General features: G+C 43.7%; 3 protein-coding genes and 1 long non-coding RNA gene across 4 annotated transcripts; all 4 read right to left on the minus strand.

The window, feature by feature from the left end:
* Nucleotides 1–38,935: 38,935 nt before the first annotated feature.
* LOC132900713 (uncharacterized) lies at nucleotides 38,936–42,540 on the minus strand. Its single transcript, XM_060943010.1, has 4 exons — nucleotides 41,941–42,540; nucleotides 40,709–41,138; nucleotides 39,765–40,557; nucleotides 38,936–39,597 (listed from the first exon to the last, which is right to left on the minus strand). Exons 3-4 carry the CDS (start codon nucleotides 40,081–40,083, stop codon nucleotides 39,212–39,214), a joined length of 705 nt encoding a protein of 234 aa, XP_060798993.1. The 5' UTR covers nucleotides 40,084–40,557; nucleotides 40,709–41,138; nucleotides 41,941–42,540; the 3' UTR covers nucleotides 38,936–39,211.
* Nucleotides 42,541–42,714: 174 nt separating this feature from the next.
* On the minus strand, nucleotides 42,715–98,171 carry LOC132900795 (uncharacterized). Its single transcript, XR_009656810.1, has 3 exons — nucleotides 97,968–98,171; nucleotides 97,467–97,513; nucleotides 42,715–43,797 (listed from the first exon to the last, which is right to left on the minus strand). It is a non-coding gene; the product is annotated as an uncharacterized LOC132900795 (long non-coding RNA).
* Nucleotides 59,461–60,957, minus strand: LOC132889224 (uncharacterized). Its single transcript, XM_060925506.1, has 4 exons — nucleotides 60,625–60,957; nucleotides 60,129–60,400; nucleotides 59,910–60,048; nucleotides 59,461–59,814 (listed from the first exon to the last, which is right to left on the minus strand). The coding sequence occupies exons 1-4, from the start codon at nucleotides 60,862–60,864 to the stop codon at nucleotides 59,545–59,547; spliced, it is 921 nt and encodes a 306-aa protein (XP_060781489.1). The 5' UTR covers nucleotides 60,865–60,957; the 3' UTR covers nucleotides 59,461–59,544.
* Nucleotides 60,961–63,243, minus strand: LOC132889997 (uncharacterized). Its single transcript, XM_060926801.1, has 4 exons — nucleotides 62,927–63,243; nucleotides 61,890–62,096; nucleotides 61,583–61,776; nucleotides 60,961–61,333 (listed from the first exon to the last, which is right to left on the minus strand). The coding sequence occupies exons 2-4, from the start codon at nucleotides 61,965–61,967 to the stop codon at nucleotides 60,961–60,963; spliced, it is 645 nt and encodes a 214-aa protein (XP_060782784.1). The 5' UTR covers nucleotides 61,968–62,096; nucleotides 62,927–63,243.
* Nucleotides 98,172–102,405: the final 4,234 nt, after the last annotated feature.

Consider the following 102,405-nt stretch of genomic DNA (forward strand, 5'->3'; position numbering starts at 1 on the left):
TACACCAAAAATGTGTTGTGATCACGAATACTTACTGCTATTCGTCAATAGACAGGTAAGTTTCTCATCCACCCAAAACCTTACTTAAACAAAGAGTAAAAATGGTTTTTCCTTTCAATTCTCTCAACTTCTTATACTTTTTAACAGGGGAAATTAAATCATATTCAAATCAAACTTAACGTGATACACAACAATCTGGCCACATCATACTAAGCTTAACATTTTTTTTTCTTCTTGTGCTTAACTGAACATGCTACAGTACACCAGACATGTTACACTGATCTATGAAGTTGTGCAATGTCATGAATGAAGCAGCCTAGGGGTCCATTTCGGTGGTCTTTTAGCAGCTGTCCATGCCACTCAATCACTGCAAGGTGGTCCACCAGTAGTTCCTCTGTCCGGTTACCCCTGAGCCTCCACACAGTCTCTTTATAAGTTCTCCAGGCCCTCTCTAAGTGTTGAGTGTGAGCTCCTGTCTGGGTATCAACAAATGCTACACTGTGATTTACAGAATAATGCCTGTAGCCTAGCTGGGGCAAAGCATGTTTGTAGGCCCACCACTCATCACTGATGATGATTGCTCCTCTCCTAGCATGGTGAGCTATGAGAGGAACCAGTTTTCTTCTTGTTCTCCTCTCAACCAAGTGGAGAACCAGCTTTGGAGAGGTGCCTCCACTGTACAAAACCCCCAGCATGTCGAATACCCACTTCTTCCTTTTCCATGCACCAGCCACTCTACCTCGCCTGTACTGTGTGAAAAATTTATAAGAAAAAGGAAATGAGCCATTCATAGAACACATATTTGAATTAATGTTCACAGATCATAGTACAATATTAAATACATAAAATATATTGAATAATTTGTTATTAAATAGTAGTACTTATGTAATAATTATTGCTCTTACCTTTCTTTTATGTCAGAAATGGCTCTCATCTATTACGATGAACTGCCTACGTCCACCTAGACATTGTCCAGTGCGCCTTCTCAGTCTTTCCATCGCAACCACACAAGCTTCTCTGACATTTTTTTGCCATCTTGGTCAGGGATGCAGAGCTCCCTGCTATGTCATCCTCTAGCATGTCAATTTGACGAAATCTAAGTCCTTAAGAAAACCTTAATACATGAGAAAATGCAAAAAAGAGTGCAAAAAGATGAAGAATACATGGTTGTAGACATTAGATGGTGAAATATCCTGATTGTGACTTGGGTCCTGATATGTTACACAGACATGACAAAAGAAAAAAAAAACCCTGTTTTCTTCAACTAACCTGTACACAAATCTCATCCAGTTAAAGAGAAAGAGTTTGGAATGGCTGAAAATAGACATAATAGACATAGACATAATAGACATCCTAATTTGTCTGCCTCTATGGCTGTTTTGTTGACATCTCCTTTGAGAAATGAAAACCCAGCAGGCATAGAAAACAATTTTTGCACATGAAAAACAAAACAAAAAACAAAACAACCCCCCCCCCCCCAAAAAAAAAATAAATAAATAAATAAAAGCCCTCAGTCAAACAGGGTTTTGAAGGGTAGGTTACATATGAAACTGTAGCCAGTAGATAGGCAGATGGAACTATTTTAATTAATTCATCAAAAGATTTTAGATGTAAGGAATCATCAACATTTTGATATGTAATGTAGGCTATTTAATTACATTTTCTCAGAAGGCTATGTGTAGTGGTTATTCCTTTGTCCTATTGATAACCACTCTGGTGGCCAAGCCGGAGAGTCTGACTCAAATGTCCAAGTTAAAAATCTGATCCAGATGAGTAAAGTCCAAAAGTATTGTAGAATTTATTGAAAACAAAAAAGAGTATATCATGCTCACAAGGTATAAAACTTCAATATAACTTGGGATTAGCAAGATAAACTAAAGATTGTAGTTAGTTTTTTTTTCTTTTTTATCAGACATCTAGTTTTTTAGGTTTGTTTACCTGACATGTTTCGACGTACGACTGTCGTCTTCCTCAGAGTGTCACCGGATGTTAATTGGTGGCGCATCTTTTATCAGCTGATGTTTCTGAAGGCGTGGCCTTCCTGTCTGGATTGACAGGTCGGTCACGCCTTCTACTGTCTGTTTGTCCCCTGCAAGATGGCACTCCAGGTGTGGGAGAGCATGTATGCTCCCTCATCCCGGTTGATGGTCCTCGGGCTTCGCTTACGGATCTCCATGGCCTCCCTGATCCAGCGCTGATGTTTGTTATCTTCTGTGCGGATGACTCTGGCATTCCCCCAGTCCATAATATGATTTTCCCTTTTACAGTGATCTGTTATAGCTGACTTATAATTTTCCTGTTGTGCCTTTTCTTTTATTGTTCGGGTTTGTCTTGTAGCTGTCTCCTTTTCGCACTCTTTCTTATGTTCATTTTTTCTTGTGTTGAAACTCCTTCCTGTCTCCCCAATGTAAGTTTTATTGCATAATTGACATGGAATCTCATATATGGTGTTACATCTGTTGTCCAGATGTATTCTGTCTTTGGGATGAACCAGGATCTGACGGAGTGTTGTGTATGGTTTGACAGGTGTGTTAATGTTGTGTTTCCTCATTGCTCTTTGAATGCGTTCAGTTATTCCCCTAATGTATGGTAATGTCACTACTCCCCTGTGTTCTTGTTTGTTGGTTTGTTTTTTCTCTTTCTTCTGTGTTTTGTTGTTCTTAACCTGTTCCGCCCCTTTTGATATTGCCCATTGTGGATATTGACATGCCTTCAGTGCGTGTTGTATATGTTGTTTCTCCTGTTCTTTGTCCTGTGGATCTGTAATTATTGCTGTGCATTCATGTAATGTTCTGACTACTGATATTTTGTGCATTATGGGGTGTTCGGAAGTCCAGTTTAAATATTGATCGGTGTGTGTGGGTTTTCTGTGTACTTTTATTTTGATGTCCCCATCTTCTGTGTGATGTATTTTTAAGTCCAAAAATGCTATTGACTGCTCCGTTTCTTCTTCATGCGTGAATTTTATATTGCCGGTATTGTCTATGGTGTTGAGATGGTCGGTGAGTTGTTGAGTGTGTCCCCTCTTCACTTTTTCTAGTATGTCATCCACGTAACGTTTCCAGAGTGTTGGCCTGTATTCTGCTGGTATTGTAGTGAGTGCTTTCTGCTCCAGATCTTCCATGAAAAAGCCACACATGATGGCTGATAGTGGGTCTCCCATGGCGAAACCTTCCTTCTGTCTGTAAATTGTATTCCTGAACTGAAAGTATGTGGATGTGGCAATGAATTGAAGGAGCTGAGTGATGTCTTGTACAGTGAGGTTTGTGCGTTTCTTGAGCGTCCTGTCTGTTTTTAATTTGTCTTGTACTATCTGTATGGTGGCTTCTGTGGGTGTTCTGGTGAACAGAGATATGACATCGTGTGATATGAAAGCTTCGTCTTGCTGCATTTTTATGTTTTTTAGTTCTTCTGCCAATTGTTTTGAGTTTTTGCAGTGTTGGTCTGTGAGTCCTAGTAATGGTATAATTATTTCGGCAAGTGCTTTTGATAAGTTGTAAGTGACTGAACCAATGCTATCTACTATGGGGCGTAATGGTGTTCCTGGTTTGTGTATCTTTGGTGTGCCGTAAATCCTGGGGATGACGTTGGCTGTGGGTACTAAATGATTGTATGCCTGCTTATCTATTTTATTTTCATCGAGTAGTGGTTTGAGTAGTGCTTTAAGTTTCTTTTTCTTGTCTTCTGTTGGGTCTTTTTTTAATATTTCAAATGCGTTGTCACTGAGTAATTCAATCATTTTCCGTTCATATTCATCAGTGTCCATAATAACTGTTGTTCTGCCTTTATCTGCTGGGAGGATTGTGATATCTTTATTTTTTGCTAATGTTTTCATGGCTTTGGCTTCCTGTTTGGTGATGTTACTGGGTGGTGGTTTGGCCATTTTCAAAATACCAGCTATTGCGTTTCTTAGTGCTGCTTTTTGTCCCTGATCCTGTATTTTCTCACATGCTAATTCAGTTGCCAGAATGAATTCATCGTGTGGTATGTTGTTCGGTGTGACAGCGTAGTTGAGTCCTTTTGCTAATATACTGCGTTCTGCTTGTGAGAGTTTGTACCTTGATATGTTATGAATCCATTTGTCGTTGATGTGTGCATGCTCCGGTTCTGCCTTCTTTTTCTGTGCGATGAGTTTGTCCAGTTTTCGGATTTGTCGGGTTTTTGTCTTGGTGAATTCCTGCTCGTGTATGTCTGCCAAGTGTCCGTGTATTGCTATTTCCATTTCCTTGTTCTGGGGAAACCGGCGTTTGAAAGTTTCCGTCTCCCTGTATAGTTCGCTGTTGATGTTATTTAATTTGTCAGTTGTGCACCGTATCCGTTCTTTTACCAGAGTCATCCACACTTTCTTGATCATCTTTTCCGCGTTTCTGGTTGGAATCGGGTTCTTGATGTTCAGGCTGGCCGGTACGACTTCCTCATCCCGGCAGCGCAGATTGAACCTCAGGTGATTCCTGTAGCGTGCCCGTTTTCGCGTCAATCGCTCTAGGCGGCGACACTCCTTGATGCTTTCGTCTCCATAACTTATTCTTAATATTTCGATTAGGTTCATTATGTCTTATATTAAATATAGTTAGTTTTTTTTTCTTTTTTATCAGACAGCTAGTTTTTTAGGTTTGCAGGGGACAAACAGACAGTAGAAGGCATGACCGACCTGTCAATCCAGACAGGAAGGCCACGCCTTCAGAAACATCAGCTGATAAAAGATGCGTCACCAATTAACATCCGGTGACACTCTGAGGAAGATGACAGTCGTACGTCGAAACATGTCAGGTAAACAAACCTAAAAAACTAGATGTCTGATAAAAAAGAAAAAAAACTAACTATATTTAATATAAGACATAATGAACGTAATAGAAATAAACTAAAGATTGTTTGTGTTCAGCTTCTTCTTGGTTGTCTGGTCAAAGACCATTACTTCCTGCTCCAGCCACACCCACTCAGGTAGCATCACCTGCAATTAAAGCAGAGATGGCCACTTGGCCACTAGAGGGAGGAGAGAAGGGGACTTGCACAAGACAGAATAGAGAAAATAAGTTTTTGGCTCCTACACATCCAACCCCTAATGTTTTAGGCTTAACATAAAACAATTACTTAATATAATATAAGGAGCCTATAAATAGAAATGATAAGGAAAGACATACATTACATGTTCTTTGATCTGGCCATTAATGTGCATCTTCTAAGAGCAGGCACAGTTTAGTAATTGGCCTCTCTATAACACCCATTTTGGTTTTGAGTTTGACTGACCGGACCAGTCCACTGGAATCAGGCTTTGTTTCAAGAATTCTTGCCAGAGGCCATGAAGATCTTGAGGAAGTAGGGTCAATTATCACCACAATGTCTCCAATCTTGAGGTTTTCTCTTACTTTGGACCACTTCTGTCTTTCTTGCATGAGTGTCAAGTATTCTTGTGTCCATCGTCTCCAAAACAAATCCGCCAGATACTGTACTTGTTTCCACCGGCACCTGGTGTACAAGTCGGTTTTGGAAAACTCACCAGGAGGGAGCACGGGTTGAGTGTTGAGTAGAAGGATATGGTTTGGGGTAAGTGGTTCCAAATCAAAAGGGTCAGAGGATGCTGTGGTGATTGGGCGGTTGTTAAGAATGGCCTCGACTTCACAAAACAATGTCTGGAGACCTTCATCAGTTAGGGGTTGTTGGTGAAGGAGAATGTTCAGGACCCATCTCACTGACCTGATCAGTCTCTCCCATACCCCACCATGGTGAGATGCTCCTGGTGGATTGAAGGTCCAGCTTATTCCTCGCTTCAGCAAAGTATCTTGGATCTTGTCGTTGTTTAGACTAGACAGAGCCTGTTTCAGTTCCTTTTCAGCACCAACTAGATTGGTGCCATTGTCGGACCAGATATGCTGTACCTGGCCTCGTCTGCATACAAATCATCTTATAGCATGGATGCAGGAATCAGTGTCAAGAGAGTAAGCCATTTTGAGATGGATGGCTCTGCAAGACAAACATGTAAATAGTACACCATATCTTTTTAGTAGACTTCTACCTCTCTTCGTCACTATTAGACCAAAATAGTCCATGCCAACATTGGTGAATGGAGGGAGGTTAGGCCTAGTTCTTTCAAATGGCAAATTTGCCATTTTTTGTTCTGCTGTTTTTGTTTTTAAGCACCTGCAGTTTATGCATTTGGAGATGACCCTTCTTGCTGCACTGTTTGCACTAACAATCCAGTACTTCTTTCGCAATTGGCTGAGGACATAGTTTCTGCCGTAGTGTCCATACCTTTCATGGATATGGTAAAGTAAGAGACTGGAAATGTGAGACTGTTTTGGGAGAATGATGGGATGCTTCATCATCTCGGACATAGCTGCTCTGGACAACCGTCCACCTACTTTGAGCAGCCCGTCTTTGAGGACAGGATCGAGCCTGTAAATTTTGCTCCATTTAGGAACACAAGGTGGCATTGTTGCTAACCTTTCACATTCAACAGGGAATGCCTGTCTTTGAGTAAATGACAAAACTCCTCTCTCAACCCTTTCAAGGTCATCTAGGGATATGCACTGTCCACCAAGCTTCAACTTGAAGGCGTGCAGCAGAGATGTTGCATTCTGTTGGCGAGAACGGGTGGTTACCTCAGTGGAAAGTTGTTTTCTTTTGGCAACTAGTGCCAACAGGCTGTCCCTGAGTTTTTGGTACCAGGTGACAGCTTTCATCAACCTGATCCAATCTGAGAAGAAAGAGAGAAGCTTATTAGTTGGGCTGAATGGATCTTGAACTACAGCATTGCATGCAATGGAACATCTGACCTCTGGGTCATCATGTGGCAGAGACTCTGAGTTGACAGTTTCCGTGGGCCAGGTGTGCTTTTGTTCCCAGAGAAATTGAGGGCTGCAAAGCCATCTCTTGCTGTCCAGGAATTTCTGTACACTGAGCCCGCTGGAGGCATCGTCTGCTGGGTTGTACTTGCTTTCAATGAACTTCCACTGCTGAATGCTGGTGTTCTGTCTGATAAAGGAAACTCTATTTGCAACAAAGGTGTGGAACCTAGCACTGTCACTGGCTATATACTTCAGTACAGCTTGACCGTCAACCCAAAACGTGGAGCTTTGTAAGGGGAGATGTAATTCAGCCCTCAACAGCCTGTCCACCTTAACAGACAGCACCACCGCTGCTAATTCTAGTCTCGGGATTGTGAGTTGCTTTAAGGGGGCAACCCTCGCTTTTCCCATCAGGAAACACACGTGGATCCCACCCAGGTCATCATTCATCCTCAAATAACTCACCACCCCATACCAAAGCTCGCTGGCATCAGCAAAATGGTGCAGTTGGATGATTGCTGGATTTACAAAGTTAGGAGGTTTGATACAGCGTGGAACATTAAAGTTGACCAGTTTTAGAAGATCTTTGATCCAATTAGCCCACTGCTTAGATTGTCCCAGGGGAATTGGCTCATCCCATCCATAGCCCTGCTTACAAAGCTGTTGTAACAGTTGCTTGGGTGGGAGAGTGAGAGGTGCCAGGATACCCAATGGGTCATACACAGAGCTTACCATTGACAAAATTCCTCTCCATGTATGTGGCTTTTCAGGAACTACAATGTTGAACCTGAAGTCATCATTTTCCACACTCCACTGAAGTCCAAGAGCTCGGTCAACTGGCAATTGGTCTTTGTCAAGATCCAATGATCTGATGTCCTTTCCGCTTCCTTTATGTTTGACAGCACAGCTCTGTTGTTACTTACCCACTTCGTAAGCTGGAATCCTCCTTTACTACACAATTCCACCAGTTCTGATGTTAACTGTACTGCATCCTGTACTGTGGGCAAAGATGTTAAACAGTCATCCACATAAAAATGATGCATTATTGTGTCTGTCACCTGTGGTCCCATGTGGGGATTATCTTCCGCCGTTCTTCGCAGGGCAAAGCTGGCACAGCTTGGGGAGGAAGCGGCTCCAAACAAGTGTACCAGCATGCGATGGTCTATTGGATCTTGTTCAACATTCCCCTCTGTCCACCATAAAAAGTGAAGAAAGTCTATGTCTGTCTTGGACACCCTGACTTGATGGAACATAGATCTAATATCAGCCATGAGAGCTATGGGTTCTCGTCTGAATCTGAGCAGAACGCCAATTAGTGAGTTGGTAAGGTCAGGGCCCTGCAAAAGTTCTAAGTTCAGGGACCTATCCTGGTACACCACACCACAGTCAAACACCACCCTGAGAGTGTTCTTCTTAGGGTGGTATACTCCATGATGCGGAATATACCAGACTCTTCCTTCAGTTCCTTCCATTTCTTCTTGTGGGACCACTTCAGCATATCCTTGTACTATGACATCACTCAGAAAAGCTGTATACTCGTTATGAAAAGACTCTTATCTCTTTAGCTTCCTCTTTAGGCTTTGGAGATGCTGCATGGCAATATGATGGTTATTAAGCAACTGCACGTCATCTCTCCTAAAGGGCAGGTATAGTGACCATCTATAAGTGAAATGGAATTGTTTGCAATTTCAAGGAACCTTTTATCCTCAATGGAGAGCTCATGCTTTTCCTCTGAAGTCTTTTCATTAAAGTCATGATTGTACTGGCTGATCAACAACTTTTCTAGATTTACAACAGAGATCCTATTCGCTGCTGTAGATTGACAGTCATTACTGACAGTAGACTTGCCATGCCCTAAGGGCCCATTGACAACCCATCCCACTAGGGTCTTTACTGCATAGGGGCCCTCACCCTGACTGTTTATAATTTTGGGGTGGTGGGGCAGATGCCAGATCAGAGTCCATCTGAAATTTCAAACACTGAGAAGAGGGTGAGAGCCCTGCCTGTCGTTTCTCTCTTTTGTACTCTCTCTTAAGTGTTTCTTCTTTCCATGCAGAAAATGCCCTCCAGTCCCCTAAGAACTTAACATTATCTGCAGACTCTTCTTTTTCCTTCTGTTTCAATGTTTCTTCTAACTGTTCTATCTGCCTGGGACTAAAACTGCCCTTCTCAGGGAATCCTAAGTCCTTTACCCATATGTCAAACTGTGCAAAAACAATCCTTGCCATACGAGGTTTTCATAAACTGGATGTTTGGGCTGTCATAGGAACACCCAATTCTTATTATAGCCTCAGTATAGCCTTAGTATAGCCTCAGGCTTACTTGCTTTTTTATTTTCTTTCCTTAACTTACCGTTTCTGTTCCCCATTGTATACTGTTATATCAATAGGTTATGACAACAATGGCTGAGTTTCTTAACTAGGGTCACAAGAAGAATAGGTTGGACTATGTCCAAAAATGTGACACAATAATCCTTTAGGTATGTTCTTATTAGTAACAATTTATCTGACATTTATCTCAAGCTAAAAGTAGGTATCATTTAGCACAACAACCTCAAAGACAACTCATGCATGTGTACAAGATTTATTTCTCTGTTTCAGAATTTGGAGGAGGACAGTACTCTGTTAATTCATCAATATTTTGCATGCACACCGGTGATACGGAGCTCAGATATCAATGCGCTGCCGAAGTGCGCAGAAGGTGTTAGTACGCCTGTCATTATAGTGCGGACTTTCCATAGCATAGAAAATCACTACGTTTCAATTTGTGTAACTGAACTTGTTTCATATCACTGGTCATATAAACCTATGTAAACAGGAAAAATGCGGAAGAGTTTGGTTGCATCTAACTACAGCCCCAAAAAATACCATTGGCCATTCTGAGCCTAGCTACATTGCTAACAGGAGTGACAGCGCGTCTCACTGCGTCTGACTGACTGGGAGGTCGCGCAAAGCTCGGAGAGGTACGGAGCAGCTCGTCTCAATTCAGATAAGAGCATATTTCATTATGGAAGTACGGTGGACTGTTCCTTTAAACTGCAAAGTATGTAAATCCAGCGCTGGATAGCCGACCTAATATAATTTTTTACACTAGAGACAAGAAAATTACATCACTGTGTTCAGGAGACCCTTGTAGTGCTCAATGTGAAAGAATTTTGTGAATATCTCCTTCTGTTTTCGTGTAAATCCCCATTGTTTGGAGGGAGCACTCTGAGAAAATCCTTCACTTTCTGTGCAGTGTTGCCAGATTTGTTGTGGTTTTAAGTACATTTTGGCAGGTTTTGAACATATTTTGGGCTGGAAAATGTCAGCAGTATCTGGCAACACTGTTTCTGTGTGCCTCTTTGTGTCTCTGCTCTGAGCGCGCGGGTGGGGGAGGGGCTGCTCGCTCTCACACACACACACACACACACACACACACACACGAGGGAGGGGCTGCTCTAGCCTTGCTAACATGACTTCAAAGCTCTCCGAGCATTTGGTCTGGCCAAGCTATTAAGCCAAACCATTTCCCAGAGCCCGTGGTTGACCCGCCTCCCTGAAATGCCTCAGTTTGCTACTGGTCGAAGCCAGAAAAGGCTGTGACAAAGCTTAAACCAATCACATCACTCTTTCCTCTGATGTATGTGATGCGACGGGGCTAACTGGTAGATTAAACTCTTACCGAAGCCGGTCGGGAGCAAGGCGAAAACGTCCTTCCTTTCAATAAATACCTCCAGGGCTGCTCTTTGCTCCGTTTTCAATGAGAACTTCCCGTTGAATGCTTTCAATACAGCATCTACCGCTGTGTTAAAGGCTTGCTGCTGCTCCATGTTCGTGATGTGAATGAAGCGCTTCCAGCATAGATTCTGTAAACAATCTATGGCTTCCAGTCGCAGTTCTACTACGTCACTGCCTTGAACACGCCTCTACCCAGGGCCGTTGGAGATGCTCAAAGTTGACTGGTTCCCGATTTTTCGGGAGCTTGGAAATGCTGTAGATAGCCTGCCTGGCCAGACTAAGCTCGGAACAGGCCCTTGTGTTGCATCATGCTTAGGATGGGCGGGCCCAGGCTAGGGCTGCTCCCTCTCAGAGAGACACAGGCTTGTAGCATCAGGGCAAATCACACATTCACACAGTACAGCTCAGCTCCTGCAACTGTGACTGCTACGCGCACTGCATCACTCTCACAATTTCCCCCAGGGGAATAGACTCCTTCGCAGTAAACGTCATTCATACGTAAGAGGAAATTGCGCGCGCAGCCTGGACTCAAAAAAGGCTCAGCAAATGCCTAGTTGTTGTGTTGTCGGGTGTCAGAATCGTAGCAGTGATGGGGTTAAAATGTACAGAATTCCAGCAGGATCTCACCCATTCCAAAAAAATCGCCGACGTCTATGGCTACAAGCCATCAAACGTGTAGACTGGGATGAAAGCACTATCAAAAATGCGTGGGTTTGCAGCGCCCACTTCATCACAGGTAAGATCAGACTATTTATTAAATCTTTCTTTTTTATTCTTTCTAGTTTTCGTTTATTGATGTAGCAAAATACTTTGGTAACGTTTGTCTGATTAGCTGGGTCATAGTTACGCAATGTAATGAATATTGTTAGCATGTTAACTTAGCTTTGCATGCAATTTTGTTTGTAGGAGAGGTCTCGCTTGGCTCAAGCAGTCCAGATTTTGTGCCATCATTATTTGTGTATGCCGAAAATCACAATTTTAAAGCAAGGATGGAAAGGTAAAATTGTGTGCCCTCACTCTAAATGCCAACTTACGTTGACTGCTCTAACCTAGCTCCCGCCCTGTTCAGTTTCATTTCTGGTCTCTGCCTCTCACTTTTTACGCAGCTCTGATTTCTCTTAGCTGCACTCTTTACACTATCATTCCTTTCATGCCATTACCTCCTGCAAATTGCTGTTAAGTGTTGGTATTTGCTGTTGTAGCTGAAGCCACATTGCCATCACATCACTGGCATAAGTTGATTAAAACAAAATGAATATGAATGTCCCATTGTTAATCAAGTTGTAGTCTCGCTGTAACCAGAATGTTGATGGCAGGCTACTTTTGTAAATAGGTTTTTTTTTTTAGTTTGACATTTTTTGTAAATAGTATGACTGCCTTCAGGTATCAGAGGAAAACTTACTAACATCGTCTGTCTACTCTTTAATTAAATACGGATCCGGTAGGCGATGTCCACTTGTTAGAGTTAACTTATTTATATAGCATTCTCGATCTTGTAACGACAATTGTTTTGCATAATCTGACAGCTCATAATGCCGGTCTATGGGCAGTGCCATTGTTTCTGAGTCCAGGCTGCGCGCGCATCCTAGCAACGGTCGGTTTGTTTACAAACATGCGAAGGGGTCTATTGTCTCTAGTTAGTTATAGAAACTCAGTTCAGCTACAAAACTCAGGATATTGCACTGTATTTGGTATTGCATTGTATTGGGTATGGATGTAAAAGTGTAGAAATATAAATATAAAATATACAAAAGCTATAAAAACTAAAAAGTTGCTCTGTGAGGTTGCACTGTAATAAGTATTGCACTGTATCAGGTAAGTGTGAGAATATTGTCCTTTTAGGTCCTTGTTGGTGCATTGTTGCACCTGCCAGAAGTGGCATCAGTCAGTGCATGTAATTAGCCTTTTTCACATTACGTCACTTGCAGAAGAACCTCACATCCGTTTTCAGCCTTTTGAATGGAAGAAGAGGTGGCATGCTAATCTGCTGGCTAACAAGTAGCAACCATAGAAAGTCAGTAAACTTCCTGTAGCAGTTCGTGTAGGTGGGTGGAGCACAGAAGGACGGCAGGACAGAACTGATTTCACAAAACTCTCTTTTATTCAGCTTTTCAGTGTTTATATCTATTCCCACACACTCAGACACATGCACACACATCAGCCGTCTGGTTGTGGAGAGAGCTCCCTCTGCTCTCGCTCTCTCTCCTTAAATAGGGCGCGGTCACTGGGAAGACACACAAACACATTAATTAACCACAGGTGTAGTGATTCTGCCACTTAACTTCCCCGACTCCGCCCTCCTGTCACAGACTGATGCTAGACCATGCCCCCGCTGCCACATACCCCCACCGCCCGACTCAGGCCGGGCAGCCATCCGGCCCGCAGCCGACTCCCCCCCCCCTTGACGGGAGAGGAAGTCCGCCACGACCATCTGCACCCCTGGCCTGTGGATCACCTTGAAGTTAAAGGGTTGGAGTGCCAGATACCAACAGGTGATCCGCGTGTTGGCATCCTTCATGCGGTGGAGCCACTGGAGGGGCGCGTGGTCCGAACAGAGGGTGAAAGGGTGTCCCAGCAGGTAGTACCGGAGGGCGAGGACTGCCCACTTGATCGCCAGGCACTCCTTCTCGATGGTACTGTAGCGCCCTTCACGCACCGACAGCTTCCGACTAATGTATAAGACTGGGCGATCCTCCCCCTCCACTTGCTGAGACAAAACAGCCCCCAGCCCTCTGTCCGATGCATCCGTCTGCAACATAAAGGGGAGAGAAAAGTCTGGGGAGTGTAAAAGTGGCCCCCCACACAGTGCAGCCTTTACCTTAGAGAAAGCCCACTGGCATTGCTCCGTCCACTGGACCGGATCTGGTGCCCCCTTTATAGTCAGATCAGTCAGCAGGCTGGTGATGTCCGAATAATTAGGTATAAACCTACGATAATAGCCAGCCAGCCCCAGGAACTGTCTCACCCCCTTTTTGGTCTTGGGCCTCGGGCAGGCCGCAATCGCTGCAGTCATGTTAATCTGGGGACGCACCTGCCCATTCCCCAAGTGGAAACCCAGATACCGTACCCGCCCAATCGCACACTTCTTCGGGTTGGCTGTGAGACCCGCCAGCCTCAGCGACCTAAGGACGGCCCTCAGATGTTGTAGGTGCCGTGGCCAGTCATTACTATAAATAATGATATCGTCTAGGTACGCGGCCGCATAGCTGGCGTGAGGGCGGAGGACCCTGTCCATCAGCCGCTGAAACGTAGCGGGTGCCCCAAACAGCCCAACAGGAAGTGTGACGAATTGGTGTAAGCCGAACGGTGTGGAAAAGGCCGTTTTTTCCCGCGATAATGGAGTCAAGGGGATCTGCCAATAACCCTTTGTTAAATCCAGTGTCGAGTAAAAACGAGCTGTGCCTAGCTGATCGAGCAACTCATCAATACGAGGCATTGGGTACGCATCGAATTTAGACACCGCGTTGACTTTTCTATAGTCGACACAGAACCGGACCGACCCATTGGCCTTGGGTACCAAGACCACCGGGCTGCTCCAGTCACTGTGGGACTCCTCGACGATGCCTATTTCGAGCATGGCCTCGAGTTCTTCCAGAACCACCTTTTTCTTGTGTTCGGGTAACCTGTAAGGGCGGCTACGCACTACCACCCCCGGGGGCGTCTCAATGTGGTGCTCTATGAGGTTAGTGCGGCCGGGCAGGGGCGAGAACACATCCGAAAACTCGGGCTGCAACTGGGCAACCTTCCCGAGTTGGGGCGGGGAGAGGTGGTCTCCACAGGGGACCAGAGAGGGACGTGATGCTAATGTTCCTTTTTGAACCTCCAGCCCCAGCTCCGCCTTCTCCGGAACCACCGACACCAATGCCACGGGGACCTCCTTGTTCCAGAGTTTGAGTAGGTTGAGGTGATAAATCTGTAGCGCCCCACCCCTGTCCGTTCGCTTCACCTCATAGTCGAGGTCCCTGACTCGCCGTGTGACCTCAAAGGGTCCTTGCCACTTGGCGACTAATTTAGAGCTCGATGTGGGCAACAGTACGAGTACTTTCTCTCCCGGTGAGAACTCTCTAAGGCGCGTACCCTTGTCGTACAGGCGGGTTTGCCGTTCTTGGGCCTGCCGCAAATTCTCCTGGGTTAGGTGTGTGAGTGTGTGGAGTTTGGCATGCAGGTCAATAACGTATTGAATTTCATTTTTGCTTGGTGAAGGTCCCTCCTCCCAATTTTCTCACAGCACATCTAAAATGCCGTGCGGCTTACGCCCATATAATACTGTAGGTATCATGCCGCCATCTTGTGTCAGAACTACAATTCCCAGGCAACTTCCGTGTGACCTACGTCACACGTGGGCGGGATCATCTACGCCAGTCTGCCATGCACGCAGAAATCCAAGCGGAAGCTCCACCATCTTTGTCTCTCACGTCTGGCTTCCGATGGATCTGGATGTATAAAGAGGCGCTCTCCACCCCAAAAAGACGTCTTCTTTCTTGCAAGATCCATCACTCAGCGCGATTTTGCTTCTTACCCTTGGCAAAGGTAAACTCTAGAGTCGCGCGATCTTTAAACTCAACCTGAGTTACAACCGGTTTACTTGCATTAGAAGTGACGTCACGACTGCAGCCCAGGCAGTTAAAAGTTAAGAAGCGATTGAATCCTTTTTAACTCAAAAGCGCTGTGCATCTGATTCTGATCAGAGACTTTTCCTCACGAACGCTGAAGTTCGGACCAAGAATCCTCTGCTTTCCACGGGACCCACCCAAGTGCTCCGCTGGACCCGAAAGTTTTCTCCGCCTCCATCACGAGCGGCTCACGTGCTCCCACGGCGAGGCCCGAGACTACACCGGCGAATAGTTCTTCATATCTTGCTAAAGGCAGGATTAAGTAAGATTTTGGCATTTGGGCATAATTAGGATAGTCTTAGGAATTTGCTTTTATTTGAAATAGTGTGAATTTAAACCCAGGTTTATCTGTTACACTGTTAGACACGCAGCGTGTTGATTTATTTTTGTTCTATGTTCTCTCAATTGTTTAATAGATAGGCTGCGCATGCTTCTCTCTCTTTTATTCTTACTAACATTATAATTTCATTATTATACATCTTGATGTCATTAAGATTTCAGTGGATTCAGTATGGTTATGAGCTAGTGGGTTAGCTACAGCTTCCCTTTTGTCTGCTTAGCAACACAAAGCTAATCAAGGCCTACCATGTGCTCAGCAGGCCATCAGGCCTGATAAACCACACCTCAGCTAGAAATCCACAAGCTAGCTTTTAGTTAGCTACGGCTAATACCCTTGTCTTTAGCAACACGTGCTCAGTAGGCCTCACCAGGCTTAACAAACACACTTTAGCTAGGCCATAGGGCCTTTAGCAAACTCACACTAGCAACACAAGGCTAAACACAGAGCTAATCCTTTGTTCTGTTTAGATAACATTCTTTTGTTTAGCTACCAACAAGCTAGGCCTCCACCACGTGTAGTTAGCTACACGAGGCTAAACACATGGTCAAGTCCTACACACACCCCTCACTGCTTGTATATATTGATTTATTTTTCTTTTTATCTTTGTATAATAAATTCATTTATTAAACAAACTGTGTTTATTTGTGTGAACAACAATATATACACGAAGTCCCCAATCTCCCTCGAATTCAAAAGGGTGCATATAAAAGTTATGTAATATGGTAAGTGATCTTAATAATTTGGAAATGTACCATAATTTAGCTGTTTGGTAATTTATTATTAAGCACCAGGATTAATGGTATGATTCACTAAATGATTCATTGAACGATTCACCAAATGATTCACTAAACGATTCATTGAATGATTCACTGAATGAGACTGATTCTATGGTATGATTCACTTCAAGTGAGTCAAAGTAAATGATTCAATGGGATTGATTCATTTTAATTATTAACCTTCAAAATTTAATGAGACTGATTTAACGAGATTGATCACTTAATTTCAATAATTAACTGATTGCACCCACAGTTAAATTGGTGCCTCGTGTGAGGAGATTGGTTTGTTGACTTCTGGAATATTGTTCAACAACAAATAAACTCAGTTTAATTCAGCAACTGCTAAGGTATATCCCCAGGTGTGTTAAAACGGTTAACAGTAGTGTGATAACCATATCACCAATACTCATAACCTATTCAACTTAGGATAAGAGAGCATTTCCAAATAAACCTTATTAATTAATTACATAGTTAATTAATAATGATTAAATTAATAATTAACTTGATTAATTATCTAGCATCCAGCCTAAGTAAAATGGCATCCCCTCATGTCTCAAAAATGGAAGACAACACTCAAGACGTGTCTCTCCTTGAGGTCATCGCAGACCTCATTCACTGCTCTGCCTCCGAAAAGGCAAACATTAAGTACATGAGTGAGAGTGAATGCCAAAACACCATAGACAATTCAAACAAACATATGAGAGATCCAAAAAGAACAACTATTAGTGTCCAAGCGGCACTAGGTAAGCTATTCCTATCATACTTCCAAAATGCTGATTCAGAAATCAGATGCCTTCACGGAGAGGTTGAAAGGCTGACCACCAGCAACGCCAAGCTGACAGCCGATAATAATGATTTACATAGGGAGTGTGAGCTCTTGAAGACCTCCCTTGATGATTGCACCAAACGGCTAGAGAAAGCCGAAATGGTTGCTAAGAGGGCTGCCCAGGAGCAGACCCACCAAGAGCAGCGCGAGGGGCGTGAAAGACCCCCAACAATGCGCCAAAGCTCAGAGCGGGAAGAGGCGTCCGAACCGGACACCGTAAATGAACTGGTCGAGAACCAGACATCCCGCCAAACTCCATCAACTCGCTACACGACTCCGTCGTCGTCTAGCCAGGATGGAGCCGCCCTGTGCTCATCCCGAGCCCAGGCCCGTAGCACACCTAGGTCAGTGCGCTTCAGTTTCCCTGATCCATCTCCAGATGAATCAGACCACGCATCTCGTGCGAAGTGGGAGCGATTCCAGAGTAGCTCAGACAGTGAGTGCTCAGAAGAGCCAAGAATGTCGCACAAGGACGTGCACCAAACCCTTCGCCTACGGCAAATTGACCTACTTGCCAAAGATGTCGAACAATTCGATCCCGACAATCAAAGAACTAATGTAAATAACTATTTACGAGAAATTGACCGATGCCTGATGGACCTGCCGAACGCCACGACACGTGAAAAACTTAGACTAATCTGGAAGACCTCCAGTAGTAGCGTTCGTGCCTTTTTAGAGACACTACCCCCAAACATTCGCGATAGTTATTCGAAACTTCGCAATTACATGAGGGAAGAATATGCGCCATACACGGACGAAACCTCCGCGATATTGTGTGCATTACAAGTCAAACAAAAACGGTCTGAGGCGCCTCGTGAATATTACAGACGGCTACGTACTGCCTATTTCCAAGGTAGTAGCGCACCAGGTTTGGAAGAAGATAGAGGTTTCATATCTCTCTTCTTACATAACCTCCACCCAAGCGTGCGGACCCAGGTCACACTGACGTGTCAACAAGGTCGCTATTCGATGAGGGAAATTAGGCGACTAGCCCAAATGACCTGGGAGACCATCGTCAAAACCGCAAACGGAAACGATGATGACCCCAGAGTCCTTAGGCTCCAGGATGCAAATGGGCCCCCGCTAACCTTAGAAGGAGGCGAAGCTCCAAAAGGGGGACCCGCCTGGAGAAATCCCGGTCCGAACCGCCCCTTGCCGAACCATCACAAGGGTGAGTGGAAAAATCGACAAGGTAAGGCCAGGAGGGATCGAGGGCGAGTCCACAGTGACTATGGCAATCTCCCATTGCATGAAAAGGGTCATAGGGAACAAAACGGTTGGCAGCAAAACCGTCATCCCCGCTCTGACCAGAAACGGCAGAAGCGTTCCGACCGTAGCTCTAAACGTAAGGGTAGAGACGACCAACACAGTGACTCTGACCAACCTGGTGAGTTTCCCTCAGAGCTGGACTCTTTAAAAGCCCAGTTGGCTGAGATTAAAGAACTGTTACAGGAGACGTCAGATCCCTCAACAGATAAAACAAAAGAGCCCAAGAAAAATGGCAAAAAGCTATTTGCTGGCATGACTAGGCCAGGAACCACGGGTATATCTCGTGAAAGGGGGAGGAGATCCCTCTGAAACAGCAGGCGAGGGTCAGGATGTAGGGCCCCCCCTGGTGGCGAAGGCAAACACACAAGACGCACCTCTCGTGTGCGCTAAAGTCTTCACCACCATTTCTCAGACACACGGCTCTCACAAGGCGACCCAATCCCAACCAAGCCCTGTGACATAAACTTAGTCAACTTCACACAAAACAAAACCCCACAGTCGCTGGATCCCACAAAACATGCACAAACTAGTTGCGATGAGATTAGTGCGAACACTGATCAACCAAGCGCCACGCGAGATAAAATTTCTGATGAACTTCAGTTCATGTCTTGGCACACCGAGTCCGGTGTCGAAACACCCGACATCGCGACTCCCCCTAGTGGCAAAAATCTCCCTCTATCCATCGACTCAGACACAGACACCCATTTCACTGCTGGTGTAATGGCTGCGCTGTGGAACATGTTAGGTGTCGAGGCGAAATTCCATATCGTGTACCACCCTCAATTCTCTGGTCAGGCTGAACGAGCCATTCAAACTTGAGCATGCTGCGAAAGTACATCACGAACCATGGTAAAATTTGGGACGTGAAACTTCCCTTGGTGCTAAGGGCCATTCGGTCCACCCCTCATTGCGCCACTGAAGTCACACCCTTTGGGATGATGACTGGGCAAGAGTCGGTTCTTCCCCCGCATCTCCTATACAAACCAGAGGCCATGAGCCTCGCGATTGCATACACCGCACATCAATATGTCGCCGACCTACGACGCCACCTACAGTCAACCTTTACAGGTGCCCAAAAGAATCTCGATTCGAGAGTAGAAGGACACAAAGCCTACTACGCCCGAATCTCAGAGAAGTTCCTACCACCCTGGTCAAGACCTTTCGATCGTGGGAAAACCGGTCCCCGTCATGTATCACATTAGGACATCTAGGCCTAATCAAATGCTTTCATATCGATTTCCATGATAATCGAATCAAACCTTTTGAACAGTCCTCACTCCAAAAAGGGGGTGGACGACAGCTAGGCCCATCCTGTCCACCTAGCTTGTATGCATCACTCAACCATAAGCATACACTAACATTCCCGGTCAGACTTCACCAACCCAATGAAGTAATAACCCTTCGGTATAACATGGTAGATAAAATACTAAAATCAGTTATTACTAGTGTGTATTCATCGCAAATACACCTGGCATATAGTCTTGGCAGTGCTATCCTCACTTTTGTGAATCCACAAAACTTAGAGATGTGCACCTTCACTAAAGACATCCACTGGGTCTGCCCAGGCAACCCATACATAACACTACACGCCTAGCTAGATAAGATGGTCTGTGTCCCCGACAGCTAGCCGCAGTAGCGCACGCTTTCTAGCCAGACCCCCCACTGCTATCACCTTCCCAGAAGATTAGGTTTGCCAACCCAAACACTAATACTTCTTTCCTTCCTTCATTTCTTCTTTTCTTGTTTTTTTTATGCATAAGAAATTGAACACTACATGTTTCATGTTCCATGTTTAATTTTTTTGATGTGGTTTTGATCTAGTTAGTTAGTGATTATATGCCCAAAATGCCCATAGTGATTATATGCCCAAAATGCCTCTGTCTCCAACTGTCTTACTGGAACTCACAAGTTTACACAGTCTCCGCAGGACACCATGGACTGTGCAGAGCAAGGCTACCTCAAGGACTATGGACACGGCGATGATACGATACGGTGCTCTCAGTGCTACAACTCCGTCATACCCCTGAGACCAAAAGGGGGACTGTAGGTATCATGCCGCCATCTTGTGTCAGAACTACAATTCCCAGGCAACTTCCGTGTGACCTACGTCACACGTGGGCGGGATCATCTACGCCAGTCTGCCATGCACGCAGAAATCCAAGCGGAAGCTCCACCATCTTTGTCTCTCACGTCTGGCTTCCGATGGATCTGGATGTATAAAGAGGCGCTCTCCACCCCAAAAAGACGTCTTCTTTCTTGCAAGATCCATCACTCAGCGCGATTTTGCTTCTTACCCTTGGCAAAGGTAAACTCTAGAGTCGCGCGATCTTTAAACTCAACCTGAGTTACAACCGGTTTACTTGCATTAGAAGTGACGTCACGACTGCAGCCCAGGCAGTTAAAAGTTAAGAAGCGATTGAATCCTTTTTAACTCAAAAGCGCTGTGCATCTGATTCTGATCAGAGACTTTTCCTCACGAACGCTGAAGTTCGGACCAAGAATCCTCTGCTTTCCACGGGACCCACCCAAGTGCTCCGCTGGACCCGAAAGTTTTCTCCGCCTCCATCACGAGCGGCTCACGTGCTCCCACGGCGAGGCCCGAGACTACACCGGCGAATAGTTCTTCATATCTTGCTAAAGGCAGGATTAAGTAAGATTTTGGCATTTGGGCATAATTAGGATAGTCTTAGGAATTTGCTTTTATTTGAAATAGTGTGAATTTAAACCCAGGTTTATCTGTTACACTGTTAGACACGCAGCGTGTTGATTTATTTTTGTTCTATGTTCTCTCAATTGTTTAATAGATAGGCTGCGCATGCTTCTCTCTCTTTTATTCTTACTAACATTATAATTTCATTATTATACATCTTGATGTCATTAAGATTTCAGTGGATTCAGTATGGTTATGAGCTAGTGGGTTAGCTACAGCTTCCCTTTTGTCTGCTTAGCAACACAAAGCTAATCAAGGCCTACCATGTGCTCAGCAGGCCATCAGGCCTGATAAACCACACCTCAGCTAGAAATCCACAAGCTAGCTTTTAGTTAGCTACGGCTAATACCCTTGTCTTTAGCAACACGTGCTCAGTAGGCCTCACCAGGCTTAACAAACACACTTTAGCTAGGCCATAGGGCCTTTAGCAAACTCACACTAGCAACACAAGGCTAAACACAGAGCTAATCCTTTGTTCTGTTTAGATAACATTCTTTTGTTTAGCTACCAACAAGCTAGGCCTCCACCACGTGTAGTTAGCTACACGAGGCTAAACACATGGTCAAGTCCTACACACACCCCTCACTGCTTGTATATATTGATTTATTTTTCTTTTTATCTTTGTATAATAAATTCATTTATTAAACAAACTGTGTTTATTTGTGTGAACAACAATATATACACGAAGTCCCCAATCTCCCTCGAATTCAAAAGGGTGCATATAAAAGTTATGTAATATGGTAAGTGATCTTAATAATTTGGAAATGTACCATAATTTAGCTGTTTGGTAATTTATTATTAAGCACCAGGATTAATGGTATGATTCACTAAATGATTCATTGAACGATTCACCAAATGATTCACTAAACGATTCATTGAATGATTCACTGAATGAGACTGATTCTATGGTATGATTCACTTCAAGTGAGTCAAAGTAAATGATTCAATGGGATTGATTCATTTTAATTATTAACCTTCAAAATTTAATGAGACTGATTTAACGAGATTGATCACTTAATTTCAATAATTAACTGATTGCACCCACAATAATTCAAATGGGGAGAACCCCGTGGAGGCTTGGGGGACCTCTCGCACTGCAAAGAGCAAGGGTTCGAGCCATTTATCCCAGTTACGCGCGTCCTCACAAATTTTTTAATTATATTTTTAAGGGTGCAATTAAACCGTTCCACTAAACCGTCCGTTTGTGGGTGATACACGCTGGTGCAGATCGGCTTAATACCTAATAACCAGGGCCGTGCAAAGACCTTTGGAGGGGCAGGGGCTCAACATTCCAAAAAGGGCACTTGGAACAAATTTTTCACACAAGTTAACTTTATGGGCGGCATGGTGGTGTAGTGGTTAGCGCTGTCACCTCACAGCAAGAAGGTCCGGGTTCGAGCCCTGTGGCCGGCGAGGGCCTTTCTGTGCGGAGTTTGCATGTTCTCCCCGTGTCCGTGTGGGTTTCCTCCGGGTGCTCCGGTTTCCCCCACAGTCCAAAGACATGCAGGTTAGGTTAACTGGTGACTCTAAATTGACCGTGGGTGTGAATGTGGGTGTGAATGGGTGTCTGTGTCTATGTGTCAGCCCTGCGATGATCTGGCGACTTGTCCAGGGTGTACCCCGCCTTTCGCCCGTAGTCAGCTGGGATGGGCTCCAGCTTGCCTGCAACCCTGTAGAAGGATAAAGCGGCTAGAGATGATGAGATGAGATGAGTTAACTTTATTCAAAACTAAATTTCAATTGCAGCTGAACATTCTGTGTGTGTGTGTGTGTGTGTGTGTGAGATCCATCTAAATGCTGCAGTATTCTTCAAAGCAGCAGTCTTCGGTTTGCCATGTCCTTGAAAATGTCTATGACAACACTGTATTCAATATGGATATCTTTCTCAATTGCCATCAGAAGAAGGTCTGACAGCCCAGAATATGTTTTGGACGTCGTCATTCAGCCTTAAGTTTTCGAAGCTGCTAGAATGTTATTAACGCCGTTGTTCAAACGAAAGTTTCCGAATCTGCCACGTTAATGAAATGGACGGAGCAAACGGTTTAAATATAGCCTAGGCGGCTTCATTAAATGATAAACAACCCTACGCATTTACTGTTGTGTTCTGAGCTGCACAATATTGCATGTTCAGATACGAAATGAAAGGAGACTTTCAGTGTGACCTTACCATGCCGTTCCTCGCACTGTCTCCCACTGTCAACCGCCTGCATGCGCTTTCTGCACGGAGGCTCACTGAATGCATGACGTCATGGATTGATGCCCGCATTTACATAGAAAAACGTTATTTTATAAATCTATAATTTGATATATTATTGTCAAATTGTAGAGAATATTGATGTTGGAGCTAACTTATCTTTTACAAATATTAAAAAAAACAACAACAAAACAGTCCCGATGAAAAGGGCACTTTGGACAGCAAACAGAAAAGGGGCAGGGGCTAGAGCACCTGTAGCACTGGCTCATTGCACGTGGGTGCTAATAACCCATACAGTTCGTTCAGTGTTCGTGACATAAACGAGGTGCCTTGATCAGTCAGAATCTCTTTCGGGATTCCAACTCGGGAGATGACGCGGAAGAGTGCCTCCGCAATACTGCGTGCTGAGATATTGCGAAGAGGCACTGCTTCCAGGTATCGGGTTGCATAGTCCACCAGAACTAATATAAAGTGGTACCCTCGTGTTGACCGATCTAATGGCCTGACGAGATCCATCCCAATTCTTTCGAACGGGGTCTCGATTAACGGCAGAGGGCGCAAAGGCGCTTTTGGAATGGCCGCTGGATTTACTAACTGGCATTCGCGGCATGCCGTACACCACCTACGGACATCGCCGCGAATCCCCGGCCAATAGAATCGGGCCATTATTTGGGCTAGTGTCTTATCCTGCCCTAAGTGTCCAGCCATGGGATTAAAGTGAGCCGCCTGGAATACCAATTCCTGGCGGCTCTTCGGAATTAAAAGCTGCGTGACTCGCTCTTTAGTTTGAGTGTCCTGTGTCACTCGGTATAATCTATCCTTCATAATCGCGAAGTAGGGGAAGGACAGGGTGGCGTTCGGCTGGAGCGTTTGACCATCGATTACTCTCACTTGGTCAAACGCATGCCGCAGAGTCTCGTCTCGCGATTGCTGTAATGGGAAATTTGTGAGGGATTCCCCAATAGAGAGAGGAGGGGCCGGCGGCTCCTCACTCTGACGCGGAGATGACGTAGACGGCTCTGTGACAGCTGCTCCCGCCAAAGCGACACCGGGACCTCCCCCTGTCAAATGGCAGGACCCACTCTTCACTAAGTGTGTCATTAAATCCCAAAATCCCGGCCAATCAGTCCCCAAAATTAAAGAGTGGGTAAGGCGAGGATTAACGCCACCTTCACTATAAATTTTTCCCCTCGGAAAAAAATGTGGACTGACACTAAAGGGTAGTTGTGAACATCCCCATGCACACACAACACCTTCACCAATTGTGCTCCCCCGACTGCCTCGTCTTGCACCAGGCTTTGGTGGATTGAGGTCTGATTACAGCCAGAATCCACCAACGCCTGATATGTATCCCCTTGGATACTCACCGGTACGTGATATGCTCCAGCCCGATCGAGGGCGGCTCCTGGCGCGTTGGGGATCCGAACCACCGCGCCCACCTCCATTACCAAGCACTGCTGTTGGAGGTGGCCCGGTTCCCCGCAGCGCCAGCAAACCGGCCCGGGTTTCCTCTCTGCACTAGTGCTCTGGGGCTCACTCACCTGAGGGGGGGAGAAACAGACACAGAAGGGAGACACGGAAGGGCACCGCGGGTGTGGCGGGCCGACTGAGGTGGCGCCGGCCCCCGCCTCCGCGGTGGGGGAATGGGGTGAGGAGAAGACACCGGAGGAGGGGAGAGAGAGGAGAGAAGAGAAGAGGTCATCTGCTGTCCTGCCGTCGGGACAACCACCAGATGATCCTCCACCAGCTCGATTGCCTGATCCAGCGACGCTGGGCGGTGGCACTGGACCCACTCTGCGGTTCCCGCTGGTAAACGCGCGACCAACTGCTCCAGTACCACCTGGTCGATGAGTCCCTTGGCGTCGCAGCTGTCGGCCCTCAACCACTGCCAGCAGGCGTCCCGGAGTTGCTGGCCAAACGCGAACGGCCGGCCGACTTCCTCCAAGCGCAGAGCACAGAAATGCTGATGTTGTTGCTCCGGGGTGCGTCCCACCCGCTGGAGGACGGCCCGGCGAAGGTCCGCGTAGGCCAACCGGCGGTCGGCGGGGAGCTGTAGCGCGGCCAGCTACACCTCTCCCATTAGCAGGGGGAGGAGGCGCGCCACGCGCTGTTCCACCGGCCACCCCGAGGTCTCTGCTACCTGCTCAAAGAGCGTGAAGAATGCCTCGGGGTTGTCCTGTGGGCCCATCTTCGTGAGGGTGAGGGGGAAGGGCCCGCGGCGGTGGAGATGGTGGACCCTGCCGACGTGAGGAGGTGCCGGAACGCCTGACGATCTTCCTGTTGCGCCAGCACCAGGGCCTCGAACCGTTGTTCTTGCTCCTTTCGGAGGGCGAGCAGCGCCTGGTGCTGGCTCTGTTGGGCCGTGGCGAGGGCATGGATCAGGTCGGCGAAGGTGGAGGACTCCATGGGGCTGTTGTCTTCTGTGCTCTTGCCCGGGTTTTGGCACCACTGTAGCAGTTCATGTAGGTGGGTGGAGCACAGAAGGACGGCAGGACAGAACTGATTTCACAAAACTCTCTTTTATTCAGCTTTTCAGCGTTTATATCTATTCCCACACACTCAGACACACGCACACACATCAGCCATCTGGTTGTGGAGAGAGCTCCCTCTGCTCTCGCTCTCTCTCCTTAAATAGGGCGCGGTCACTGGGATAGACACACAAACACATTAATTAACCACAGGTGTAGTGATTCTGCCACTTACCTTACCTGACTCCGCCCTCCTGTCACAGACCGATGCTAGACCATGCCCCCACTGCCACACTTCCTTTCCAAAACAAGGCAGATAGGTGACCGGAATGGTCGCTAACAATACGTAATGATAAACAACAATGCGCAATATTATTATCAATCTTATCTGTGAATGACACAGTTTTGTTAACATATGTTGCCGCCATATACCTCTTCTTCCATTCAAAAGGCTGAAAACGGATATGAGTTCCCCTGCAAGTGACGTAATGTGAAAAAGGCTAATTGTTCAAGGTGGTTATGGCCTATGGGAAAAAACTGTTTTTGAGTATGTTGGTCCTTGCTTTGATGCACCTGTAACGCCTGCCTGAGGGCAGCAAGTCAAAGAACTCAGAGCCAGGGTGGGAGCTGTCCTTGATGATGTTGTTAGCTCTGCTGAGCTCTGCTCTCTGTTTAGCTACTGTTTGTTCATTCATTCAGTTGTTCGTTATTCATTTATTTGTTCATTCATTCATTCGTTCATTCATTCTCAATTGAATTTTGCGTTTTATGTGTTGGTGTGGCTAAGGTTTGTGCTGCAATAAACCTTTAAAATGAAAACCTACTTGTGCTTGTGCCCCCATTTTTTTCCCTGTGCTCCTAAAATTTTTAACTTAGGAGCACGTGTGCTCCTGAAAAAAAAAGTTAGTGTAGAGCCCTGCTCTCATATATCTGCCTACACGTTTTTGTTGTGCATACTCTACTCTGTTGTTCTTGAAATCTTTGACACCAGTAGCAATGAGATTTCTCCACACCTGCCAATCTGATGCAAGGTCTTCCCAGGTGTCTACATCGATATGTGTCTTATTGAGTGTGTCTTTGAGATTGTCTTTAAACTGCCTGTGGGGCTTGCACTGCGGTCATTTTCCTTGTGCTAACTCACCAAACATAACCTGCTTAGGCATGCGAGTGTCTTCTAGGCGGACAAGGTGACCAGACCATCTAAGTTGATGTTTCATAACCATGGACTCAATATTTGTTGTATTTGCCAACTGCAGCACTCTTGTATCAGGCATATGAGATCACCATGAGATCTTTAGAATATTACACAGACAACGCTGATGAAAACGCTCAAGACATTGTATATGCCTGCGGTAAGTTGTCCATGTCTCACAGCCGTACAGCATGGTTGTTAACACACATGCATGATACACATCAACTTTTGTTGCTACTTTGATGTCTGATTGTGACCAGAGCCTTGATTCCAGTTTACCAAATGCATCGCATGCCTTCGAGAGTCTATAAGAGATCTCTTCATCAAGTGTGTTGGATCTAGATAATGTGCTACCGAGGTACGCAAATGTGTCTACGACTTCTAGTCGTTTACCCTTGACGTATATCGATGGTGGGGTGTATGGCTTGCCTGGTGCTGGTTGCAGCATGACAACTGTTTTTTTGAGACTGATAGTAAGTCTGAATTCATCACAGGTGGTTGAAAAGCAGTCCATAAGGAGCTGCAAATCTCTCTCACTGAGTGCGTTTAAATGCACATCCAAATGAGCTGCTGTCGGTAATCGAGCTAAGGGTCCCAGCAGGGGTGCCAGAGAAATCCAATCCTACATGCACACAAGGAAATCGAGCTATTGTGTGAGGTACATTGTGCACCCGAGCCACAGGTGGCGCTACACACCCCATCGTGTTGGTACACTTCCGGTTGTCATCATGAAGAAGAGCTATTCAAGAGTATAAACAAAGTTATCAGTTCCGTGTTCACAAGAAGAGTGTTTGTATGTACGAACAGAAGTGTTCCTAATAAAATGGCCACTAAGTTGAAGTTGATCTGTAATGGTGAACATATTAACTGTTAGCCTGCTAACATGCTAATAACTTACCAACTAATTGGAAATTGGTGCGTACATGCCCAGACACAAGTGTTCCTAATAAAGTGGCGGCTAAGGTGACGTGTCATGCCGACCGAGGCTGTTGTGTTTCCCGCTTGTGGTCTCGTCACTTCCGGAAGGGGCAGTGCTGAAGTAAGCAGCTCGACTACGTAGCTCGATAGGGTTTACATGCACTAAGTAGCTCGGCTAAAATCGCATAATCTAGGTCGTGTAGCTCGATTACGAGAAATCAAGTTCGGTTCAATTTCAGCCTAGCTAAGGTGTTTCCATGGCATTTAGAACTTCGATTTCAGTCGAGCAATGGCAGAAATTCAATTTTCTCTATGTGCATGTAAACGCACTGACTGTGGTTAATAAGGTCACAGTCGTCAGCATAAAGGAGATCCCGAATCAGAGCCACGGACGTCTTATTTACAGCAGCGAATCGATGGATGTTGAAAAGCCTTCCTGTTGTGCGATATCGAATGTATATACCAGCATCGCTTTGTGAAAAAGCCTGCATAATCACGATGGCAAAAAAGATAGCAAATAGCGTAGGTGCCAGAATATCACCATGTTTCATTCCAGATTCGACTGGGATAGGTTCTAAGAGCTCACCATTGACACAGACCCATGCTTTTATATTGTCATGAAGAGAGTGAATGAGCCCCGTGAACTTCTCTGGACACCCAAGCTTAAGAAGAATACCCCAAAGATTTGGCCTATGCACAGTGTCAAAAGCCTTCGTGAGGTCGATGAAACACTGATACAAATCCAGTTGTTGCTCTTTACACTTCTCTTGAACCTGTCAGGCTGTGAAGATCACGTCAGTTGTTCCTCGATTCAGTCTGAAGCCACATTGCAACTCAGGCAGAATGTTTGGTGCAAAATGATCCAGCAACTGATGCAGCAGTACTCTGGCAAACGCTTTTCCAACAACTGACAGTAGAGAGATCCCATGATAGTTGTCACATACATCTTTGGGTCCCTTCTTATAAAGTGAAATGAGAATGGCGTCTCTCCATAGCTGTGGAGTTGCACCTCTCACCCACACATCATGAAATATTGTATACAAATGACTAGAGATTACGTCGCCTCCTTGCTGAAGTAGTTCAGCAGGTATTCCATCATCCCCAGGTGCTTTTCCGGAATTCATCAACTTTACAGCGGCCATTATTTCATCATTCATGGGTGGCTCATCGAGCTGGTGGATGATAGGTGCTTGTGCGAGTTTCTCAACGATAGCAGGATTGACTACAGACTCACGATTTAAGACATCACTGAAGTGCTGTCTCCATCTCGCCTTGATTTCATCTGGCTCACACAGCAGATGAAATCATATATAAAATATTACATAGGCTTTCCAAAAAATCACGAAGACATGGTACTGTCAAAGAACTCACTTTGTGCTCACTTCATATTTATTTTGTGTCAGAAAAAGTGGATTGGATTGGTACCTCACATTACCAATCAACACAGTTGGGCTCTTGGAGAATGTGAACATGGCTTGCTTGAGGATAAAGAGCGAGATAGAGTGGTGAGAACTTGGATCTGCACCGCACAGGGCAGTGGCAAGCATTGTTTATGACAGGAGATTCATGAAATCCCTCCCCTACTTTGCAAATTTCAGGTATGTATACCTACAAACATGTACGTGTGACCATTCTGAAAATAAGCTTCTGAGAAGAATATGAGAGAATGATAATAAGATGGGGCGGCACGGTGGTGTAGTGGTTAGCGCTGTCGCCTCACAGCAAGAAGGTCCGGGTTCGAGCCCCGTGGCCGGCGCGGGCCTTTCTGTGTGGAGTTTGCATGTTCTCCCCGTGTCCGCGTGGGTTTCCTCCGGGTGCTCCGGTTTCCCCCACAGTCCAAAGACATGCAGGTTAGGTTAACTGGTGACTCTAAATTGACCGTAGGTGTGAATGTGAGTGTGAATGGTTGTCTGTGTCTATGTATCAGCCCTGTGATGACCTGGCGACTTGTCCAGGGTGTACCCCGCCTTTCGCCCGTAGTCAGCTGGGATAAGCTCCAGCTTGCCTGCGACCCTGTAGAACAGGATAAAGCGGCTAGAGATAATGAGATGAGATAATAAGATGGTTATTTTGTACTGATTATGATATGGTGCAGTGGCGGCTGGCCCATAGGGGGCGCTCGGGCGCCGCCCTCCCAGATGTGCAGGGGAAAAATATCTATCTATCTATCTTTACAAATTTTATTATCAATGTCAGTTTTACTTAATAGTGTGTGCCTACATGCAATCTGAATTATTTAAACACCATTTCCACCAACTGACTCTCATTCAACAGTGAATTTCCACCGACAGACTCGTATCATTTCTCTTCTTGGGCGCTCAGCAAAGCGCCCCAGAAGTGCAGCGAAATAATCGTGTATGGTTGCTAGGGAAAAATAATAAATATTTGGCCAATCAGCATCGCCGAATTTAATGGTTTTGGGGCGCTGGAAATTTCGCCCCTGCTACAGAAAATCTCTCTCTCTCTCTCTGGTTAGAGGTGATGTTCAAAACTAGACTTTTGGTTCATACTGGACAATAGTCACACATCTTTCTTGTCATAGTGTGTATTCACAACAAGAGTGTCAACACTGTGTTTCACTTCCCCTCTCTCTATCATTTCACAGAAATACACCTAGCTCAGAACACACACACACACACACACACACACCCCTCATTTCATAGTCACTCTCTCACACAGAAATCTTACACTCACTTTAGAATCAAACACACACACACTGTTGATTTGTATAGATTCAGCTGAAATCATACCCTTGCTGTAAACTCCTCTCAAGAACTTAAGTATTGTATTGTATTTGATACCGTTCCTTTCCAAAGCATAAATGGAGCCTAATATAGCTGTAAATTGTTAATTTACTTGATCTATGAAACTGCTGATTTTAAGTGGAATTGTTGTCATTTTCTGACTGTTTGAATGCTTATACTGGACTAGGCAGGGAAATCTATTGGCACACCAGCCCCACCAAGAATTTTTTTCACCAGCTGCCACTGATTGACAGTTTATTATCAGCAGTTACAGTGGTGCTTGAAAGTTTGTGAACCCTTTAGAATTTTGTATATTTCTGCGTAAATATGACCTAAAACATCATCAGATTTTCACACAAGTCCTAAAAGTAGATAAAGAGAACCCAGTTAAACAAATGAGACAAAAATATTAGACTTGGTCATTTATTTAACCAATCCACAGTCAGACAGATTGTGTACAAATGGAGGAAATTCAAGACTATTGTTACCCTCCCCAGGAGTGGTCGACCAACAAAGATCACTCCAAGAGCAAGGTGTGTAATAGTCAGCGAGGTCACAAAGGATCCCAGGGTAACTTCTAAGCAACTGAAGGCCTCTCTCACATTGGCTGATGTTAATGTTCATGAGTCTACCATCAGGAGAACACTGAACAACAATGGTGTGCATGGCAGGGTTGCAAGGAGAAAGCCACTGCTCTCCAAAAAGAACATTGCTTCTCATCTGCAGTTTGCTAAAGATCACGTGGACAAGCTAGAAGGCTATTGGAAAAATGTTTTGTGGATTGATGAGACCAAAATAGAACTTTTTGGTTTAAATGAGAAGTGTTATGTTTGGAGAAAGGAAAACACTGCATTTCAACAGAAGAACCTTATCCCATCTGTGAAACACAGTGGTGGTAGTATCATGGTTTGGGTCTGTTTTGCTGCATCTGGGCCAAGACAGCTTGCCATCATTGATAGAACAATGAATTCTGAATTATGCCAGCGAATTCCAAAGGAAAATGTCAGGACATCTGTCCATGCACTCAATCTCAAGAGAAGGTGGGTCATGCAGCAAGACAATGACCCTAAGCACACAAGTCGTTCTACCAAAGAATGGTTTAAGAAGAATAAAGTTAATGTTTTGCAATGGCCAAGTCAAAGTCCTGACCTTAATCCAATCGAAATGTTGTGGAAGGACCTGAAGCGAGAAGTTCATGTGAGGAAACCCACCAATATCCCAGAGTTGAAGCTGTTCTGTATGAAGGAATGGGCTAAAATTCCTCCAAGCCGGTGTGCAGGACTGATCAACAGTTACCGGAAACGTTTAGCTGCAGTTATTGCTGACCAAGGGGGTCACACCAGATACTGAAAGCAAAGATTCACATACTTTTGCCCCTCACAGATATGTAATATTGGATCAATTTCCTCAATAAATATATGACCAAGTATAATATTTTTGTCTCATTTGTTTAACTGGGTTCTCTTTATCTACTTTTAGGACTTGTGTGAAAATCTGATGATGTTTTAGGTCATATTTATGCAGAAATATAGAAAATTCTAAAGGGTTCACAAACTTTCAAGCACCACTGTATGTTAGTCAGGCTGAATTTTACAATAAATGCCTTGTGATAGACTAAAACCTGCACAGTGGTCTTGTTCCAGTGGTACAATATTTTCTTTCTGTAAGCTTTTTCATAGATTTTCATGACCAAGCTTATATTATTAGTAGTATTAGCTTTGACTGTTCCTTCATCTGTTTGTCAATTATTGTACTGTACTGTGTTATACTCAGTATGAATTTTTGCAGGATTACTTCAGAACTGGAAACCTTCCACAACTATTCGTTGATGTATACATCTAAGCAGTTTGCATATGGGTATGCTTTGTGTCTCCATTTTAATTTTTTTCTTTTCAAGTTAACTCATAATTGTCATTTTAGAATAAAGGCTGGCAATTCAGCAAAATATCATCAGAATTATGCTTTCTGTAATGAGTGTTACATATGTCAAACTGAAAATTATTTAAATGTAACACAAGTAAGATTTAGATATTCTTGTACTTGTATCATCTCATCTCATTATCTCTAGCTGCTTTATCCTGTTCTACAGGGTCGCAGGCAAGCTGGAGCCTATCCTAGCTGACTACGGGCGAAAGGCAGGGTACACCCTGGACAAGTCGCCAAGTCATCACAGGGAATGATCATATCAAATGATTTTTATCTGCTGTATTTGTTTATTCTTTTCATATACAGTGGGGCAAAAAAGTATTTAGTCAGCCACCAATTGTGCAAGTTCTCCCACTTAAAAAGATGAGAGAGGCCTGTAATTTTCATCATACTGTAGGTACACTTCAACTATGAGAGACAGAATGGGGGGAAAGAATCCAGAAAATCACATTGTAGGATTTTTAATGAATTAATTGGTAAATTCCTTGGTAAAATAAGTATTTGGTCACCTAGAAACAAGCAAGATTTCTGGCTCTCACAGACCTGTAACTTCTTCTTTAAGAGGCTCCTCTGTCCTCCGCTCGTTACCTGTATTAATGGCACCTGTTTGAACTCGTTATCAGTTTAAAAGACACCTGTCCACAACCTCAAACAGTCACACTCCAAACTCCACTATGGCCAAGACCAAAGAGCTGTCAAAGGACACCAGAAACAAAATTGTAGACCTGCACCAGGCTGGGAAGACTGAATCTGCAATAGGTAAGCAGCTTGGTGTGAAGAAATCAACAGTGGGAGCAATTATTAGAAAATGGAAGACATACAAGACCACTGATAATCTCCCTCGATCTGGGGCTCCACGCAAGATCTCACCCCGTGGGGTCAAAATGATCACAAGAACGGTGAGCAAAAATCCCAGAACCACACGGGGGGACCTAGTGAATGACCTGCAGAGAGCTGGGACCAAAGTAACAAAGGCTACCATCAGTAACACACTACGCCGCCAGGGACTCAAATCCTGCAGTGCCAGACGTGTCCCCCTGCTTAAGCTAGTACATGTCCAGGCCCGTCTGAAGTTTGTTAGAGAGCATTTGGATGATCCAGAAGAGGATTGGGAGAATGTCATATGGTCAGATGAAACCAAAATAGAACTTTTTGGTAAAAACTCAACTTGTTGTGTTTGGAGGAGAAAGAATGCTGAGTTGCATCCAAAGAACACCATACCTACTGTGAAGCATGGGGGTGGAAACATCATGCTTTGGGGCTGTTTTTCTGTAAAGGGACCAGGACGACTGATCCGTGTAAAGGAAAGAATGAATGGGGCCGTGTATCGTGAGATTTTGAGTGAAAACCTCCTTCCATCAGCAAGGGCATTGAAGATGAAACGTGGCTGGGTCTTTCAGCATGACAATGATCCCAAACACACTGCCTGGGCAACAAAGGAGTGGCTTCGTAAGAAGCATTTCAAGGTCCTGGAGTGGCCTAGCCATTCTCCAGATCTCAACCCCATAGAAAATCTTTGGAGGGAGTTGAAAGTCCATGTTGCCCAGCGACAGCCCCAAAACATCACTGCTCTAGAGGAGATCTGCATGGAGGAATGGGCCAAAATACCAGCAACAGTGTGTGAAAACCTTGTGAAGACTTACAGAAAACGTTTTACCTCTGTCATTGCCAACAAAGGGTATATAACAAAGTATTGAGATGAAATTTTGTTATTGACCAAATACTTATTTTCCACCATAATTTGCAAATAAATTATTTAAAAATCAGACAATGTGATTTTCTGGATTTTTTTTTCTCATTTTGTCTCTCATAGTTGAGGTATACCTATGATGAAAATTACAGGCCTCTCTCATCTTTTTAAGTGGGAGAACTTGCACAATTGGTGACTGACTAAATACTTTTTTGCCCCACTGTATAATTTGACTTTATGTGCAGATATCCAGGCTACAAGGCAATATGTCTTCTTGCAGCCATAGACTACAACACTCACCTCAATAGACCACTCATGCACAACAAAAAGGGAGAAGTTGTGTAAGTATTCCATTAATATGTTCAGTAAGGTCAAATTTGTCAGCAGTACCAAGGCACTGTGAGAATTTACCTTTTGAAACTAAATGGGGGTGCTCATTTCTCAGCTTTTCCAGAATTCAGATCTTCCAAAAATACAGGAAAATTCCTGGTCTTGCTTGGTTTTTTTTTCAAGGATGCACAGCTTTCCAGATGTTTTTACCAAGGCAAACTGGCAGCTCTGCCACTGCTAAGTTTATGCTTTCAGTTGGTTTCTGTCCGGGCGGCACGGTGGTGTAGTGGTTAGCGCTGTCGCCTCACAGCAAGAAGGTCCTGGGTTCGAGCCCCGGGGCCGGCGAGGGCCTTTCTGTGCGGAGTTTGCATGTTCTCCCCGTGTCCGCGTGGGTTTCCTCCGGGTGCTCCGGTTTCCCCCACAGTCCAAAGACATGCAGGTTAGGTTAACTGGTGACTCTAAATTGACCGTAGGTGTGAATGTGAGTGTGAATGGTTGTCTGTGTCTATGTGTCAGCCCTGTGATGACCTGGCGACTTGTCCAGGGTGTACCCCGCCTTTCGCCCGTAGTCAGCTGGGATAGGCTCCAGCTTGCCTGCAACCCTGTAGAAGGATAAAGCGGCTAGAGATAATGAATGAATGAATGAATGGTTTCTGTCCCCACCATGATGGCTGCTGTGAATGCATGTATGCAACTGTTGGTCCAGTTGTGTTCAAATTTGGTATCCAGGTTGCAGACTAATTTGTGGTAGCAATCAATCAAAAAAACTGGGTTCTGGCAGTCATCTTGTTTTTTTTTTCTTTTTTCCCTTGGCCCTTCAGGTCAGAGGAGTGTTGTCATTCCATGTGGCATCCTTACCCTGCCACACTTTCTAATGGTGACCATTCAAAAACCATTGGGGGTGATCTACTTCAAAATTGTAATGACTTGCACCTGTGACAATTTTTAATGACTCTTTGTGGCTATGTGTCAAGGGCACAACACTATGGAGCAAACTATAAGTTCACTGCTGAAATAACTCTGGAAACACTTGTCCAGTTACTTTCAATTTGGTGCAAGAGTTGCACAATCCTTGAAAAAGTAATTGGGTCACAGTGACCATCTTGCATTTTCTTTTCTTTTTTTTCTTGCGTTTCTCACATTCTGACTGTTCTAACGAACCTGAAACCTCATGATTATAACTACAATATTACATGGAATTGCACTTAAGCAATCAGGCTGAAACCAGTTTTATATAGTTTTCAGAGTGTGTGAATTTGTTTTCATGTATGACTAAAAAGGTCATGGCAGCCATCTTGAATTTCAAGATCTTCTGAAATCACGCTTGTGCTCACTCGATCAGGCTGAAACTTGGTAAATTTAGGCACACAAATGAAGCTTGGAACTATATATCTCCTCCAGTCTTGGTGGTATCTTGGAGAGCTCTTGATGGAAGCAGTGTGTTCTTGGGCAAATCTGAAGATGGGGACAGCACATGAAACATGTATAATTTTATTTCCACTTCCTGCAAACATATAAAACAATTTTGGAAGAATCCACAAAGAAAGTTCCCAAAGTACATGAATTTCTGGAAAGTCAGTGATCACTTGAACAAATCTGACCATTTTATTTTTTTGCTGTAAACAAAATGATTTATCCAATATAATTTCACAATCTATTTAGCATGCAGCATATAATAAAAACAGGTCAGCAATTACATGAAACATACTAATGTGATTATTTCCTGCTAACTGTTCTTTTTTTTTCCCAGGATGAACAGAATGTATTCAAAGAGTGCTCAGCATTGGCATTGCTGTGCCATGCAAGACACCAAAAAAAAACTTATATACCAGAAATGATAAAGGGTATGTGGAAACTGCTCATGGCATCAGAACTATCTTCAAAAGTGACAATAAGTGAAGATGACCCAAGATGTATAAAGGCCACCATAGCTCCATCGACACCTCCACCAACCCAAGAACTCGTCCAGCAAAGGAGAAGCCGCTTCAAGCTACATAATCCAGAAGCATCATAAAAAAAATCACATCAGGAGATAAACAGACATTTATTTGTATAACATGGACTGGTTTACCATTTATTGTAAGTAAACAACTCAAATGATAGAATAACAAGGTAATAAGCATGTCAAATATTACAGTATATGAAACTAAGAATCCATCCATCCATCATCCAAGTAATTGAACAGCTTCTAAAAATAATAAATTATTCTCTTAGGATTGGCTATATACCCAAATCCTTTAAACTAGCAGTTATCAAACCCGATTAAAAAACCTGACCTTGATCCCTGTCAGCTATCCAATTATCGGCCAATATCAAACCTCCTCTTTATCTCCAAGATCCTTGAATAAGCTGTGGCACAGCAGTTATGCTCATATTTACATAGGAATAACATCCATGAAATGTATCAGTCAGGATTTAGACCTCATCATAGCACAGAGACAGCTTTCGTTAAAGTAGTAAACAACCTACTGTTGGCGTTTGATCAGGGCTGTGTCTCGCTGCTTGTGTTGCTTGACCTTAGTGCAGCATTTGATACCATTGATCATTCCATTCTTCTGGATAGACTAGAAAATGTTGTGGGAGTTAAGGGAATGGCCCTCTCCTGACTCAGGTCTTATTTATCTGATCGCTATCAGTATGTTGTTGGAAATGGTGATATTTCTAGATGTACTGAGGTAAAGTTTGGTGTTCCACAAGGTTCTGTCTTGGGTCCACTGCTTTTTTCTTTATATATGTTACCTCTGGGTGATATTATTCATAAACATTGTATTAGTTTCCACTGTTATGCTGATGACACATACGTTTCTGCAAAACCTGATGAGAGACACCAGCTTAATAGAATTGAGGAATGTGTAAAGGACATTAGACACTGGATGCTTTTAATTTCCTTCTGCTTAACTCTGACATGACTGAAGTGCTTGTACTAGGACCACATGCAGCGAGAAGTAAGTTTTCTGATTACACAGTAACTCTGGATGGCCTTTCTGTTTCTTCACGTGCAGCAGTAAAAGACCTCGGAGTGATTATTGAACCCAGTCTTTCATTTGAAACTCACATTGATAACATCACCTGGATAGCTTTCTTTCATCTCAGAAATATTGCTAAGATAAGAAATTTAATGTTACTACATGATGTGGAAAAACTAGTTCATGCTTTCGTTACCTCATTACCTCCAGGTTGGATTATTGTAATGCCTTACTGTCTGGATGTTCCAATAAGTGCATAAACAAGCTCCAGTTAGTTCAAAATGCAGTGGCAAGAGTCCTTACTAGAACTAGAAAATATGACCACATCACCCCTGTCTTATCCATACTGCATTGGCTCCAAATCGAATTTCGTATTGATTATAAAATACTACTATTGACATTTAAAGCACTGAATGGTCTCGCACCACAGTACCTGAGTGAACTTCTGGTCTTCTATGACCCGCCACACCTACTTAGATCAAAAGGTGCAGGCTATCTGCTGGTACCTCATATAGTGAAGGCTACATCAGGGGGCAGAGCCTTTTCTTACAAAGCCCCACAGTTTTGGAACAGCCTTCCAAGTAGTGTTCAGGAATCAGACACAGTCTCAGCGTTTAAGTCTAGGCTGAAAACATACGGTATCTGTTTAGTCAAGCCTTCTGTTAATGGTGTTTATGAGGTAAAGGTGTAGATCTGGAGGGTCCTCAGACATAGAGTGTTTTGGTAAACTGGGATGTATGGATGCTGTCAGTCCCCCACTCGCTTGCTCACTCGAGTTTGTTGACGGTGTAGTGGCTGGCAGAGGTGGGACCAAGTCATTGTTTTGCAAGTCACAAGTAAGTCTCAAGTCTTTGCCCTCAAGTCCCGAGTCAAGACAGGCAAGTCCCGAGTCAAAGTCAAGACTGACAAGTCTCAAGTCAAGTCCTAAGTCCTGCAGTTTGAGTTTCGAGTCCTTTTAACCACAGAGTAATAATATATTTACACAGATCTTGTCTCATCTCATCTCATTATCTCTAGCCGCTTTATCCTTCTACAGGGTCGCAGGCAAGCTGGAGCCTATCCCAGCTGACTACGGGCGAAAGGCGGGGTACACCCTGGACAAGTTGCCAGGTCATCACAGGGCTGACACATAGACACAGACAACCATTCACACCTACGGTCAATTTAGAGTCACCAGTTAACCTAACCTGCATGTCTTTGGACTGTGGGGGAAACCGGAGCACCCGGAGGAAACCCACGCGGACACGGGGAGAACATGCAAACTCCGCACAGAAAGGCCCTCACCGGCCACGGGGCTCGAACCCAGACCTTCTTGCTGTGAGGCGACAGCGCTAACCACTACACCACCGTGCCGCCCACACAGATCATGTGTGCTTTTAAACTCTGTATTTATTTATTAAAACAAGTGCAATTGAAATTGCAGAAAAAAATAGTGCTGACATTGCACTATTAACCAGTGATTTTTAACATTTAACTCATATTTTGTAAGAATATTCTTCATTTTAAACCACTCCTTTACAGAATAAACACATTTGAAAAAACAAGTGCAACTGTAATTATTTGTACAAAAGTGCTAACATTGTATTTCCATGGCATATTGCATTTCAACTAGTTCCACAGCAGTTTGTCCTGTCCTGTTCTTATCTCATCTAATATTGTCTGTGTGTGTGTGTGTACATGTGAGAAACATAACAAATACATGAACATAACAATGAACAGGGTTGTGCTTTTTATATGTCAGAGCCCTATGCTGCATTGCATTTGCAAAAGACCAAATTGGCCAAAAGTCTGTCAGTCATTTGTGCATGATGGGGACGTAGTATGATGCCACCATGGCTGAAAACTCGCTCCACTGGAGCACTGGAGGCAGGCACTGCCAAGACTCTGATGGCCACTCGGAACAGCGAAGGAAGAGTCTTCATGTTCAATGCCCAGAACAAAAGGGCGTTCTGTCCTTCGGCTATGTCAAGATAGTGACTTAGCTGTAGTGATGGAGTAGTCCCAACATCCTTCTTCTGCCTCTTATGGTATGCAGCAAACAGCCCTTCTCCTTCTCTGAGGTCCTCTTGCTCTTCTTCATCAACAAAAGGCACATGTTGCTCAGTCTCTGCAGCATCTTGCAGGATCAATTCTGGCAAAACATGTAAAAACAATAGCAGTAACAATAGAGTCCTTATTACCATTTGTGTTGGTGATGCAGTGTGTTAGACTGAAATACTACAGAACACTTAATCATTGTTGCAGTCAATTAGATCAGATTGTGAGCGAAAAAGTTACATTAGACTCAGTAACATTTACCTTTAACTTGTTGTGCCACCTCTGCCTTGACATCACGATTGACCAGCACATGGGGCTCCACCCACAACAGAGAAGAGGCTGGATCCAAGGCATCTGCTTTGAGGTAGATTGGATCTGAAAAGGGAGCAGTGACCCCATCTTGTGTCCTGGCCATTTTCATGTTGATGAAGATTCCAAGAAATCTTCTGTTCAGGGATGCCTGGAGACTTTTGACCAGGCTGCTCAGGAAACAGACTTGAGGCTTCAGCTTCTCAAGGTGGTGGCTGAGGGACAAGATGGATGGAACAACAGCACTGATTGTGATGACCTTCTCCCCCATGTCAAATCAGTTGCTTCTCCAAATGGCTTCAAGATGTCCACCAACTCCTTCAACAGATTCCACTCCTGTGCTGTGAATGACAACTCCCTGTGCCCAGCCTTTTCTAGAACAGCACAGAGCTTTAGATGATTGCACTGGAGAACTGCCTTCATTTGCCTCAGTGTTGAGTTCCATCTTGTGTTAACTGCAGCAGGGATGCCTTTCTGTTCCCCAAATTCAGCATCAAACACATCTTTGAATGTTGTGCTTGTGTGCAGCAGTGAGCTGAGTTTTGATAACTTTGAAAGAGAAGGAGATACCACATTTGTTTCTTTCAAACCGTCTCCCACCACCAGCTGAAAAGTGTGCACAAAACACTGCAAGCACTGTTTCTTTGCCATAGCAACATCTACTGTTTGCTGATCTTCCAGGGTTAAGTCACACCAGAGCTCAGGGTCATCAAGATGATCTCCATCATCGTCATCCTCTTGTTCACTGGGGAAGCACACAGTGAATACTTTTTGCATGTTAGCAGCATTATCACGAATAATGTAGTCCAGTTTATCTTTAATGTTGTATTCATCACATATTGACTCAAATTGGTCACAGATTCTTTCAGCTGTGTGTGAGCCTTTGAAGCACTTACAGGCCAAGAGATTGGACTTCAGCTGTATCCTCTCTGCCTCTTTCTCTATCCAGTGCACAGTGACACCCAGGAATCCCCTCATCTTTCAGTCAGACCAAATGTCCACAGTGACTGAAACATGGTCAGTGTTGCTAAATAGAGTTTTTAATTTTGAACGTCTCTCTTCAGCGAGGTTCTCTGTTTTTGATGTCAGTGTTCTGCGACACACTGGGGTGTACTTGCTGTCAAGTACTGTCAGAAAGTGCCTAAAACTCGTTTTCCACAATAGACAGGGGCAAGTTGCAATCAATAATCAGGTCAGACAGTATTGCATTGGTGATAGCTTTCTGCTGTGGATGACTCATGCTGTAATGCCCGACACGATTGTCCAGGAATTGAAGGCTGTTGTGCTTCATTTGTGATGCTTTTGTTCATCTGGTATTCTTCAAATCTGTAAGAGGTAAGCATATTAAACAGGTGTCAGAAAATCCCTTATGACCACAAATGAATTATATTTAAACTACTCTTTATTACTCATATTATTAATATCGGGCGGCACGGTGGTGTAGTGGTTAGCGCTGTCGCCTCACAGCAAGAAGGTCCTGGGTTCGAGCCCCGGGGCCGGCGAGGGCCTTTCTGTGCGGAGTTTGCATGTTCTCCCCGTGTCCGCGTGGGTTTCCTCCGGGTGCTCCGGTTTCCCCCACAGTCCAAAGACATGCAGGTTAGGTTAACTGGTGACTCTAAATTGACCGTAGGTGTGAATGTGAGTGTGAATGGTTGTCTGTGTCTCTGTGTCAGCCCTGTGATGACCTGGTGACTTGTCCAGGGTGTACCCCGCCTTTCGCCCGTAGTCAGCTGGGATAGGCTCCAGCTTGCCTGCGACCCTGTAGAAGGATAAAGCGGCTAGAGATAATGAGATGAGATGAGATTATTAATATCAATATCATTGTGTTATGAATTGCATGTGTATGTATTGTATGTCTTTGTAGGTGCCTAAAATATGCACTGCTGCTGACCGCTGTCTACTGTGTGTGATATTGTACATTGACTAACGTTATGTATAAGTACCTCATACAACCCCACTTAAAAAAAATCACTTAACAAATGTATGAATAAGGGAGTGAACTCGCAGTGGACGCAACAGATTACCATGTTTGCAATGTAACATTAACAGTGAGTTTACAGCCTCATTGATTTAACTACACAGCAAAGAAAAGTTAGCCAATAAACATTAGCTTTCATTCAGAACTTACCGTTCTTTGTGCAACTTCAAATGTCGAATGAAGTTAGAAGTTGTTGCGTCTCTGTCTGTAATCTTCGACCCGCATGTTTTGCATACTGCAATTCATTTTTTGTTGACCACCTCGTAGTTTTTATACCCGAATGAAACTATCTTTGGTATAATTTTTTCTTAATGGCATGTTGTTTGACAGTTCCTCTTCATTGGTTGTCCTGCAATTTGATTGGATGACAGCATGTCAGATCAAAACAATGTGGATCTAATTTGATTGGATGTTGTGCCGACAGCAAATACATGCACAGACGCACACATACACACAATGAAAGATACGTTCCTTAATAACATACTTTTTAATTTTTGGGTTTTGGGGAAAGCAGCAAGTCTTGTCAAGTCAAAAGGCTCAAGTCCAAGTGAAGTCACAAGTTACTGATGTTAAAGTCCAAGTTGAGTTGCAAGTCTCTTTACATTTTGTCAAGTCGAGTCTAAAGTCATCAAATTCATGACTTGAGTCTGACTCGAGTCCAAGTCATGTAACTCGAGTCCACACCTCTGGTGGCTGGCTGCTTTATGTCCCGGGGCTCCCTCATGCCTGTGTTACCTTCTGGCTCTCCCCTTTTAGTTATGCTATCATAGTTAGTTGCCGGGGTCCCTGCTTGTACTCAGTGCAATATGTATACTGTTCCTACTTATTCAGGTTACATTGGGCATACCTAACAACCTGTAGTTCCCCCCCCCAAAATCTGTCCCTCTGAGTTACATGTCAGTCCTGGAATTGAGATGCTGACCTCTTCTGCTCCTCGGACCTGCCTGATCCATCCTGGTGCCCTGTATCTGGTTGGAGTCTCATCGCATCGCTCCTATGGAGGGCGGCCCCATGTGGACAGTTGGGGGTCCTGGAGGATGCTCTGGACTCTTGCAGTGGTGCTTTTATGGCTGGGGACTGCAGTTGACTTGCTGACTTTAGGACTGCAGATGACTTGCTGACTTTGGGACTGTGGTTGTCGTGAACGGTTTTGCGCTCAGGTTTCTGTCGGTGGGGGGTTTATAGCATCAATGAAGCTGACTTTATGTTAGGACTGTTAATTTTATAGTCATGTTGTTGTCATGGTCCTACCTGTGGTTTCCTCTCTTCAGGTAACATTCCACTCCTCTCCACTCTGTATTACCTGCCACGCCCGCATGCTCCTTCCCCATCAGGCTCACCTGCTGTCAATTACCATCATTAACCCTCATTTGACTTTCAGTGGCTGTCATTGGCTGGTTCCTATCACCTGCTCCCTTCCCTGTGTATATTTAAACTGCAGTCCTCCCAAGCTTCAGTGTCAGATTGTCTTTCAAGGCATCGACTCCGACAACTCTTCAGCCCTGGTAACCTGACCCTGCTTTTCTGTCTCCATTCTCGCTACCTGACCTGTGACTCTGTTTCAGCCTGTTCCCAAACTCCTGTCTGTTGTGCTGTCCTGTCTGCCTGCTGAGAGCCTGCTCACTGGGAGACCACCTGAACACCAAGGGCTATCAGCTTGCAGCCAAACTACTCTGACAACACCTGATCCTGTCTGATCTCAGAAGCTAAGCAGGGTTGGGCCTGGTTAGTACTTGGATGGGAGACATCAGATGTCACCACCATGCTCCCACCAGCCATCCCTGCTTCTCAGTCTTCCTGCTACTGAACTTCACACACACATCCTCCCTTTCCCCTGCTATCAATAAATTCAACATTTAACTTGGGCCCTCGTCTGTTTGTCCTGACTGTTGTCTGTTGTTGCCCAAATGAGGATGGGTTCCCTTTTGAGTCTGGTTCCTCTCGAGGTTTCTTCCTCATGTTGTCTGAGGGAGTTTTTCCTTGCCACCGTCGCCACAGGCTTGCTCACTGGGGATAGATTAGGGATAAAATTAGCTCATATTTTAAATTGTTCAAATTCTGTAAAGCTGCTTTGTGACAGTGTTTATTGTTAAAAGCACTATACAAATAAACTTGACTTGACATCTGTAGCCGCTTAACCTGTGCAGGGTCGCAGGCAAGCTGGAGCCTATCCCTTCTAACTATGGGTGAGAGGCGGGGTACACCCTGGACAAGTCGCCAGGTCATCACAGGGTTGACACAGAGACAAACAACCATTCACACTCACATGCATATTTAGAGCCATTTAGATTCACCAGTTAGCCTAACCTGCATGTCTTTGGACTGTAGAGGAAACCGGAGCACCCGGAGGAAACCCATGCAGACATGGGGAGAACATGCAAACTCCACACAGAAAGGCCCTTGTCAGCCACTGGGCTCGAACCCAGGACATTCTTGCTGTGAGGCGACAGTGCTAACCACTACACCACTGTGCCACCCACTGAGAATACACATTAAAGATTTTATACAGACATTATTATGCATTATTTATTACATCTCTATGATCATTGTAGAAAGAGTCCAATTATATCAAATCTCAGTTTAGAAGTCCTGGAACATATCCAGTGTAGGTGTTTGTGCTGGCTGGAAATTTGTCACGAATTCTCCAGACAGCACAGCTGGGGATCACATGACGGTCTCCTACTGTCAGTCGGCCATACTGCCACAAAATAAACTGCCGATAGGCTACATGGCGGTTGGTCTTGCTGACGTCATCTTCAATGGCAGTATGGAGTGCAAGGAAGTCATTTCGTAATAGCTTCTGTAGGTGAAGGCCTACTTCGTCCAAAATGAAATGGTCCATCTCCTGAAATAAAATATGCAGGAATTCATGAATATAACATTAGCCAGTAAATTGTGTATCTAAATGTACATGCTTGGAAAGTGGAAAAAAAAAACATTATGAATGACAACTATGCTTGAAACTTGATTGAAGCAATAAGCATGTCAAAACCCAGATAGCAAGCTGACATTGAAACGATGTAGAATCAACATTGCATTATCGACGTTAAACCATTGAATCAACGTCAGATTTCGATGTTGATTTAACATCAGTTTGCACCCTCCGCTAACATTGAAACGATGTTGATTTATTAACTATGGACACGTAACTTCAATTGTATTTCAATTCGCGTCGATATTGAAACAACATTGAAATTTCGACATAACTAAAAATCAATGTGCTTTCAATGTTATTTCAATTGATAGCCTACCAGAAATATCTGGCTCATATATCCTGCTTTATCTACAGCCAGGATCTCCATTTTAATTGCCTAAAATAGTAAATATGAAACACATGCCTTTTTTTTAAGAAAACAAGATTTTTATTTTAAGTTCATTTAATTTTCATGTCTTTCGGCACGAGCGACACCTCCAGTTCTGTCTGGCGCATATCGTAGCCATTTCTGCACAGCCTGGGTGAAGACCAGATCATTTATGCCAGGCTGTTGAGTGAGGGCATCTGAAACACACACAAAACATAGTTTTCAATTACACATTGTACTACTGCTGCTAATAATAGGCTGTAGTAAGTGATATGCGCTGGGATCACACACACAGCAGCTCAGTCCCGAATCATGGCTTGTGCACTTCACTCGCGCGCTCTGTGAGCTGCGCAGGGCCGGAGTGCGCACCCTCCAGAGGGCACTCGCTGTTCAGGGCGGAGTGATTTGGAGCGCAGGATGCCTGCGGAGCCGAGCGTATCCGTGTATTGGCGTTGCTATGTGCACACAAATCGTGTATTGGTGTTGCTGTGTGCACACTAATCGTTTTAAAAACGTTAATCTGATGATCCGCTGATACGGTCTAATGTAAACATGGGCTATGACACCAGTGAAGTCATTGAGCTAACTAGAACCTGCAGTTTATCAAGCTTGCTAGCAGGCTAGCCTACTTGACAGCTTGCGTTGCTGATCGGAGTTGATTGGAGGAAATCGGCCGTGACAGCACGCTGTGGCAGTCTATGTATCGCGTGAACTATACATTGAACTATGTGTAAGGATTAAATGCTGAAAGTGCTGCTTGCCTGTAATTGATCCCGGATCCGAGAACGGGTGCCTGTGCGCCGCTGCCGGTCTTTGTCTCACGCTGTCCCCTGTCCCGTTCAACAATGATCGATGACTTTTCAATCATCTTTCCCGGTCAACTATATTTCGATGGCTTTTCGACCATACATGATTTCCCGGTCAACACAAAATCAATGACTTTTCAACATGACTGTTATCACCCGGTAAACCAAATATCAAATGATACATCAATCATAATAAGGACGACTATGAATCAATGTTGTTTCAATATCACTGCTGTCAACTTTATTTTAGGTCGGGTTACATCGGTTTAACAATGGTGATTCAACATCTATTTTGCATCAAGATTTCAATGTCGACCATTCTGATGATTCAGATGGAAAATCAATATCTATTCAATGTCAGCTTGCTATCTGGGAAGCTGGTGCTGCAGCACTGTATGTTTGTGCAGGATGTTAATTTACTGGGATTTTCCTAAATACAGTAAGATAGCAGTATAATGAAACTTGCAGTAAACATTTACAGTAAACAAATTTTGCGAATATAAAATTTTCACAGACTGGCTGTGATGTTTCTAACTTTCTGAAAGGGTGCAATATCTACCGATATCTGATAGTACCTGTATGAATACATACGGGCATAATGCTGATGCAGTGTCCAGAGTGATTCTCACAGCACTTCCTCTCCAGATCAGTCGGCATCTCGCAACACCGATGACACACACACCAGCTCGGCACATCATGCTGAGGATCAGGCTGGGGAGCACCAGCACAGTCAAACACCTTCCCTGCTGCCAATTTCTTCAGCAGCTCCTTCGAGTCCTCAGGTGACAGTTGGTTGACAAGGCTGTTGATCCTCTCAGTCCTTTCCCTGTTTTCTCTGAGCACATGTCCTCTTTGGTGGAGGGGCCTCCCTATGGTCCTGAGAGCTGGAGGACTCTGATGCAAGGTATGTAGGGCTGGATGGTGCTGCCCTCTTATGTGGCCGACCAGGCCTCTTTGCTTTTGGAGGTCGACCACGTTTCCTCCCTGCCTCCGGAGCTTGCTTTCTCTGTTTTTTTTTCTGGCCAACTCACCTTTTAGGTTGCCCTTGAGATGTGCTCAGCTCTTCCGTCTGCTGTAATATATATATATATATATATATATATATATATATATATATATATATATATATATGGGTCCGTCTCAGAAACTGGTCTCTCATTTGGGACATTATGGTCAAAAAATAAATTTTCTAATTTTACTATTTTTTTTGCATTTACCTACCACTCAATGTTTCTTTTGTCATGTTTAATAAGAATAGAGATAGTACCTTGCTTTATCTGGCCTCCACTGTAGAAAATTTTTTTTTATTACAATTCAAATGCTTTTGTAAAATTGATTTACATATAAAATACCTAGGCGGCACGGTGGTGTAGTGGTTAGCGCTGTCGCCTCACAGCAAGAAGGTCCGGGTTCGAGCCCCGTGGCCGGCGAGGGCCTTTCTGTGTGGAGTTTGCATGTTCTCCCCGTGTCTGCGTGGGTTTCCTCCGGGTGCTCCGGTTTCCCCCACAGTCCAAAGACATGCAGGTTAGGTTAACTGGTGACTCTAAATTGAGCGTAGGTGTGAATGTGAATGGTTGTCTGTGTCTATGTGTCAGCCCTGTGATGACCTGGCGACTTGTCCAGGGTGTACCCCGCCTTTCGCCCGTAGTCAGCTGGGATAGGCTCCAGCTTGCCTGCGACCCTGTAGAACAGGATAAAGCGGCTAGAGATAATGAGATGAGATGAGATAAAATACCTACATCATGAAAAATTAAAGCTCCTCCTTCACAGATGAGTGAAAATATTGAATAAATTTCCTCTTTTTGATTGCTTGGGTTAAAAATGCCAAGTTATGATGACTGAACTGATTATTCACTTAAATATGAATAATATGATACATTTTGGGTATTTGATATGGCGAAATAAGACAATAGGACACAATGGAAAAATCAAGAACACACCGGAAAGATGAGAATAACGGTGGTCGTACAAGAACAGCGACTGCACAGGCTGAAGGTCGCACGGGTCTCTGCTGCGGCGCGCGAGCAACGGGACATCACTACCGCACCGGATGAAGCGCAAGGCGGGGGCGGGGCAAAATGACTGGCTGCAGATTCTATCAAAAGTTCGATTTAAATTGACCATGGTTGCAAAATATTGGCCAAAAATACGCAAACACTACGAAATATGAAAGTAAGATGAAAAAGAAACATTCTATTACCGTATACTGCAAGACTAAAACAAAATAAAATTGTCAAAACTCACCTTTTCAGTGATAACGTCCGAACAGATCACCCGCGTAACAGAAAGACCGCAAATGGAAGCACGATCAACTTCTAACTGTTGGAGTGGAAAATTCCATTCTACACATGCAAATTGTTAATGTGTGTCCTTCCCCGCACACAAAACATGCGACGGTAAAAAATAGACCACAACTCATTTTATAGCTCGGAAATTCATACAAGACCAGCTACCATCGTAACATATTCTGTAAGAAACATATTCTATACCTAACTTTCAGCTTTCGTTTTAAAAAACAAAATCGCAGATTTATAACTAAATTTTTATATGGCGTAGTGATTTTAAGTTACTACTTTTGGTGAGGTAGTGACCTTGACCCTGAGGCTTTCTGTTTAGATCAAAACACACGATCGTATTGGTTTTGGGTATGTGGAAAATGGAGTTACAACGGTGATCAAATATTTTGCATGATGTTTTATTACGGTTATGATTATTCTGTGAGCACACCAATCCTTAGGTGTATAAAGTTACAACTGTAGACTTTTCAGTGGACTACAACCTTTTTAAGGGAATGCGATGTAGTCAACCATTTATCATGTCCCAGATCAAGCCGCCATTTTTCCACAAATTTGCAGAATTTTTGCCAAATTCTGAATAGAGTATTCACATCAAAGATTTAGTTTTATCTGTATTATTTCTTTCATCATTACATTTCAAATTAAAACCAACATCAGCATTCAAAACAGTATAGTTTATTGACTGTGAGTATATTTAGTGGGGGACCCTCACAGTATCCAGTTTCTGAGACAGACCCATACATATATATATATATATATATATATATATATATATATATATATATATATATATATATATATCCTATCACCTCTTCAATCAAACTTTTTTCTCTCCTTGGGCTCATGTCTGAAACGGGTGGGTTGTACAGGAAATTCACAAGGTTATACTAAAGTTGAGTTTAGGAAAGTCCATTAGTGGCATCACAAAGATCATGGAGTGTTCGTATTCACACAGGGCATCACACACACACACACACACACACACCCCTAAGGGACATTCCCTGGTGAAAATCTTTCAAGGATCTTCAAGGATCCGTAAAGTTCTTTGTGAGGGTTTTTGAGATCCTCAAAAGATCTTCAAGGATCTTTAAAATTCTTGGCAAGATCTTCAAAGATCTACAAAGATCTTTTAAGTTCTTGTCAAGATTTTCAAGGATCTTCAATTTCCTAAGATCTTTGAAAGAACCTTGTTGAATCCTTGAGGATCTTTACAAATGATTTTGCATATCTTTGAAGATCTTTTTAAGATCCTTTAAGGATCTTTGGCAGGTCTTTGACAATCCTCATGGATCCTTAAAGATCCTGTGAAGTTTTTCCCTAGGGATTAGCTCAGAAAGGAAAGAATTTTCACAGAGTTCCATGGTTTTTTTCCTTTTATTTCCAGTCTTTGGTTGAATTAGCAAACTGAATGCTGAAAGAAGAATGGACCATAGTATGTGTTTATTCTCTTTTATGTGTCTCAGGTATCTCATCAATTCAGCATCCATGGTTCTAGTCAAAATTGCAAAACAAAACGACCTTAAACCATCAACTGTTACAGCATTACATCATAAAAATCTTATCACTACTCAGTGAAGTTAGTTGTCCATCCAGACTTTAGTAAGCCAGGAATTTCATGTAGCTGAACGTTTACAAACTTTAGTTGAATACCCCTGCTCTAGAGCATTAAAAAAAATAATCCAAGGTGGCGGTCTCAGTGTATGAATCTGCCATAAAAGAGGCACCCATGCTCTCAGCATCGTGCTCATACACAATGTTTCCCATGCCAGATCTGTTAGAAGCATCTAATCAGACTGAGAAGCATATTAAAAAAAAAGTAACGTGTATTGTGATAACTTGATCTACAGCACTTCACATCAAAGCTGAGCAGCTGTCTGTGTGCAAATGTGTGCAATAACACACACACACACACACACTAGTATTACTGATGAAACCCCACACTTCCTGTTGAGGTGGTGAGACAAACAAGTGAAATGTGTTCAAAAATGATCACTAGATGTTCTCTAAGATCATACGGTGATACCAGAACACAGTAATTAAGGGTGACTGTGTGAATAATGAGACATTACTGCAACACTGGCATGGCTGAGGGTTCTTGTTTAAAAGGCAGTCAGCCGTGTTCAGTAGAGATAAGAAATGTAACTGGGCTTGTGTCAAGTTCACTGTGTCCACTTCCTTAGCAGTATCCCCCTGATAAACCCAATCAGGGATTGTTCATCAAGCTGAGCACAGAAACCTCATGTAGATGGGTTTTTTTAGACAAACCGTCCTGCAAATCATCTCAGCTGCTACAAGACAAGTGAGCAGAGGTGGGTAGTAACGCGCTACATTTACTCCGTTACATTTACTTGAGTAACTTTTTGGATGAATTGTACTTGTAAGAGTAGTTTTAATGCAGCATACTTTTTACTTTTACTTGAGTATATTTGTGAAGAAGAAGCGGTACTTTTACTCCGTTACATTTGTCTACAAGTGCTTGTTCACAAAAGGAAGGGCATTAACTTGTTAGCTTGACCGCTTGCTAGCTTGACTGCCTTTTTCTTCTTTTTCTTTGTAACCTCTACCCATTGTTTTGTTACTTTGTAAAGATTTAATTAATTAATATTTAATTTATTGTTTTCACCTGTTCACAGCTAAAAGGTCACAGCTTCACAGTGCAAAACTGAGAGCCAACTGCTGTTAAAGCTGAACAGTCACTTCATGGAGTGAATATGCACGTGCATGCGCGCGCACACACACACACAGTGTTATGGTTTATGTGCAGACTGCCTTGAGCTTCTTGTTGTTATTGTTAATACACAGAACTACACACACAGTTTGTGTGAAATATATATGAAATCTCTGCCTGTTATGACATCCTGATCAATAAACAAAGTTACTCAGTACTTGTAGTTTTTTCACTTAGTACTTTTTACTCTTACTCAAGTAATTAATTGGACGACTCCTTTTTACTTTTACTTGAGTAATATTATTCTAAAGTAACAATACTCTTACTTGAGTACAATTTTTGGCTACTCTACCCACCTCTGCAAGTGACTGAAATGACATTTTATTATCCTGATTAAAAGGACATGCTGTCAAAACATCAGAAAATTGTCCATGCATGAAAGAGGAAGGGAATTCCTCAGGTTACACAGCTGCATAAAAAAGTGGCAACATGTAAACTACAGGGTCACTAACTTCGAGTCAACACTGGATAGAAAAATAAATAAATAAACAAACAACAACATGGCTTGCAACTCAGGATGTTTTAAAAGCAGATACCCAAACAAAACAACTCACCCAAACCTCTCTGTTGCACTTCTCCGAACAAATGCGTGACTAATAAAGAGTTTTATGTTTTATCCATCCGGACTCTCAGAGATTTCCACTCAAGCCCAGCTGTCAGAACCACCCCAACTCTGTGCGCATGCGCAGTCAAATCAATCCAACATGGTCGAATACAGTCCTACTATACTCAGTTGTATTATACACATACTGTTTTGAAATACATATTCGTATGAAAGCACTCTGAATGCAGGTTTTTTGTTTGTTTGTTTGTTTGTTTGCAAGCATTAAGCCTAGTACATATTATTTAGTATGCAGTAATAATGTAGTAGTGTCATCTTTTTCATGAAGCTTAAAGTAGTTTTTGTTTATAACTCTATTTAGACTTAGAGACATTTTATGTACTTTTTCTTTTCACTTCCATTGCTGGATTTGTTTAGATGAGGTGTCTATAGACAGCACAGAGCGGTGTTAGAACAGGCGTGCCTTCTCACAGCGATAGAAACTTTCCCGCGAGTATATACGGGGTTTTACGGTAACCATGAGACGCTCGTGGGTCTCTATGTAAACTATCTGGACGGCTCATAGGCTCGTCAGAGTGAAGCCATCTGGCCGCCATATTACCACGCACATCGGATCGGTCTGGTCATATCTCTACCCAGGAAGCTACACAAAGCTGGACATGTTGTTTATACACGTGTGAATGGTTGATTTTTATGGGAGTGTTTGTGTTTTAATCATAATGTACAGTATTCAATACATTTTATCATCATAGATACATTCAGGGGCACGGTGGTGTAGTGGTTAGCCTTGTCGTCTCACAGCAAGAAGGTCCTGGGTTCAAGCCCAACAGCTGGCGAGGGCCTTTCTGTGTGGAGTTTGCATGTTCTGCGTGGGTTTCCTCCGGGTGCTTCGGTTTCCCCCACAGTCCAAAGACATGTGTAACCCGCATGAGTTATTGCACCACATTCAGTCAGTGATTTTTCATACATCAACCCTTTCTTTCACTTGTCCACAGTGTATAACCCCCTTGCTGTTAAGTTGTTGTTGGGGGTAGGGAGATATTTACAGACGCTACCTGGGGAATTCCCATAGGTATTAGCTATGACTGTGGTTGGATATTCGTAGACACTTCCTAAGGAACGTAAGCATCGAACACATAGGCTAGCGTTCGTCTTTTTTTCCTCAGACCAGACGCCCCATTGATTCCATGGATAAAGCATAGATTTAGCGATCAAATGAATAAATAGATTTTGATTACACACACACACACCACCCCAACACATCCACATGACAATAGTGATCCCCCAAGATTTTGGTTCCCGCAGAAGATTTTTGTTCCATTTGTAATTGAAAGATATCCTGGTGAGTTGTAAGCTAATCAACCGTATATGAATGAAACTTAGTAATGGACCAGTCAGGATATGTTTTGTTCTAAGATATGTTTTTGTTTTGGTATACGTTCTTATTTTGATATTCCAACTCGACGTGAGAGTGAAAGTTTCATGTTATAGCGATGTAGCATACAGGATTGTGATAACAGCACTGAGGTAAAGTTAGCTGCATTGATAATCTTTTCCGGCTGGATTAGCCAGTTAACGTATTTGATGTAAGATATAAGATGTAAGCTTCTTTTGAATAACACAGTCGTTTTTATTCATGTTGAGTAGTGATGATGTAGGACCTATGATGTTTAGTGATAAACAATGATAAGATGTCTAGTTTGATCAATACACTTTTTGATCGCGTGTGCGCGGTTGTGCAGGCTGGGTTCCCCCCCCCTTCAAGTGCTGTATGACTTGTGGATTGTGCCCTGGTCCTGGACTAACTCCGTCGCTGCCACATATTTCACCTTCGAAGGACTGATGTTGAAGAGAGCGGTAGGAGTGGACTGATACAAACTCGGAGTACAGAACTGCATAGATTTTTTCGAGACAACTTCTTCAACCCTTTTGATACTTTGCTTTGACACTTTTCTTTTTTCCCCTGAGATCTGAGGACAATCTTTCTTTTATTCCTTTTGCTTTTGGGGTTGTTGGATCCAACAAAGGGTAGATTTAGATTTTGAATTTTCCATATATTTCACACTATTCTGTGCCTATTTAACGATTGTATAGACTGCAAATATTTTATATCATTACTTTATATTGTCTTGTGCCTATTATACCTGATTGATACTTCTTCCTTTATATCCTGATATTGGGTATGGTACATCGAATGCCCTAATTTCACGGTGATTGCCATTTAGCTTTACACAACACTAAATTTACATTTCACCACACTCATCTAACATCACACCCCATTTATTTAACACTACATAACATTCATTGAGATTATATATCGATATTACACCGTATTCCTTCCACATTACAAATATTCATGTAGTACTACACCACATTTGTTTCACACCTTACATTCATTTCCCATCACATAATTCCCTCTGCACACTGAAACTAGATTCATTTTAGATTCAGATATTAACTTCTATTGATCCTCTTCTGCGTTAAATGTAAAAATACAGAATAATTTTTTTTTTTAAAAACCTTAATTGTTGTTGTCTGTGTTATTGTGTAGTGTGGCGGTAATACTATAATATAATAGTGTTCACTACTGCAGTCCTCCTGTTCGAACCCAGGGATAAGAACTTAGTTAACTATTATGCCGCTTTTCCACTACGAACGCGGCTGAGCCGTGCCGTGCTGAGTCGGGCTGAGTCAAGCTGAGCGGGGCTGTTGGAGTTGCATTTCGACTACAACCACGCTGAACCGTGCTGGCTGGAAGTGGGTGGACACATTGGGTGGAGTTAGCGAAAGTGGGTGGACGTCACGTGATGTCATTAAGCGGCGCAAACAGTGACATCAGTGAGCTTTTAAGCGGTAGTCTCACGACCCGGATAGTAAACAATAAACATGGAGGACATGGAGTCGTTAGTGTTGCTGGTCTTGGTGCTGTGGCTTGTTGTCACCGACAACGCCAACAGATACTGGCAAGAGCGTATAGATGAGGCGAGGCGCATAAGGCTTCAGAAATTCTCGCAATTCGTAATTCTTCTTCTTCCGGGTTTGCGGTGTTTACAGATCCCAGCGTGCTCGCGGGGCATGTGTGGGCATGTGAGGACACTCCTCCTCACCAATCAGTGCACAGGGGAGTGTCTGCTCACGCCCCCAGCCTCACTCAGCTCGGTTTGGCTCGCTTCAGCCCCACTCCAAAACCGTGCGAGTTTTGGGTGCTAAGAAGGGCTGAAGCGAGCTGAGTTGAGCTGTTCTTTGGTAGTCGAAACGCGAGCCGTGTCGGGCTGAAGTGAGCTGAAAAAGGGTAGTGGAAAAGGGCCATTAGATGCATTAGATTTATTAGATAGCAACGAGAAGCCTACCCAGGTAGGCAGAGTTACACATGCATGTTAGGCTAATTGGTGACTCTAAATTGACCGTAGGTGTGAATGTGAGTGTGAATGGTTGTCTGTGTCTATGTGTCAGCCCTGTGATGACCTGGCGACTTGTCCAGGGTGTACCCCGCCTCTCGCCCGTAGTCAGCTGGGATAGGCTCCAGCTTGCCTGCGACCCTGTAGGACAGGATAAGCGGCTACAGATGATGGATGGATGAATGGAGATACATTCAGGAAAATTACTGCAGATTCTTCTTCTTATTATTATTATTCAACCAAATAGAAAATACATGCACAACAGAGAAGTAACAAAAGTAACATCATTTCCTATTGCCCGGAGGCTGTGAACCCTCATATACTGTTCCAGATCAGCAATTTAAAAAAAAAAATTATTAGAAAATATATTTCCACACAAATTAATACTTCCAAAACATTAAAACATTTTTGACATAAATTTCAAGAAAACCTAAATAAAATCAGGCAATATCTATTTATAACAATATCAAACACAAATAAGATCAATATTGTAAAGGTCGCCAGTAAGTCTACCTTTTTACATGGCTAAATATTTAAGAATGTATTAAGTAATTCTTGTTACTTAGTATCGCCATGTTAACATTGTAAGTCATTGCCAATTATCAATGTATGACACGGATTTTGGGGATGTTATGTCTTTAAATGCATGTCACTAGGCCAGAGGAGGGGGTGGAAAAGGCAAGGCAAGGCAAGTTTATTTATATAGCACATTTCATACACAGTGGCAGTTCAATGTGCTTTACAGAAGTAAAAGCAAAACAGTAAACAATAGAAAATAAAATTACATAAAATAAATGGGGAAGAAAATTAATACGAATTAAACAATCGTAGAAATAAAATAATAAAATGAGATAAAAGTTCAATTTAAAAAAAAACAGCAGAATAAAATAGAATAAAAGTTAAGTAAAATTTAAAACATGGAGAGACTGTAAAAGTAAAGAGTTTAAAACATGTAGAGATGGCAATATTAATAATTTAGCAGAAAGCATCTGAAAACAGCTTGGTCTTTAGTCTAGATTTGAAGCTGCCAACAGCAGGAGCATTTTTGATATCCTCTGGCAGTTGGTTCCATAGCTGTACTGCATAGTAGCTAAAAGCTGCTTCACCACACTTTGTTTTAACAACAGGTTTTACCAGTAAATTTTTCTGCTGCGATCTGGTAGATCTGATTGGGTTAGGCCGCTGCAACATATCAGAGAGGTAATTGGGCCCTGTACCATTTAGAGATTTGTACACCAGCAGCAATGCTTTAAAGTCAATTCTGTAGCTTACTGGAAGCCAGTGAAGGGACCTTAGAATTGGAGTAATGTGCTCTGTTCTTTTTGTTCGTGTGAGAATCCTAGCTGCTGCATTTTGAACCAGCTGAAGTCGTTTGACTTTTTTTTTGGCAGGCCTGTGAAAAGGCCATTGCAGTAATCAATCCTACTAGAGATGAAGGCATGTATAAGTCCTCTTAGTTTGGAAATGTTTTTTAGGTGATAAAATGCCGTTTTAGTTATTGCTTTCATATGCCTCTCAAAGTTTAGCTCGCTGTCAATGAAAACACCAAAATTTTTAACCATTTCTTTTGTTTTAATCCCCTTTGTGTCAAGAATAGTGGTAATCCGGAGTCTTTCATCTTTTTTTCCAAATAGAATTACTTCTGTTTTATCTGTGTTCAGCTGAAGAAAATTTTGTGACATCCAGTTGTTGATTTGATCGATACACTGGTAGAGACATTCAAGGAGGGCATAATCATTAGGTGATAGAGCAAGATAAATTTGGGTCTCATCTGCATAGCAGTGATATAAAATTGAATTGTTCTTGATAATTTGCCCAAGTGGGAGCATATAAAGGTTGAATAGTAATGGTCCAAGAATCGACCCCTGGGGGACACCACAGGTCAAGGACATTGATGCTGAGGTACAATTTCCCATGGTAACAAAGAAGCTTCTATCTTTTAAGTATGATTTTAACCAATTGATAACTTTACCAGTCAACCCAACCCAATGTTCAAGTCGATATAGCAGTATGTTGTGATCAACAGTATCAAAAGCTGCACTGAGGTCCAGTAATACCAGGACCGATGTTTTGCCTGCATCAGTATTAAGACGTATGTCATTTATAACTTTAATCAGCGCTGTTTCAGTGCTATGATTGGCACGAAATCCTGACTGAAAGTTATCAAAACAGCTGTTTGATATCAAGAAGGCAGTTAATTGATTGAAGACAATTTTTTCAAGGATTTTCCCGATGAATGGTAGATTTGATATTGGCCTGTAGTTATTTAATACTGAAGCATCCAGATTATTCTTTTTAAGTAGGGGCTTTACAATGGCTTTTTTCAAGGACACAGGAACAATGCCAGTCTCTAGGGATGTATTTATGATTTGAAGCACATCTGTAATTATAAGATGTAGAACAGACTTAAAAAAGTTGGTGGGCAGAATGTCCAATTCAGATGTTGAGGAACTGAGATTTTGTACAGTTTTTTCAAGAGTCTCAATCAATTAAACAAAATTCTGACATTGTGTTGAAGTTATCTGTCTGTGTCACTGGTGATTGCAGTTTTTCAATTATTTGCAACTGAGATATATTATGAGCAATATTATGTCGTATTTTATCAATTTTACCTTTAAAGAAGGATGCAAACTCATTGCATTTATTAACAGAGAAGTTCAGGTGCTAATTGTGGTGGGGGATTTGTTAGCTTCTCTACTGTTGAAAATAGCACACGGGCATTGTTCATATTCCTGTTGATGATGATGGAGAAGAAAGACTGTCTTGTTTTACGAATTTCAATTATATTTACAAAGCATCTCTTTATGGATTTGATAATGGATGTGAAGTTTAGTTTTGCACCATTTTCTTTCAGTCTTTCTACATTCTCCCTTTAACAGTTTAACAGCTGGGTATTGCTTCCATGGTGCTTTCTGCTTATCATTGACTCTTTTGATTTTGAATGGAGCAATATCATCCATAATTTGGGTCATATTTAAATTAAAAATTTCCAGTAAATCATCTACAGAGTCTGACCTTTTTGGTTGAAATCCGAGAGAGAGCTCGTGAGAACACACAAAGAGAACACACGTGTTGTCGTTTATGACTCTCCTACCCATAGTCATTGAGCTGTTCTGAATGTGAGGAGACATAGAAACATCAGAGAAAACACAAAAATGATCAGATAAGGCCAGGTCAACAACAGTAGTAGAAACAGTAAGACCCTTTGTGATGACGAGGTCAAGGGTATGACCACGAGAGTGGGTCGGCCCCTGTACATGTTGTACAAGGTTGATGTACAAAATTCCCTGCCTTCTTCTGTGTAAATTCCTGTCGTTCTATGTAAAATACTTTGCCTTTAAGAAAATGCGGCACCGCCCCTTTAAGGAGCTGCGTTATATAAACAGGCACGGACGTTTCTCCTTCATGCCGTCGCATTCTAGGAGTCTCATGTCTCGTTTGAAGGTCTCTCGGTGCTGTTGTGCGTGAATGTAAATGTAAGTGCCCTTATTTTCCTTGTTAGACTTTATTTTGTTTGTATAGCCATTTATAAAAGTTTGTATTTCAGCCAGACAATCTTTCTTTGCCATTTGAAATATCTAGCATGTTCTGGGACTCAGCAATATTGTGTTAGCAATCCTACGCCGTGTTTTATGTTTGCACATAATGGAGATAAGGCAGTACGAATTTCCTATGTTTTATATGACATTTTAGTACTGTTAATCATCATATCTTTATTACTGTGTGTTCAGTACATTTCTTGCCATTATTACCTTCAAGTAGAGTGTTAAATAGGACATGTTTGCTATGGGAATAACTTTAGCATTCTCATGTTAAGTATTTTCCCTTTATTTATTTATTTGTCTTAGAAACCACAACTGTTGTCACAACTTTTGTCACAACACAACTTCAGAACCTTTGACACAGATGTATATATGCACAGAGACAATTAATAAATGGCAAGATACAACCTCTAGAACAGCTGCGTTCTTTCTGACCGAAGAATTAGGCCAGCGGGTGTACAACCAGTACTTTCCTCATCATTATATCCTACAAAGTTGGTCCTTCGAGCCGGATTGTACACCAGCTGCGTCATGGCTGCTTCTAGAGACGTCTAGGGTGAAGCACATCAGCCTGATCCTCGCCCCAGTCAGAGAAGACAACCTCCAGCTTACCTAGAGGACTATGTGCTCAGCCACCCTCGCCAGTCATCCCCCTTCAGACCACACATGCGATCAACAGGGCATGCAACACATGCAAGTCAGAGCAACATTTCTTTCCCATCTGAGGGAGCTACCGCTGCTAGAGCCTCTGTATTAGATCGACTAGAGGAGAGATGGAGAAGTTTAAGCACTGAAATGGAACAGCTTACTGTGGAAATGGAGAATGCAAAGCGTGCTTCTTATCCATTAAGTACAATGGGCTTTTCTCTTGAGCATCCAAGATCAACCCAGCCCTGTGCGCTTAGGTTTTTCACAAGGAGCACTTGTGCTCCTAAATGAAAAAAAATAGGAGCACAGAAATTTAGGAGCACTACGAATTTCTTAAATGCCATTTTTATTATTATTAAAACATCACTTTTTTACACTTACAGAATTAAACGGGGAAGATGTAATAAGTGTAACAATTCATTTCAATTCAATTCATTCAGACAAATCATTGACCCATAACCTCCCGCACCCTCACACACACACAATGTCCCGTTCCCATATTTTGTAATCTGGCCGCCTGCTACGCTTTGCTGAGTCCATCCAGCGGTCCACAGCAGGGCTTGGATCAAAGTCTTCCAGAGATGGTCCCTCCAGGCTGATTCTCATGAGGTCCTCAGTTGTGCTCACTGCTAGGCAGCTTCGTTTGCTGTTCTTAATTCGGTTTTGTGCGGAGAAACCCCTCTCACACTGGGCAGCTGAAATGGGCAGCACCAGCATCATGTGCACCAACTCCAGTATGTTCTAGGGGGATCAAGATAGGCCTTACTTATCTCATCTATAACCATCAATAATAGGAGGACACTGCAGCATATAAATGCTCAACAGTGTTTGCTTACCTTATAATCCTCTCTGTATGGCTCCTTGGTAAACATGGTCTCCCACAGGCCACTGTAGTGCTTGTCTTTGAAGTGTTGACTGACCAAGATCTTCAGTCCCTGCCACTCATTCTGAACAGCTGCCAGGTCACACCCTGATCTATGGAGATTAGCAAATTAGCAAATACCAAAAACATAATTGATTGGATTATAGTACAGCAGTGCAAAATATATTCTTACCTGCTGAGAGGCTCTCTGAAATGCGCCACCAATTCTGCCACGTCTTCATCACCAAACGTCAGAAGGCTGGCATGGTCATCAGGCCATGTGTCATGGTTGAAGACTTCGAAGGCCTGTACTGGGGTCCTGACATCAGCCCCATCGTCCAAAAGCCCACCAAACCGGTCTTTCAGTTCAGACACGCAGATGTTGATGGCTGATTCCACATGCTTCTTCAGCTGGGGGTGGGTGAAGTCAGCAAGACCTGTGAGATTCCCCTTCAGTGATATTCCCTTTGAGCGAGACAATCACACACAAAATTGTTTTAAGACAGCATGTTTCCAAAATGTTAAAATCCAAAACCTACAGTACACTACTAATAATATAGTGACTGATTCAAACACTTCTGCAGCCATGGCCAGATGCAGGGACTGTAACCAATATGCTGAAGTGTAATGTAAGTTCTGCTCTAAACATATTTCCCTAAAATCCCAACAAACTCATCCTAGTAACACACCTGGAATCTACACTCATCTTCCTCTCCATGCTGAGCAAGCATAGCCTGGATCTTCTCGAGCATGCCTCCTGACTTTGCCCTGGACTTAAATGCTTCCAGTCTGGTCACAGTCTTCTTCAGCTCTGACGTTGCTTGGGGGAGGATCAGGTCTTTTCTCTGCAGGGTCAGGCTAAATGAAGACAGCTCCTCGAAGACGTCAGCGAGAAAATGGCAGAATACACAAAAAAGTGCACTCTCCATCCCTCTCTTTACCTATGTGGTAGTGAGTAGATCAATACAAGTAGGCCCTATGTATTCCTAGCCACTCCCTAATCTGCCAAGCATTAAAGTCTGAAATCAATTTTTTAGTTTCATGTACTGTCTAGGACTCACCTCCTTTGCCCGTCCTTGAATCTCCACTGATCCTGCAACAGCCAGGTGCTCCATGTGCTGCAGAACAATGGAGTACTGGCCATGGCCTGTGGCAAGGTCAGTATCTGTTCCATATCGCAGGAACACTTTGAGGACTCTGTGGACATGAGGAATCCAGCGTGTCCCCTTGACGGTAGACGGTGTGCAGACCTTCACACCAAGCTCTTGCCCTAGTTGATGGAGCTCTCTCTTGGATTTTCCACTGAAGTGGTAGGTCTTCCACACGAGATGCAGGAGATCGTACACCTGGCACACCATTGGTTCCTTCTTCTGCAGGGTCAGGATTGCCAACTCTAGTCTGTGAAGGCAAAAATAGTTAAAAACAACCTTTTTCTTCCCCTCTGTGTTACAAAAGTAGCTTGTGTGTCTGTGTTGCTGACAAATGTGTGTGTGCATTCATTACATTATTATCATGCAGGAAAAGAGTCCCAGCAATGGAATAGATAGGTTTTTGTTAACTTCTTGAAGGATGATAGTGATGACCCTAGTTTAGTATACATTATATCTGCTACCACATAATCATAACCATATTTTTTCAGTTACAAACCTGTGTGGCATGCAGTGGATGGGGATAATATGCTCCCCTGCCTCTCTTTGGAGGAGAGCAATCACTCCTCCACGGTGGCCCATATTCACTGAGGCACCATCTGCCCCAAAGCTGAGGAGCTTCGCCAACCACGACCCCCCCATTGTCCTCGGGGTAAACTGCACTGAATGCAGCCTTGGTTGCATCCAGAACACCTTGAAGGACAACACAAAAACATGAAAAACAAACAAGAGATTGAGTGAATTATGCATTTATGAAACTGTACAAAAATGAAGGTTTCTTTCTAGCTGCTGGATTGACCACTTACCAATGGCATGGGAGTGTTCAAGAGCCTGTTGGCCAACCAGTAGAGTGACTGGTTTCCCACCCTCCACCAGACGCACATAGACAATCTCGCACTCAGTGTTTGTCAGTGTCTCCATCGATGAGGACTGCAAGGTACTTTGCTGTTCTCAGTTGAGCAGTTAGGCTCTCTTTCAAGAGATCAGCAATTTGTCCAATCATTTCCGCACATCTGTATGAATAAGAACACTGTTGTAAAGTGCTTGTAGTTCATGCAGTCACATAACATGACTGACAATTTGTTCCAAACATTTGTTGCAGCCCTATCATTATACGAAGAATATTAAAATAAACTCTAAAAACTAACATTCAAAATTCTGCATGGTAATACTTCTTAATATAACTTCATAAAAAATACAAAAAATCGAATTAAACACACTGCTGACAACTTAATGCTGATACCTACTAGGGATGGGCAGTCAGAAAAGACACACAATAACCTACAAAATAAAACAGACTACCACTGCTGTGTGCACTTCACCCCGACTGGGCCCGTGGTGGTCATGGTCCAGAGTATCCCTAGCTGGCAACAATGTATAATGCCCGCTGTCAATGGTAACGGGAATTTTCACAGCAGAATCATGCCAGCGTATCACTTCGTAAGTAGAACAGTCAGCCTACACAAACTGTCTATCGTCATATCGTTAACATAGATGTGGCCAGTCCTTGCACGCAGGTGGGGGAAATTAAGTAGCCTACTAATGCGAACATCGTTTGAATTGAAAAAGTTGAAAACGATCATGACATTGCCTCATAATTAAACTGAAGGCTGAAACGTCAAATAAAATTAATCAAACTTTTTGTATATGTTTTCTCATGTTCACAAGTAGCCGTATTGTAAGGGGGATAACGTATAGTCCGCGGGCGACAATAGGAAAATATTTCTCTCCGGCGTCGGGATGCTGTTCGTCCTGACGGGAATTTTTTTTCCTATAGGCTAGTCGCCCTTGGACAATACATTATCCCTTACATAATAATGATCATTATAAAATACAATATTACCTCACGTGGTTGTCGTAAGTTGGGTTCACATCAATGCCATTCTTCTTGTGCAGGGTGATAAGTGGCCCAAATCTCACAAACGGCTCTTCCTCCTTGGCGATGAAGTAGGCAATGTTCATTTTGATCTTGAGCTGTCTCATTGCCTCCATCTCCGAAATCTTCACCTGTCTAACCAGGGCTGCGTCCACCGTCGAGCCTTTGTTCTGTCGAATTAAAGAACCGTCTCTGCAGGCGATGTGCCGTTTAGATATGTTGTGTTTCGTGAGACTGTCTTTTTTAAAGTGCTGGTTTCCAGTCACAAATGCTGAATTCCCTGCTTGCTTCTGCCCTTTACAGTATTTGCAGTACATTAGCTCGTTTTCAAAAACTAGCCATGGAAAAAGCTTGATCCAGTCAGCCTGAAACTTGTAAACCTTACTGTTTACACCACTGCCGGTAGTAGCACTACTATCCCTCACTGTTGTCGTATCCATTTCTTCTCTCACGATATCCTCCTCGGATCTCACACGAGTTCTTTGAAAATACGACGATGTTTGATTTTGTAACATTTTTAGATTTACGATACTGACGCTGAGTGAACAAATGTAACACTTTCCCCTGAGACGATGAAAAGGTTAGAACGTTGAGTGTCTTTGCTTTCCTGCCGCTCAACAGAAATGCGAGGCGTCATCGCACGTCAAGACGTGTTCCAACAGTTCTGATTGGTAGGGTATGAAAACTAGAAATAAGACCACACTTTGTTATTATTTTAGGGGCAAAATGCGAATGAAATGGCTGAAATCGGTTCTCGCAAGTGTGCTCCCATTCTGTTTTTCCTACTCGCACCAATCTATTTTTAGTCGCATATGCGAGTAAAATGGTCGCACTGTACAGCCTTGCAACCTCTCCTTATCAGCAGTACAGTAGCAGTTTGCCACCTTCATTTGGCCATGCACCTGTCACTGCTACCCACACTGGAGACAGGCCTCCCTCAGATTACATGTTAGCTCCCCAAACATTATGGACCAAATCCCCTAGTCACACTTATGTGCAAGAGTTGAATCCATTCTTGTCTCAGCCACTCATTCAATCCACTTCATCAGTGCTTCAAGGAGCAGCTTCCAGAGTAGGATCCTGGTTAGATATGACAGAACATCATAGGCCTCTGGTGACAATGGTAGGCCTGACCAAGCATGCAGCGAGTGTTCCATCAGATGGCACTTCTACACCAGCATCTTATGGTTCACCAGAGACGGCATCCATAGGGCACTACCCCGTGGCATCTCTGGCGCCACCTCTGCCAGGCCAGCCCGCGCCACCTCTGCCAGGCCAGCCCGCGCCACCTCTGCCAGGCCAGTCAGCACCTGCACAGCCTCCTCCAGGGCAGCCAATGCAGCCTCCGCCCAGTCAACCTTATCCGCCAGTGCAGCTACCTGCTGGGCCTTGGTATCCACCTTATGGGATACCACAACCTGGGCATTATCCTTGGTACCCGTACCATGTGCCTCAACCTGCGGCCTACCCTGCAGCCGATACAGGAGCACCTAACTTGATGGAGATGGCCATCGCTTCATCCTATGGGATACCGAAGCCTAAATTGGTTGCATTCTCATCAGGCAAAGAGTGACTTTATTCTCCTGAAAAAAGGTCTGGACACAGTCTTAGGGCCTCACCGACATCTGACACAGGATTATAAGTTTCAAGTTCTCCTTGACCTTGTGAAACTTCCTGCAGCTTATCAGATAGCTAAGAGGCATCTTAACAGTCCACAGTCCTACAGCGCTGCGATGCAGGCTCTGGAGCAACGGTACGGCCAGCCACGATCCCTCATACAGAGTGAGCTGAAGGCCCTCCAGCAAGCTCCAGCTGTCCGGATGGGTGATGCCCAAGCACTTGAAGATTTCAGCACAGCAGTTAGCTCACTAGTGGGAATGCTACAGTCGACAAGTGGGCCAGCCAGGTACGAGCTGCAGTGTGGTTCGCATGTTGACATCCTGCTTAGCAAACTTCCTATGAGCTACAGGGATTCCTTTGTAGAACACTGCTTGAAGCGAGGCATCATAGCTAGTGGGTCTGCTACGACTTACACTTTGATTGACCTGGCATCCTGGCAGGAAATTAAGTCTCAAACCCTACAAATCTCTTGATGAACCACTGAAGGCATTCAGGGAGAGCCTGCACATCGAGATACTAAGTCCTCCAAACAGACAAAAGTGAAGTCATCCACTGTGTTGCTAAACACTGCTGCTACACTGAAGGCAACTGCACCTTCCACATCGCCAAAACACAAGCGTGAGCGATTCAAGCCCTTTTGCCCATATTGCAAGTCCAACGAGCACTACCTGAGTGGATGTTCAGAATTCACCAGCATGAATACATCTCAGAAGTCAGATTGTATAAAGGAACAGAACCGCTGCTGGAGGTGTGGTAGAGGGCATAAACCCGACAAGTGCACTCTGAAGAAGCCTTGCGTTTCCTGTGGAGAGCAGCACCTATTGACTTTGCATGAGGTCGCATCTATGCAACAGCCCGGTGTCCTTACTGTCAGCACCGTATCCACAGTTGTTTACATGGATCAAGCAAGTCACTCACGCCGAGTGATGCTCAAAGTTGTCCCTGTTCGCTTGCGCAATGGGAACAAGATCCTGGATACCCATGCCCTGCTTGATGATGGGTCTGAAAGGACGATCATACTTTCTACTGCAGTTGACAAGCTTGGCCTGAAGAGGGAGAGTTCCTAACTTTGAGAACTGTCCGGCAGGACATAGTGCACCTAAAGGGAGCCTCGGTGACACTTGAAGTATCAACCATGTCGAACTTGGGCATCAGACACAAGCTCAAGAATGTATTCACTGCTTCAGAGCTGAACCTTGCTGAACAGTCCTGCCCAGCTGATGTCCTGAAGAGGAAATACCACTACCTGAGGGATGTTCCAGTCAAGCCTTTCCACAAAGCTAAGCCAATGATCCTCATTGGGTCGGACAATGCACATTTGATCACTGCCATATGTCCAGTCCGCATGGGCTCACCTGGCTCTCCTGTTGCTGTATGCACAAAGCTGGGATGGGACATCCAAGGGCCTGTGATGTTCCTGCAACAGCCCTGTCATCAGAGTTCATGCCTACACACCTCCTTCCTGTCGCCCGCTCAAGAGCTACGACACAATGTGGAGAAATTATGGCAACTCGACACTCTGCCTCGTCGCAATGAGAGAGAGATCACACGCTCAAAGCAGGACAGCTCCGCACTTGCTCTGTTGAAAAGTGACACGGTACGGATCAATGTGGATGGTGTGGAGAGATACGCGACACCTTTCCTGTGGAAAGAGAACCACACCTTACTCCAAGCATCATCCTCTGCTGTGATGCCTCTCCTACGAAGGGCTGAGAGACGGCTGTCGCACAACCCTGAGCAGACCACCATCTACAACGGAGAAATAGACAAGCTGGAGACCTGGGAGGACCTCCTACTTACCACGCATCAGGCTGTTCACAGGGCGGCTTCCACACCCCCAAGCGCCTCTGAACGCATTGCAGCCGAACTGGCTCTCCTACAGAGAACACAGAGCGCTTCCCAGAGGAGGTGACAGCTCTTAAAGCTGGAAAGGCCATACCAACCAATAGCCGACTGAGCTCACTCTCACCAATGCTCGACCAACTTGGACTGATAAGAGTTGGTGGGAGGCTTCGCAAGGCTGAGGATCTAGAGGACGACACTCTTCATCCTATTGTACTATCACCTGATCACATGGTCACACGCCTACTGATTAGAGACTCTGACAATCGTCTCCTTCATCCTGGACCAAAAAGAGTCTATGCAGAGGTCCGAAGATCGTATTGGATACTGCGTGGACGTCAAGCCATCCGTAAGCATCAGAGGCAGTGTACAGAGTGTTGCAAGTGGCGCAAGAAACCGGGGATTCCCCAAATGGCCGATTTACCCTCTGCACGACTTCATTTGAATAAGTCTCTGTAAGACTCCCTACGTGTGGGTGGAGCACTGAGGACGGCAGGACAGAGATCAGGTTTCCAAAAGGCTTTATTGCCACACTTTTCAGTGAACAATGTTATATTGGCTAGACACACACACACACACACACACAGCCAGCGTCTAGTCCGGAGATGAGCTCCTCTGCTCTCACTCTCCCTCCTTAAATAGGGCGCGGTCACTGGGAAGACACACACAAACACAGGTTAATTGTTCTCAGGTGTCGTGATTCTGCCACTTACCTTCCCTGACTCCGCCCTCCTGTCACAGACCGGCGCTTGACCATGCCCCCGCTGCCACATACCCCCACCGCCCGACTCAGGCCAGGTGGCCGTCCGGCCTGCAGCCGACGACTCCCCCCCCCCCTTGATGGGAGAGGAAGTCCGCCACGACCATCTGCGCCCCCGGCCTGTGGACCACCTTGAAATTAAAGGGTTGGAGCGCCAGATACCAATGGGTGATCCGCGCGTTGGCATCCTTCATGCGGTGGAGCCACTGGAGGGGCGCGTGGTCCGAACAGAGGGTGAAAGGGCGCCCCAGTAGGTAGTACCAGAGGGTGAGAACCGCCCACTTGATGGCCAGACACTCTCTCGAAGGTGCTGTAGCGCCCCTCACGCACCGACAGCTTCCTGCTGATATACAGGACAGGGCGGTCCTCCCCCTCCACCTCCTGGGACAAAACCGCCCCCAGCCCTCTGTCCGACGCATCGGTCTGCAACATAAAGGGGAGAGAAAAGTCAGGGGAGTGTAGAAGTGGCCCCCCACACAGTGCAGCCTTTACCTCTGAGAAAGCCCGCTGGCACTGCTCCGTCCACTGGACCGGATCTGGTGCCCCCTTTTTAGTGAGATCAGTCAGCAGGCTGGTGACGTCTGAATAATTAGGTATAAACCTACGATAATAGCCAGCCAGCCCCAGGAACTGTCTCACCCCCTTTTTGGTCTTGGGCCTCGGGCAGGCCACAATTGCTGCCGTCTTATTAATTTGGGGACGCACCTGCCCGTTGCCCAAGTGGAAGCCCAGGTACCGTACTTCCACCCGCCCAATCGCACACTTCTTTGGGTTGGCTGTGAGCCCCGCTCGCCTCAGCGATCTAAGGACGGCCCTCAGATGTTCAAGGTGCCGCTACCAGTCATTGCTATAGATGATGTCATCTAAATATGCTGCCGCATACGTGGCGTGAGGGCGGAGGACTCTGTCCATCAGCCGCTGAAACGTCGCGGGCGCCCCAAACGGCCCAAACGGAAGGGTGACGAATTGGTGTAAACCAAATGGTGTGGAAAAGGCCGTTTTTTCTCGGGATAGTGGAGTCAAGGGGATCTGCCAATATCCCTTCGTCAAATCCAGTGTCGAATAAAATCGAGCAGTGCCGAGTCGATCGAGCAGCTCATCAATACGAGGCATTGGGTACGCGTCGAATTTAGACACCGCGTTGACTTTTCTATAGTCTACACAGAACCGGACCGACCCGTCGGCCTTGGGTACCAAGACCACCGGGGTGCTCCAGTCACTGTGGGACTCCTCGACGATGCCCATTTCGAGCATGGTCTGAAGTTCTTCCCGAACCACCTTTTTTTTGTGTTCGGGTAGCCTGTAAGGGTGGCTACGCACTACCACCCCCGGGGGTGTCTCTATGTGGTGCTCTATGAGGTTAGTGCGACCGGGCAGGGGCGAGAACACATCCGAAAACTCGGTCTGCAACTGGGCGACCTCCGTGAGTTGGGTCGGGGAGAGGTGGTCTCCACAGGGGACTGGAGAGGTACGTGATGCCAATGTTCCTTTTTGAACCTCCGGCCCCAGCTCCGCCTTCTCCGGAACTACCGACACCAACGCCACGGGGATCTCCTCGTTCCAGAATTTAAGCAGATTGAGGTGGTAAATCTGTAGCGCCCCATCCCTGTCCGTTCGCCTCACCTCATAGTCGACATCCTCGACTCGCCGTGTGACCTCAAAGGGTCCTTGCCACTTGGCGATCAATTTGGAGCTCGACGTGGGCAACAGTACGAGTACCTTATCTCCCGGAGTGAACTCTCTAAGGCGCGTACCCTTGTTGTACAGGCGGGCTTGCCGTTCCTGGGCCTGCCGCAAATTCTCCTGAGTTAGGTGGGTGAGCGTGTGGAGTTTTGCGCGCAGGTCCATAACGTACTGAATTTCATTCTTACTTTGTGAAGGTCCCTCCTCCCAATTTTCCCGCAGCACGTCCAGGATGCCGTGCGGCTTACGCCCATATAATAATTCGAACGGGGAGAACCCCGTGGAGGCTTGGGGGACCTATCGCACTGAGAACAGCAAGGGTTCGAGCCACTTATCCCAATTATGTGCGTCCTCACTTACGAATTTTTTAATAATATTTTTGAGGGTGCGGTTGAATCGTTCTACCAAACCGTCCGTTTGTGGGTGATACACGCTGGTGCGGATCGGCTTAATCCCCAATAACCCATACAGTTCGCGCAGTGTTCGTGACAAACGTAGTGCCTTGATCAGTCAGAATCTCTTTCGGGATTCCAACTCAGGAGATGACGCGGAAGAGTGCCTCTGCAATACTGCGTGCTGAGATATTGCGCAGAGGCACGGCTTCCGGGTATCGCGTTGCATAGTCCACCAGAACTAATATAAAGCGGTACCCTCGTGCTGACCGATCTAATGGCCCGACGAGATCCATCCCAATTCTCTCAAACGGGGTCTCGATTAACGGTAGAGGGCGCAAAGGCGCTTTTGGAATGGCCGCTGGGTTTACTAACTGGCATTCGCGGCATGCCGTACACCACCTACGGACATCGCCGCGAATCCCCGGCCAATAGAATCGGGCTAGTGTTTTATCCTGCCCCAAGTGTCCAGCCATGGGATTAAAGTGAGCTGCCTGGAATACTAATTCCCGGCGGCTTTTCGGAATTAAAAGCTGCGTGACTCGCTCTTTAGTTTGAGTGTCCTGCGTCACTCGGTATAATCTATCCTTCATAATCGTGAAGTAGGGGAAGGACGGGGTGACGTTCGGCTGGAGCGTTTGACCATCGATTACTCTCACTTGGTCAAACGCATGCCACAGAGTCTCGTCTCGCGACTGCTCTAATGGGAAATCCGCGAGGGATTCCCCAATAGAGAGAGGAGGAGCCAGCAGCTCCTCACTCTGACGCGGAGATGACGTAGACGGCTCTGTGACAGCTGCTCCCGCCAAAGCAACACCGGGACCTCCCCCTGTCAAATGGCAGGACCCACTCTCTACTAGGCGTGTCATTAAACCCCGAAATCCCGGCCAATCAGTCCCCAAAATTAACGAGTGGGTAAGGTGAGGATTAACCGCCGCCTTCACTATAAATTTTTCCCCTCTGAAAATAATGTGGACCGACACCAAAGGGTAGCTGTGAACATCCCCATGCACACACAACACCTTCACCCCTTGTGCTCCCCCCAATGCCTCGTTTTGAACCAGGCTTTGGCGAATTGAGGTCTGATTACAACCAGAATCCACCAACGCCTGATATGTAGCCCCTTGGATACTCACCGGTATGCGATACGCTCTGGCCCGATCGAGGGCGGCCTCTGGCGCGTCGGGGATCCGAACCACCGCGCCCACTTCCATTGCTGTGCACTGCTGATGAAGGTGGCCCGGCTCCCTGCAGCGCCAGCAAACCGGCCCGGGCTTTCCCTCTGCACCGGTGATCTGGGGCTCACTCACCTGAGGTGGGGGAGAGACAGACACAGAAGGGAGAAACAGGAGGGCACTGCGGGTGCGGCGGGCCGGCTGGGGTGGAGCCGGCCCCCGCCTCCGCGGTGGGGGAATGGGGCGAGGACGGGACACAGGAGGAGAGAGAGAGAAGAGACGATGCCATCTGCTGTCCTGCCGCCGGGACAGCCGCCAGATGATCCTCTGCCAGCTCGACTACCTGATCCAGCGACGCCGGGCGGTGGCACTGGACCCACTCCGCGGTTCCGTCTGGTAAACGGGCGACGAACTGTTCCAGTACCACCTGGTCGACGATTCCCTCGGCGTTGCGATTGTTGGCCCTCAGCCACCGCCAGCAGGCGTCCCGGAGCTGCTGGCCGAACGCGAACGGCCGGCCGACTTCCTCCAGTCGCAGTGCGCGGAAGCGCTGGCGCTCCGGTGTGCGCCCCACGCGCTGGAGGACGGCCCGGCGGAGGTCTGCGTAGGCCAGCCGGCGGTCGGCGGGGAGCTGTAGCGCGGCCAGCTGTGCCTCTCCCGTGAGCAGGGGGAGGAGGCGCGCCGCGCGCTGCTCCATCGGCCACCCCGAGGCTTCGGCGACCTGTTCGAACAACGTGATGAACGCCTTGGGGTCGTCCTGCGGGCCCATCTTGGTGACAATGAGGGGAGACGGGCCCGCGGCCAGAGCGCTGGTGGACCCCGCCGACGTGAGGAGATGCCGGAACACCTCGCGATCTTCCTGCTGGGCCAGCACCAGGGCTTCGAAGCGCTGCTCCTGCTCCTTTTGGAGCGTGACGAGTGCCTGGTGCTGGCTTTGCTGAGCCGTGGCGAGGGCGTGGACCAGATCGGCGAACGGGGAGGATTCCATGGGGCTGCTGGTTTGGTGCTCCACTTACCAGGTTTCGGCACCACTGTAAGACTCCCTACGTGTGGGTGGAGCACTGAGGACGGCAGGACAGAGATCAGGTTTGCAAAAGGCTTTATTGTCACACTTTTCAGTGAACAATGTTATATTGGCTACACACACACAGCCAGCGTCTAGTCCGGAGATGATCTCCTCTGCTCTCACTCTCCCTCCTTAAATAGGGCGCGGTCACTGGGAAGACACACACAAACAGGTTAATTGTTCTCAGGTGTCGTGATTCTGCCACTTACTTTCCCTGACTCCGCCCTCCTGTCACAGACCGGCACTTGACCACGCCCCCGCTGCCACAGCCTCCTTTCTGGTCCACGGGGGTTGATTGTTTTGGCTCCTATGCAGTCAAACTAGGCAGAAGACAGGAGAAAAGATGGGGCATCATATTTAAGTGCCTGACTACAAGGTGTGTCCACTTAGACCTCCTTTGCCATATGGACAGTGACTCTTTCCTCCTTGCCCTACGGAGGCTTGTTGCAAGACGGGGAAAGCCATTTGAGATTCTTTGTGACCAGGGCACTAACTTCTGAGGGGGAGACAGAGAACTCAAGTAAGCCTTTGCTCAACTTGAACCTTCCCTGAGGGAGCAGCTCGCCGGACAAAGCATCTCCTTCAGATACAATCCACCTCATTTCGGAGGAGCATGGGAAAGAGAGATCAAGTCTGTCAAGGCTTCTCTCCAGGTTGTGCTACGCGACCAAATTGTTCCAGAGGAGGTCCTTGCCACCGTGGAGGTGGAAGGGATTCTTAATTCAAAACCTCTGGGCTATGTGTCATCAGACGTGGCGGACCCAGACCTGATCATGCCAAACCTACTCCTTATGGGGCGGCGGGATGCCTCCCTGCCACAGGCCTTGTACGGGCCTGAAGCTCTGCTGGGACGACGACTCTACCGACACAGCCAGGTCATCGCCGACCACTTCTGGAACCAGTTCATTCGGAGATACCTTCCCAACCTTCAACTGCGACAGAAGTGGAAGGGTTCATCAGAAGACCTAAAGGTTGGACAGGTTGTCCTGGTAATGGACAGTCAGCTGCCAAGAGCTATGTGGCCAGTAGGTCGGGTCAGTAAGGTCATTACTAGTGATGACGGTAAAGTCCAGACTGCTGCAGTGGACATTAAAGGTAGCACCTACCTACGACCTGTGGCCAAGCTAATTGAGTTACCTGAAATGCCCAGTGATGTAGCTGATTAATGTAATAACTGATGAGCAGTTAATTTATGTTGTTCACAAATTTACTAAGTAAATTTGGGGGTGGCTGTACAAAATTCCCTGCCTTTTTCTGTGTAAATTCCTGTTGTTCTATGTAAAATACTTTGCCTTTAAGAAAATGCGGCACCGCCCCTTTAAGGAGCTGCGTTATATAAACAGGCACGGACGTTTCTCTTTCATGCTGTCGCATTCTAGAAGTCTCATGTCTCGTTTGAAGGTCTCTCGGTGCTGTTGTGCGTGAATGTAAATGTAAGTGCCCTTATTTTCCTTGTTAGACTTTTTGTTTGTATAGCCATTTATAAGTTTGTATTTCAGCCAGACAATCTTTCTTTGCCATTTGAAATGTCTAGCATGTTCTGGGACTCAGCAATATTGTGTTAGCAATCCTACACCGTGTTTTATGTTTGCACATAATGGAGATAAGGCAGTACGAATTTCCTGTGTTTTATATGACATTTTAGTACTGTTAATCACCATATCTTTATTACTGTGTGTTCAGTACATTTCTTGCAATTATTACCTTCAAATAGTATTAAATAGGACGTTTGTTATGGGAATAACTTTAGCATTCTCATGTTAAGTAGTTTCCCGTTATTTCTTTCTTTGTCTTAGAAACCACAACTGTTGTCACAACTTTTGTCACAACACAACTTCAGAACCTTTGACACAGATGTATATATGCACAGAGACAATTAATAAATGGCAAGATACAACCTCTAGAACAGCTGCGTTCTTTCTGACCGAAGAATTAGGCCAGCGGGTGTACAACCAGTACTTTCCTCATCATTATATCCTACAGTTGAAGTTGTCAATAAGTGCAAGTAGTTCATTGGCATAGGTGTTTTCAGGATTATCTACATGCAAGTTTAAAATCCCCAGATATAATAAGACAGTTAAACTCCAAGCAAATGACTGACAACAGTTCACCAAACTCTTCCAGAAAAACTTTGGCTGAATGTCTTGGAGGCCTGTAAATAGTTAATAATATGTTAGAGCATGTAACAATTGCACATAAGTGTTCAAAGGATGTAAAATCACCAAGTGAGGATTGTTTACATTGAAAAGAGAATTTGAATATATTTGCGATCCCTCCACCTTTCCCCTGTCGGGTAACATTCATAAAATTAAAATTTGGGGGAGTTGCTTCAATAAGGGTGGTAGCACTATTTGCTTGATCCAGCCAAGTTTCAGTTAGAAGCAAAAAAAAATCAAGATTATGTTTGCAGATAAGATCATTAATTAAAAATGACTTGTTTGAAAGTGATCTAACGTTCAGAAGAGCTAGCTTTACAGAAAGTCTAGAAGTAGTATCCACTTGGGCACTCTGATGTTGTTTTGAAACAGGAAGGAGACTAGACTGGTTTACCCCCTGGGTTAAATATGCTCTATGTTTTCTATTTCTTAACACAGGAATAGAGAATGGCATAGGCATACTGGGTCCCAGCTTGTTTTCAAAACTACACCTAATGCAGGGACCCCCAGCACATCATACTAGACTTTATGTTCCATTTTGTTTGAGATTGAGAGGATTGGAGATGTCATGTATCTTTTAGATGGTGAAAAAGATTGGTAGCCAGCTGAAAGTCCTGGGCGAACACAGTTCAGTCTGTTGGTTGATTTTTGATGAACTAGGTACACTGCTTGTCGCGACAGATTTGGGCTGGAAAAAGAGTGTAGCCATTTGCATCAGTCTTTGCATACTATTTGGGAAATCCATGCAAGGGGGAGACGGAGATAGTACGATAAGATCAGAAGAGCGAGACTTTGGTGAGGCCTTTGTAAGTGTCTCCATGACTGTCTCTGTGGTGACTGTCTCACTGATTGTCTCCGTGATAGTTGCATGGGGTCGAGAAGTGGACGAAGCAACCTTGACATGGTTATCTTCAGTCAGGTCCTTAATCTGGATGGAATCGCATGATAAAATCGCATGCTCACATTCTCCGTGTGATTGTTGTTGTCCTTGGCAGTCTGCCCCAGATGGTTCTTGGCAGTCTGCTCCAGATGGCTGTGTGTCCTTGGTGAAGACTTGCATAGATGATTGTTTTGGGTTTGCAGAGTTATTGTTGATATTAACTAGGTCAGTCCGCGACATCTTATCAACTGTTCTCTTCAGTGTTGACTGAGAGAAAATTGCAAGTCTATAATGATCTGCTAAAACTTTGGTCCCAATCCAGCTGAGTTCAGTGCTCTTTGGCTTGAAAAATTCTCTGCAATTCCAGAAAAGGTTAAAATTGTCTATAAAGTTCATACCAGATGAAAAACAGTTTTTCCAAGCCAGGTGTTAAGACTGAAAAGTCGACTAAATGCAAAACTTCCCCTTGCAGGAAGTGGGCCACTGATAAAAGATTGTATTCCGGTCTTATAGAGATGAGAAAAGAGTTTTTTGAAGTCCTCTTGGACAAACCGCTGTTCTCTGAAAACATCATTTGCTCCCACATGCACAATAATACGTTTAATAGTTTTATGCTCGGACATGAGTTTCAAAATGCTGTCTTTGGTGTCAGAGATGGATGCATTTGGAAGGCAGCAAATAATCATTCCATGTCCTTTTAAATGTCTTACAGTGGAATCACCAAGAACAAGGGTTGTGGGATCAGGTGGTGTTTTGAGCTGCTTTTTGCCTCTTCCCACAGCTCTTCGGTTGTGATGTGTTCGATGTGTTTGTCCGCCTGAAAATTCCACTTCCACATCCCTGAGGCATTCAAATTTGTTCTGAAGCCTTATGGGCTGTGGATTTTCCATAGGATTGTAAATCCTATTGTAATTTGTAGACCTAGCTCTATTTCTGATAGCATGGCTGTGGAGCATAGGTCGCACAGTATCAGAACAAGCTGGTGTTGAGGTAATAAGTCTTCTGTTTATTTTCATCTGTACTCACATTTTGCCCTGTTAGATCGATGAATTCATCCACTCGATCTGCAATGTCATCGGCTTGTCGGGGTACATTCTCTGTATTCTCAGCCACTGTTTCTGTACTTTCCTGAGATATTGCTCTTAATTCATCAGTCTTTGGCAGAGCATCAATCTTTGATTCCAGGATAGAAATCCTCTGTTCTAGTTCTGTGCACTTTCTGCAGGATCTCCTGGATTTTTTGCCCCCTGGCATTTTGTTTTAAAAGCTAACTTATAAAAAATAAGATAAAATGAAAAAGTAGTGGAAATTAAATGAGAAAGTAAAGTAAAATAAAGATCAAGCAGGAGCAAAGCAAAGAAGCGTCCTACTCGCTTGAGTAGGAGGAGCAGAAAAAAGGTTACCTGGAGGAAGAAGCTAGTGTCACGGTCTGAATTTACCCGGTAAATTTAAACTGCAGCAGCCATGGTCTGAATTTACCACAGTATAAATTTACCAACTTGGTATAATTTGGCCTAGTCTGAATTTGCCAGCCTAATATGAGATTTATTAAACTTTATTACAGGCTCTAGGCCCAATAACAAGACATACACATACATTAAAAAAAAGAAACACAGATACATACAAACATTATCAGTCATGACAGGCATCCATACCAATGTTTCCACAAATATGACTGATATCTGACAGAGCTGCATCTGGGGCTTGAGTCATTATAATACAGTTTTGAGACTTATCCAGCTGAAACATGAACTTAAACATTAGGTTCAAGAGAGCCTGTAAAGAGCTTAGACCTGAATCACAAAACAGTTTACTAGCACTGCAACTCCTGGGCTTTTTCAGCAATATCCTCAGACAGTCATTATATGCTACCTGGAGTTTACGAAGAGTCTCTTTTTTGTAACTGGCCCATAATGGGGCTGCATACATAGGGGTACAATAGGCACGAAACAAGCTTATTTTCACATCAGAACAGTAGTGAAATTTTCTTACTAACATGTTTGCTTGAACATACAACATTTGTCTCTGCCTATACTCATCATCATCGTCATCATCTTCCAACTTGTCAGTGATGTGCCCAAGATATTTTATACAGCTTGATACACAATAATTGTCCTGAAAGGTAAAACGTTGGAAAGGACACTTTATGATCCTCCTTGGTCCTACATATCAGCACAACATTCTTTTTTGCATTATACTGTACATCAAACTCAACACCATACTCAGAGCATATATTCAGGAGCTGCTGGAACCCAACAGTGCTGGGTGACATAATAGCCAGATCATCTGCATACCTCAGATGGTTTAAGACAGTATTCCCTATCAGGCATCCTGTCTTACACCCAATTGTTTGGACAAACTGTCCATGTAAAGGTTGAACAGAGCACGGGATAGACGTCCCCCTTGTCTCACTCCATTACCAACACTGAAGGGAGAGGATAGACTATTTCCCCACTTCACCTGCATATGTTGTCTAGCATACCAATAAACCAGAATACGTATGATGCATCCAGGTACACCTCTAAGCATAAGTTTAGTGAAGAGCTTATGGTGATTCACTCTGTCGAATGCCTTAGAAGCATCAATAAACCCCAGAAATACTGTCGAGCCATTTTTCCTATAGGATTCAACAGTTTCTTGCAAGGCGTATATACAGAGATCTGTACTGTGCATAGGCTTAAAACCAAATTGATTTTCTGTGGTATAGATAAACTCACAGTCTGTCTAGCAGCATCTTCTCTAAAACCTTGGAAAGAATGCTGGCTAAGGCAATGGGCCTGTAGTTGTCCAAACTACCTATTTTACCTGCCTTGTCCTTTATAACTGGCACTAATGTAACTGAGCATAGTGTCAGGTAACACCCCATGTGTCATCAGTCCTGTGAAGCAAATAGACAACAATGCTGCAATTCTGGGGCTGGCTAATTTAAGATGTTCAGCAGTGATATCATTGCCACTAGATTTATCATCAGCTAGTTGCTCTATAGCATGAGAAACTTCATTAGGTGTAAAATGAATCACTTCCTCATTTAGCTTGCCTACACAATAGGGTTCACTTTTGATGCAATTAAACAAAGCTGCATAGTGTTGTCTCCACCGCTCTGCTATATTATCTGCACCAGATACACCTTCAATGTGGCATGATAGTACTGCTTTAGCTCTATTTGTAATTTTTACCTCTTTCCAGAACTCAATGACATTGTTACCAAGCAGGTTTTGGGCCATAGAATGAGCTCTTAAGGCTTGCTCATACTTCTCAACAAAGCGCACTGCATATTTATATCTAGCATTGGCAAGTTTCTTATGCTCCAAGTCTGGTCCATGTTTAGGCCTACCAGCTATAACCCAGGCCCTATGAGCCATCTTAGCAGCTTCTTGATGGTCAGCCACATACTTTTTCCAACCAGGCTTGATTTTAGCCCTTTTGGGGTGAGTATGTAGAGGTCTACTGGACTCGTGTATAGCACTCACTATGCTGTTGTACATTTTACAAAGATCATTACAATGAGTGACATCACAGTTAATATCTGAACATAAAATAGCATTCATTGGCAGCTGTAACTCCCTTAAGAGAACATCTGACCTCCAACAATAATATAAAACATCCTCTTTGGATAGTTTAGCCCAATTTACTTTGGTCCCGTTGGCGCCATCTTGTGTTAAACTGCTGTAATCAGGCAAGTTATCAACATTTATCATCATAGAGACAGGCAAGTGATCATAGACTGGTACCAAAATCCAGAATTGGGACACCCAAAGGCATTTTTGAGACCAAGTCGGCAAACAGTCTTATTTTGTCAATTTGGGTGTGCCGAATTCAAATCTGCAATATGCCGAGCTCTATCTGACCTCTGTTGACCTCTAGAGGTCATTGAACTTTGGGCCTGTAAACGTCTCAGCTGAACCCAGTTTCTCAGCTTTCTAAGGAATGAAATGTACTAAAATGATTAATGAAGTTAGCAAATGGGCCTTGTTTGTTAAATGTTTGGGTGCTGAATTCATTTTTCATTTGTAAAACAACATATGACCTGATAACCTCAAGGTCATTAAACTTGGCCTATAGGCCTATGCATTTAACGGCATTTTTAAACTGACTTTACTCCCCCAAAAAGAATATGAACAGACAAAAAAATAGAAAGGAACAAATGCAACATTAAATGCCAGTCCATGTACATGTGACTTACTTTTCACAATTAGAATGCCTAGGCGATCACCTTACATAACATTGCATTACATTTAGCGGTTGTTGTTTATACAAAGCTACTGAAAAAAGGACAGATTCAGCAGCATACAAAATGTGGGGGGATACAGGGTATACAGGTTAATCAGGGTTAGTATGAGTTTTTTTCTTTGTTTTTTGTAAAGGCTTTACCCCGTTAAAAACAAAACAAAGAAAAAAACTCTCATATATACTAACCCTGATTAACCTGTATACCCTGTATGCCCCCACATTTTGTATGCTGCTGAATCTGTCCTTTTTTCAGTAGCTTTGTATAAACAATAACCGCTAAATGTAATGCAATGTTATGTAAGGTGATTGCCTAGGCATTCTAATTGTGAAAAGTAAGTCACATGTACATGGACTGGCATTTCAGGCTTTCGTCTAAACGGGGGAACAGGGGCGCTGCGCCCTCTTACTCTCGGCGTGCGCCCCCTTACCGACTCCGTGAAAACATCCCAGCAACACTACGTGACAATGTGTCTGATCATTAAATACGTTATAATTGCTCCAAAAATATTCCAATCATAGTAGATACACCGCCAGACGGTGCAAAAACAATCCGAATTGGCATTTTCCAGACTGAGGCGCCATGTTGTTTAGTTGTTTACTTGTCGCGGCTGCTCTCGCGAGATTTGACATGGGTTACATACAAGGTCAGCTGACTTGTAGCGTGAGATTTCTCGAGACTGAATGACCTTTCACCCACCGGCGCGGGAGCTTTTGACAGAAGTAGTTCGCGAGTTGTTTTTGTTGACACTTGGGCATTTAAAGATGTCATCCTGCGGCACGAAGCGGAAGAAAGCCAAAGACTGTCCGGGGCAGAAGAAGATTAGGCCAAATAAAAAAAAATAAATTAAAAAAAAAAAAAGTGTGTTTCCGGTAACCCGACCGATCGAGAATTTCCATGTTGAAATTGCCGACCGTAAAGTTTTTATTACAAATTTCCCTCTATATTTTAGTGTAAGCAGCGTTAGTTTGTCATAATTTTTTGTTTCAACGCATTCAAGTTGTGAAAGAAACGATAAAAAGTAAAATGTTTCGCCACTTCTATCAGCCCTCCTCCATAAACTGAGCCGAGCCGCCATTTTGAATCCTCATTCAAGGCTGTAATGCAAATTGCTTCCTTTTCAGTATACAAGTGTACTTCCATGGCAGGGAAAAACACTACATTTTGCCGCCTATGTAGTCCCCTATTTATACAAATAGGAGTCATTCAGGATCCAGCCATGTTTTTGCTCGACCCAAGTTCTACAGTAGGCTAGGCCGTCTGCTTTTAATGGAAGTAGCCTAGCCTAGGACGTTATTTTCACGTTATTTCTTGATAAGGTGTTTTCACGTTATTACACGAAAATATCATGAAATATCGCTTCCGTAGATCATAACTCGAACTCTCGTGATATTTTTTTTATTCGTTTAAAGATTTAAAACACTTATTTTATTATGATGTGTGGTATAAAGGATTCTGTGCCAAAATACTATTTTGTAAGATGTTTACTTGTGTTAATTTTTTCAAACAAAAGAAAAAAAAAAAGAAAAAAAAAAAAACTTTCCTACCTACCGACCTTATTTTAGTATTTCACGTTACTGGAAACACTTTTTTTTTGGCCTTACTTCTTTCTTTTTTAATGTTGACAATTTGTTACAATTTCCCTCTCAGATAGCCTCAGAATGTCCCATTGGAGCATTTTTCAAAGGCTTTGCACGGTGGGGGGGCAACCAGCACCATCTCCCCCCCGCTCCCTCGCCATGGTGAGCGCCCTCATACTAAATTTTTCTAGAAAAAACCCTGCATTTAATGTTGTATTTGTTCCTTTCTATTTGTTTTTTGTCTGTTCATATTTTTTGGGGGGGAGTAAAGTCAGTTTAAAAATGCCGTTAAATGCATAGGCCTATAGGCCAAGTTTAATGACCTTGAGGTTATCAGAGGTCATATGTCGTTTTACAAATGAAAAATGAATTCAGCACCCAAACATTTAACAAACAAGGCCATTTGCTAACTTCATTAATCATTTTAGTACATTTCATTCCTTAGAAAGCTGAGAAACTGGGTTCAGCCGAGACGTTTACAGGCCCAAAGTTCAATGACCTCTAGGGGTCAACAGAGGTCAGATAGAGCTCGGCATATTGCAGATTTGAATTCGGCACACCCAAATTGACAAAATAAGACTGTTTGCCGACTTTGTCTCAAAAATGCCTTTAACTCCTTAAATAAGCACTTTTTTGAATTTTGGTACCAGTCTATCAGTAGTAGTGAGCCCATAGAAAATTTCTACTTTTTCCAAACTTTCATGAGCATCAGCTGTACAGACTACATGATCCAGCCAGGACGTTGTGTGCCATGCTTCACTGATATAAGTAAAACTATCTACAGGGAGTAACTTCATACTGAAAAAAAACAGTTTACTGTCATGACAAAACTGCATCAAATGCTGACCAAAGAGATTTCTCATCAGAAATATCTGCATTAAAATCACCCATCACAAAAACATTTGCACATGTACACTCCTTAATATAAGAATTTAAAAATGCCAATCTATTCATATATTCATCTTCATTTTAATAGCAGTCATATGGGGTATAAACATTTAAAATAATAAACATTCATATCATGCACAATTTTAATTGCGATACACCAGTCCACCTCTAATCTAATAACACTAATCATTGGATCATATTTCTTGCGCCACAAAATGGCCACACCTCCAGGAACTCTACCGCGCAGCACTTGACTGCTCAGATCTGTTGTGGATTCTCCTACTCCATGAAAGTCACTGTTTACAGAATTAAGTTTATCAAGGTCCTGTTTGGCTAAAAATGTCTCTTGCAAACAGAATGTCAGTGGTCTCCAGTAGCTGGTCAACAACAGCACGATGTGCTCTGTCCCCAGCAGACTGTCCTAGGCGTAAGCCTCGTGAGTTATAAGACACCACTCTGATCACCATCACTGTGGCTAACACTGGGCATCATACACCCCAGCCCCCATTGAAGGCACATTCATCACTGCCTGTAGCCCCACTGTGGGCTTGGGTTTACATGCCTCATAGAATCGATGCACAAAAGTGCCTTCAGGCCACAGCTCTGGGTTATACATTTCACTCACGTCTTTACATTCTGCAGTTATTTTAAATGAACTGAACCGACTTTGCACAGTTTCTAACTTTTGACAGGTTACCTGGCGTCCAAGTTTATTTTCCATATAACTAGTCAAAGTCTGAGTCTACACCAGGTGAAAATTTTGTTGCAAACACACTCACCAGCTTAGACTTTATGACTTGAATATCTCCACCAGTACCATTCCCAACAATACCACTAGTCGTCTTTCCTTTGGGATGATTCAGGCAAGGCTTGGTGTTAACAGCAGCATTTACAGGAACCTGTTTATGTCGGTTGTTGCTCCTAGTGTCCTGGACCAGGATCCAAGGTGAGGTAGCAGCCACTTCACTCCATGCCACATTAGGATGTACCTTTGCAGTGCAGGTTGGTCCATCCAGACTCGAGGCAGAATTCTCCACCTTCTGGCTTGAGTCTTCCTCACTGATCTGGCACTCCATACCATCTTGGGTCTTCTCACAGGCTTGATGAATGGACACTCTCTGACTTATTCCAGACTTGTTGGTTTGGAAAGTAGGCCCTCTGTCCTGATTTGCTCTAGGCTGTTCAATAATGTCCAAACGTTGGTTTATGTCTGCAGTGATGATTCGCAGATCATTGCAGATGTTAGTCTGCAAGGACACAGCCTGTTTCATGGTATTAATATCTGCACTCAGTTGTTCAATCTTACCAAGCAGACACGAAACATCAAGGCTGCTAAAGTCACAGGTGGTAATTCATCAAGATGGTGGGAAACAAACCGAGGAACGTTTTCACCAGCTTCATTAAGGAGCTTAAGGCAACTCCTAACATTCTTTGAATCTTTTTGTGGCCCATTATGAGCCACAAACTTGCGAGTGGTACCAGGGCATAACTCAAAGAGCAATTTGGTAGAATTTGTAATCCATTCTGATCCAAAATGGTCCACAGCCATCAAAACAATCTCATCCTGTTTCACAGTTTTGATCTTAATAAAAAGAAAGTTTAAAAATTCATCTTCCACAATGACCTCTCCTGAATCTGTGCGATAGATTTTAGGTTTTATTCGAATTTTGCTTCTGCCTGCAGCACCTGCACATGCAGTGGCAGCCATCTTGTTCATACTTGAATTATTTACACTTTATCTTGATGAATATTGATTTGTTTAAGTAAGACTCATGATTATAATAATTTACCAACGTGGTATAATTAGACTGCTGTCATTGGGCCTAGTCAGAATTTACCAGCCCAATATGGTATGGGATTTATGTTCATACTTGATCCACAAATAAATTATTTTCACTTTATCTTGATGAATGAATGACCCGTGTTTTTAGTTCCAGTTTATGCACCAAGTAGGCTGATCAGGACCAGCCAGCAGCCAGGAATAATGAACCTTATCTTCATGAATATTGATTTACGTATATATGAAAGAACGAAGTCAGAATGTAAAGTGTTTTGAACAACTTTATTAACTTCATTTACACATACTAATAAAATTCAATCCAAACCATTCTTGTCTACTGATAATCAGATCTCACAATTGTAGTCACAATTCGCATTCTATTAGTCCATAAATGTGTTGAAATGCTCGGTACAAAATCGCAGCAAGAAATGGTAAATTTAGGCCCAATCCCAATTCTAATTTCTACCCCTACCCCTCCCCCTTCCCCTCCGCCTTCCCCTTGGCCCTTCCCCTTGAAACTGAGCTACAAGGGATAGGGCTTGAAATTCAACCCTTACGTATTGGGATAGCCCTTCAACGATCGCATACGTCATCGCGTACCTCCGTCAGCGTTTACGTTAGCAAAACGCGACGCGTCATTGGCTGCGACCAGCCGCTACAGTCAGAGCCAGAAATCTCTGCTGGCAGGGTGTAATTTGTTAACTAACACCACTGAATGGGATATCTTTGGCGCTTCGTGCACCACATCCGACAGAATGAGGTGTCAGAACACTCATGTAAACAATAAAAGCGAGAATAACAGAACAAAACGTACGCAGTCAAGCAACCGAAAACAATACTCACTCCCAAAGCTTTTTAGCAGCAGCTTGGATTTCAGAAATCGCTGCTCATTCTCAGCTCGAAAGCGAATCAAGCGGCGTGTTTCCTCTGGATAACAACTTAAAACACGTAAATAATGGAGAAAATACATTTATGACAATCTTTCGCCGCGGGAACCGCCATCTTTCTGAAATCCGCATGGCATTGTGGGAAATCACTCAAACCCCTTCGTTCGGAGTCTGCTCCAGGAAAATCTCCGTTTGGAGGGGTACAGAAGCCCTACGCCTTCCCCTACCCCTCCGCGTTAACTGGGATTGGGACACCCCTACCCCTTCACGTGAACGCGCAAAATGGAGGGGAAGGGCTAAGGGGTACGTCCAAGGGGTGAAATGGGATTCGGCCTTAGACTTCCCAGAAGTTAACCGGGGGAGAAAGGAAAAAAAAAAAAATCGGTCTGCGCAAGCGCATGGTAAATTTATACCAGCGCACGATCAGACCGTGACACCTGTTTGAATTATAACTTCACGAAGTTTACTTGTTGCCTCCAGTATTTTTTTTTTTTTAATAAGATATTTACCTTATTTGATTCATAACGTGAAAGCTTGGGCATTTCGCGCTGAAAAAATTGACGCCCCGTCTTGTCAATGGATGGAGCCCGGGCAGTAAACGCGAGACGCCTGCTTTCGCCATTTTAGATGGCTCAAAATCATTACGTTTTAATGAATCAATAAATAAGTGTAAAACAGTGGAAACAGTAAAACAGTGGAGTGTAAAAAGGACCAGGGTTCACAAGTTTTTATTTTGTCACAAAAGGCTTCAAGCATAGGCCAAAGCATAGGCTAACAAGTTTGAGTTTACCACTTCACCTTCAGCCTTTTCAGCCCCTCATGTGAATATTATCCTCACACGTCCCTGAAATACCAATTACAGAGATAACAAAGAAGTTTGTGTTTCTTCTTTTATGTTACCGTTAACTACACAAGCTTTACGCTAACTTAATATCTGGCAAACGGGAGCTATTATTTTCACCAGAGCTTCAGCTAGCTCTGGCAGTGTTCAACGCAAGCTGTAGCGAACGGCAGTAACTTTGTTATACCGCACAAAATATGAAAACGATTGAAACCATTACTCACCAAAAATTCAATCCGCTGGTAAATGCAGGTAAATGTGTAAGTTACGCTCTGGTCTGCCTTGTCCCAGGTGGATATGTCCTGCTTCTCGTTCTCGCAGCTTTGCAATTCAACCATAGGCTCTCTCCACGCACTCCAAGTACACGTGAAGAGTGTGCGCATGATTGGAATAACAGAACGCAGTTTGGCATATGATTGGTTCTCGGCAGCGAAGCAGCAAGGAGGATTTGCTGACCGTCCAAGTGTCATTTAAAGGGCCGATTTCTGAAGTGCTCAGTTTGCGTATTAAGTCAATCATATGATAATTTAAAAAAAAAAAAATCTCCCCGACACCCCCCCCAAAAAAAAATCTCCTCGGATCTACACGATTCGCGTAGGTCACCCTTTTTGACTTCAAAACGGCGAATTTCACCAAAAGGTGAGACTTTCATGCCTGAATTTTTTTCTGATTGATAACAGAATGGAATGTTTATCGAGTATTTGGAATCCGATTGCAAGAAATAGAATTACACCAGAATTAAATTCCTAACATATAAAAAAATTACATGCTTGAAATATTCAGATTTTTCTATTTCATTCAGAAAATATTTTTTTTTTTGCAGTTTGTTGTAAATATCAACCACATATTACAATATCAGGAGACATTTTATATTTTGGTTTGAGGAATGACATGCGACCTTTGACCTGGATGTCCATGTGGTTACAGTGTCAATTGCCTGTTGAGATTTATTGGTAAACTACAAAACTAGAAATTAATACAAACAATGAATGATGAACAAAATGTGATCGATGAGAATACTTAGAAAGTGGAACAAAAATTTGACAGGTTCAACATTATCAGTTCATTTGTTTACAAACACGAGAATTACTTCCTCATTTACGTAAACACCGACATCCATATATTTGTATAAAAGATATTTTGTACTAAATATAAGTATGTAAAACTAATTTTAAATAAAAACTTTTGTTAACTTAATACCATATACCAACTATTTTTTAATGTAAATAATCATCTGGATGTCGATAATTGTGGAACGGTGTCACATGATCTGATACGCTCAGTGATCAGGAATCAACTCGTTTTTTTCCAGTGGAAGTTTGAGTCATTATTCATGCACAATTTACATATTGAAAGTCTTTTCTACTTTTTCAACGGCCAAAAGATCATGGTGTCAATAATTGTAGTCGCCGCTCTATCTATCCATCAAGGAATACTGTACACATCACTCATTGGAAAAATTTGTTAACGGATTATATATCATTGAACAATATATCCACTCCAAACTTAAACAACACTCAGGATGCACCCTCCCCTAGGACACCCTTCAGCACCTTCTTACAGTTATGACCTGACCCTCTGTGCCTGAGATCCAACTCACAACTTTACATCCACATGTAAATAGCTATATATAAAATGGGGCAGCGGATGGTAGCTGGAACAATTATTTTTACTATTATTATTATTTTTTATATATATATATATATATATATATATATAGAATCTCCCTCTCCCCCTCTTTTTTTTTTTGTTTAAGTTTTATTTATTTTTTTCCCCTCTCCTTTCCTCCCTTCTCTTTGCCTCTCTCTACTTCACTCATCCCTGTTCTGCCTGGGCCCCATGGGTGGCTCGGGCGGCCCAGTCCTGCCGGGTTGCCATGTGGGACCGGTATTGGTCGGTGCTGTGGGGTATTTGTGGGTTCTGGGCCCCCGCCGCGCACTCACCCTTTGCGCACACACACGTACCTCTTCCTGGCAATGCGCAACACGCCGTATTCTCTTTTAAATGCACTACACATTAGATTGCACACGTCATACATCTACCAATAACCAAGAACAACAAATAGACTTGGGCAAGCGAGGCGTGCATGCAGATGCCTCTGCAGGTGTTTCACTGCACGCCTCGCTTCTTTTAATGCTAACACAATGTAGAGGAGGCATATATCTGAGTACGCAGGGTTGTTGTGGCGTGCAGGGGGAAATCTGGGCAGAGACTCACCCTGCACGCACACTTCTTTTAATGCAATACATTAGAGAGCTCACAATATAGCCATTTACATTCTTACAAATATGGCGTGTTGCGTGATGGTCTGGAGTCGAGGTGTGGTGGGCCGTGGGCTGGTTAGCACGCAGGGCCTTCCCTCTGGCGTCTCATTATGGTATATCTTGTGCGGGGGCGGGATGACACCGTGGTCATACTTGGGTACCCAGGCAATCTGTATAATCAGTCAGTTAATCAAATTATTCCTATCCTTACTTCTCTTATTATCCTCCTACATAAAGATAATACTCATTTCCTTTGAAACCATCCTCTGCGATCAAGCCTCCATCTCCCCGGTCCAACTGTAAGTCAGTACTACTCCTTATACACTGTGTGCACAATTATTAGGCAAGTGAGTACTCTGACCCTACCATTATTTCTATGCATGTTTTCCAACCACAAGCTAGATACACTTGAATGCTAATTGGATTTAAGCATTCTCAGGTGGTATTTATTTGTGTAATGAGGGAGGGTGTGACCTAAAGTCATTAATACTCTATATTAATGTGTGCATAATTATTAGGCAGCTTCTTTATCTCAGGCAAAATGGGCCAAAAAAGATTTAACAGACACTGAAAAGACTAAAATTGTAAAATGCCTATCAGAGGGATGCAGCACTCTTGAAATAGCTAAGCTATAGAAATGTGAGCACAGAACAATCAAACGTTTTGTTGCAAATAGTCAACAGGGTCGCAAAAAATGTGTGGAGAAGAAAAGACACAAATTAACCGCAAAAGACTTGAGAAGGATTAAACATGAAGCTACCAGGAACCCATTATCCTCCAGTGCCACAATATTCTAGAACTGCAACCGACCTGGAGTGTCCAGAAGGACAAGGTGTTCGGTGCTCAGAGACATGGCCAAGGTAAGGAAGGCTGAAACACGACCACCACTAAACAAGACTCACAAGTTGAAATGTGAAGATTGGGCCAAGAAATATCTGAAGACAGATTTTCCAAAGGTTTTATGGACAGATGAAATGAGAGTGACTCTGGATAGACCAGATGGATGGGCCCATAGCTGGATAACTAATGGACACAGGGCACTTTGACTCAGACACCAGCAAGGTGGTGGAGGGGTAATGGTATGGGCTGCTATTATTAAGGATGAGCTAGTTTGACCATTTCAGGTTGAAGGTGGACTTAACATCAACTTCCAAACCTACTGCCAGTTTCTAAAAGATACATTCTTCAGGCAGTGGTATGGGAAGAAGTCTGCATCATTCAAGAAGGCCATGATTGTTATGCAGAACAATGCACCATCACATGCACCCAAGTACTCCACTGCTTGGCGAGCCCGCAAAGGCCTTAAAGATGACAAAGTAATGACATGGCCCCCTTCCTCACCTGACTTAAACCCTATTGAGTACTTGTGGCCCCTTCTTAAGCATGAGATTTACAGCGAGGGAAGACAATACACCACTCTGAATAGCATTTGGGAGGCCGTGGTTGCTCCTGCACAAAAAGTTGATCGTCAACAAATCAAAAAACTAACAGACTGGATGGAAGGCTCATGGCAGTTATTGAAAAGAAGGGTGGCTATATTGGTCACTGAATATTTTTGAAATGCTAGAAGTGTTTATTTGTTAATTCTGAGTTGTTTGTTACACTGAAAATTAAAATAAACAAGTGAGATGGGAAACTTTAAGCTTTTCATTTAGTTGCATAATAATTCTGCACACTAAATGTTGCCTAATAATTCTGCACACTTATATATTCCCCTGAGAAGGCCTAAACTCCCCTTTCCTTTGTTAATCATTCTGGTTTTAGGTTTATTAACAATTTGGATTGACTGAGAGCACTGTATTTGTTCAACGATAAAATTAATCATCAGGAATACAACTTGCCTAATAATTGTGCACACAGTAAGTTAACAAAAGTTTTTATTTAAATTTAGTTTTACATAGACTTATATTTAGTACAACATATCTTTTATATAAATATGGACGTCAGTGTTTATGTAAATGAAGTAATTTTTTTGTATGCAATACAATCACAATACAACTACACAAAAAACAGAATTCAAACACCACCGGTTTTTAAATTGAGTGAAAAACCAAAATTAACAGTGAGGAATAATGTGTATATGGAGATGGCCATGTGTCCATGTACACTGTGTGCACAATTATTAGGCAAGTTGTATTCCTGATGATGATTAATTTTATCGTTGAACAAATACAGTGCTCTGTCAATCGAAATTGTTAATAAACCTAAAACCAGAATGATTAACAAAGGAAAGGGGAGTTTAGGCCTTCTCAGGGGAATATATAAGTGTGCAGAATTATTAGGCAACATTTAGTGTGCAGAATTATTATGCAACTAAATGAAAAGCTTAAAGTTTCCCATCTCACTTGTTTATTTTAATTTTCAGTGTAACAAACAACTCAGAATTAACAAATAAACACTTCTAGCATTTCAAAAATATTCGGTGACCAATATAGCCACCCTTCTTTTCAATAACTGCCATGAGCCTTCCATCCAGTCTGTTAGTTTTTTGATTTGTTGACGATCAACTTTTTGTGCAGGAGCAACAACGGCCTCCCAAATGCTATTCAGAGTGGTGTATTGTCTTCCCTCGCTGTAAATCTCATGCTTAAGAAGGGGCCACAAGTACTCAATAGGGTTTAAGTCAGGTGAGGAAGGGGGCCATGTCATTACTTTGTCATCTTTAAGGCCTTTGTGGGCTCGCCAAGCAGTGGAGTACTTGGGTGCATGTGATGGTGCATTGTTCTGCATAACAATCATGGCCTTCTTGAATGATGCAGACTTCTTCCCATACCACTACCTGAAGAATGTATCTTTTAGAAACTGGCAGTAGGTTTGGAAGTTGATGTTAAGTCCATCTTCAACCTGAAATGGTCAAACTAGCTCATCCTTAATAATAGCAGCCCATGCCATTACCCCTCCACCACCTTGCTGGTGTCGGAGTCAAAGTGCCCTGTGTCCATTAGTTATCCAGCTATGGGCCCATCCATCTGGTCTATCCAGAGTCACTCTCATTTCATCCGTCCATAAAACCTTTGGAAAATCTGTCTTCAGATATTTCTTGGCCCAATCTTGACATTTCAACTTGTGAGTCTTGTTTAGTGGTGGTCGTGTTTCAGCCTTCCTTACCTTGGCCATGTCTCTGAGCACCGAACACCTTGTCCTTCTGGACACTCCAGGTCGGTTGCAGTTCTAGAATATTATGGCACTGGAGGATAATGGGTTCCTGGTAGCTTCATGTTTAATCCTTCTCAAGTCTTTTGCGGTTAATTTGTGTCTTTTCTTCTCCACACATTTTTTACGACCCTGTTGACTATTTGCAACAAAACGTTTGATTGTTTTGTGCTCACATTTCTATAGCTTAGCTATTTCAAGAGTGCTGCATCTCTCTGATAGGCATTTTACAATTTTAGTCTTTTCAGTGTCTGTTAAATCTCTTTTTTGGCCCATTTTGCCTGAGATAAAGAAGCTGCCTAATAATTATGCACACATTAATATAGAGTATTAATGACTTTAGGTCACACCCTCCCTCATTACACAAATAAATACCACCTGAGAATGCTTAAATCCAATTAGCATTCAAGTGTATCTAGCTTGCGGTTGGAAAACATGCATAGAAATAATGGTACGGTCAGAGTACTCACTTGCCTAATAATTGTGCACACAGTGTAATACCACATACCAATTTTTTTTTTATGTAAATAATCATCTGGATGTCGATAATTGTGGAACGGTGTCACGTGATCTGATAAGCTCAGTAATCAGGAAATCAACCATTTTTTTTTTTTTCATTGGAAGTTTGAGTCATTATTCATGCACAATTTACATATTGAAAGTTTTTTGTACTTCTGCAACGGCCAAAAGATCATGAAGCTGTCAATAATTGTAGTCGCCACTCTAATTATTATCATCATCATCATCATGATTATACAAACACAAAGGCTGTACAATATTTCCTTTCTATTTAGGACAGTTGCTGAAACAGGATTATTTTCTCGTGTTATTTGCCATTTTCACTTCATTCTCACAGTCATGTCTTAACAGTGTTTATTGGTCACATTCACCGTCATTTTAGACACAAACAACTCAATTTTGATGCTTTTTCTTTTTAAGACCGCACAGTGTTTAGTAAATGGTGTAACCTTTAATGTGTGAAACAAATGCAATGAGAAATAGAACTTGGCAAATGATGACAAACAAATGCGACTTTTATCCGCACAAACGGCGCTGTGCACACACGTGTAAAAATGATCACACTATCAACACTCGCAGGTGAAATGTCCGTCCACAACCTTTGACCTGACGGTTTGTACAGTTCACTGCTGCACATGCAGATGTTTTTCTTGTCATTTTTCTCACCAACTCCAGAAATAACTTGGCCAGCGTTTTCTCCTTGTCAAAACGGCTGAGTCGACAGATTTGTGGATTTTCGAAGGTAAATCTGCCATAATTTTCTGAATATTGTTGCTATTAACATCAGGTTTGAACTGCTATAGAACTGAAAACATTCCCTTTTTAGAATTGACAATTTTACTGAATAGCAGCTTTGTGAAAGTCATTAAAGATGAAATCTAAAAAATATTGGTGAATAAGTAAGTTAATGAAATCTTATTGCTTTGACATCACCATTCACTAGTTACTGCTCACAAATTCACTGGGTAAGTCCTTTATCTTTCAAATGAATATGTACATGTATTTATATGGTCATGTGACCTTACTAATGAAGTGTTAATTTGTATTAAAACGATTCTATGATCAATAAAGTCAATAAAGAAGCAGCATCAATATCTGCATATCTGTAATGTGTGTACAATGTGTTTAAATTATTCATTTAATCCCTATAATACGCCCTTTAATGTCCCTCGGCCCACATCATTTTAAATGTATAAAGTTATAAATGTGGTATTTTGGGATCATAATATTTCATTATGTTCCATGAAAGCTGCTGTTGTGGTCAGAAATATAATTTATTTCTGTTGGCTGTAATCATTCATGCAGAGAGATTTTCATATTTTTCCAGCTTGGTAAAGCAGCATGTTTAACATGTGATGTTTACTAATAACTTCTCTTATCGCCCGCTGGCGGTCACAACTCCTGACATTTATTTACTGTAGATCAGGATTGTAAAACATGAATCAGCCTCAGAGATGCGCAGAAACGTCAGCAGTGATTCCATAATATCCATGCAAATTTAAGCTCCAAGATTCATGTCTGGGAAATAATATGGTTTTAGAAAGTGATGACTGACACAATTCTTTGTATATTTGAGAGGAAACATCAACTTCTTTGAGTGTTTGTGTCACTTGTTGATATTCCACGTGCGCCGGATCCGCCATGTTTCTATTGCAGAGTCGATGTCAGTAGTGAGGAGACTCGAGCTAAAAAAAAAAAAAACCTCACGAGGTGCAGGTTCACATCAGATTATTTGAGCTCACACCAAATAGTTTTGTGAAAATAGACCATCTAAGCTTCTGTTTATGTAAAAATTGACAGATTTCACATTTATTGTGCTGTTTTGTAATCAGAACTAAATGTTTAATTGAACAGTTAAACCACTTACAGTGGGGTGATGGGCTTAATTTTTATCTGAAAATGCGTCTGAAGAAACAATCTATTAGTCTGTCAGTGTTTAAACCTCTGTGGGAAACTGAGCGAGCCGTCAAAAAACATGCTCTGTGAACAGGCTGTCAGCCACCGGGCCCACGGGCTGTACGAAGGCTGGAACAGCCTGGTTTAGTTCTTTAATTGATCAAATGTGACATTAATACACACAAACATCCGTAATGTTCAAGACTTGGTCTCTGCTTTCATACAAAATTAAAATGAACAAAACTTGTGTATAACATGATTTGATGAAAAATCACTCATCAGTGCTGGTCAGCACAGACACACCCTCATGACACTGTCAATCAAGCGCTGTAACTCTGGTCAAATGTGACCCAATTTAACAAAATTATACGCGTATTACTGACATATAACAAAGAACCCTGCCAAATTTCGTGAAATTCCTACACAAATTGTGAGAGGAGATTTCAGAAGGTGAGCACCCTTCCCGGGACAGACGGACATTGCCACGACATAATCCCCTTTCGGGCCTTTCAGCCAGCAGGGGATTAAAAAGTAGTCTCAGGTACAATTTGTGCAGTTTTATAATGAAATTAGCAGCAGCTTTGAGTATGTTCTTTCGATGCAAACATTTTCCTCGAACATTTATTTCCGTGCTGGAAAACTAATGCACCAAGGTTTAGAAATCTAATGTTTTTGAGAAGCCACCTTTGTTTGTCACATGCACACTCAAGCACAGTGAAATTTATCCTCTGCATTTAACAGTGAGCAATGAGCGCGTGCACACTCGGAGCAGTGGGCGGCCATGCTACAGCGCCCGGGGAGCAGTTAGGTGCCTTGCTCAAGGGCGCTTCAGCCCATGGCTGCCTCATGTTAACCTCACCACATGTCTCTGAACTGACTCGATAATGTAGATATCATAAAATTCTATATCCGTAAGCCATAGCCGAATGGATAGAGAAGCAGCTTTGGGATCCAAAGGTTGCTGGTTCGAGTCCCTGGACCAGCAGGATGCTGAACATCTGTTTAGTCAAGCCATTTGTTAATGATGTTTATAAGGTAAAGGTGTAGATCTGGAGGGTCCTCAGACAGTGTTTTGGTAAACTGGGATGTATGGATGCTGTCAGTCCCCGACTCGCTTGCTCACTCGAGTTTGTGGATGGTGTAGTGGCTGCTGCTTTATGTCCCGGGGCTCCCTCATGCCTGTGTTACCTTCTGGCTCTCCCCTTTTAGTTATGATGTCATGGTTAGATCCCGGAGTCCCTGCTTGTACTCAGTGCAATATGTATACTGTTCCTACTTATTCAGGTGACATTGGGCATACCTAACAACCTGCGTTTTCTCTCTCTTCTCCCCCCCAAATCTGTCCCTCTGAGTTACATGTCGGTCCTGGGATTGAGATGCTGATCTCTTCTGCTCCTCAGACCTGCCTGATCCATCCTGGTGCCCTGTCTCTGGTTGCAGTCTCATCACATCGCTCCTGTGGAGGATGGCCCCATGTGGACAGTTGGGGGTCACGCCTGGAGGACGCTCTGGACTCTTGCATACGGGCAATTCCATGTAAATGTCAACCTCACCATGCAAAAATAAAGCAACATGTAATACATCAAAACCGCTCCCAGAGATATCACCTAGGCCTGCATTTTACAGATGTGAATAAGCTGAACCAATTTGTAACCAACCTAATATGTCACTGTCAGTCTTTCTTTCTTATAATGTAAAACCCAAGCTAAAATCAACTTTGATCATGTACAATTCTATATTATTGCCACAAGCCACAGAAATGTATGCTAAAATCCACAAAACAGCAAAACAATAGCCATCCTAAATATTATTTAAGAACTTTGATAGTTTTAGCTGATATTTAAAGAGTTTTTCAAAGGGTTATGGTGGTTAAATTGCTGATTTTCTAAACATCTCATCTCATCTCATTATCTCTAGCCGCTTTATCCTTCTACAGGGTCACAGGCAAGCTGGAGCCTATCCCAGCTGACTACGGGCGAAAGGCGGGGTACACCCTGGACAAGTCGCCAGGTCATCACAGGGCTGACACATAGACACAGACAACCATTCACACTCACATTCACACCTACGGTCAATTTAGAGTCACCAGTTAACCTAACCTGCATGTCTTTGGACTGTGGGGGAAACCGGAGCACCCGGAGGAAACCCACGCGGACACGGGGAGAACATGCAAACTCCACACAGAAAGGCCCTCGCCGGCCCCGGGGCTCGAACCCAGGACCTTCTTGCTGTGAGGCGACAGCGCTAACCACTACACCACCGTGCCGCCCATTTTCTAAACATATGCCATGTCTATTTCAGACCCGTCACATCCATAACGCTGACTTCTCCTTCCGAAACTCTGCATGAAATACAAAATATTTTAAACAAAGATTTTTTAATATTCACCTTGGACCCCTCTATCAAATGGATATCTCCATTTCGACATTAGGTTTACAATTTCAGAGTTTGATAAAAATGTACAGTCACCCAAGAAAAGTGATACTTTTTCTGTCACATCCATAACGCATCTTTTATTGGTATTTTCTGGCATGCCCTAGATGTACTATGGGAATTGTTCTTGTTCTATCACTTCTCCAGTATGGTACAGCCTTAAAATATGCAACACCTGTTTAAATACTGGGAGACAATAAAACATGCACTGGGTCATTTGTTGCCATTTTGAGTTCAAGTGTCACTTCCATAATGCTGGAATTGCTCATACCCCTTTTCCATCAAATCAGTTCCAGGGCTGGTTCGGGGCCAGTGTTGGTGCTGGTTCACAACTCATTCAACTTCCAAGCCAGCTGAGAACCAGTTTGCTTTTCCATAGCTCGGGGTGCTAAGGGGAGCCACGTCATTATGTCGCTGTATACGTCAGTTACGTCGCTGCGTTTGCATAAACCTTGGCGCGAACATCAAAGCAACAACAATAATAATGGATGACTTCGCGTTTGTACAGCTGCTGCTTCTCGTCGCTTAAAAATGGTGACCTATCGCGGTCTTGCTATTGTTGGTCTTAACAACTCTGCCCCCCCGCGACGTAAGCGGTTCTTTCCTCTGGCCCAGCAAAGAGCTGGTGCTACCCTGGAACTGGTTTTTCTGGCCCCAGAGCCAGTTCTTTGTCAGTGGAAACAGAAAACCCGGTTCCAAACTAAGCACTGGCCCCAAACCAGCCCTGGAACTGATTTGGTGGAAAAGGGGCAGCAGTGGTGCTTTTGTGGCTGGGGGCTGCGGTTGACTTGCTGACTTTAGGATTGCAGTTGTCATGAACGGTTTTGCGCTCGGGTTTCCGTCAGTGGGGGGTTTATAGCATCAACGAAGCTGACTATGTTCGGACTGTTAATGTTATAGTCATGTTGTCTGTTGTTGCCCAAATGAGGATGGGTTCCCTTTTGAGTCTGGTTCCTCTCGAGTAGGGCTGCGTACCGGTACTGTGTACTGGTACTGTACCATGAAAATCGATTTGGTACAGGTCCAAAATACCAGATCATGAAGTACCGGTACTGTACCGATATAAATTTACACCAAGTATCTGCTTATTTTGTGACTGAAGATGTGTAAATCCTACCACAAAGACAAAAATTTAGCACTGGAAAAGACGTAAAATGCCGTGCTGAAACTTGAAATCAGAGCCATCTTTGATTTGAGATCCTCTCGCCACAGTCTCACGAGACATTGCGAGAGCTTGGCTGATCCAGCGTTCTGAATGAGTCTTTTTGACCAATCAGGTCAGCCATTTTTCCTTTGCTGGCATTGGCAGTCTTTGCTGCTTTGTGTAATTTTGCCGTGCAAGTTAAAGACTACGCGCAGTCCGCGGCCTATAGTACTCTAGTGTAGTCACTTCTCGCTGTGAGACAACTTATGACTTTTTGTCCCAAGTTAACTATAGTGCGACACTGAGAAGTGAGTTAGGACCAACACCCGGGTCACAAAAAGGGCACAGAGCATCATCAGGGACCAAACACACCCACAACAGACTATTCACACTCCTACCATCTGGCAGACGCTACAGGAGTGTGAAAGCAAGGACTACGAGACTGACAGTTTTTACCTCCAGGCCATCAAGCTTTTGAACCACGGATTATAATCACCATCTACCTCTATATTTCCATCAGGCTTTGCACCACGGATTATATTAGCAATTTTGCACAAGGCATTGCACAGTATATCTACCTCTATGTTTGCACATTGTTTGCCTCTCCCTTTTTTTTTAAAATGTTATCTTCATTTTTCACTCTACCTTTATATTTTACATTCCATATGCACTTTATATTTTATATTTCATATATATTTTTTTTATTTTGGTAAGCGTAGTTTGGTTGGGCAGTTGCAAAATAAGAATTTCATTACCCAATAATAAACCGCTGTGTCTTATTGTGCATATGACAAACACAAATCTTGAATATTGAAACCTAGTTATGTTCGGTTTTCTTTGAATAAAGATACTGACAAGTTGTCAACAGTTTATTAATGTTTCTGTCATTATTAAAGAAGTTCAGAAGAATGTGTCAAATTGTTCAGGTACAGGTCCGGACCTGTACCTAAACCTCTGTATCGGTACCTGATGTTACGTTTCGGTACGCTGCCCTACTCTCGAGGTTTCTTCCTCATGTCGTCTGAGGGAGTTTTTCCTTGCCACCGGCGCCACAGGCTGCTCATTGCGGATAGATTAGGGATAAAATTAGCTCATGTTTTAAGTCGTCCAAATTCTGTAAAGCTGCTTTGCGACAGTGTTTATTGTTAAAAGCGCTATACAAATAAACTTGACTTGACCCAAACCCCAGGCTGCTCTGTGTATGTGGATGAGAGCATCTGCTAAATGCCACTAATGTAATATAAAGTTTGTACTAAAAAAAAAGTGCCCAAGACTTTTGCACAGTACAAATGGTGGGAAGTGGGCTTTGTGAAATGTTACCTGCATCATGTAGGATTTCAGTCTGTCTATTAACTCTTCTCTCGGGCCTAAAGACAGAACAGAGCACAGCACACTTTCAGCATTTACACACTCAAAGCTTAAAAAGAAGAAAACTCCAGCGGAAATGAATATATTAGAAACGAAAGTGAGTGAAAAAGGGAGGTTTAAGCCTTGAGGGACTGAGTAAACTGTGCTGGAGCTCACCGTTAGCGCTTTTCCACACAAACACAAACATGGCGGACCGCCTCATTCATTTACACCAGGCTCAGCGCCATTAGGAATAAAACACGGCCTTACACAGGCGCACGCAATAAAATACAGAGAGAGACAAAACATTCTGCAACAAGGCAAGTTATGAAATCACACCAAGCTCTAGCCGGTTTTGTTTTTCTAAAGCTAATGCTAACGCTAACATACAGCGCTGCTTGCCGTTAGCTGAGCTAGCTAACCGGCGCACTCACTCGGGGGTTGTTTGTTTGTAGATGAGCTCGTTTTTCTCACCCATAACAGGCGCTCCGATCTCTGTCAGTTTGGCCTGTAACTCGGGGCCGCTCCATGAGTTCAGGTCCGGGTTTGGCTCTGTGCCCGGGATTCCATCAGCCGCCATCTTTATTTTCTTATTTGCACACAGCGCGCTGCACACAACACATTCACACAGATCTGGCGCAGAGGATCATGGGAACTTCCGCATACGTCCAGCCAACGCGAATGGGGCGCGCATGCGCATACACACAACAGTCCTCCTCAGAAATGTGAATGTGTGTTTGAGCAGATAGATTTCCTCAGAGGATATTCTGTGTAAATTATAGCAATTCTATATAATTTAGTCAGTAAATATACACATACTGAAGTATCAGAAACATATTTTAAAACAAGTGTTGCCAGGCAAAACAAACATCACCTGGGAGCACTTACTCATCATGAATATGAAGTAAGTAAAATGTATTTCTAAAGCACATTTAAACACAGTTTACACTGACAAGTGCTGTACAGAGTATAAAAATAAATAGATATAAAATATATAAAGAAACAAAAACAACTGATTTAAACATCAGCAACAAAAGACAAACACTTAATTACTGACATGACAAAAGAAAAAGTTAAAATGTAGGGAATGCTGATGTGAAAAGGTGTCTTGAGCTTGGATTTAAAAACAGGAATAAAGGGGGCATTTCTGATGTCAGGAGGCAGAAGGTTCCAAAGCCGAGGACCGGCGACCGCAAAAGCTCTGTCACCTTTTACTTAAGGCGAGTTCGGGGGACATGGAGGAGACCTCTGCTGGAAGATCTCAGGGACATGGGAGCCTCAGGGGGATGAATAGCAGCAGCTAAGTAGTTGGGGGCCAGGCCATGAAGAGCTTTAAAAACCATTAACAGGATCTTAAATTGAATCCTAGACTGGACAGGAAGCCAGTGCAATGAGGCTAGGACAGGTGTGATGTGCTCATGTTTTTTTGTGTTCGTAAGCAACCTAGCAGCTGCATTTTGGACAATTTGAAGCCGTGACACCAGTGTTTGAGGGAGACCAAAATAGAGGGAGTTACAGTAATCTAAGCATGAAGTTATAAAGCAGGCCTAGAAATTCATATATTTTTTCACCAGCCAGCCGGACTAGTTACCTTCCAAAGTAACTAGCGGAACAGAAAATCATCATCATCTGTCATCCGGCGAGCCGGTGACTTGGTAAGATATCCTATCCCAGACCCGCCGGTCGAGCATAGCTGCTCTGAGTTGTTCTTCCTTCAACCCCGTCTCTCGCTCGAGGACCGTTTTCAGGGTGGTACGTGGTCGACCGACTTTGCACTTCGCCTCAGGCTCCCACAAGAGAACTTGTGTGGCAGGTTGATCGTGACGAAACACATGGCCGCACAATGCCAGACGGCGTTTGGCGATTATGGTCGAGAGGCGTGGTAGGGAACCGTACAGGCGGTCATTTGTCCAATGGTCCTGCCAGCTGACGTTGAACACTCTGCGGAGCATGCGAGTGTACGTGCCATCCATGGATTGCTCTTGTGCTCTTGTTAGAGACCAAGACTCGGATCCGTAGTGAAGAATGGATTCGACTGAGGCCTTGAACACTCTGACCTTTGTGTCTCTAGACAGCGGGGCAGCCCACACCTTGATTAGAGAATTTAGGGCGCCCCAGGCTTTGGCCTTTCTGGAGTTGATGTCATGAGCAGTGTTCATCCAACTGCCAAGGTATTTGAAGTCGTCCACGTTCTCGATAGTAGAGTTGTCAAGCGCGTGGAGAGATTGGTCCGTAGAGGAATTTATATGCATCTATTTGGTTTTGCATGCGTTCAACTGAAGGCCAACTCTTTTAGCAGCCAGTTCTACTCGGTGGAGAAGATCCTCGCCTGAATTCACAGAGTCCTCGAGAAGAGCAATGTCATCAGCGAAGTCGAGATCGGATAGATGGACAGCAGGGTGGCGAGAACTTCTACGGCATTTAAGAGTGAGCCCATCATCCATGCGAAGGGCTAAACGCAAGGCGTAATCAAGAACAATGATGAAGGGCAGAGGAGCTAGGGGGTCTCCTTGAAGGACGCCCGAGTTGATAGAAAACTCCTCAGTTACCCTGTCAGGAGTTATAACCACGGCAGTGTTATCGATATACATTGTCCTGATTGCCTCGACCATGCTAGGGGGGACGCCATATGCTTGTAGAATGGAAAACATTGTGTCGCGTCTGATGGAATCAAAAGCCTTCTTAAAGTCCAAAAAGACTATCACACCTTCTTTATGGTGGTTCATGAGCTTCAGAAAATGGTGGTTCAGAAAATCAACTAGCCAAAATTTGTTCATGTATGAATTTTACTTCTGTGAAAAATAACGCAAAAGAGAGTAGTTACCATTGTTCATGACTAATGTGCATTTATTTCAAGACCCGAGTATTTTGATACTGTTGTTAAATACATAAATGAGAACAACACAGAGCACCATAATATAATATCAACAAATAATAATATATTGGAAAACTTGGCAACTTGGTGTATGAGTATTGAAAACAAATATACTTACTATCATGACTATAGCACCCAAAATATGTCCAACATGCTTTCTGTATTTAACCATTTATGAGAGAGAAAGCATTAGGAGCTTCTTTTTGACTAGGAATCAACTTGAAAAAAATTAATTATTCCATAAAAATCATATCGCAGCCGAGGCCTACCCTGCTCCCACGTTTGCTTATAAGTCCTTTGTCGTTTCTCCTTCTCGTATGCTTTATCGGCGGCCTTTTTCTCCTCTTCAGACTGAGGTCGCTTTGTCCCCGTCTCTGGCGGTTTCTGTACACCTTTCAGAAAATTCCACATCGCAACGTAGCTTTGGCAGATGTAGATGTAAACAACAACAAAAACGTGTGTTTAAATGGGCGATAATGTGGTCACATCTATTGAATTTAATAACGTGATTACTGCGATATTCAACGAGATGCGTTGTATGCATGCGCAGTAGTGAAAAAACCGACAGCCTGACTCGTACACGATATGATTCGGAATTCTTCGGTATTTTCCGTCCTGCCGATCAACACATCGATGAACACAGACACGGCACGCGCTTAATATGTGGCGGCTTTAGTTGACCATGTATCTGAATCTTTGCTTCGTATATATTTTTTATTTTCAACTAGCCAGCCAGGCTGGCTAGTGACAGGAATTACCCGCCAAATGACAATTTAAGTCGCCTCATGCGATCGGACCACCGCGAATTTTGAGCCGTGTAAAGGCATGGATGACTTTTTCCAGGTCATTGTATGACAGATTTAAATTTTGCAATGATCCTTAATTGGTAGAAACTAGTCTTAACAACAGAAGAGATTTGTTTGTCAAGGCTGAGTTGGGAGTCTAGAATAACACCCAGGTTTCTTGCATGGGTTTTGACAAATGGAGTAAGAGAGCCAAGGTTGCCAGAGATGGAATTTCTGGATTTTGGGGGGCCGAAGATTATGACCTCAGATTTGTCTTCATTTAACTGGAGGAAGTTATTGGCCATCCAGTTTTGAATTTCTTTAAGGCAGTCCAGAAGAGGCTACAAGGAATTTCCAGATTTTAGAGGGAGGTACAATTGGGAATCGTCAGCATAAAAGTGGAATGTAATATTAAATTTTCTAATGATGTTACCCAGTGGGAGCATATATAGGCAAAAAAGAACAGGACCCAGGATGGACCCCCGGGGAGACACCGCAAGACGCAGGGGGTGAGGAGTATTGGCCTATGGACACTGAAAAGGTTCTTTGCTGGAGGTATGAGTGGAACCATTTTAGAGCAGAACCCTTAATCCCAACCCACTGTTCAAGCCAGGCCAGCAGTGTTGTGTGGTCTACAGTGTCAAATGCAGCACTAAGGTCCAACGGGATAAGAATGGCATTATCACCAAAGTCGAGGGTGAGCAGCAGGTCGTTTGTTACCTTTAACAGGGCTGTCTCAGTGCTATGACGGGCCTTAAAGCCAAATTGAAATGGCTCTAGGATTTCTGCTGAATTAAGGAAGGGAAGCAACTGCATTAACACAACCTTTTCCATAATTTTTGAAATGAATGGGAGTTTAGAGATGGGCCAGAAATTTTTTAAACATTTTGGATCAAGGAGGCGGCGCGGTGGTGTAGTGGTTAGCACTGTCGCCTCACAGCAAGAAGGTCCTGGGTTCGAGCCCCGGGGCCGGCGAGGGCCTTTCTGTGCGGAGTTTGTATGTTCTCCCCGTGTCCGCGTGGGTTTCCTCCGGGTGCTCCGGTTTCCCCCACAGTCCAAAGACATGCAGGTTAGGTTAACTGGTGACCCTAAATTGACCGTAGGTGTGAATGTGAGTGTGAATGGTTGTCTGTGTCTATGTGTCAGCCCTGTGATGACCTGGCGACTTGTCCAGGGTGTACCCCGCCTTTCGCCCGTAGTCAGCTGGGATAGGCTCCAGCTTGCCTGCGACCCTGTAGAAGGATAAAGCGGC

Source organism: Neoarius graeffei, chromosome 1 (assembly GCF_027579695.1).
Source record: "Neoarius graeffei isolate fNeoGra1 chromosome 1, fNeoGra1.pri, whole genome shotgun sequence".
Taxonomy (NCBI): domain Eukaryota; kingdom Metazoa; phylum Chordata; class Actinopteri; order Siluriformes; family Ariidae; genus Neoarius; species Neoarius graeffei.

Excerpts from the sequence above, each read along its gene's own strand:
- LOC132889997 (XM_060926801.1), bottom strand. The coding sequence starts at position 61,967 with ATGTGCGTCTGGTGGAGGGTGGGAAACCAGTCACTCTACTGGTTGGCC. Across the intron at positions 61,777-61,889 it reads TGAACACTCCCATGCCATTG|GTGTTCTGGATGCAACCAAG; the intron begins GTAAGTGGTCAA and ends TTGTCCTTCAAG. Across the intron at positions 61,334-61,582 it reads ATCCACTGCATGCCACACAG|ACTAGAGTTGGCAATCCTGA; the intron begins GTTTGTAACTGA and ends TTGCCTTCACAG.
- LOC132900713 (XM_060943010.1), bottom strand. The coding sequence starts at position 40,083 with ATGGGGGAGAAGGTCATCACAATCAGTGCTGTTGTTCCATCCATCTTG. Across the intron at positions 39,598-39,764 it reads GGTGGCACAACAAGTTAAAG|AATTGATCCTGCAAGATGCT; the intron begins GTAAATGTTACT and ends ATGTTTTGCCAG.
- LOC132889224 (XM_060925506.1), bottom strand. The coding sequence starts at position 60,864 with ATGGAGAGTGCACTTTTTTGTGTATTCTGCCATTTTCTCGCTGACGTC. Across the intron at positions 60,049-60,128 it reads TTCAGAGAGCCTCTCAGCAG|ATCAGGGTGTGACCTGGCAG; the intron begins GTAAGAATATAT and ends TAATCTCCATAG. Across the intron at positions 59,815-59,909 it reads CATACAGAGAGGATTATAAG|AACATACTGGAGTTGGTGCA; the intron begins GTAAGCAAACAC and ends TGATCCCCCTAG.